Source organism: Amborella trichopoda, chromosome 13, assembly GCF_054954075.1.
Source record: "Amborella trichopoda isolate Santa Cruz 75 chromosome 13, AtrichopodaSantaCruz75HAP2 v2.0, whole genome shotgun sequence".
NCBI lineage: Eukaryota > Viridiplantae > Streptophyta > Magnoliopsida > Amborellales > Amborellaceae > Amborella > Amborella trichopoda.
The window spans coordinates 51,012,133-51,156,311 of NC_142348.1; the positions used below are offsets into that span (position 1 = coordinate 51,012,133).

The 144,179-nt window shown below is 35.8% G+C and overlaps 7 protein-coding genes, 2 long non-coding RNA genes and 5 other non-coding genes across 23 annotated transcripts in view; 3 read left to right on the top strand and 11 right to left on the bottom strand.

Moving 5' to 3' along the window:
• Positions 1-4,783: 4,783 nt before the first annotated feature.
• On the top strand, positions 4,784-28,639 carry LOC18445905 (SWAP (Suppressor-of-White-APricot)/surp domain-containing protein / D111/G-patch domain-containing protein). Of its 4 annotated transcripts, none has more exons than XM_011629395.3 (9): positions 4,784-4,894; positions 6,230-6,799; positions 8,306-8,432; positions 26,061-26,167; positions 26,398-26,544; positions 26,921-27,058; positions 27,284-27,463; positions 27,848-28,026; positions 28,198-28,639. In XM_011629395.3, exons 2-9 carry the CDS (start codon positions 6,394-6,396, stop codon positions 28,222-28,224), a joined length of 1,311 nt encoding a protein of 436 aa, XP_011627697.1. In that variant the 5' UTR covers positions 4,784-4,894; positions 6,230-6,393; the 3' UTR covers positions 28,225-28,639. The 4 variants fall into 4 exon arrangements, with proteins under 4 accessions (XP_011627697.1, XP_020530383.1, XP_006856093.2 ...); XM_020674724.2 differs by having other exon boundaries at positions 27,290-27,463; XM_006856031.4 differs by having other exon boundaries at positions 4,784-4,833.
• A 4,747-nt stretch (positions 28,640-33,386) lies between these two features.
• Positions 33,387-35,395, bottom strand: CXIP4 (CAX interacting protein 4). Its single transcript, XM_020674523.2, has 2 exons — positions 35,106-35,395; positions 33,387-34,597 (listed from the first exon to the last, which is right to left on the bottom strand). Exon 2 carries the CDS (start codon positions 34,586-34,588, stop codon positions 33,683-33,685), a length of 906 nt encoding a protein of 301 aa, XP_020530182.1. The 5' UTR covers positions 34,589-34,597; positions 35,106-35,395; the 3' UTR covers positions 33,387-33,682.
• A 4,293-nt stretch (positions 35,396-39,688) lies between these two features.
• Positions 39,689-49,588, bottom strand: LOC18445903 (Phospholipid/glycerol acyltransferase family protein). Of its 4 annotated transcripts, none has more exons than XR_016048466.1 (10): positions 48,877-49,588; positions 47,632-47,742; positions 47,443-47,480; positions 44,908-44,972; positions 42,561-42,629; positions 42,116-42,369; positions 41,515-41,648; positions 41,016-41,156; positions 40,539-40,602; positions 39,689-40,112 (listed from the first exon to the last, which is right to left on the bottom strand). XR_016048466.1 is itself a non-coding variant. In XM_011629394.3 (9 exons), exons 1-9 carry the CDS (start codon positions 49,396-49,398, stop codon positions 40,108-40,110), a joined length of 1,149 nt encoding a protein of 382 aa, XP_011627696.1. In that variant the 5' UTR covers positions 49,399-49,588; the 3' UTR covers positions 39,689-40,107. The 4 variants fall into 4 exon arrangements, 2 of the variants coding, with proteins under 2 accessions (XP_011627696.1, XP_006856091.1); XR_016048465.1 differs by having other exon boundaries at positions 42,116-42,468; XM_011629394.3 differs by lacking the exon at positions 42,116-42,369.
• Positions 49,589-58,321: 8,733 nt separating this feature from the next.
• On the bottom strand, positions 58,322-66,899 carry LOC18445902 (uncharacterized). 3 transcript variants are annotated; one of them, XM_011629393.3, is made up of 3 exons: positions 66,453-66,899; positions 65,712-65,924; positions 58,322-58,776 (listed from the first exon to the last, which is right to left on the bottom strand). In XM_011629393.3, the coding sequence occupies exons 1-3, from the start codon at positions 66,660-66,662 to the stop codon at positions 58,708-58,710; spliced, it is 492 nt and encodes a 163-aa protein (XP_011627695.1). In that variant the 5' UTR covers positions 66,663-66,899; the 3' UTR covers positions 58,322-58,707. The 3 variants fall into 3 exon arrangements, with proteins under 3 accessions (XP_011627695.1, XP_006856090.1, XP_088713009.1); XM_006856028.4 differs by lacking the exon at positions 58,322-58,776 and adding an exon at positions 65,300-65,584; XM_088856883.1 differs by lacking the exon at positions 58,322-58,776 and adding an exon at positions 65,300-65,604.
• Positions 66,900-96,909: 30,010 nt separating this feature from the next.
• Positions 96,910-101,230, top strand: LOC18445901 (putative polyol transporter 1). The gene is made up of 3 exons (XM_020674687.2): positions 96,910-97,271; positions 98,251-99,044; positions 100,265-101,230. The coding sequence occupies exons 1-3, from the start codon at positions 97,181-97,183 to the stop codon at positions 100,862-100,864; spliced, it is 1,485 nt and encodes a 494-aa protein (XP_020530346.2). The 5' UTR covers positions 96,910-97,180; the 3' UTR covers positions 100,865-101,230.
• A 7,573-nt stretch (positions 101,231-108,803) lies between these two features.
• On the top strand, positions 108,804-112,595 carry LOC18445899 (putative polyol transporter 6). Its single transcript, XM_011629459.3, has 4 exons — positions 108,804-109,088; positions 110,319-110,733; positions 110,927-111,305; positions 111,739-112,595. The coding sequence occupies exons 1-4, from the start codon at positions 108,989-108,991 to the stop codon at positions 112,378-112,380; spliced, it is 1,536 nt and encodes a 511-aa protein (XP_011627761.2). The 5' UTR covers positions 108,804-108,988; the 3' UTR covers positions 112,381-112,595.
• LOC148779321 (uncharacterized) lies at positions 110,147-111,290 on the bottom strand. The gene is made up of 2 exons (XR_016048468.1): positions 110,840-111,290; positions 110,147-110,750 (listed from the first exon to the last, which is right to left on the bottom strand). It is a non-coding gene; the product is annotated as an uncharacterized LOC148779321 (long non-coding RNA).
• Positions 112,596-127,688: 15,093 nt separating the features above from the next.
• LOC105421560 (uncharacterized) lies at positions 127,689-135,523 on the bottom strand. 2 transcript variants are annotated; one of them, XR_016048469.1, is made up of 2 exons: positions 135,171-135,523; positions 127,689-129,109 (listed from the first exon to the last, which is right to left on the bottom strand). It is a non-coding gene; the product is annotated as an uncharacterized LOC105421560 (long non-coding RNA). The 2 variants fall into 2 exon arrangements; XR_967058.3 differs by having other exon boundaries at positions 128,338-129,265; positions 135,171-135,430.
• LOC148779322 (small nucleolar RNA R16) lies at positions 129,814-129,892 on the bottom strand. The gene has a single exon (XR_016048719.1). It is a non-coding gene; the product is annotated as a small nucleolar RNA R16 (small nucleolar RNA).
• Positions 130,802-130,895, bottom strand: LOC148779323 (small nucleolar RNA Z157/R69/R10). Its single transcript, XR_016048715.1, has one exon. It is a non-coding gene; the product is annotated as a small nucleolar RNA Z157/R69/R10 (small nucleolar RNA).
• Positions 131,433-131,514, bottom strand: LOC148779324 (small nucleolar RNA R16). The gene has a single exon (XR_016048718.1). It is a non-coding gene; the product is annotated as a small nucleolar RNA R16 (small nucleolar RNA).
• On the bottom strand, positions 132,033-132,127 carry LOC148779325 (small nucleolar RNA Z157/R69/R10). Its single transcript, XR_016048717.1, has one exon. It is a non-coding gene; the product is annotated as a small nucleolar RNA Z157/R69/R10 (small nucleolar RNA).
• On the bottom strand, positions 132,311-132,402 carry LOC148779326 (small nucleolar RNA Z157/R69/R10). The gene has a single exon (XR_016048716.1). It is a non-coding gene; the product is annotated as a small nucleolar RNA Z157/R69/R10 (small nucleolar RNA).
• A 6,363-nt stretch (positions 135,524-141,886) lies between the features above and the next one.
• The window catches only part of LOC18445897 (polyol transporter 5), a 3,743-nt gene continuing 1,450 nt past the window's right edge, over positions 141,887-144,179 (bottom strand). The window contains exon 3 of the mRNA XM_006856023.4: positions 141,887-143,162. Coding sequence (XP_006856085.3) covers positions 142,278-143,162 — 885 coding nt within the window. The 3' untranslated portion in view covers positions 141,887-142,277. The remainder of the gene's footprint in view (positions 143,163-144,179) is intronic.

The following is a 144,179-nucleotide window of genomic DNA, read 5'->3' on the forward strand; positions in this document are numbered from 1 at the left end:
AGGTGTTGACAAAAGCAAGTCAAAACTATTGTAGACCAACTGGTTTTTGATTGGTTGGAGTGGCTACAAGGTTTGATTTTTTATTGTTTAAGTAATATATTTTATATTATTTGTGATTCTTATTATTTTTCTTTACACTTTTAAAATTTTGTCCAATCACTTTGAACCACGATGGGAGCGGTTTGAGTTGACCTATGCTAGGATGTTAGTTTTCCTCGGGCACATAAGTGCATGCGGTTTTTTTTTTCCTTATGAGTTTGGGCAGATTCCTCCCCTAATTGGGTACTAAACATCGCTTTTGACCATATTTTTAGCAAAGGGAGTTGGGTTACCAAAGAGAGTGAATGCATGATATGTTCCTGCATATCATCTTCTGGTCTTGTATCATATGGTTTACACAACCAAAGTTGCATCATCATCATCATACTTATTTGTTGCCAATGCTCTATGTGGATCTTTCTCCTTAAAACTGCTTTGTTGCTTTCATGGAATCTTATGCATTGGAATTGTAAATACGAACCAGTCTCTCCTTGATGTAAACTTTTTGTTGGTTAGGGGTGGCAACTGGTCGGGATTGGCTCCCCTTCTAGGACCCTAGACCCGAAGTTATAGGACCTGAATGCAGACCGACTGGACTTGGTCCCAAACTTGATTGGACTCGACCCAAAAATAAAAAATCATGCTTAAATGTATTAACATTGTTTTAAAAATCATATGTACTTGTACCATTTAAATATTATAAGTAAAAAATATAGTTCTATTTATTTAAATATTATTAGTAAATACTATTACTTGAATAATTTAAATATTATAATTTAAAAATATAGTTCTATTTATTTAAATATTATATGTTAAATACTATTTAAATATTAACACTATTTATGTTGGGTCTACATGGACCTTGGGACCCGATTTGTCCCAGGTTCATTGCCATTCCTATTGTTGGTTAAATGCAAATGGATTTGAATGCATATTTGCATAGCTGCAACTTTTTAAAGTTACGACTCAAATCTCTGGAAATTACAATGTTCGATGCCCGAAGACCCTCAAATTGTGCATAATGACTGGTCATAAGCCTTAAAAATACTATATATCTTGTAATAAATATTTTTTGGAATGTTCATTTTCAAGTGTTTATAGCATAAAAGATATGTACTTTTTATTTTATTTTATCTTTAGCATCTCTACCATCTTTAGAGCTTCATAGTAAAGGTTGCCGACAAATTTCCGAGTTGCCATAAGATTTTCTGGTGCTGAAATCTGCAGTTTCTAGTTGAGTTTTGACGTTCGGATTCACTCTATCCATACTGCGGTATTGTGTGACAATTACTAACCCTTTACGTAGAATAACTGGGGATGAGAAAGAGTGAGAGAGAAGAGAGAGAGAAGTTTCACGCATACTAATTTAGAGAGAGAGAAAAGAGAGGCGTTAAGTTCAGAGAGTGGAAAAAAAACATAATAATTTATTATTATTATTTTTTTGAGTTTATCTTTTAATTTTAAAAGGTACGCAAGAAAAAAAAATAGTAATTTATTATTATTATTTTTTTGAGTTTATCTTTTTATTTTAAAAGGTACGCAAGAGTTTGTACGTGAGTTGATATTTATGGATTTTGGTTAGTTAGTTTGAAATATAAATAGATAAAATTAAATTAGAGGAGTTAGTTTAGGAATATAAATAATATAAAGTTAAGTTTAGAGAGAGTTTATCCTTATCATCAATAATCAAAGTTTGGGAGAATTTTGGGTAAAACGTGGGATATAAACGAACTTATATTTTGACACGTGAATTAAAGAGAGAGAAGATCGAAAAAAATTACCACGTGATTTTAAGAGAGAAAATAGGGAAGAAGAGATAAAATACTAAAAGTGTAGAGAGAGTTTTTTTTTGTTAATGTTTATCTTATTTTTTTAGTCTATTTAAATGGAGGGTACCTTTCATTGTAAAAAAAGTGGATGAGGTAATAAAATTTGATCTTGTGAAGAGAGTTTTGGAGTGGATTCCCTCTCAGACCTTGAGAGTCGGTGGATTCTCTTGCCGACCTTGGGTATATTCTTTCAACCTTTTCATTTTATTTTTATGGTGTTATTATTTCTTTGCATGAGAGCTGCATTAAAAAGACATTTTATTTGTATGGTGTTATTATTTCTTTGCATCAGAGCTGCATTAAAGAGACATTTTATTTTCATGGTGTTATTATTTCTTTGCATCAGAGCCACATTAAAGAAACATGTGGATTTTTAAGAGGGTGAGGTTAAGGTCACTGATTGTAGAAGAGGTTAATAACTCACTTATTAACCTCAAATTTCCAAAAACGGGATCAACTCATCACCTTTTTTTTTTTTTCCTCTCTATGAATGTTACCACATCTGAATGCTAAACAATGATCTGATAGAGGTTTATATAAGGTGCCCTTCTTATACTCGTAGCAGTAAGGTTTACCGTGTCCCTCTAATGTTGTTTGGACATGTAATTTCGTTATCAGAAATCTTGAATATTTATTTTTATCCTTAGTTACAAGATTTAAAACTTTAAAAGTGTGTAGATCAAGCCGATCAATAAATACTTGAAAATAGAGGGTCAACTTAACTAGTTACGAGGTGCCTTTTTTTAAGGACTTGGAATACTTTTTTGTGTTTCATATTCGTACATCATGAGGTCAAGATGATCGATTGGAGGTTTTCCAATGTCAAATTACAATTTTTCTAGAGGATTTTTAAAATGCACCTCACTTCAATGATAAAATGCTTCAACTTTATATGAACTCTTCCCCTGTAATAATGTATAGTCAGTCTTTCTTTGTTGTAAAAATTGGAATCGGGCCCATCATTGTTAGCTGTTTGATTGTGATTCGTTTTATCAGACACCGCTACAGTTAACAAGAATTTTAAAAAATAGAACATTGAGGTGCTCGAGCAAATTATGTTTTTGTTATATTTTTTTAGCCTTTTGGTTTTGATTTTGATTTGATTCTGATTTTGTGTCGACTTGCTGATTTTCAAAACACTGACCCAGTACAAAAAAAAAAAAAAGAACATGTGATTTGCTGAGACGGTGTAAAATACACGAACAGCGAAAACACAGTTAGGCACCGTAGTTCACGATTTTACTGTGGTTTAGAAGCTGTAAACTCATCCGCCCATTGTTTACAATGGACAGTTGATATTATCCCCTTCGTCCGGTCAATGCGCCTTTGTCATAGTAACGCTCCCCTTTGTCCTTTGTCATGGTAACGCTCGTCTCGTGGATGGGCTTGCAATGGACCCTGACCTGATCCAGGATGCGAGGGGAGATCCGATTCAGGTCCAAGTATGGGTAAAAAAAAGGCTTGCAAGCAGGGGTTGCAATGGACCCTGACCTTATCCGGGATGCGAGGGGGAGACCCGATTCAGGTCCAAGTATGGGTAAAAAAAATTGAATTTGATAGGTCGGATCTATGTTAAGGCCAAGGCCAAGGCCTGGTAATGTTTTTCGAGTCCTAATTAATGTTCAGATCTGAGTCTGTTACTATATTTTTTGGGTTTGGTTATGGGTTTAGATCCTATGTCATTTTTTTGAGACCCGGACTCAGACCCAACCTTACCCGTTGCCCCCCACCACAATTCCCATGTGCTCATAAATATCACATTGCGACCCAGAAACTTACACGTGGCTGAAAGAAAGGGAAAAAGATAGATTTGGTGGTCGCAAAATATCACCATGGCCAATACATTTTTATCGATAGATTTATGATAGTTTCTACTTCATTTTTTTCATCTCTAGGATCAATTAAAAGAACTTGATTGGAAGCTAAAAAAAAAAATCTTAAACTAAGTTGCATCCTAAGGTGACTTTGAGCGTCCTCTTAGCACCAAGTAATGATAGAGAGTAGGGCTTTAAAAACTCATTTTTTAGATTTATTTTTTATTTTTGGGAAAATTTCATGGGTTGGATCTATTCAAAAATTATAACATTAGAAAGGCAATTGAAGAAAAACTATTTTATTTGGGATGAAAAATTATCCCAATATTTATAAATTTTGAGGTTTTATCTTTGCCATTTATTTTCTTTCCCAAAATGATATAGTTCCTAAGTTGGATTTTTAAGACCAAATAGGACTAGTTGGGTAGATATAAATGGTTCAATCTAACCTTGGTATCGATGGTTGGTAGGGCTGGTCATTTGAGTGTCAAAACCGTGGCAAATCAAATTTTTTTTGAGAAAACAGTATGACACTCGAAATGTTGGACTGACTTCTTAAACGACATCTTGATTTGGGACTTAAAAATGCATAACCGACTAAGTAAAAAGAAAGAGGTTAGACTCTAAGGGAAAATCTTTCTAGAGATTAGGTCATTGGTTTGGCATTTAGAGATTGGTTAGCATGATACATCGGTACTTCAAGTACCGACTTTTACAAGATGTTTTGGTTTAACACTTTCAAGTGTTGCAACCAAGTTGCAACCAAATTAGGAGTATGAGGTCCGACACTTCAAGCACCAGACCAAGCCAAACACCTTTGGTAAAATAGAGACTTCGCTATAAATTTTGCCGTTGTTGGAATTATTTTATTGCTCAAAAATAATATTTTTATGTTCACATAAATATATCCCCTAGTGCATGCCTTTGGAATTGGAGACGACCTTTATAATATGATCTCGTGAGACCACTGTAGAAGCCCTCTACAACGAGGAATCCTCACCGTTTACTTACAATGCGTACGTAAGATCCTGACGGTCAAAACTCCAAAAGGCTCTCTAGAGAGCCATTATATATCTATATATATATATATATATATATTTATCAAACAGGTGGGGCTGCAATTTTTACAGGATTAGAGGAATTTTTTCCAGGTGCGATCGCTGCGCTCTCTCTCTCTCTCTCTCTCTTCAGGGTTTCATTGTCTTATCGAAGGTTAGGGTTTCTTTCTTTGGTCGATTTCTCTCTGTAAATTATGTCACTGCAATTTCATTTATTTTTTAATGTTTTGTGCTGAGTTTGCGACTTTCGATTGAGATGTGCAAACCCGAATTGCTGAAATGTCTTGAATATGCGTGGTCTTGTATCTAACTACGTTGTAACGCTATTGTGTGATTTGAGAAACCATGGGTGGATTTGATTAATTTCCCAGAAACCCTAGTTTAGAAGAGATTCCAGAAGCATTGCTGTATTGTAATGCCATGAACCATGGAATGAAAGCACTGTGATGATACCAGGATGTATTGCAATACCTAGATTGAAAGTGAATAAATTGGAACTAGATTGTGATGCTTCAATCCCAAGGTTCTTATAAACCCTGGATAGGATGAATGCGTCAAGGCTAGATTGGATTTGCAATGAAGAGTGTGCCTATATTGATTTGCTAAGTCAGAGAGCCTAGGTTGTGCTGTAAAAAATCTCAAATTGGATTCTAACCATGGATTTGTAGATTGAGGGAGTGGTGGCAAGCTTTTGGATCGATAATAATTGGGAAATCCCAGATTGGAAATTATGTAGCCAGCCTTTGTTTGAATTCTTTTGATGGTTGAATTATTTTGACGTAAGCAGCCTCTCGATGAATTGTAATGGAACAAAAACAATTTATTTGGAGATTTGAGTAGTAGTTTGAATTAAGAAGCAATCGAGAGTACAATGAGTGTGATAATTGCATGTTTTGTGCGTTTGCTTTCTGACCTGTTAGTTGAATTTAAATTAAAAATAATTTGTACTTTTGGTAATATATGCAATCATTATTACCTCTCTTTTCTGTACTTTGTTTAGCACTTGTTGGCTTGTCTTCAGATCCTTATCTTATTATATATATTTTTTGAATGAGAAGAGTATCATATATTGCTTGTTTCTATTAATGTTTTTATGTTTAGCTGTTCTTGTATTTTTCTCATTTTAATTCTTTTTGCTGTGTACTGATGTTGTTTCAGTGGTTGGTCTTTCTGTATAACTTTTGGTTGCTCTTTCCGTTTATCTTTTCAAATGGAACTTTGCTTTAGAGATATATGAGCCTTCTTGGAGGGATTTTGTGTTAGATTTATCTGCTTTATTACGTAGAAAGTTGGCCAATTTTTACTGATTTGAAATACTCATTAATTTCTCAGAGCATGTAAAAATGTTCCATCTCGTCTCTCGCTCTCTCTGCACTTGTTTAGAGTGTTGTGGTTTACAAGTCTCTCTCTCTTTCTCTCTCTGTGTGCCACATGTCATTATGATTTACAAGATGCAATTGCAATCTGATTCATGATTTAATGCACGCAGGGTTATCCTACAACATCCTGTTCATTCCCGCTGGATTGATTGCAGTTACTCATTTGAAGTGATTGATAGAGATTGCGTTATAGGCACTTCAAGTTATTTAGAAAATTACTTGGCACTTGTTAACTCTCCAGTGTTTGGAGAAGGATTACGTAAACGTGACAACTATGGATAAACCTGGTGATCCGAAATTGTTTGTAAATGATGGTTCTTTCATGGAAAGGTTCAAACAGCTTCAGCAGGCTCAATTGGATAAGCAAGGATCTGCGTCAGCTGAAAGTGTGAAGCCACCCACCTTTTCAGGTTTACCCAAGAACAATATGACCAACATTGTTATGAGCAAGAAGGTTGATACTGGTTCAAATGATGCAAGGAGGCCTATTCTTAATTCTCAGAATCCAGGTGGAAAATTGGCCTTTAGTTTAAAGCAGAAGCCAAAGCTTGTTGTTGCCTCTAAGTTGGGTGTAGATGATGAAGATGACGATGAAACTGGGCATAGCGATGGGTCTTCTAAGAAGCCGAAATTGGATAATTCCATTGCATCCTCAATGTCATTAGATCGAGGGGAGTTTGGTAAGTGGTGGTTTCTTTTGACAACCTGTTAAGAAATTTTATTATTGAGTTTTCCATCGGATTTGTTAGTCATGGTTACATTTTCTATTAGTAAGCATTCTTATTCATGTTCATTGTCAACTGAATAGTCAAATATTTGCTAAAGGTTGACTTGTTTGCTTTCTTGAGAGTGCTCTGTATGTCACATATGATCTACATGATGCAAGGAAACTGTCAATGGGAATATTGAGACTCTTGTTTGCGATCCTTGGGGAATCTTAAGTTACTTGAATGAACTATTATATATATATAAAGAAGTTTTGATATCCTTTTAGTAAATGTTGGTTAGCTTTAAGTTGATGGTTTATCAGTCATGCAGCCTGGCTTGTCTTACTAAGGGATTATCTAGTCTTAGAAGACACTCCTAGAAGAAAATTGGTTCTATTTTCCTATGGGGGTCATCTTTGTTCACATTACTCTATTGACATAACATAAGGTTAGGTGTGTTAGTGATGTCTGATTTGCAAGTTCTGACAGATTCTTGTGAAAACAATTAAAAAAGGCTTATAGCAGGGATCGGGTCCTGGCTTTTGCTATCCCTTTTGGGATTTAATTGAATGTTGGTTTTGCGGGTTTGTTTCATAGTTAGTAGTTAGGATGTGCTGGCAGCTACCCAAGTTATCAAGGTTCAAAACCCAGATACTAGATGCCCCCATCCTCCCCCCATAGCCCCCCTTAACCAAAAAAAAAAGCAAACAAAGAAAATCCAAAAGATATTAAAAAAAGGAAAATATTCTCATAGTGTTTTCAGACGCAATCTCATCGATACTCCTGATATTTTATTGGTTCATTTGTAGCATATAAATCCGAGTAATGTGTGGGATCTTTGGTAGTTTAGGGCTTAATGGATTACTTGCTTGAAGTGAATTTGTTGTTGAGAAATATTTATTTCAAGTGATTGATTGAACGTATCGTACCCATACCTTATTGGGTTATGTGCTGTGCATTGTGAATGCTAAGCTATCATGCTCGTGGGAAAGTATTTGGAGTAGGATCAGAGGAAAGAAAGATGTTATGAATTCTGAGGTACAATGATTCAGTTGCATTGAATCAATACACAAATAAAAAATCAGTGATGCACTGGTGTTCTTACCAAGTCTGCCTCATCAACAGCCCTTGGGAAAGTTAATCTTTACCAATCACAATCTTTTAATTCATTCTCTTGTGAACAACTGATATAGTAACTTATCATAGTAAGCTCTTTGCCCTACATTTTCCTTTGAGATTCAGCCTCTGGTAGTTCAAACTTTCTCCTACTCTGTCAGTCCAGCCCTGAACCCTTGTAATGACTATTCACAGATGTCTATGAATGCTGTTGTTTCGTTAATAAAAACATGACACGGTTGAAGGCTGTTATTGATGTAATATCAGTAACAAGGTTTTACTCTACTTTTGTGATTCTGTTTCAAAGTTGTTGTTTTCTTTCTCATTCTCTAGGTATTAATCAATTCTGTAAGTTACATGCAGTACCCTCTCCACCAAGTGATCCTGAGGTAAAGAAGGTTGCCGACAAACTTGCAAGTTTTGTGGCGAAAAATGGGAGGCATCTTGAAAATGTCACACGCCAGAGAAATCCAGGGGATACTCCTTTTAAGTAGGTTTTTTAACATATCGGAAGCATGTGATTCACGGTAATTAGCTTAGGATTATATTTGTCAACTTAAAATGGTAAAATTAAGCAACGAATTCTGGTGATTTAACATACACTATATTTCTTGTCTTTTGAGACTCTGGATGATTGAATCCATATACGTGTAATTCATTCTCTTGTTTGAAACATGTTAAAATATTGTTTGCTTTATTTTATTTGTGTTCTTACTTTTAAATATTGGGAGTGGATTCCGTGAGAGTCCTAAAAGTTTTCCAAGATATCATGCAAAGCTTATAGTACTATCAGTTCAGATTTATTTTGTGAATTTTGACCTCAAAGCCATTTCTGTTGTTCATTAATTGAGATGGCTTTGGTTCTTGCATATGATTTTTTCTGGGTTTCGTTGGACAGTTAAAACTTCTATGGTACTATACTACTCTGCTGTATAGAACATCTAAGTTTTCATAGAATAGTAAAAATTGTCAATAGAGAAACTTGCCTTAGTTTGCAAAGCATACAAAGAAACATATGCATGGACAACCTCTATGAGGTTAGAACTGCATGATGATAATGGGCCAGCTATCATTGTACGTTCTTGTGGCATGAGCTTTTCTTTTTTTAATTTGCTGCGTTGAATTTTATGTAAGTCTTTCTTTAAAAAACTTGAGGGTTTGTACGTTATACTGTTATCCGGAATGCAAAATTCATAATATGCCACATCTTTGCTGCCCACTTCATATGAAAAGCACCAGGAGTGGGCTGGTGAACCACACTCTTTCTGGATAGGACGTGGGTGGGACCCACTGGATCGCTTCAAATGCTTCTGAATCAGGAGGGAACAATAAAAGATATAGTGCATTATGCAAATGCTGTATCACAGCATTGTATTAGCTCCCTCAGTTATATATGCGGTGTGCTCTGACTTTGTAGTTTTCTTGTACTTGCTTTCTACTTTGAAATAATTTTGGTTCTATGGAGCTACATTTGGTACAAAGAATAAGCAGTTATGGGTTAGTTCATATGCTCTGATTTCTAATTTGTTTTAAATTGGAAATACTTTGTACATTTTGTACAAAGGATAATCAATTTTTTTTAAATTGCTTCCACCTATTCGGATTTCTAATTTGTTGATTAGTTTTGTCATTAGGTGTCATGCAGATCTATCATTTCTTATTTGTATTCTAGATTATCAGAATGAAAACTCTGAACTCTTATTTGTTTAAGAAGATGGCTAAAATTAGAGAATCAGTCTATTTGATCACATATGTGTGAGCACATGAACTCATTTTCTTACGGACATATATTGATATATCATAGATTTAGATAAAAATCAGTGAAAATACACACAGACACTATCATTGACAATGGCTTCCGGTTTGACCACTTGATGTGAATAATTTTCATAATTTTGAAATTTAGTCAGGTTTTAAGTTTCCTGTGAGCTAGATTTCCCATTACTAATGAATCATATTTATTGGCGCCTCTTGATATGTTTGAGGCTCTCTCTGTCTCTCATTCACTCACTCACCCCCAGTTTCTCTTGAATTTCTAAACTTTTTCAATGAGTTACACGAGCGAGTTAGGAATCCATAAGGCCATAATTCCACCTTCCTGGCCCTGGTTCCCAAAGTTATGGGAGCCCAAAACATTAAAGATGTTAGACCTATAAGCCTCTTGAATAGCTCCTAGAGGATCTTGGCAAAGTTCTTGTCTCCTGTCTCAAAGAGGTCCTTAACTTATTTCACCATACCAAGGGGTGTTTGTAAAAGATAGACAGTCCCTAGATGGAACACTGCGAGCGCATGAGTGCATACACTGTAGACATCTAGCTGAAATCCCAGGGGTGGTGGTCAAGCTTCGAGAAAGCTCATGACCACATGGAGTGGGCAATACTAGACGAAGTTTTGTCCAAAATGGGTTTCGGGTCCAAATGGAGGCTTTGGATCAAAGGTTGCATATCTGGTCCTTACTTCTCAGTCCTAATCGTTGGAGGCCCTAAAGGTTTCTTTCCTTCCTCAAGGGGCCTTCATCAAGGAGACCCCCTGTTCCTGTTTCTCTTAGCTCTGGTGGTGGTCTTAAGTAGATCCATGAAATGGCTATACCAAAACGGCCTACTCGATGGCTTCAAAGTCACAAACCAAGGACCACAGATATCATACCTACAGTATGCTGATGGCACTCTGAACTTCTGTGGTGCCTAACAACAGCAGATGGATACTCTGTGGCTGTACCTTAAATGCCTAGAGCTGGCCACTGGTTTCAAGGTAAACCTGGCCAAATCCAAATTGATGGGGGTCGCTTCAGACCACCAATCCACCTGGGCAGCAGAAACCCATCTCTCTAAATACCTTGGTGTTCGTTGTTGATTGGTAAACACAGAAAGCATCAATGGCCCCTATTATAGAAAGGTATGGCCATAAACTCGTTGCTTGGAAGGGTAGGTTCCTTCCTATTGCTGGTCACATCACCCTCATCAAGACCACCTTATCCAATCTCCCAGTGCCTCCATAGCCCGTCCTCTAGAGAAGCTCATGAGGAATTTCCTCTGCCGGTCTTAGATGATCACCATCACATCCACCTGGTTGCTTGGAAAACTGTCACCCTGTCCACACACAAGGGATAACTGGCATTCTTAACCTCAAACTTGTAATGCAGCTCTTCTGGGGAAGTGGTGGCAGCGCTTTGCCACTCAGCCCAACCAACCTCTGGCAGATGCTCATAAGGCAAAAGTACCATATAGACCCTCTGCATGGCGGCCCACAACCCAAACAACCCCCAGACCCTCGGGTGTTTGGCGTTCCATCATGACTAGCCTTAACCACTTCAAGCCGAATGTCCAGTTTAGCTCTATGGAGGGAGGGATAGTCAGATTTTGTCACAACATTTGGATCGGTGGTATCTGTTTAGAAGAACGATACCCGTCCCTCTTCTTGTTAGCTTTATCCGGAGCAACCAGTAAGCACGCTTTTTGCGACTTTAGGGGAGACCAGAGTCTAGAGCCCAATTTTTAGTACTACAAGACCATGAACTTACCGATTTCACCTCACTCTCTGCCTCCTTCAGAATTCATCTCCCTACATTGGGACCAGATAGAATTATTTGGTCACCATCTTCTTCAGGCTCCTTGTTCACCTCCTTCTATGTCCTTCTGCACCAATCCGCACCCCTCCTTCCAACCATTTTACTTTCGCTAGAAGAGCTTGGCTGAGCTCAAGCCTTCCAAAAGTCCGAACCTTTTGCTGGATTGCTATTACCTTGGCTAGAAGAGATTGGCTGAACTCAATCCTGCCAAAAATCTAAACATTTTGGTGGGTTGCAATCCTCAAGAAGGCGCTCACCATGGAACAGCTACACTGAAGGGGTATTCCCATACCAAATAGATGCCCTATATGTAGATGAGCAGAGGAAACAAATGCTCATCTCTTCTTGCACTGTGAGGTGGCTAAAACTTTATGGGCAGGGTGCTACAAAGCTTCAGGTGGCAACTGGTGGTACCCCAATCAACTGTTTAACTCTGTCAAGCCTTCTACTTGCCTCCCTACTTGGCAGCGTGTTTTTTTCTGTGGTGTGCGTCAGTGGCAGCAACCATGGGCCAGAAGAAATGCTAGAACCTTTGATGTGAGGGAGTCCAATCCCAAGGCCCTCAACAACTGCATCGAAACCATGGTGATACTTCGGGAATATGAGGCTTAACAACCACTGATTTCCTTAGCAGCTGGCATACCATTTTAGGAACCAGGCCTGCCCGTATCCCCAGCTCTTCCCTTTGGAGGCCCTTGGAAACAAACCGGATTTTGATGTTTGCTTCCTGGGTAACAAAGGTCCCGTGGGTTTTGGAGCCCTCTTCAAAGACCATAACCGCAATGTCCTCCTCTTGTTTTCCATTTACATTGGCTATGCTGCCTCAGCGATGGTGGATGGCGCTTCTAGAGGGCATTGAGAAATACAAGCAATATAGGGGGACTCTTTGGTCGTAGAAGGAGACTCAAAAAGCGTCATTACATGAGCCTCAGGTGCCTCCACCTGCCCATGGCGTCTTGAATGCATCTTTGAGCAAGTTTTCTTTTTTTACAGGCATGTTCGCATCTGCTTTTGACTTTTGGTGCAAGGGGCCATCTATAGCACGGATGCGCTCGCAAAAGGAGCTATTTCACGAGTCACCAGCGACTTTCTTAGCTTGGTTCCGCAGTTTTGGGGTTTTTTGGGCTTTTGACTTTTTTTTCTCAAGTGCCTATTTTTGGATATGGTCTCAATGGTTGTGCCCAGTCGTGTGAGTCACTATCATGTTTCGTAAACATTTTATTACAGTAATAGAAATAGTCAAGACTTAAAATTAGGGGCGGGGGAGGGGGATTAAATGTGATTACACTAGTATTTTCTCTCTTAAGAACAAACGCTTATCTTCTATAGCCTGTGCATGACGAAGATTTTGACATATATACCCCACAAGATTTATGTTTTTATTTCTGGCAGGTGGGGCCTTATTGTTATCATTCATAACTATGTTCACTCAAGTCTCCAACAAAAAGTTATATGTTGGTTCCTCGTATTATTAAGGAAAGCCTCTCACGTGGACAGAAATTTCTCATGCTTTGCTAGGACATGTCCTTTTCCTGTCATTAATTTGAAAATGGACACTAGTCACACTCATAGTTAGCAAATCGCCTTTTAATCGATGATTTTTTCAAAAATTCGGCATTTTTATGGAAACAGTTTTAAACGGCGACTTTTTGAAAAGGTCGGCAAAAAATCGTGTAATTTTCATACACTCGTTTAAAACGGGTTTTTTTTCAAAATACTATTTAAATCAAGGAAAAAATCGTATCCTTTTTTACCTATATTTTTTTTTGCAAAATATTTTTTTTCCTGTTTTGTCTATTGCATCCATTGCTACTTTCATGCTTTAAAAAAAAAAATTACTTCAAAAAAAAAAAGTGCAATAGAAACTTTTATCCCCACTGTGTTCTTCAAAGCCAGAGTTCTAGATTGATGGTATGAATTTTTTTTTAAAACTTAATCAAATAGATGCAAATTTCAGTTGTCCTTCTGGAAAATCATCGTGCAAATGAAATACTGTTTATAGCAAATCATTTTGTAAAGTAAATCATTGTGTAAAGAAATCATATACAGGCAGATTGCTGTGATTATTTGTGATAATTGTTTTTATGAAAATACTGTTAATGGCACAAATTAAAGCTTAAAGCATAATTTTTTACTGATGAATGAGAAGCAGAGAGTGTGTGACTACAGGACCAAGTAATCAATATTTTGTTTTTGATTGTGTAAACTATAAACTTACAGGAGCAAGCAATTGTACATATAGGATTAGTTCCCCAAGCTTAATCCTTCCGCTCCTCAAGAAAGTGAAAAGCCCTCTTCAAACTATCCCAAATCAGAGAGAAAAGCCCTCTTCTATCCAAAATCAGCATCCCATCTTCCTAAATCAGCATCCCATCTTCCTTTTCTCTCTCTATAAATCAGTTAGGGCCTCTTACATTAGGGTTCTTCCTTCTCTCTCTCTAAAAATCAGTTAGGACCCCGTCCATTGGGGTTTGTGAAAACCATTTTCTTCGTCCTTCTTCTCTCTATAAACCCTAATGGCTATGAGCCGAGCCCTATTTTCTTCTCTTCCTTGTTCCTTCTTCTCTCTTCTCTCTTCTTATCTTCTTCTCTTCTTCCTTCTTCCTTCGTCGTTCTTCCTTCTTATCGCTCTACACAGTAAGCACAGATGTAGCACCCAAATTTCTACGAACTTCTTTTCAACTAAAGAAATTTATAAAACTTTAACCATAGTTATGGAGTGACCATAGTCACCATACCATAGTTAAATAATTGTAATGAGAAAACAAAAATCATGTATTTATTTTTGGTACCTGCTAAGTAGGAGTTATGTTTAAGTATTTAATGAATAAATTTATAGTATATTTGTCACCATACCATATTTAAAGTATTTTAATGAATAAATTTATATAGTATATTTGTTTTTGTTTGTAATAAGTAGGTGTGATGTTTCTTAACGTATTTAATGGGTAGATTTATATGGTACTTTTTTTGGTATATACTAATTAATTATATATTTAATGTTGGATGATTGGATGAGAGTCACGAAACATCTAAATTAATGGACTTAATTATATTAGTCTAGTAAAGTTTTTATAGATGAATTAGTAATTGATGGCTTTGACATAATTTTTATTTTTTAGAATTTCAAAATTTCAAATATTATAAATTTATTCGATTTTATGACTCCGATGTTTTGAGCCTAATCCGATATATTAGCGATGTCTTTATATGAAGTATTTTTGCCGATCTGTATTTTTTATCCGATTTTTTCATTTGATTTTTTAAAATAAAAACGATTTGTTTCCGATTTTATGGTGAGTCGATTTGTTGGTAGTCCCCAACTTGCTAACTATGGTCACACTACCTTTGTAGCTCCCTTTCATATGATGCTTCCTCCATCATGCTTCTCTCCTAAGAATGAATGCTATCCTAGATCATCTTCATCCTATGGTGTTCATTTTGACATCTAGTCTTAATCATGGATCGGCTTGTTTCATTTTTTTTTTATAACTGTTAACTTTTGTATTGATAAAAGAGATAGATACAAAATGGTAAAGATAAATCCAGGAGTACCTTAAGTACACGGAATTCCTGGTAAAAAGAATAGGTCATCCGACCCTATACAAAATAGGGTTATAAAATAATCCCCTTACATAGTATTCAGGAAATGTAAAAAGAAAGTAGAGAGAAAAATGGGGTTATAAAATTATCCCCTTACACAGTATTTGGGATATGTACAAAGAGAGTAGGGAGAGTAGGTCACAAAAAATCCCAAGCCAAGAAAGATGAGCGTGTTCTGTAGCCGACCCGAATCCAACTGTGGTATGGCCTATTGTTCAACATAGGCCTTGGCTCCGTCCTTGGCCAGCAGGTCCACGAACCCGTTCGACGTTTGCGAGATATGCATCCATAAGGCGGGCGTATCCTTGCAAAGATGTTGAATCTCATCATAAATAGATCCAAGATACCAAGGGGGAGTAGCTGTCCTAGAAGCCCAAGAGATAATGTTTCTAGCGTCTCCCTCCACTAATAGTAACTGTTCCCAAGATCGGTCAAAATTTTGTATGCCTTTGAGGAGAGCCATTGATTCAGCATACTGTGAATCTTGGATGCCGAGATATTCAGAGAAGGTAAATAGTACATTCTGATGGTGATCTCTGAAGACCCTTCCGCACCTGCATGTCCTGGGTTTCCCAAAGAGCAACCATCATAATTCAATTTGATTGCTCCTTGAGGGGGGAGGTTCGCAGGCCCTTATAACTTTCTTTTTCTTTGGTTTGTAGAGGAGAATATACTCCCACTGTGGTATGAAGGAGTCTGTTGGGATACCATAGAAAAAATGATGGTTTGATGCCCAGAAGGTTACTAAGGATGTAACCTTGTGGAATAGAGAAGGGGCTAGACCACCTTGTCCCATGGATCTGCTTGTTTCATTGAATTGAACAAATCTATAGTGAGCACCCTTTGATGCCCCATGTGTTGCTAAGGTGTTAATTAAGACAGATGAGTCTTGGATACTTGGAAAATGCATGTGTCATATCATTATGGGTGAGTCCCATGTTTTTCTCTTGAGGTTTTAGACAAGTGTAATCTTCATTCATATCGGGTCATTGTGTCTGCGCACACGCGTGGGTGTCCATGCAAGTCACTCCAGCACCAGAAGCTTGATCCTACACTCTGAGACAAGGGATCTCGATTTTGGACTGCTTTTGAATTTAGGGATATCGATCCCCAAAATTGGGGATCTAGATCCTAGTTAATGGGATCTGGATCCCTCTATTCCGAATCATGGGTACATGAGTAAGTGAAATCAAGCCTCTACCAATATGAAATCGTGTTTCGTTCACATTGATACCCAAGATCACCAGCATATTTCAAGTCTCTTGCGTTGACCAGCTCCCTTTTTCCCTCACCTAACCTTTCTCGAACTCCCTAGCCCCCTGTGTGTGTGAGTGTGAGTGTGCGTGCACGTGCAGAAGCGCATATATATCTAAAGATTTTGAAATCTGAATTGGCTTTCGATACAAAGATCAACTAGTTGAGAAACATTCCATTGCCCACAACAGCAACCAGGGTATGAAGGTTGAAGTCTGAACTTTGAACTTTTAATTCACAAAAATAAACACCATAACATGTAAGCTATTGTCATATTACGTTATGGAACCCATAAATAAAGAAGAGCAGATAAAGTTGCGCCATGTGCTACCCCAAATCCTTTTCCACTCACTTACTGAAAGCTCTATAAGCTTTATACAGTTGATCTTTGTCTCTAATGCCCGAGCCTATAAAATTGATATTTGTCTCTAATACCCTTTCATTGACCATATCCACCATAATAGAGACCTTCGCAAGTTGACCCTTTCTTTGCTTGTGGATGAATTTTGTTGCTCTGAAGATAGAGAGTGTTTGACCAGTTCCATGCACAATTGCATGTAAGTGAAAGGACGCAAACGAGGGAATCAAGGACATGGTATTGTCATCTCACACTCGGGCTTCTTTCATGCCTGAGGGCAGAAATTTGAATCCTCATTTTGGGTTGTGTTTCAAACTCCAACTATGACAAAAAGTTTAAAATATTTATCAAAAAAAAAAACATGATTCTTTGTCTTTGTATTTATTTAATGATACTTTGGTTTTGAATTTAGAAAAAAGTAATCATATCGTTAACAGACCTCATTCCGGAGCTGGAGTACCCTCCTTGGGGATCCTTAGTTCAAGCTGGACGGACCTTGATCCCATAAACTTTGGTTTTTGAATTTTGAAAAAATTAATCATATCATTTAACAGACCTCATTCCTGAGCTGGAGTACCCTACTTGGGAAGCCTTAGTTCTAAGCTGGACGGACCTTGATCCCATATACTTTATCATTCAATCCTGGACAAATTTGGATCATTCTCCCTTCATATTGGGATCAGGATCCCTTTAGCTCATGGTGTATGAATCTCAATTCCTATCCCATGTATCTACGTGCATCTCTTGAGCCCACGGTCCCTATCTTGATCAGGGATCTGACCTCGATTCCCATCCCGGTAACTATATGTGTGTATATTTGATGAATCAAATAGGGATATATACTAAAACATGGTCTTCCATGTGGTGTATGGCATTTCAACCTCATTCTAGTTCTCAACTAGTTGTGTTGGCATGCTGACTCATAATTCCAAGTAGTTAGAAGGCATGCCATTTGCCACTGAAATAAGTAAATTTGTTGCAACTTTTATCTCCTCTATTTGTGCTTTCTCGGGTTGATATTCTGTGTTTAGTTTGTTATCAGATTAGTGTCTTAGAAGACAGTTTGTTAATGAAGAAATCTATGAATATAAATGCTTTCATACATGGCTCGAGTGCCAAAATTTTGGGTGAATATGGCTTGTGTGCCTAGACCATGAGAAAGCAGGCATTTGTGTACTTCGCCTGTGGCATCACAACCATCAAGATGGCCTTGTGAGGTATGGAAGGAAAGTGAACTAATCATATTGCCATTGCATATAAAGGGCTCGGATAAAGTTGATCCTGTGCCTAACATATTATTGTGGCGTAGCCCATGCTGGAGCCTGGACATAATGGTTTATTCAAGGAAAAATGTAGTAAAGCATCCTCATAGAAAAGATGGAAAAGGAAACTAGAGGGGTTTTTTGCTGCTGTTGTAGAAAATCTTAAAATCCTCATCTTGTGGCCCTTGACAAAATGCTATTGCCATTATCAAATATCGGTTTACATATTCAATAGTCATTACTCCTTTCCTGAACCAAATATCTCCATATGGGATTCTTATGAGTTCACTTCTGGTTTTTGGAAAACATGGTGTGGTTCGCCCACCTTGGAATTGGAATCTGACAATGCACATATGATAACCAAGATTTTTTGCCATTAGATGGAACTTTTCCGATTTGGATGAACCAATCTTGGCAACGTTTCCTGAATCCTCCTTGCTAATGCCTTGAAGAAAATTTTGTACAACCATGAAATTGAATATTGTGATCTTCTAGTTCTACTCTTTTTTAGTTTTTTAGGAATGAGAGCCATGGTCATCCCACCAACAGTAGTCCTTTAAAGCTTTGAAAAGTCAATCCCCGGCATTTTTGTGTTGTTGGGAAGCTACATCTCTCTAGTATTATCCTCCATTTGCTCCCTAGGAATCTGTGCAATGAGTGAGAATTTAACTTTAACATTTGTTGAATTAGGATAATAATTTCTTTTCATAGAATGAGGGTCGAAGATATGGCCATTGTGGCCTCCAACCCCAATAAATGTCCATGTCATAGTTGCTAGAATCTCTCACCCAAGGGCGCGATTCTGATTTGGAATCCTGATTCTGATATTCTTGCAAAGAATCTTCATAGAAATTCGTTTATGTGAAGTCAATAATCTCGATTCCTTATTTTAGGAATCTCGATTCTAACACATAGAATATTGTTTATGATATTTATTTATTCTTGATTCTTCAATTCTAGAATCGCGATTCTACATTTGTTGAATATGGGTTCGACATATAATGATACTCTCCACCAAATTATAAACACAAACATAGGGCTGTAATACAAAATAAACAATTTAGAACCTATGGGAAGCATCAAATCAGAAACTCGATTCCAAATTTATTGGAATCGTGATTCCATATGGGTCGATTTCAATTTCCTAAGGGGATAGAAGCTCGATTCCATATATGTAGGGATCTCGACTCCATTTGGGTTGAATCTCGATTCCTATAAAGTAGGAATCTCGTTTCCGCAATTCCTCTTGTATTGATGTCGATTCTGAAAACAAGAATCTGCTACCCTGCTGCGACTTTGCGATTCCGATTCCTAAAATGATTTGAAATGTCAGGCTTTCCGGTAACTGTGGTGCACTTAATTGATGCATGTTTCATATGTTTTCCTGAATTGAGTAGAGATTTGTTAAGAATGAACTATTGAAATAATATGGTGTTTGGAGCACCTTTAGTGCACCATTATAACCAATTTTTTTTAAAATGATAGTGAACCAAAACTTCCATCTCGAGAAATAGTCCGGATTAGCGGATCGGGGATATGGATCGCTTGGGTGGATTGGCTATCTTTGGCCTTAAATTTTTTTTCAAAAAGTCATTAAAATTTCTTGAAAATATAAGTTTTTAGGTTTACAAAAAAAATGGGGCATTGTATTATGGATTTTCATTATTTTACCGAGAACACGTAAATATTGAGAACCCGTTTCATGTCGTAGCGTTTTTTACCATTACATTCATGTCGTAGGTAAAATATAGTTTAAAATGCACTAACTCATTTTTTTTTTTTGCGTTTTTATATTCTCCAATGCCACTTACGCTTGTAAAGATAGGTGGTCTTGTGTGTTCATTTTCCCCTTTTCCTAGGAAAGTAACTTATTGAAATAATTATTTGTTTGCATTTGTATTTCTTTTAATGTTTTATCTCTAGAGGTGTGGTATTGGATTTATCTTTGGAGGTGTTGTATTTAATTTATCTATCTAGAGGTGTCATACTAATTTCCACTCGTATTTAATTTATTTCATTATCTGCTTGAAAATGTTGGCCTCGCTTGCACCATTGATTTAGTGTAGAGATTTTTTTCTTGAGTTGGATCGTTTTCTTCTTGAAAATATCGACCTCTTTATTTTAAAAAATTATTTGGAGTTGTAACCTATTCCCCGACTTGTTATACTTTAATATGCATGTGATGTTGCATAGGGAAAAAAGTATTTTCCCTTGACCTACAAAAGCATAGATTAAATTGAAAAGAATTAACTACCAATAGAAAAGGAAAAGAATTTGGGGGGAGGGGGGAGAGAGAAAAAAAGAGAAAGAGAGTATTTTCCTCGTACGTTATATAAGAGTGTAGGTTAAATAGGAAAAAATTGGATAGAGATAGAAATGAGTGAAATGTTTTTTGTGATCAATTGATTAATCTCATTACAAAATCTTTTCATCTCTAGCAAGGTGGAGATTAAATCGGGGAGGGAGAGAGATGGAAAGATCAATTGTTCTTTAAGTATGAAGAAAATAACTAAAAAAGCCTATGTGATAATGGAAAGGCCTATCTCGAAAGGTGGTGATCAATTGTTTTTAGAGAGGGAGAGATGGAAAGGAGCTAATGTTTTTTTTATTTTATTTGATCAAAGATGGAAAGGAGCTAATGTTTAATCTCACATCAGGGATATGGCAAAGATAAGGGGACCCAAAGCCCTTTAAAAGGGAGTCACGTCTAGGAAAATGACATGCGTATGGCACCTCTTGTGTTGGTAGCAGCAGAACCAAAGGAGTAAGTAAATAAAAGAAAATCTAAAAATGAAAAGTGAACAATACAATAAATAAAAATTATATAAAAATCGAGTGATCTGGCCCAATTTATTGATAGAAGGATCAAGGAACCAATTGGATCCCGATATATTGGGGGAATTAGACCGGCTCCCTGATTCCCGATCTAGATTGGGTGATTCTGATATGGATTGGCGTTCTCAAAAACTTTGGTTATGACATTGCATACAAGCTATACGTTAAGTTTTTCATAAGAGCCATTCTACTCTACAGTATTTAAAAGTGCTGGGTAGTTTTGGTTCTGTAGGGCATGTAGTCACTAGGCTGGTGCAGTCTAACTTTATAGCAGGTCAAAAAGTTAAATAAAAGAGGCAAATCTTAAAAATGAACGGTATAGTATAAATGCATATTAGACAATAAGGTACTCTATGTTAAGTAACTGTTTGGATCTCTTAGTCATCAGATGATGGTAACATGAGTTATTATGTTCATTCTTCATTGTTTATAACATGGCTCAATATCAAATTTCTAATTAGAGGTTGCTCCAATAGGCGATAAGATGGGGGAAAATATATAGGTGGTTTGGCCATGTGCACCGTTGACCTCGAACACCATCGCTTAGGAGGGGTGATTTGGTTCAAGTGGAAGGACTCTAGAAGGGTCAAGGGAAGGCCCAAAAGGATTTGGATGGATGTCGTGTGAAGAGATATGGTGGTGACTTATGGTTTGCCTTAGGTTATAGCCTTTATATAGCGGAAGGGCAGAACAAGATTTGTGTTGGCAACCCAAGTGGTTGGGATAAGACTCGGATGATGATGATGATGATGATGATGATAGAAGGACAATCATTTTTGTGAGCAGGAATGATTTTGTTATTGTATACCAAAAATGTTGAGCTTGATTAGAATCGCCCGATTTAGATCAAGAATCAAGGGAGCCGGTTCTATTCCCTCAATATATCAAGAATTGGTCGGTTTGGTGATAGAACTAGCCGATTCTATTAGTGAGTCGAGTTAAATAACCCGATATCCATATAAATTTTATTTATTATATTTTAATTTTTTTTTCAGTTTTAGATTTGTTGATTTACCTACTTCTCTGGCCCCACCATACCAATGCACAGGCTACCATAAACGTGTCATTTTCTTAGGCGTGGCTCCCTTTTTAAAGGGCTTTGGGTACCCTTGTCTTTGTTATATTCTCGATGTGGTATACATTAACTCTTTTCCATCTCTCTCAAAAAACGATTAATCTCCACCATTTGAGATGGGCCTGTCCGTCATTAAATAGGTCTTTTTAGTTATTTTTGTCATACTTGAATGAACAACTCATCTCCTTTCCATCTTTCTCCAATTTATTCTCCACCTTTTTTGTAGGTATTTTCCTCATACTTGCCATCTCTTTCCCTCCAATTCTTGCTTATTTAATTTATGCTCTTATGTAACGTATAAAGAAAATACTCTCTCTCTCTCTCTCTCCAAATCTTTTCCATTTTCTTTTTGGTAGTTAATTCTTTTCTATGTAATCTATGATCGTATACATCAAGGGAAAATACTTTTTTTTCCCTATGTGACATTCCCATGCATATTAAAGTAGAACAAGTCGAGGAATAGGTTACCACTCCAAATCATCATCATCATCGTCAAAGCCTTTTCCCAACTAATTGGGGTTGGCTACATGAATCCTGGTCTGCCATTCTGCTCTATTAAGAGCCATACCCTTACTGTGGCCATAAGGCCCCATATCTTTTCTCACTGTTTTCAATTATTTCCTTTTGGGCCTAGCCCTTGCCCTTTTTGAGCCTTCCACTTGAACTATCTTGCACCTCCTAACAGGTGATGTATTGGGTCTGCGCCACACATGCCCAACCCATTTAAGTCTACTATCTCTCATCGTATCGCCTATTGCTGCCACACCTAAATTTTTTCGAATGTATTCATTTCAATTTCTACCCCTTCTTATCTTGCCACTCATCCATCTCAACATCTTCATCTCCGTTGCACTCATTTTATGCGTATATTGTGTTTTGACCGCTCAGCAATCCGTCCGATAGAGCAAAGCTGGTCTCACAGTTGTCTTATAGAACTTGCCCTTCAGCTTCATTGGTATGCGGCGATCACATAAAATTTCGATTGCACATCTCCACTTCGTCCACCCAGCTTTAATTCTATGTGCGACATCTTCCTCAATCTCTCCAGTTTTCTAAATCATCAACTCAAGATATCGAAAGTGCGCTCTTTTTGGTAATTCTTGGTTGTCAATCCTAGCTATTTCCTTGTCTCTGCTCTTATTATTACTAAACTTACATTTCATATATTTTGTAATACTCCAACTAATTTTATGACCTTTAGATTCTAGAGCATCCCTCCAAAGTTATAACTTTGTGTTTACGCCGTTTCGGGCCCCATCGATCAAAACTGTTATCTACGAATAACATGCACTACTGTACCTCATCTTGTAGGTGCCTAGTTAAGTCGTTCATAACTAAGACAAAGAGGTATGGGCTCAATGCTAACCCTTGATATATACCTTTGTCACTGAAAACTCACTTGTCTCTCCACTAGTTGTTCGTACACTTGTTAGCACTCCATTGTACCTATCTCTCACCAATTCGATGTAGTGTCTGGAGACTCCTTTCTTTTCCAACACCCACCAAATCAGCTCCATTGTACCTATCTCTCACCAATTCGATGTAGTGTCTGGAGACTCCTTTTTTTTCCAACACCCACCAAATCAGAACTTGAGGTACTCTATCATAAGCTTTCCCTAGATCTTACCACTCCAAATATTTTTTTAAAATAAAGAGGCTGATATTTTTGTATGGTCTAACTCAAGCAAAAAATGTTTAAGCTAAATCAATGGAGAGCAGGTGAGGCCAACATTTTCAAGCAGCTAGTGAGATAAATTAAATATGAATGGAAATAAATATGACACCTTTAGAGAGATAAAACATTAATAAAAAAAAAAATTGACACCTTTAGAGAGATAAAACATTAATAAAAACATAAATGGAAATATGTAATTATTCAATAAATTAATTTTTAGGGAAAGGGAAAAAAATAAGAAATGAGTAGGCAAGACTCTCTATCTTTACAAGCGACGGTAGTACTAGAGATTACAAAAACACAAAAAAAAAAAAAATTGTGTTAGAGTGCATTTTAAACTACATTTAGACTATGAAATGAATGTATTGGTCAACAAACACTCTGACATGAAATGATGTCTCATTATTTACATATTTTTGTAAAATAATGAAGATCTATAATGCAATACCCCAGGCTTTGTAAACCTAAAAACCAAGATTTTTAAGAAATTTTATGTATTTTAAGGCCGAATGATTACCAGCGATCCGTATTGCCAATCCATACCGGTTTTGGAATAGGCGATCAATGTCACCGATCCGTTTCTTTAAACATTGACAATTGCCAAATACGAAGCAAACTGTACATAGACCCTCAAGTGAGCCTCAGTTTCTGAAGCATCACTAATACCCGATCTCAAGAAAATATATTCATTTCAATGGTGTACCCAAATAAAGTGCGGATTGTGCCAACTTAGCGAGGAGAACTTGGGCCTCTGGTTGTGAAACATCAGTAAAATCCACAAATGCCATGAGAGCTTTTATGCTGGTGTCCTCACAGTGGATTCTTACACAGTAGTAACTTATGTTCTCCCAATGGATTCTATTTTTCAAAGAAAATGAATTTTAGGGTGTCGAGATATGGATGTTTCCTGACGTGTTATTATGGATGTCTTATGTTCTAGGTGACCTTTATTTTGATATTTATGTAACGGTCCCAAATAGTTGGGACAAGGCTTGGATGATGATGATGTATTTAACTTGGATAGTTGCAATAAATTCAGGTTCACACATAGTTGCAATAACTTGGATGTTTCCTGACGTGTTATTATGAATGTCTTATGTTCAAGGTGACCTTTATGTTGATATTTATGTAGTTTGATAATTGGAATAAATTCAGGTTCCTCCAGTCCCAAATAGTTGGGACAAGGCTCGGATGATGATGATGTATTTACCTTGGATAGTTACAATAAATTCAGGTTCACACATGATTGCAACTCCAAGATCTGGAGCTAATTGTACAATGACTGAATTCTTGGAAATCTCTCGGTTTACAGTGTCATTTTGGGGTAATAGATTGTGTTTTTAATATTATTAGGTGTTTAAAACGTAAGCATGGCTTGTGAGTTGATAGTGATATTGAGGGGATTATATTTCTCTCCTTGGATTGGGAACTTCGTGTTGGTCTCACCCATGGAGAACATCAGGCAGTGTACTGCTGTGCTTGCTTATGTTGGGGACCTAGAGTGGCGAAGTATGGTATTTGTATTTAACTGAGACTTTTTGATAGGTGAAATTGGCAATTTCCTTTTCTTGCTATTACCTCTTTACACCATTTTTTATCTTGTTTTCATTGCTTTGTCCATGGGCCCGTGCTGTTTTTGTTTCATAAAACAATTTTCTTATGAGCTGGTTCTGGGTCATCTAGATATACTTAATTGGTATATAACTGGACCTGAATCTGAATACTGAAATGAATAACTATATTTACCTCCAGAACTTGACATTGAGATACGGTATTTGCATGGTTATTGTGTTGTCGTACTCCATTTAGTGTATCCTGGCATGTTGTTGGAGCTTTAAGGTGCCATCAGATGGCATTCTATTGCCTTCTGGGCATTACATATGAGGGTATTGTTTCCTTAAAAATTTACTTCAAAGTCAAATTATACTCTATTGCATAGTTATTGCTAAAGGTGTTGGATGCATGTATAATTCTACAAGTGCTGCCTTCATTTGTAAATTAGTTTGGTGCGTGATAGTTATCTTTCTTTATCTCTATATTATACTTCTTTATGTCTCATATATATGGCAATAATTAGTTTGGGCTCTGTAAATATTTGTACTTGACAAACTCAAATTATGCTCATCGCATTGTAATTGCTAAATGTATGGGATGTATGTATAATTCTACAAGTGCTGCCTTCATTTGTAAATTAGTTTGGTGCATGATAGTTATGTTTCTTTATCTCTATATTATGTTTCTCTATTTCTCATATACATTCTATATATGGCAATAATTAGTTTGGCTTTATAAATATTTGTACTTGTCTTCATATGTTTGGCAGGTTTATTTATCTTAGAACTGCACTGGTTCTAAGATGTGAAATGAAGGAGGCTTATGTTGTTGATTAATTTGATTAGTATTTTTCTCCTTCAAAACTGGATCTTTATTCAGATGAGTAATGCTGAACCTGCTTTTTGTAAGCCTTGATGTATTGTGGTTGGTTCAGGTTCCTTTTTGATGTGGATTGTGCCGATTACAAGTACTATGAATACCGCATTGTAGAGGAGGAAAAAGAGCTCGCTCAGACAAAAGCATCCCAAGCTACCAGTGCTCGTTAGTGCCTTCCAAGTTTTGTGGCTTTGTCTAGATTTCTTGAATACAATTTTGATATAAACAACTTGGATCTTTTCAATATTTGTACATATTTCCCATCAATAACTGGATTTGAACCCATATGTTAATTAAATATTCCCATGATCCTGTTTGATTTTTGAACTGAGGCTTGCTTTTTTCAATTTCAAAAGAAAAAAAAACTGAAGGCTTCCTTTTTGTGACTTCTACAGCAAGCTCAAGTAGCAGCGGTGGTTTTCGACCAGCTAATACTCCTCCGAAGATCTCCTCATATCAACACACAAGGTATCAGACCCCAGCATCTGCTCTGTATTGTGGTGATGATGAACCATCATCAGTTGGAAGAACACCGTCACATGGTATGCATCGACTATTTATACTCCATTGGACATTGAAGTTTTTTATGGGGAATGAGTCCTATATTCCCATAGACCAAAGGAAAGCCATTGTCCATTTGGCTCATCATTGTCCTGTAAAATGATTGGAAGTCATGGAGAGAAAGTGGGACCCACACATCCAGGTGGTGGGTCCCACTCCATCTCCATTAATCTTCTCCATTTCTTTGTACAGTGATGACCCATTTCACTGATGATTTTTTTTAGTCTATTGGATTTATCTTTTTGAACCCTGTAAATTTTACTTCACAATAGCTGCGATAGCACCTGAGTTTGTTTCCCTTCAATGTGATCTTAGTGTATTCTTATTGGGATTTGCTCTTTTTTTTTAATGGTTCAGGAGAAAGCAGTGATCAATCTCAAACAGCTGATCCCATTGCAATGATGGAATATTATGCCAAGAAAGCTGCTCAGGAAGAGAGGAAGAGGCCACCAAAGCAATCAAAAGATGAGATGCCACCCCCTCCATCTCTTCAAGGTATTTAGTTGGATGTTATCCTGCTGTTGAAACTTTGATGAAATTGCTAAATCTCTTCTAGTGAAAGAGCATTACCAGATAGACATTGATCTTGAAATTGTGCTTATTGGCAACTCATGATGAGGAAAGTGATAAACCTAAAATTCTCTTAAAAGTAGAATGTATTCTTTCGCATATTTAACATATAATTCCTTGTTACATATAATTCACTTTTTCCATTTGTAGCGCCAGGTAAGAAGGGGCATCACATGGGTGACTACATTCCACAAGAGGAACTTGAGAAATTCCTATCAGCCTGCAATGATGCAGCTGCTCAGAAGGCTGCAAAAGAGGCAGCTGAGAAAGCCAAAATCCAAGCTGACAATGTGGGTCACAGGCTTTTATCAAAGATGGGATGGAGAGAAGGTACATGAAAGTCTCTTCTGGTTTGGTCATTCTTGCTTTTATTTCCCCACTCCATGTCACAGGAAAAAATGGCTGTTTCATTCTCTCCCATAATGGGAAAAACAATGCTGTTTCTTTTATTCTTCAGACAACGTGTCACATAGGAGAAAATTGCTGTTGCCTATGAGAATGCTTTGTTTCCTCGTGTGTGTACGTGTTTTGTGTGTGTGTATGAGAGAGAGAGAGAGAGAGAAAGAGCTGTGGCCTTGTGAAATGCAGACAGATTATACCAAATACTTTCAACAAGTACTTGGTGTTTTACTTGTTTACTGTTGCTCAAAACGTGAATTCTGGCTTCTATTCGCTTGGGATACTTACATGCTCTCTTGATAACCTTGATTTTAGGTGAGGGGCTTGGAAGTCATAAGAGTGGGAGGGCGGACCCTGTGATGGCAGGCAATGTGAAGCTCAACAATCTCGGGGTGGGTGCCGAGCAACCGGGTGAGGTGACACCCGAAGATGACATTTATGAACAATACAAGAAACGCATGATGCTTGGTTATCGTTACCGCCCCAATCCTCTCGTAAGTGGAAGCTTTATATGATCTCAACTTTTTCGGTTGGTTATTTTGGATTCACATGTATGAGAGAGAGAGAGAGAGAGAGAGAGAGAGAGAGAGAGAGAGAGAGAGAGAGCAATTTTTTGTTCCTGATTTGTTGGTGACAATGCAATAAATAAATTGTCCTGTTTGCAGAATAATCCAAGGAAGGCTTATTACTAGATGATCAATTGGGCTTCCCATATTACCAAAAAAGAAAAGGGTTTTTCCTTCACTCAAGTGGCTGCCACATCGGGCTCACTAGGTCCACATTTTCACTGCAAAACCATCAGAATGGGCAATACTAAGTATCGACACTGATGAAGCCTTAGAAATTTATCCGCAACTGATTCGCGCATCGATCTCTTTCGACCTATGAAGCATAATGTAGATTTATTTGTTATGGGACTTCATTAAATGGCCTTTGCCAAGGTTTGTATGCGTTCATTTTTTGCAGAAGTATATTAGAATGGAGTGCGAAGTGGAAGCCTGTAGTAACCTTTGTTTGAAACTCGGAATCTTGAAACCTCAAATTATATTATCTGGATACAATGAGTTTCTAATGCAATGTGGAATCTGAGGTGAGATTTCCTGGTAAGATTTCTCATGAACTTTCGCCCTCGAGAAAATAAACTCATTGGGAACTTTTTCATGAAACTCTCTCAAGCTTGTATAAAAATTCATGGTTCAACCATGTGTTAGAAGCCTCCATCTCTTGCATATGCTGAATAGTTAGTATGCAATGAGAGAAATTTATGAATATCATTTACACAAAATATATATGAATATTTTTGCTTGTGGAAAGATAATATTTACTTTTAATACAACGAGGCTACAATCATTATTGTCCATCAGATTTTAGGGTGGATGATTGTGAGTGTCACTGATTAGATTGAAAGTTTAAACATAAAAATATCGAGCTTTGTGTTAAGACATTCAATTTAACATCCGAGGGTTAGTAACAATTGTGACCTTATAATAAATATGGTCTTATAGTACATAATCTTTTATTTAAAGGGAAAAGTTTATATAGAGCTGAGGCTCTAAACAATCAAATTAAAGCTTACTTCAAAAATTTTGCTAAAAGAGGTTGTTTTGATGCCCAAATATTTTCAAATTGATCATCTTGACATCAAGAAGCATGGATATGAGAAAAAAATGGATTTCAAGTTTTGGAAATAGTGTATTTTGTAACGCATTTTTGAGCTGTCAATTTTCAAGATTTTCAAGTTTTTATAGATCTATCTATCTACACAATTTTTTAAGCTTTAAACTTTTTATAAATAAACATAACAATATATTTTAAGGCTATCATAAAGATTTCCGATATTGAAACCACATTTCTTAATACTATTTGAAGGTCGGCTCTAATTTGATTGTTTAGAGCTTAGGCTCTAGACCAAACTTACCCTTATTTAAATAGGGGGAGCTTTTTATGTGGTGGATCATATGTAAACGATTTGTGACTTCAATCTAAAAGTAGTATGATTTTGTCATATTTTGACCTGATGGTTGAGAGTATGTATATTATTTGAATTTTATTTTATTTTTTTTAAATCAGATCGAGGTAATATCTTGTGGCATGAGCAACTAATTTAGGATGCATAATAAAAAATAAAATTAAATAAAATGACGAATATACTCCTATAACTTTTAGGCGTATTGTTTTATTTTATCAAACTCTTTGTTTTATATTTTAAAAAAGATGCTTGATTATCCCCAAAATTCGGGTTCAGTTAAATGTATAAAATATGAAATTGAAATAGTTTACATGTTCAATCGTCCGATCGAAAGATTGGACAGCTGAAAACAGCAGCCAAATCTTTTATATGTATTGTGCCGCATGGAAGTTCACGTTCCTATGAGTCCTAGGACTCATCTAAGGAATATATAATCTAAAAATCATAATTTTGTGCAAAACATATTTAGACGACTCGTTTTGTCATTTTCTCGAAATAGTTTTTTTTATACCTCAGGGGACACAAACTAAGAATCTGGAGACCCATGCAATTAAAGTGTATAAATATGAAGGTGTTATGCATGGGTGAGGTTTGTATAAAGTAATGTGCATCTCAAAATTATGCCGAAAATACAGTTTTGGTGCCTCCTTGTGATGATATAAAAATTTATTATTGTCCCCCATTATAAAATTTAAGTTCCAGAAAAGATGATAATCAAGCAGATCTATAAACACTTGAAAATATTGAAAATATAGAGAATAAATTGTTTTAAGACTAAAAATTCTTTTTTTTTTCATACATATGAATCTCGAGGTCAAGATAATCGAGAGTTGTCTATGCTGGAACAACCTGCTCTAGTCGACTTTTTAGGTGTACTAGTACAGTATAAGGTTAACACCTTACATAAATTTTTTCCATTCCGTTTACACTTCTTACTTTTTGGAAAGTAATGTATTTGCATGTATGGGTGAGTGCAAAGTGTTGGGCTCACAAGGCCATTAATAAAATTTAATGTGCTTGCGCATTCAAACCCTGTATAATCCCAATACATTTATCCCCATATATTTACTAGTTCATTTGCCTCCCATGTGTATCTTTATCGAACTTTTTTGTCTGCATTTGTGTCGATTTTCGTATTTGAAATCCATTAGAGTGCCTGCTGCTGAAAAACGTAATGGCATCTGTGTGTACATAATTTTGATTAAAAGAAAAAAATTATATAAGGCGGCAATCTTATAATATAGAAATAAAACAATTTGTTTTTGGTACAAAGAAGTCATAATTGGTAGTAGCCATTAGATGTCAAATTGTATGGCTCGAGACGTGTCACAAAGTTCGAAAAACTGATTTTGAACTTCGGGTCTAGTCAATGATGCATTCACAACCATCCGCTTTGAAATTTGACGGACAAAAGTGATTCTGACCTCATTCTATTAAAAACATATGGTCTCTTTATATACTTTCTCTAAAAATAAAGTGTACCTAAAAAATCCACCTAAAATAGTGGTTCTGATACTAAAAGACCCCCCTAGAATTGATCATCGGGACTTGGACTTCGAGATATATGCATATGAAATAAACCAAAAAAGGATGTCAAATCTCAAGAATAATTCATCATATAACACATTTAGTCCATCCACTTTCAAAAAAAATTTAGTGTTCATAGATCTACTCAATCTATGCCCAATCTGATGCTTTAAATTTCATGGTTATTTGTGAAAACAATGAAATTACTTGTCACAAAGGAGCTTCACAACGGAATTCTGTTCTCTTTTTTTCTTTTCTTTTTTCCCAATGTACTAAACCAACCCTATGTGCCATTTTATTTGACGTATTTTCTTCTTGGTAGTTCAGTGGTAATATTCGAACTAGGGATGCAGATATGCATTCATCAAAACCTTAACCAATCAAGCCCAAGCTGGAATCCTGTATCTTTCTTTATGTATACAGATTTGGTGTTTAGTTGTGTTTCTCTATAAGAAAGTATATCTATCTTTGATGTATACAGATTTGGTGTTTAGTTGTGTTTCTCTATAAGAAAGTATATCTATCTTTGATGTATACAGATTTGCTGTTTAGTTGTGTTTCTCTATAAGATAGATTGTTGGGACATATTAAAGTTTCATTTCCATAAAAAACAAAAGAAATACTAGGCTGAACCACCGAACCCAACTCCAGCGTTCCTAAACCACTCAAAAGACCCATTATCAGAAAAAAGAAAAATTGAGAGAGCGAGAGAGAGAGAGAGGATCACGAAACATAAATTGATTAAAGATTCAAAGGATTGGTGAATGATGGTTATCTTTCCTTTCAAGAGTGATATTGACAAGCTTCAATGCCAAACTCTCCGAGATAATAGCTGAGTACTGAACCGAAAGATGGATTGGCCCTTCCAGCCATGAGTCTTTAGCCTTGCAAGGTGTGCTGATCAATCCGGGATTCATGCTAGCTACTCGGGTGGCTTTCTTTCGGACTGTGATGGTGCAGGACACATGAACTCAGAGAGCATGCATCTATAAACACATACTTTTTTGAGGGAAAAAGTTATGCATAATTACATACATATTGCTGAGATGAATAAAGCTTGGGGTCTCTAAAAAGTTCGCATATGTTTTTTGCATCATCGAATAGCCCTACCCAGGTAAGAAAGTTACATATATTTATGAGGCCATGCCAAGTTCAAATAGCTTGGCATTCTTCATGCACGCATCTTGTGCCCATGATATTGGATCTAAGGCATCTTGAGGTTACTTGACAAAGAGGTGGGGGTGGGGTTTATTCACCTGTATTGTCTTTATGAAATTCAGCCATTTATTTTACCTTTCAATATATATTTATCACTTGGAGATCCACAAAACCTCAATTTCAACATAATAAGTATTGTTTCAACAAGATCTTGTAGTTGATGCTAAACACATTGGCATTGGAATAATACTCACTGCCATGAAAAGGATAGTGCCCAGGAATGCTTCCTTTTCTAGCATGTAGATGACGGAGGAGTCGGTGAAAGTGCGGGTCAGTGGAATAACCAACCAGCAGAAGAGGTTGGAAAGTTACTTGCACTCGGTGGAAGTTCAGTTGACTATTATTAAATCAGTGACTAGAGGATGTAATTCAGTTCAGACTATTAAAGGGGACCATGGGAACATATAATTTTCTCTATGATGAGGTTCAATAGAACTTCTCCAAAGTGCTGGCATCAAGGCTCTATCAAAGCTTATTCAAGTTTTTGTTCTTTTCAATACTGAAATATGGTAAGCGGCTGGGGTTCAAATGAGATGGGTACTATTTAGTGGTTAAATACGGTCCAGAAATTCAAAAACAGCATGTACAGGCATGTGTAGGATTTCAACCCACCTTACCCACTCAAGTATGATCATGAGTACTTAGGCTGAACTTTTGCCTATATATTGGGAGATTCTGGCCGCCACATGAGGAGAATTGGTTAACTTGCTTCCAATATTAGAACGACAAAACTGAGCTCCTAGGTGTAAAAGAACTCCAGTAAGTGAAAAATCTTACACGGGAGGATTCATCCAAAATCTCAAACACTAGCCTAAAGAACTAATCAACAATGTTTCAAAATGACCCTATATTTTCATGGCACCAAATTCATCCAAGCAGACAAGATGTTCCCCTAGCGAAGCTAATATTAATTTCTCTACTCGACTTCTCCTAAAAGTCAAACTCAAACCACCATCTTCGGTTGTATCAGTTGATTTTAATATAAATAGAACTTAAGCTCTAACCAGTTTTAGTCTCACCAATATCATATACAAGTTTAAAGCACATCAACAAGGAATTCAGATTAAGTAAGCACAGTTTCAATGCACCAAGTGGCCAAATGGCTCCACATCAAGAAATCTAACCCGTATTTACAAAATATTCAAAAGCAAATTAAAAAATATATAATAGAGTAATAGGCTAACCAGTTTCCTTACAGTTACAAGCCACACAAAATTCATCAAACACAACTCACAAGAAAGAAACAAAACTCACAAGAAAGAAGCAAAAAAATAAAAAAATAGTCACAGTTTTTTCCAATTCATCAAAATACAAACTTCAAACTTACCAATAGCTTGATGTAATAGCCTGATCATATTTTAATCTGAGATTATAGCTACAACTCAGGCTTCTTGGTCCTCTCTCTCTCTCTCTCTCTCTCTCTCTCTCTCTCTCTCTCAATGCTTTCTCTTATGAGATCGGTGCCTGCTCCTGCCCCTCTCAGAATCACCTGATGAACGATCAGTCTCTGAATCAGAGGACCTTCTGCTACTCTTGCGACGCCTTTTCACACTCTCAGCCTCGCTATCAGAATCCAAATACCTATGGCTCCTCTTCTTCCTCTCCTGTCTGCTCTTTCTGTTCTCTCTTTTACTCTTCCTATCTGAATCCTCACTGTCTGAAGGCCTTCTATGCCCCCTTCTCTTCCTCTTCTCTCTCCTCTCTCTCTCCTCTCTCTTCCTATGCCTTCGCTCACTAGAATCTGAATCATCCTCTTCCGAACCCTTGTGCTTTCTCTCCCTAGAAACCCGCTTCTTGTTCGATGAACCTGACACCTTCTTTGTCCCTTTTCCCATGCGAGAAGCGATAATCCTCTCAATCTCTGAATCTTCCTCACTGTCTGATTCATCTTTGCTCTCCTCCTCTTCCTCATCCTCAGAGCTGTCATCTGAGAGGTCATTTTCTTCACCAAAACTGCCCTTCCCATTCGCCTTTTGTTTATCTGAACCAGGGATAACTGCTGGAATTGCTCCCACCTCTTCCTTTACACTCAGAAAGTTCCTACATTGAAAGGTGAGGTGACCCACCCTTCCACACTTTTTGCAGGATCCTCTAGCTTCATCAGCGTTAGAACCAGTTAGTCGTGCCAGGGCAAGAAGGCCCTGAAAGCTAGCATATGCGTTCTCTCCCTCTGGTTCAGATGATTGAACATTCTGATCAGAGGATTGCTTCGAATTGTTCTGGTTTGGAGCATAGGGATCGTAGCCTATGGCGCTTTGCCATATTCCGTGGGTCTGAAGGGCTGCACTGCTGTGAACCCTGTTGTTAGCAGGCATACGAACACGACCTGCAGTGGCCGGCATCTTGAAACCCTAGAGTTGCAGAGAAAACCCCACTTTTAGAAGCTCATGAAAGTTAAAGAAAGGGGCAAGGTGTATTGAATTGATGATATCCTAGATGAAGGAATAAAGGATTGAAATCCTAGAATATTAAGGAGGATTAGGGATTTCTTTGAAACCCTAGATTGTACACGAATAAAAAGAAGAAGAATTTTAATTTCATAAAACCCTAGAAAAAAAAAACATACATATAAAAAACTTGGGACAGTGACCAAAACAAAAAGAAAAAGAAAAATGACAAGTCCTAAGTTTTTGATGCAATTTTTCATTGATTTTTGCTAACTCGCAGAATAAAACACACAATAATTTGGCCCAAATAATACTCCCCTAAGAAATATGGCCCAATTATAAAGGAGAAAAAATATTAAACACAAGGAACAAAAAAATACAACACAGATGTGAGTTCACATGAGGAAATCGGATGCATCTAATGCTCTCAGAAAAAACAATAAAAAAAATGCCAAACAATAACATCTCATACCTGTAGATCGAGGCCTTACAAATTGTAGCACGATGCCTTCAACTTTTCGCAGGGTACTATAGAGAGAGAGAGCAGGAACTTCAAACACAGAGAGACAGAGAGGAGAGAGAGAGAGAGAGAGAGAGAGAGAGAGAGAGAGAGAGAATGGCAAGGGTTTAGGAGCCTGATTGGGCGAGGGAACTCGAGAGAGAGAGGGAGAGGGAGAACGATGCTTTGGGGTAAAAGGAGGGGGTGACCTATTTTTATAGGGTACTGAAACTTCAAGGCAAAAGATCTTATACTCCCGCTGTAATATATTAATCATTTACTCCCACAGGTAAAACCCCATCTAAGTCTACTTTACGACTCTTAAATTTTGAAAAAAATAGTTCATTATATTTTTTTTTATCAGATATTTTTTTTTATTTCCTAAAAGTATCTCAAAATTTTTTTTTTGCCTCATTTTATTATGTATTTCTATATAATTCTTCAATTTATTTTTCAAACAAAAAATACTTCCGTTTATTTTAATTTGCAAAGAGTACCTCAATTTATTTCTTTAGCGAAAAATACCTCAAATTATTTATAAAAAATAACCTTAATTTATCTTTTTTATTTTCAAAAATAAACTTAATTTTTTTTTTTTCCAGAATAATATCACAAATGATTTTTCTAGACCTCATTTTATTTTTTATTACAAAAAAATACCTCAATTTATTTTTCAAACGAAAAATACCTCAGTTTATTGTTAATTACCAAAAGGTAGCTCAATTTATTTTTTACCAAAAACTATCTCACATTATTTTTCCTTATGTCATTTTATTTTTTATTACCAAAACGCACCTCTATTTATTTGTTTTTACAAAAAATATATCAAATTATTTTTCTTTGCCTCATTTTATTTTTTATTCACAAAAAATTATCTCAAACTATTTTTTTTTACCTCATTTTATTTTTTCGGTGACCAAAAAGTACCTCGGTGACTCTAATTTGATTGTTTAGAGCCTAGGCTCTATACAAACCGCACCCATATGGAATATACATGATATACATTAAATACGTATAAACGTGGATATATATATATATATATATATATATATATATATATATATATATATATATATATATATATATATATATATATATATTAGATACCTATTAATATGGATATGTATATGTAGAGATATATATTGATAAGGTTATTGGTCTTCATATCTCTTGATTACGATAAGATTTGGCATTTATCTGACATATATATCCACAATAATAATTAAAGATAAATACCATTAGTTATGGATAGATACAACCTAAATATGTTAGGCATCCATATGTAGAGATAAGGTTATTTTTGAAAATAAAAAAACAATAAATAATTTGAGGTATTTTTTCGTTAAAGAAATAAATTGAGGTACTCTTTGCAAATTAGAATAAACTGAGTTTTTTTTCGTTTGAAAAATAAATTGATGAATTATTCGAAAATACATAATAAAATGAGGCAAAAAAAAAATTTTGAGGTACTTTTGAGAAATAAAAAAAAATATCTGGTACAAAAAAATATAATGAGCTATTTTTTATGAAAAAAATTAATCGATGAACTTTTCGTTAATAAAAAATAAAACTAATTTGAGATATTTTTTTGTTCAAAAAATAAATAGGGGTACTTTATATATAGGTTATCAAAATTCGTTTTTACATGCTGAACCTTACACCATACTTCCCTTGTCGTACATTCTGTGTCTCGTTTCCCATGTCTTCAGCAACAGCTTTAATGGTTCTTCCTGTTGGACAAAACATGGAACCTAAAGCCTGGGGTATATGGTGCATTTCATGTTCCATTAGGCTGAGACTTCCCCATCTATCACCCTTGGAGTTGTTGGTTGAGTTTCCATGCTTTGTTATCTCTATTAGTTTCCTGGGTTTTGGTCAAAAAAAAAAAAAAAAAATTTGTCGTATTTTAGCAGCACTTGTGTCTCTATCTGGAATTTCTCTAGAGCCAGTCCTTTCTTTGCAAACTTCAACCCCATTCTACTGTTGATCAGAATTTGGAAAACTCCTCCCTATCTTGCCTTCCTTCTGGCTTTCCAGAAGTAGGAAAGAGTTTGTGATGCATCTTATATGTATTTAAAAACATAATATCTTGAGATGGAATAAAGAAAGTCCAATTTTTAGAGGGGGGGAATCTAAGAGTTAAAAAATCCAAAATTCAAATTTGCCTTTTGATAATAACAATCTTGTGACTTTTAAGGGGTTTTCAAAATTTCAGATTAAAAAGATCCTCCCGAATAAGTGAGGAGTATATATGCCCTAAACTTCTAAGTCGGGATGCAATCGTAAACGTAGCAGTACTGCCAAGAATCAAAAATTTCAAAGTCTGCTTTCCAAAACTTACCAAAACCTCTATAATAATTTGTATAGGTACCCAACTACCTCTAAATTTTGTAAAAAGATGTAGTTCTAGTATTAGAGATAGCAAATCATGATGCTACTATTTCCGATTATGTGGTGGGCAGGGCTCTCAATTTCCCTTTATAATAGGATTTCAGACTTATCGCGATCTTAATATTTTGATCTACTTGCGTTTTTGGAAGAGATGTACATTCCTCAAAATGTCGATGCTATTGATGAGGTGGTTCGGGAAATTGACAAAAATGAGATTTATTCGGTCAAATCCATGTATCACTTGTTGTTCAATGATCAGTCAGATAGTCCATGCCGGTACTTGCCGGATTGTGGAAGTCGCCTTTACCGGTAAATGTACAAGGTTTTTTGTAGTTGGCGGCCAAAGATAAAGTGCTTACTATAGACAACCTTATAAAGAGAGAGAAAATTTTAACTAATATCTATTTGATGTGTGAGGATGGAGAATCTGGAGACCATCTTTTCCTTCATTGTCCCTTTGCTTTACGCATTTGGACATAGTTTTTTGTGAAGCTAGGAGTGGCTTTAGTCATGCCAGCATCGGTTATAGGGATCTTACAATACCTTACGGTTGCTCTCCCAAAAATTGGGTTAGTGGTGTAGCAAATTTTCTATTTTTTTTTTTTCCCTTCTTGGGGAAATTTACACTAATATCGTATTTGATTTGCAAATTTCATTTAAAACGAAAAAAGCTCCATGTTTTATCCACTTCCCTTTTTTTTGTTATGTACTTTTTTTACCAAAATATAGATTCATCTAAAATATTTTATCCTTGAGTTCCAAATAGTTTGCTTTTTGGGTTCGAAACGTTTCAAGTTTCAGACCGATTTTCTTTCTTCTTTTTTTTTTTAACTAGAGCCGTCCAAAACTAAAAAATCTGAGTTCAGTCGCTTGATTTTTTTGTAGCAAATTACCTGTTTGGAACTTCACTTTCGTTTTTTTTGTAGTGAATGACCTGTTATGGCTTTTTTAACATTGAAAAGCCATCTAATTGATCATTTAGATTATCATCAGAATCTTATCCCAATTATTTGAAGTAAGCTACATTAATCCTATTTTATCATTCTGCTCTAATGAGATGTATGAATGTAGTAAAGAAAAAAAAAATTCTAGTTTTGAAAGTAATACATCGTGTTGGAGGGTCAATTTATTTGGACCATCCATTTTCAAGATTTTCTTGAGTTTGTAGATCTGCTTGATTTGAACAATTTTTTGGAGTTTAAAATTTTATAATCAGATATGAAAATCAACTCTCAGGCCATCCTAAGAATTTTCAACACTAAAATTGCATCTTATGACAAAGTTTAGAGGTCCGCTTACTTTGATTCTTTCTAATTGCAACCTAATGCAAACCACACCTTAAATAAAATAGATGAAGTCTACTCCATATCCATTTAAATCAAGAATTAATTTTTTTTGAATAGTCATGTGATGATTCTAAAGTAGGCAGATCAAAAAATATATTTTATTCAAGTGAGTGCACAAAATGTACACGTGAATGAGTACCACTTAAATAATAATAATAATAAAGGGTGCATGAGTGCACGTTTATTATTCACTCTATTATTATTTTAAGAGAGAGAGATTTTAATTCCTGAACATCTAGTTCTTTCCCTCAATAAATTGGATAGTTCTTGTTCAATCTTGGTACACAGTTTATTTGAACACAGAAGAGATGAGTATCTCCTCAGACTTCCAACTTTTCACCCTTCTATTACAACATTCAAACTCTTTTTTTTAACTTTTTTTTTTGCCTTTTCTTATACCTCTGTATTAGTTTGGATAAGAAAGAAAGAACTGCCCTCCAGAGCGTTTTTTATCCAAAAACCTGAGCCTGTATGCCATGCTCTACTCTCTCTCCCCCCCAAAGAGAGACATGGCTTAGTTTGAATTGCGGGACAAAACTATAAAAATTGTACTATCACTCCAAAGAGAGTTTATCCTAGCTCGCCTTTAGGGATAAAACTATTAAGATTTGCTCTCTCTCTCTCTCTCTCTCAAGTGTTAGGGAAGAGGATATTCATGTCAATCACCACATGCAATTACTAAGAATGCTCAAGGAAGCAACTGGTACGGGAAATAGTCCTGTGCGGGCCATTGGCTTGGGAGGTCAGGGTGGCAATGTAGCCAGTACGACGTCAAAGGTTACAATCCTACTCATTAATTTAAAAAAAAAAAGTCTTGTATACCAATAAACTATGAAGCATATTGCCAAAAAATTAATCCAATTTCCAAGAGTATTTCCATACTCTTGCTAGTACACAAGTTGCATAACAAGGGAGAAATAGAACTTTTACAGAAGCTAAAATAGGCTTCTCCTGTTTACAAATATGGCTTAAACAAAAGGGATAGGCAGAGAACGTGATGAGGATAACCTAGAAAAAGGTAGAGATTTACAAGACAGTAATGGGTCAGGTTAGGCTTGAGGGTTGAGGTCCACTGTAAGGCTCTTGAAGCTCCACTCGTGCCTTATTCAAAACCCCAAAAGCTCTTAAGCGTTCCTAGGGTTAGGGCAAAATACAAATCCTCATTTTCAATTTCTATGCAACCTAGAACTAGTGTTTAGGCCCGTAATAGCCTCGGATTGCAATTAGCGGCTAAATAATTAACCTGCAGGAAGACCAAGCAGATGCTTCAGTTTTATTGATGGAGAGACAATTATTTCAAGGCAATCACAGGGGAACCAATCAAATAAAGATCAAATCACTTGCATTAATCAGCAGAAGTAATTTTCTTGGTGGCAGTGGAGAGGTTTCTCTAGAGCAAGAGCGCACAGTTTACATGGCTATATTTTACTTTCAAACCAGTAAACAACAACAACAAAGAGACTCTTCGACCTATAAAAAGCAGACTCTCGGTACATTGACATTGGGTTTTCCCCTGGTTCAATTGGGGACTCCGAATCCAGTAAAAATCAAAACTATGAGAAAAAAACTGTCAAACCAGTAAAAAGCAGATGATTGGACTCTTAACAAACTGTCAAGCCAAGAGTTTTTCATTCCTCTTTGTGATGTAAAACACTGGGTAAGCTATTACCGTTCAGAGCAGAGTGGTAAATTCTTTTTTCAGCTAGCCCAATATCTGAAAGTATAAGATTTCCCTACAAAACAAAGACACCAAAATTGAATAAGCAAATAAAGCACTCTTAGCGAACTCCTCAAAATTAAAGAACAGATCTCTTATAGTTCCTTATATGACAACAAGTTCAATAGCAAATTGAGAGCGTAAGACACGAGAAGCTTTCTCATATGAAAACCATGAAGAGGCTATTCTCCGTCTTCCAACTGCCTAACTATTCAAAACTTGGTAACCTTGGTTAAGCTGTAGTCAGGGTTTGCCTCTACCTCGGTTAAGCTAATCAGGGTTTTCATGGTAGAGGTTAACCTTCTCATGGTTTTCAAACTAGAAAGCTTCTCATGCAATACATTCTCCTCGTTAGTCACCATATAATGTGAAATATCCACAAAACACTCTTGGGGAACTACTTAGGGGGAGATTACGCCAGGTGAATACCTCACTAGCCATTAGCTTCCTCACATTATTAGCGTACAGCTTGGGGTCTTCCTTCTCTTCTGGTGAAGGGTAATATACGGGGAGATGAATCACTTCAATATAGTTTACAAATTGGCAAAAAAGCAAAAATACATGACGTATCTGCCATGTAAAGTCAATCAAATGATCAGATATACCAAAAATGAATCATGATACGGATAATAAAAACCCTAAAAGATCTAGTACGAAGTGAGGATAAAAATTTGAAGATTTAAGATATCAAACATTTTTTTCAATGAGCTAGGCTCATATGGTTATCATTCGAGAGAGTAACAATCCATCATTCCGCCAATTGGAATGATGGATTAAGACATGCCTGCTTAGCTAAATGCTAATAAAACCATAAAATAATATGTTTCTAACTTAGGAAAGGGTGCTAACAAGATAAATTTCTTATCAAAATAAAATTATTCAGCTTCAAAACATGCAATATATCTTTGCACCTAGAAACGATTCTCACCCCAGATATAGTATCCCATGCTGGACTAAATCTCTCGTAAGGATATTGTAGAATCACAGGCAGGACAGGCGCTTTACAAAGGAATGCACCAGTTTTGAAGGGAAGAAGAAAATCACCATTGGTAGTTGTTCCCTCTGCAAGGCCAAATAAGGACAACAAAAAAAAGCCTTAGCCATAAAATTGAAAGTAGCTTCTATTTAAATGAGTTTAAATGATCAAGAAATAGGATAGCCACATAAATGGCTAAACGCTACTGGACCGTGAGAAATTCCACCATGGCCCTGTATTCTTTTACTGTTGCCGAGACTACAGATGTGACGAGTAGAAATGGTTCCATCTATTAATTACCCAGTTAATGGGAGCAGTACGGGATCATTCTATTTCAGCCACATAATGCTCTTCAACCTCACAATGTGACGAGTAGAAATGGTTCCATCTATTCATCACCCAGTTAATGGGAGCAGTACCAGATCATTCTATTTCAGCCACATAATGCTCTTCAACCTCACAACCCTAGATTCACTAGACTATGATGTGGGAATGGTTTCTGGGAAACCTCGAGAATGCTACCTTATAATAGTAGTAGAAATCAAAATTTTACCTAAATGTTCTCATATTTTCCACACCAGCAGACATAAGTCAGCAACTAGGACCCAAGAAGATCAAACTGGGAAAAGAGTCAGATAATCCATGCCTTTACTGCTGTTTTCTGTAATTTACATTCTTTTCGAACAAAGTTACTAGCATTGGCCCAGGCCGTCAGTAGAAAACCATTACATAAATTCTCCAGCCTCTCATAATATGCTGGGAAGAAATACTCAGAAAACCCTTTACTTCAGCACGAGTTTCTCCTATCTGCATTAGGATCCTCAACATACATTCCAGAGAGATGAGTAGAGTGTAATCATTAAACAAGGGGGAGAACCAGTGGGCCCATTGCTGGAAGCACAACAACTGACATAAAGCATATAAAAAACTAGTACAGTTATGAAAATTTTGCATGTAAATAAACATTGTTCTAATACAAGAAATAAATTGAAAATTACCCGGAAAAAGCATCATCTTTGGAGCAAGTTTATTCTGATGGGCAGCTTGAACCCTTTCTGTCACAACACCTGCAAACAGTGGAGATGATTAGAACTTGGGAATCAATATGAAAATAATATGATGCTCAAGCCCTTGCACACGAGAAAATTTCTGATCCACTATAGTGTTAAAATATCCTTGCCATCTCAACTTTTAGACATGCACATAAGTGTTATCTTTCCAAGTCTTACAAGCATCACATAAGTCTTTTCTTTCCAACTCTTTTTTTGTGAATAAAATATTTGATTATAAGTTATCCAATGAAACATGCGCACCTTGTGCCAGATTTTCAAAGCTGAAGAAAACCTACCATTCACTGACATTCAAGAGCTCATACAAAACTTCACCAACATCTCCAACCCCCACACAACTTCCTTGTTCATTTCACACATCCCCAAATACACATTATAAGCAGTGCTCACCGAACCCTACATCTCAATAAAGGCCAAAAAAATAAAACGTTCCCCACTCTTTGATCCCTATTCCAAGCAACAAAAACTCAAGAAACACCAACCTACAAGTAAACTGTCCTGAGGTTACCCTTCCAAAAGCTAGTCCCCTTACCATTAAAAAGTTCTCTTCAAGAAATATTCACAAAAGAGTGAGCATGCCTCCACAACTCCAAAGAAGTATTGCAACCTATACTTAACTGATATCGAGGATACACAGGACTGCACCATCAGAAGGTTATTTACAAGAAAAAAGAGGTACAGAAAAGCCTAAAGCTGTCTGGCCAAAATAACACCGACCTTCCAAAATACCGAGGCCGCTAGCTTTTTTGATCTACACACCTGAACAGTATGCATTTTTACAATAAAAAATATATATATATAAATACATATATATATTTTTATATATATTTTTTCCTCTGGATTGAAAGGAATTTGTGTATCTTTCAAGGAAAAAGACCCAAAAGAGAACAACTGTTGCACCCAATCATTTCTATTGTTGCTGGCTTAGCAAAGGTGAATGGATGGACTTTCCACCCGTCTAAGAAGCCTATAGTTGATAACCTCAAAATCCAATGGCACCCAATGCAGCCAAAAACTTTGATTTTGGTCTCATGGTCTCCACCCCAGCAGGTCTCCATAAACTAAACATTGATGGCTCGTACCTTCGCAACCTTGGAGCAATTGTTTGTGAAGAAATTATCAGAAACAATATGGGAGGGTTTTGTGCCGCTTTTGCTATTCCTCTAGGGCACACATCAAACAATGTTGCTGAATTTTCAGCCCTTGAAAGGGGCATTCAGCTAGCTATTGAGTTGCATTGCTTTCCACTGCTCATTGAGAGCGATTCACAGATTCCAGTGCATTCCCTTCACGGCCGCCATAAGTCACCCTGGAATCTCCGTATTATGACAGCAAATTGTCGTTACCACCTGGATGCCCACCCCTAGAATATTAAGCATGTCTATCGAGAGGCCAACTTGGTGGCCGATCACTTGGCCAAGAGTGCACAAGTCTCTTTGAGGCCACGGTTTGGCGTGCCCGGCCACCTAATTTTATTTCTCCTCTAATTTCTTCTGATATGGTTAGGACTTTGCATGAAAGAACTGTACCATAAACTCTTCATCCTTTTGTACCATTCTTACTTATTAATGAAAAATGGGTAGGGGACCAAATCCCCACTGACTTACCCAAAAAAAAAAAAAAAAACACGACGTATTTTTGACAAGCATGCACTTTCATTATTAACAAATATGCCATCCATGTGCCCCATCGAACCAATAATTGAAAAAAATACGGAGAGATTCTCCCACAGAGAGGAAACACTGTTCCCTTCCAGCTGGCTACTCTGCCACTCACTCACTTTAGAATTAATCCCAGACAACTCGCAGGAGCACTAAAACCATTGGAAAAGACAGGTATGATGAAGGAAGGATGCGCGCTTCCCAAGTTACTAAATAGATTTTATGGTTAAATGGATATCATGAAACCCAACAGTGAAAAGCTTATGTCAATGCATATCTTCTCCTTGCATATAAGTTGCAATCTTTGATTGTCAGTGAATTCCATAATATGACCTTGGGATCGAACTATTGTCTCATCAAAAGCAAGTGATATTTTCCAATTACGTTACAGAACATTTATATATCCGTCATTGTGCAATAAGTAAAGAACATAAAGAAAAAAGCAATTAACTAAAGAAACTTTGACTGCCTAACAAAAAAGTGAAATCCCGGAGATACAAAATTGTGGATTATCCCATAAAAATTCACCTCCCAGAAAATGTAAACAAATTTCTAACTTATTAGAATTATGGCCGTAAATAATATTAGATCCCACAAAAACAAAATGAGCATACCTGAAACACCCTTGAAGTCCAATGTTTTTGACTCTCGCTGCACATAGACACATCCTAGACACTTGCTGTAGATGTAGTACATGAAGGAGCAGCTTTTAGCAGAATGTTCAGTGCCCTTTCTAAAAAGTACTTCATCAAGTGCAAATCATGATGTCCAGAACAAGAAAAGGAACAGCTATTCCAATATCACAGTAAGATTCAGTTCCAATCACCAATATGAAAACATTCTAGGTAAGTTATCTAATGTACCTTTTGCAGTACTATTTAGTTAAGACATGAGGAATATAGTTATATAATATCAGAAGTACCCAGCATGTAATACAAGATAGAACTCATAAATAATCATATACAATTACAATAAGATAATAGTTTCTCATACTCCCTCTCAAGATGTTGGTGCAAGCAATGCATCAAATGTGAGATTGGGATCATCAAATCCTATCTGGAATCAAATCCCAGGCAGGAGAATTCAATTCAAAAGAAGATTCCTAGATAATCCCATCAGAACTTTAGGATCGATAAGGTGAATCGTATGATTCATGGACCACATGGTCATCCGCCAGATTACTAATATCTAATACATATATAATCGTTACTTTGTGATAATTTTTTTCGCATTTTGTTTCCGTCCTTCCTGCAATTTTTAATCACCCAAATGACCCAATCAGATCTCTGAGGAAGGTTTTTCTAATAACCAAACAGAAGGATTATCATTTATGCATTGTGTAATAGTTGGGGACAACATGTGCTGAAGTTGTGTATATTGTCATTCTGTGCTTATACATGCCTTTTTGATATCATTCAGTTAAAAAGGACTGATCCTGTCATATCTGCAATAGGCCAACCTTGCTTGTGGTCTATGGTGTTGGACAACGTATAAAACATAAATGGAGTGGAAAAGGAATAGGGCAATCTCGTGACCAAGGTTTAGATGAAAATTGAGCAATGTGGAAATGGAGGAATCTTGAGTATGTTTGTTGGTTGTCTATGAAAGATATTTACCACGTTTCGTTTACTGGACAGGATAAGGTGGCAATGGAATAGTGACAATGCTTTTCAATCCTATTGCTCCTTAGAGTCCTTCTAGGGGAGGGGGTTGCAAGCTCTATGAGTTGGCTTATTTGGTATATCTCAATTCCTCTCAATTCTTAAAACTTCAGCCATTCAGCCATTCTAGATCAAGTCCTTAAAAATTACAACCACCACCTCCAAATCATGGCCCCAAGCAATCAGGTCGCACCAAAGTCTCCATGTGTCAGCTGAGAAGACAATAGACACCTTCTATGTCATTATTACCATGATAGGAAGATCTGACTCTACCTCTTGAATCTTTTTGAAATGTGCTAGATGAATCAGGAGCGAAGGGGAATACATATGTTGGGATTCAACAGTAGCATTTTTCTAAGAGTGATCAATTTTTGTTTTTGAAAGGCATGCCCCTCAGCATGAGCTCTATACTAAAAAGAAATCAACAATAGCAGCTGACTTGACCCCAAGTGTCAGATGATACACAAAAAGTTAATAATCAGAAACAGATCACGTGAACGGCCAAAGGATTTTCTGAAGCTCACCTTCAAATTCAGCTCCATCACCAACAAACTAGTTGGCAAGAGTGGGAGCATTGCTAGAAACACTCAAGGTAGGAAGGTCGACACATTTTTTGGGCGTATGGACACTTGAGAAACAGCAGAAAATGGCATATTGATAAATTCGAGGCCCCAATAGTGGAGGCGACTCACTCAACATAGTCAAGTGGACATGAAGTGAGGCAGCATATCCATGGAGTATAGCCAATATAATGGAAAATCAAACTGCTCTTATAATTTATAAAATGGTCGGCATATTGCCTTCTCATATTATCAAGGGAACTAATGAGGAGAACAACTCCCCAGCATGAGAAGGGGAAGACAATCTCCTATCCCAAAATGGGCGAAGGTTCTTATCCATCCGGGCAATCTCATATCCCATAATATCTGATTGCGTTATATGTATATTGGTTGTATCTTCACTGCAACTTGATATATTCCAATGCACGACTTAAGATTCGTCACTGATTCTTCTTATCTTTTTCCAATGTTATCCACGCTCTATTTTTCACTACTACCACCATTTTTCAGTAATAAAGATTAATTATAGCAATCAATTAACTATGACACGACAACCTGAAAGGATCCTAAAATTAGATTAAGCAATCAATAATTCATTTTCATCTCACAATGAATTTGGAAGATATTTTATTAACAATAGATAAAACATGGTTGGGAGATTCACTGCAACACAAATTGTTCCCAGAGAAATATGTGACCATCTTAAATTGAGTCTAAGCTTAATAGCTAAATCAAAATGCAGTTCATTTGCAGAAAACAAAAGATTAAAGCAACAAACTAGTGCTGTCGTTTGAACCAAGGTCAGAATTAGCTAGTAGGAATAAAAATAGCAGAACATGCCCAAATGAAAGTAATAGTACATTAGGGATGCCACCTAGTCATTAAAAAACAATATATAAAATTTAGTGGAAGCATAAGATTAACTAACCTGATAAGACCAACTAGGGGAAGTCTAGCCACTGATCTCTTCAACAAAGAAACCGCAAAAAGCCAATTTTCAACAACAAAATATGAGCATATCAGAACCAATTTTGCATCCAAAATATTGTAAATTCAAGTGTTCCGGTTACATTACATAGGAAATAAGTAACCATTGAATGGGAAAAGTATAACCTACCTTTGCAACAAAGCTTGGGAAAGAGGATGACATATGATAAAGAATATCCAAATATGATATGTGATTAGATATAATTGCCCCAGGCCGATCTGAAACCTCCGTATGTTCATTCTGTACAAGTGATCAATGAAACAATAAAATTAACCTACCCAAAGAAATATAAAAATTGAACCCAAAAAATTCTAATAAACATTCATGCAAATTGCTCTGAGCGCCCAATTTTGTGGGCTGCCTCTTCTTTAGTTATTTAATTGTAAAGTACTTTTATTTTTTTAGAAAGTTAACCAATTCTCGAAAAAAACATTCATCCAAGGCCTACCAAAAACACAAAGGAAATTCACAAAAATAACTCTTTATCTGAGAAAACCACAAAAAACAAAGGCAGCTAAAAGATATTTAAATTATATAATAAGAACAGGGAAATTAGTGTTCCACCATCAGTAACCAAACAAATACAAGACATTGGAATAACAACTGTGCATATTTTTCTGGAAGTTTGTTTTTTAATTGTAAAAAAAAAAAAAGAGCCTTTTTTTTAGGAAATGGTTAACTTTGTATTAAAGTATAAAAGAATTACATCAAAATGAAGCTAAAGATGGCATCCCACATGTTGGGTGCTCAGAGTCTCAGACTACAAAATTTACAGTTTGGGTGAGCCTCGCAAAAGATGAGGGTATCATCAACGTATAGGAGGTGAGAGAGAATTGGACCAGTGGGGGAGGTCCCCCGAAAGAAAACCCCTCTCATAAAGTCTGGAGAAAGTTCTCGAAAGAGGGCGAAAGTGGGTCCCCCTGCCTGAGCCCTCTAGAAGCAGGGAAGCAACCCACTGCTGAACCATTGAGGAGGATCGAGAAGGAAGGATTGGAGACTTTCTCAGAGTCCCTGTAAGTCAATTTTTTCAGAGTTCCTTCTGTGAACTGAGTTGCTTTCTAGAAGAAGCATTAAATAAACTAACTTGATAAAACTAACTTGATAAAACTAACTATCACGAGAAAATGCCCCAGAAAAAAGAATATAAATGTAAAAAAGATAGAGAATATTTTGCTTAGAAGGAAAGTAAACATATTTGACACTGAAAAATCACCTGAATACAAATATTTCAATATCAGAATATCACATAAATAAAGTGAACGAGAAAAAAAGATAATAAAATGAGCCATAATTTCAACAAACAAATCTCTAACCAAATAATCCCACAATAAACTCCATAAACTAAGTCAAATACCATAAACTCCTGAAAATTACCTCTCCAGCCAATTTTTCACCAGAATTGGACCCAACTTGATCAGGAATTCGATAGGTCTCTTTGATCCAATAAAATCCTAGCACGAAGAGCATCGCTCTCGACAATAACCTTCCACATTGCACAATAACAGTCCTTCTAATCCCAGTCAAGTGAGCATAATCCTCTTGCTCCTCCTCCCTAAAAGGAACCGAGAAGAGAGTACAGAGCCTACAGATCAAGTAATACACGAACAATATCAAAAGCCCAAGAACAAATCGAAGAGGCACCAGGGTAACAATGGCGAAACCCAGAAGCAGCTTCTCAATCAGAGGAAATGGACCTTGCCCCATCGTCCCATAGATATCATGCCTCACATAGGCCGCATACTTCTTCTCCATTTCCGCGAGATCATAAACTACAGTTTCAGAACCAATCTTGAGGAGAGGCCTCTCGTCCTTTCTCGAGCTCTCGGGATGGCTTTCGTCGCCAGGCTCCGCAGAGATTTGCTTCGAAGCTGACAAGTCCTTGAGCTCTGACTCCATTGATAAACCTTAATTTGGAGTAATCGCCATTTGAGGAGGATCTAGCCCTAGTTTTCTAGGGTTTTCAGATGAAGAGAGATGGAAAAGAAACCCTAGAGAGGAAGCAATCGAAGAGAGAGAGAATGGCCATGGCATGAGGAGCGCGCGCCCATCTGATCCTTTTTTATTTTCTTTCTTTTAGTTAGTGCACAGAGAGACGTGGACGCGGAGCGCATTTAAATACGAGTGGTCGGATGGGTGAATACTAAATAGACAGTGAATTTATATGGCCTTCATTGGTTGAGAAATTTCCTACTTGCCCTGTTTAGTGACCAACTCGGCTTTTTTTTTTTTTTTTCTTTTTTTTTTAATGATTATTCGTATATGGTACCAACTTAGTCCGAAAAGGATGAGGACTTTTAACTTTTCCTTAACCCGTCGTAAATCTAAGTAAGGGAGATTGATTGGTTAGATAGTCAACCAACATAAAATTTTATCATAACTTTTCTTTTTTTTTCAAAGGAAAATCACTTATATCTGTGCTACATCGAGATTGAGGATTTCTTCGTCTCGTACATACATACTATGAGGCAAATCGTAAGGCAGACTATCTTGCAAAGCATGGAGTTTCTTTATCTTTTTTGCTCATTTCTAAGGCATTAATTTCTTTGATGTTGTGTGATGTTTTTTAAGCATATATTCAATAAAGAGTTGTTAAAAAAAATAAAGTAAATTCATCACAATATACTTTAATTTTCCAATAATTTAACAATTTACTTTTTTCAACTATTTCCAATAAATGATAAGATGTGAGAAAGTAGAATTATGTAAGCTAATCATGTGCAACGCGAACCCAATACAACACCTGTTAAGAGGTGAGAGTTAGTTCAAGTGGAAGGTTAAAAAAATGACAAAGGTTAGACCCAAATAGACATGGTTGGAAATAGTAAGAAAAAATACGAGAATTTATGGCCTCACTGATGATATGGCCTTAGATAGAACAGAGTAGCAGACTAGGATTCATGCAGCAGACCCCAAATAATTGGAAAAAGACTTTCTTGATGATGATAATGACCTTTTTCAACTATTTCAAGTCATGGTCATGTGCATTTTGATAAATAGTTTGAAAATAAATTAAAAGATATGTGTAAAATGTTAATTAGTTGGTCTTTCATATGTATTTCAATAAATATTCCCAAAAAAAAGTCGTGCCACTCGTTAATAATTATAATAAAGCATACCTTCAAACTATGTTAAGAAAATACAATTTTGGTATTAGAAAATGTTCTTATGGTTTTAAAATATATTTTCATATCTAATTATACAATTTAAAGCTCTAAAAAAAATACAAATTGAATATATATCTATAAATGCTTAAAAATTCTGAAAATAGACCGTTCAAATAATGTGTTACAAGATGCACTATTTTTATGAATTGAGTTCTTTTTTTATATATGCATACATTTTGAGGCCAAGTTTACAGTCCTTTTACTCAAAAGGTTCTTAAAAAGTTTTGTCAAGAGATACTAAAATTGTTAGCTTTTTGAAGTTTATAACATCGAATGAGAAAAAATAGATTTTGGTAAATTATGTTGTTTAAGTTATTATAGCTAAATGACGTAAATACTTTTAATTGTTTCAAGATCGAAAAAAAGATACATTTTTGAAATGAACTTTAATTTAGGTTTAAAATCTAATACAAATTGGGGCATTTTAGTAGACTAGCCCAAACTACGACACCAAAGCCAAATGATGAAAATACTTGTTTCAACTTCAAAGCCTAGAATAAATTTAGAAAACTAGCCCCAGCTTAATTAGTTAGCACTTGACGATTTGCACCTCTACGTCCTGAGCTCAATTCCTACAAAGGGTAAAGGGCCCAATCTCCACTGACTCGCCTAAAAAAAAAACCTAGAACAAATTTAAAAAAAAAAAATATGTTTCTTGTTTAGACCCTAAACAAATATGGTTACTTACGTCATCTGGATTAGATAATTTAAATAAAGAACTAAATTAAGAAATATCATTACCTTTCTGGGTCCCAAATAAAAAATATGATAACTTTGGTGGGTAATTTGGGTATTTTCTTACATACATATTTAGATATCCAAATTCAATTCATCTCTCATATGATATCCACAAAATAAATGGAGTTGGATGTCATTTAAGTCATAAAGACAGGAAAGGTAAGCCTCTAGAGAGAAATTTGGTAGGCCATGAAGTAAATACTTAAGGAAAAAATTTATATAAGGTTGCAACCTTAAAAAGGTAGAATTACTGGTTGTGTATAAAAAATTCATCGAAAAATATTATTTTAATGTTGAAAAACCCTCTAATTGATCATCACGGTATTGAGATTAATGAATATGAAAAACCAAAAATTTTAAGTTATAAAAATAGTGCATCTTGGAACATATTATCTAGACCGTCCATTTTCGAGATTTTCATATGTTTATAGCTCTACATGTTTTAGTAATTTTTGGAGTTTAAAATTTTATAATTAAACATGGAAATATATTTTCAGGTAATCCTAAGAATTATTTACACCAAATTTATATGCTACGATAAAATTTGGAGGTGCGCCTTAATTAGATTGTTTAAGGTTGCAAACTTATAGAAACCACACCCAATACTTAAAGCTTATTTCTAGAATGATTAGGTTTTTATAAGGCCACTTTTTTTTTTAAACAATTATAGGGCCTAGGCTTTATGAAAACAAAATAAAACATCACCTAAAATCCTCATCTGGAAAGTGTTGTCGGAGACTAAAATCTTTATAAATGGCTCTAAATCAATTTTCAACACTGTATAAATTTTGAAACTAAATAAATAGTAAAGATCTTGCCTATCTATGAACACTTGTTTTTAAAGCAAAATTGATGGTTTGGATAATTTGTTGCAATATATGTTATTTTTAGAATTTGAAATCCTATTTTGTCTTTCACAACCATAATATTCTAGTCGAGATGATCGATGTAAAGTTTTCCAATGACTTCAAATTTTTTAGGAGTAATGAGTTGATAATTTACTTATTTTGATAAGGCTACAATCCTATCAAACTATTTTCCTTTTTAGAATTATGAGTAATACTTTTGCAAATACATATCATCTCTCTTTTAGTGCGGTTCGTTTTTGTGGATTTGTAAATTCTTGGATTTTTGAGCTTAAGAAGGATGACCTTTGTTTGCGAGTATTTTTTTTTTATTTAGTTAATATGTTGATTCTCTCTGATAATGGGGTTGGAGTCATGGTGGTAGCACCACTTGTGCCCCAGATAAGGTCTAAGCATTCATTCTCACCTAATACATTCGAAAACCTCTAAGCATTCATTATCACCTAATGCATTCGAAAACCACTAACGATTTAAAAAAAACGGGGGCTCGTCATCCCCACTGAATTACCGAAAAAAAAAATATTATTCTCTTTTATCTTACTTATAATTGAGTGGTCTTTAAAGTTGATAAGCTCGTAAAAGACAAACAACCCACAGGGAAACTATGTTTAATGGTCAAAAACCTTCAACAAAAAATTGAGGGGTCGAAAGTTCTTAATTAGACTTTGATTTCACTCTTGAACCTCTTTACAAAATATTTAAATTTATTTAAGTTACTCTAAATCTTGAACAAATCGGAATATTTTAGTAATTTGACTATCCTTGACAAGTAATAGTATTCCCATCGTTTAATTGGGGCCGATACGTGAGCCAGAGAATTTTCCTCCTTGTTAAATTTTCTCAACCTTGAACATGGGAAATTTAAAAACTTTTAGAATAAGTTTTGAAAAGCTATTTGAGTAAAAGATTATAGTGAATCTGTTAATTCATCTATTCATGCGAGTCGTTCCCTCAAGATCCATTATTAACATTTTTTATTTTAAATTTTTATGGATCCATAATTTCTATTACGGGGATCACGAATATATATATATATATATATATATATATATATATATATATATATATATATATATATATATATAAATAAATAAATTTTAAAAGTGAACGTGTCATTCTTTAAGTATAAAGTTCAAAGTGAAATTTATCGAATGTTGCGGTGCACTTTCATCTATTGAATTTTTTATTCAATAGCTAAAAGTGAATCTGACATATTTGTACTAAAAAAAAATATCTCATAATATACAATTTTTTGTTTTTGGGCTATCGGTTTCAAAATTTTTAACATTTATTGGATGTCCACCTCAAAGATAGACATGTGATGGTTGGTGGGGCACATGTGTTTCTTACCCATGAAATGCTTTCCTATGTGAGAATTAAAATAAATAAACCCTCAAAATTTAAGGGGAAATTTAGCGAATCACCCATGAAAGATTCACTATTTAATGTTTTATATATTTGTAACTATTCCAACCCACAATCATGTGCCATATGATGGATTTTTTAAAATTAAGACAAACGACATTAATTAAATGTTCAACAATGCATCAATTATAAGTATTTTGCTAATTTTTGTAATGTTAATTAGAATCTCTAGGCCCTCTAGGTAATAAATAGTTATGTTAGGGTGCTCACACTATAGAGCATTTTATAATTGTACTCAATAAATTTTGAACCCTTATATACTGTTCTTTTTATACATGGAACATTTTTTTAATGGTGCAGTTTGTCTATATACAATCAAATTAGAACCCACATTCAAATAGTATTGAGAAATATGGTTTCTATATTGGAAATATTTGTGATAGCCTTAAAATATATTTTCATCTTTAATTATAAAATTTAAAGCTTCAAAATTAGTGTATATCAAGCAGAACTATAAAAACTTGAAAATTGACAGTCTAAAAATGCATTACAAGATGCACTATTTTCAAAACTTGAAATACATTTTTTTTCTCGTATCCGTACATCTTGATGTTGAGATGATCAATTTAAGGATACTTGAGCATCAAAACAACCTCTTCTAGTGAATTTTTTTAGGTGGGCTCTAATTGATTGTTTAGAGCCTCGGTTCTATATAAACTTTCTCATTTTTCCAATAAGTGTATTTTTTATCTTTAAGAGATGTAGGATATTATCTCGAAGGGTGTGACATTACCCACATGAAGCACTTGAAAGTTTTTTCTATTTTAATTTTAGGGACTATCTAAAAATCGCTAGATAAATGCTTTTAAAAATAAAATAATCTTGAAACAATTTTTTTGTTCTAGTACATAAATAGTTCAATTTCAAAAATGTTTTTTCTACTTAGGTTAGTCTATGGGTTGAAAATGTTATATCTCCCAGATTTGTTTTATCCAAAGAAATAAATGAACATTATATTCCTATGAGATTGTAACATCTTTGGGCATTTCAAGTAAGCATAAAATAAGAATAAATGTGGCAAAGTGCAATTCCTTGGACGCGGTGCCGCGCAGCTTCTGTGGTAGAGAGAGGTTGAGGGTCCACCGATGTATTTTTCTCGTGTACGAATCGAACTTACCAAACGATGAAATATAAGTGCTTGTGGATTAGCAAAAAGGGGTGCATAAAGGTTTCTTTTTTTTTTTTGTGATAATTCAGTGGGGACGACGAGCTTTAATCTGTCTTTTAAATGCACTAGGTAAGAATTGAAGATTAGACTTTAGTAAAGCACAAATTGTGCTATCACCACAACCCTATTTTCAAGGTTCTTTTTTTTTTTTCCGGGCCTAGAATTGAATACTGGGCACAATTGTGCTATCACCACCGCCCCGGTCCTATTCTCAGGGTTTTTTTTTTATAACTTATTTTTACGTAGGAAAGGCTCGATTCACGCTTCAACCCACGGAAATAAGATTTGTTTTAGAAATTAAGCTTGCAAGCCTCAAACACTAACCAATCCACCCCGGTTTCTCTTCCCGTATAACGTACTCCTGTTGAAGCATTTTATATAACAAATCCCTCCGGTAAAAGAGCTATTTGGGGGGTTTTTATCTGAAATTTTAGAATTTATCTTTGTATCATCAGCTTGTTTTTATAAAAATAGATTTTGAGTTGTTGCATACTTACTTTGCTGTCAAAAATTTGAACGTTTTCTATTCAATTATAGGATACTAGACTACCCACCAAAAAAAAAAAAAAATTATAGGAACTATTGTATTTCAAACATACGGAGGGTGCGACTCAATTTTTTATTTTTTATTCTTTTGAAGTTGATTATTGGGTTCTAGAGATTACATTGCCAAAATTTGGTTATCCCAAAAATATTAGGAGCTTAGGCTTCGTCCGTGGGAGCAATTGCACAATATGATAAATGCATGAGCAACAAATATTTTCGCCTGGATCAAAATTTACTTTTTGGAGGAATTTTTCAAAATGAGGTTTTGCATTCCACTTTAAAATCACTTAGATGTGTATTTTTTGAAGATATTGAGTATTTCATCAGGCCGTCCAAAAATTGAAAGATCTTAATGTGATCCTTAGGTGTACTTTTATTTTTTTATTTTTCGTTTTCTTGAAGCCCAAGGCTATCATGGTTTATTTATTTATTTATTTTAGGCTTTTTTCAGTGGCTAGATCCAGTACGTAGCACTCCAAACTTTTGGATCCTACAAAGTTATTAATTAGAATAATTTCTGGATCGAGTAAACCCCGTCCTGAAATTTGGAGCTATGAAAATATTCCTAGCTAGCATGAGGGAGCAAATGTACATTTTGATCCCACAGCAGCATACAATCATTTGGGTTACACATGTTAATTGAGGGTAGAGTGGGAGCCCTAGCAGCCAACTGCGATCTCATGTCTCACTTCAAATAGCTTCCTCTCTCCTTGTTTCGCTTTCACCTTTTTTTTTTTTCCTCTCACAATTCGTCCCCCCTTTTTGTCTTTTAAAAATAAGGCAAGGTAACCAGCACTCTTTCAAAGGGGTGGCAATGGACCCAGACCTGGGTATGGGTCTAAAAATTGGCCTGGATGGGTCCGATCCAGGTCTAAATTTTGGACCCGATATTTTTTGGGTCTAGATATGGGTCCGGTAATATTTTTCAGGTCTCAATATATGAAATATATATATATATATATATATATATATATATATGAACTTTTAGGTTGGGTCCGAATTTGAATCCCATACTATATTTTCGGTTCCAGGTCCAGGTCAAGGTCCGGTGCATTCGGGTTTGGACCCAGACCTGACCCGACTTCTTGCCCCTCCTCATTTTCGTCTTTCAAACTTCATAAATAGTGGAAAGATGTACTTCATCTCTAAAAGGTGTACTCCCTCTCTCTAAAAGATTGGTTCATACTGGATATACTAGGTTCTAGTAGGAAATTTGTTATTTTTTAAAAAATAAATACTCATCTAGTCTCTTTTTTACTTCTTTAAACTCATGATCTGTCTCCCCCCTTAATCTCTCTTTGCCCAATCTCTTGCCCGAGCTTTTTCCGATTTTTACAGACAAGTTACCAAACATCGGTTCTCAGCTTCCAGCAAGAGTTTTCTACTTAGCTCATGGAAACATAGACAGTAGAAGATAGGTTTCTCAGACAAGTTATCTAGAGAAAACAACTTTCTCAATTATCAAACATACCTTTAGTTATGTTTAGTGTTTTATGACTAGAGCAACTACTCAGACTTCATAGCTCATGGAAACATAGACCGTAGACGATTGGTAAGAGCATCCGGATACCATATTCATAGCAAATAATAATATCCAGTCCCTCGTGCAGGAGAAATTTCCATGCCTATATGAGTTGGGATGAGGCGCTCATATTCATCATCTGCTATCCATGTTTAACCAAAGAGTGTGATGAGAGAGACACTGGATATGCCAAATACTACATCTGCACCAAGTACTGCCGTGAATATAATAATGAGATCAACCAGTGTTTATTCAAAATACAAGGTTTAAAAAATCAGTTACCCGATCCAGAATCGGGCGATTTAAATCGGGAATTACCCACGACACTCCAGATTAGGCCAAAAACCGGGATTCGGGCGGTTCAAAATAGTAGAATCACCAATTTCTTGAATTATTTTTTAAAAAAATTGAAACAAAAATTATCAAATCTGCCGATAGTTCCAATCCGATCCACCAATTCCACCGATTCGACACGGATATGGGTGTGACCTATTCGAGTTACCGATCAAGTTTTTTAAACCTTGTTCATATATGAAGCCAATGAGTATTCTTTTTTCTTCTTCATTTTTTTTTTTTTTTTTTTGAGAATCGAACAGTGTGATGAGTTGTCTTCCGCCCAGTTATCTTTTTGTGGAGTATCCGAGTACAATAATGTGAAGTATAACATGGCAGCCGATCACACCTCATACAAGTGTTCTCTGTTGAAGTTCAAAATCATACTAACGAAAGTGCCAATGGTCTTCAGTATATCCACAGAGAGAGAGGTTTTGTACAATGGGAAAAGGTTTCTATACTTACCCAACTTAATGAAAGATATATGCTTCCCCCTATCCCGCTCTCCAGTTTTGATCAAGTGAGCCACGATTTAATCTAGATCCAAAGCTTCAAGATATTCTATTTTTAATTTTTTTTTATAAATTATATGAATATGCAATTTGATACGTATCATCATCTCAATGGGGCACACCTAAAAATAATATTTAAAAAATATTTTCGATAAAATAAAATAACCAAAATACCCTTAAAACTTTTAAAGACATTTTGATCATTTTATTTTATTGAGAGTATTGTTTTTATATTTTTTATAGGTGCAAATTTAAGAGAGGAGTGAATGCCCAAAAGTAGGTATCAAAATGTTTTGTAGAAGAAAAAAAAGAAAAAAGTGTAAAGACATGATATTGTGATTGGGAAATGTCCATTCAAAATTTGACGGTTGGGCAGGGAAAGTATATAAGTTTTATAGATTACGGGAAGTATAGAAAGCTTGCCCTTTTGTAATATCATCATCATATAATAAAGCACACTAAGCTTTGGCCTTTGGGCATAGAATCCAGCATCTATGATCTACTTCATCAATATCTATGAAAAAAATTAAATAGAGAAAAGATCATGCAGAATCCGCTCATTTAGCTTCCAATTAACTCACTCAGATCAAGTGATACAGCTTCTATTGTCAAATAATCACTTGTAAAATAAATTACAAGGGAGATTTAGATTTGGACCAACCGCACAAACGATCCACAATTTCAATGGTCCCATCGAGACCATCCACTCAAATGAGTGAGAATCTCAGCCATCCAATTCAAGCCGAAAACCCCATGCCCATGTAATAACTCAAGGGAAAACTATTTACTTGAAATAAGAATACTATTTTCTTCAGTTCACTTTGAATAATACTAAAAGAAAATCACTATCTATTGATAAGCTTTCTTATCAAGATACAAATTAAAGTCAAAATTTAAAATAACAAACAAGCGCTTACAATTGCTGATGTAACTAATGCTCTTCTCGTGGAGATGCCTCCCCTTTGGTTTCGATCTCCTTGTGTCTTGCTTCAGTCACTCCCTGCTTAATATCATTTTAAAGATTCATTAAGAAATTGAGCCCACATGAAATAATCTTTTATAGTTTGGAGTGACAAATCAATTATTAGTAGAAAAATAAAATGTTGTTAAAGTTCGGCAGAGTGTTCTAGACATTACAAAAAGAGAATAAATCAACTGTAGTCAGGAAACAAACATGGTCATTGTGATGATCAAAAGCTCTTCATATTCTAGTCGTATAGGGAGGACTTCATCATATCATGCATAGGCAACTCCAAGAAGTTGAGTTCATAGTGTTATTCATGGGTAACTCTAAAAAAAAAGAGAAATTATAGTATCATGCTAGGTAACCATCAATATACAAGTAGAATCCGGTGTTACATGGTTACTGCAAGATATCATAGCACTTGAACCACATAACAACATCACAGGACTACAAAACCACATCATTTAACCAACCAAAAGGAACATCCACCTCTCTCTCTCTCTGTGTGTTTCCCCACAAAATTCATTTCACTTACTCCCATTTTTTTTTATCAGTGTTTAGAACTAATCTTTTTGATGGTTGTGACAGTAATGCGTTGCCAAGGAAAGTTTAGAGGCGATCAAGAACCTAAGTCACATGCCATGACAATCTTGCAGCTCCTAAACCAATGTCCTCTTTCTCTAATAATAGAATCATGTGGTGGTTGGATTGGATGCATTCCAGTGGGTGCTTAGGCATAAAGATTTTCATTTTCTTTTGGACAATCAGGTATCAAGAATCAAACTAGTGGGGGCACCAGTCAGTCAGACAGGTTCACCAGTTAGACAGGTGAAAAACTAAAAAAATAAAGTTAAAAATACAAATAAATAAAAATTTGAGAAAAATGGAAAACCTAAAAAAAAATAGAAAAATAATAAAAAATTCAAATACTTATTAGAAACAAGTCTTATAAAACCACTTAAAAAACATCAAAAAAAAAAAGGTCAAATCTGGTTTGACCTATTAGTTCATACAAATTCAATTTGACTGGTCTGAATCAACTAGTTCAGGGTTTGGGACCCCTGAATTGACTAGTTGGGGCACTTTTCACCAGTTCTTGGTCCAAAGTGGTCTGGTCCGGTCTTAATAACATTGCATTGAAGCTTCATGTGAAGGTGAAGGAAAATATGTAGTAATAGGCTCTCCTCTCACCTAGGCTCTCTCTTTTGTAGTTTGGCTTATCGAAAAAAAAAGAAATATGGTATATCAAATCCAACATGGTGGTTTTGTTTCTGCTAACTAATTTGTTTTTTCTACAAGCTAGAGAAAACCATAATTCACAGACTAATAGCCCAACTTTTCCTCTCAATCCCACCTCTATCTTGTCAAAAGTCTGGTCCACCATCGCCCCACCTAAGATTCAGTTCTTTAATTGGATTGCCCTGCTCTCAAAGAGCTCTCATAGTAGACCAATTACAAAAAAGAGGCTTCTCTACCGCCAACAGATGTGCTCTGTCTCTGCAAGGAGGAATTCAAACCCCACCATTTCGTTCATTGTGTTTTTTCCCATGACCTTTGGTCCCAAGTGCTTCAACATTTCGGCATCCAATGGGTAATTCCACCCACGGTCAGGGCTCTGATCTCTTCCAACTTCGATGCCCAGTGGCCCTTGGCTGGAAAATCCTTATGGAAGGCTACAGTGGCTGCTACTATTTGAACATTATGGTTAGAAAGGAATAACAGAATTTTCAATGGTGTTCAACTACAACCACCAGCTCTCTTCCACAAGGCTATCTCGCTGATCACTTTTTGGGCTGCAAATCACAAGACTTCTCTGGTTTATCTAGGAACATCCTACTCTCTCAATGGAAAAATGTCCTCAACCACAGGCCTTCAAAACCCTCAAGAGCTAGCAATTGGCAACCGCCACCAGCGGGCAGCATCAAGCTTAATTTTGATGGCTGCTCCCTCGGTAATCCCAGCCATTCAGGAGCAAGGGGTATTTTCTGAGATTGCCAGCGAAACGTCCTTTTCACCTTCTCTGTGTACCTTGGGACCTATGATTCCCAATACGCAGAAGCTATGGCTCTACTTTTGGGCTCGAGAAACCTCAACTCATCCTGGGGCACGGCACAATCCTGATTGTGGAAGGAGACTCTCTGAACACCATCTCTTGGGCGAGAGGCTTGTCCCCTCCACCATGGCAACTGTCTTCTATATTTGATGAAATTACCCACATCTGCAGGGGTACAAACGTCTCATGGAAGCATACGTGGAGGACATCCAACAATCTCGCAGACCTATTGGCGAAGGAGGGAGGGAGCTAGCTTCGAAATGGATAACCAAGCCAGGTCCAACTCTTTTTTTGTTCAAGACCATAGCCGCCCTACTTAGCCCGCCGCCAAACGAGCAAGCCACAACTCCGTTTTTATTTTTTGAAAATCGAATTGTATATCTTGTTACTTGGGCGGATCTTATAAGCCTATCTAAACATGGACGACTAATGTATCTTTTACTGAATGACACCCAGTGAGGGTGCTTTCAGTCCTACACTTTTTGCAAACTTTTACTATCTCAATACTACAATGTTAACAGTTCTAAAAAAAATGGCCCTCTGAACGTTAGGCTTGACTACTTGGAATGTGGGGTTGCATATGTTTGGCTTTGAATGGCTAATGCCTCATTCTTATTTTGCTTGTAGAGATCGTTTTTGGAATATGGTGGAACACGAGAAGCATGGTTTTTTGGTGGTATCCTATGCAAAATTATTAATTTTATCATGGTTTTAGCTTAATCGTGCTTACCACTGAAATGAAGTTATGATCCTAAAAAGTCCTATTGGATATTTGAGCATGGACTATTCTTGTGGAATGAAAAAAGTGTGCTTTGGTTGTGGATCCTTACCAAGCCGTTTTGAAGTGCTCAGTGCCAACTATCATCAAAGGAGAGATTATGTGGATGTGATCTGATGACCAAGAAAACTGAAAAGTATCCATTGTGGATAGTGGGGAGTATTTGCAAAAATTAAGGACCTATTGCCCAATCTTTGTATTTTGGATCTAACATGTGATTGCAAGAAGATGAATATGGTGCTTTATAGGCTAATAATATAGCCTGTAATTGGGATCACAAGAACATAGACTCCTTTTAGTCTTGTATCAATGTAATAAAAGCTGGCCTGCCCGGACAACGCTTCGAGGCAGGCAAGGCCCCAGCTCCTCATCTAGGCTTTTAGGTTCACCGCCCTTTGGTGGATGCCTAGGTGCCCAAGGTGATACCTAGGTGGAGACACCAGTGCCTTGAGCTTAGGTGCCAATAGGCTGGCAACAGGCCAGGCTTGGGCCAGGCCAACCCTAGCCTTTCCCTGATCCCTAGAGGGCTGTTCTGGCCCTGACAGGGCCAAAGAGGCCCAGGCCCAGGCCCAATCCCGGTCTTGACCCTATCAGTGACCCTATCAGCCAGGCACGGCAAATGGAAAAAATAAAAGAAATATAAAGGAAAAAGGGCTGGGCTAAACTTGGGCTGGCACTGTCCTGGCCAGGGCCCTGGGGCGGCCCTCGGAGGCCATCGTGGCCTGGCCCTTGGGCCACAAAATGTGGCCCAGGTGCTAATTTTTCAGAGCCGGGCCAGGCCACGTGGCCCATTGCCACCCCTAGGTTCCCATCCATGACTTTTAGGGGAGACTAATATCTTTATGCCCCTTTTAAGGAGGGGAAAGGCATTGGTGGGGGTATTCCTACCTGATATTGTTTGCTGAACCTATTTTGAGAGGAAAAGAAATACCTTAAAGCCTACGATTGAATGATTTTCTTGGTGGATTGTAAAAGATATTTGAAGAAATCATTTGGATCTGAAGTTTAAAACCTCTTAGAGGATTTTTGAGATGTATAGGATTCAATGGCTTGCTTCAAGTCATCTGTTCACTGATTTGGATTTTAAAGAGCTTAGTTTTTCCATTGAATTTCACTGTGTTTCAGTTTTCAATAAATGTCCCCTCAGATCAAATTGGCAATGGTAAAATGCTCTTTTCAGGATGCAAAATGTTAAAAACGAGTTTGTTGTTTTGCAAAAAGTTTACAGAATGGGGTAATTTTTTTATTCAAGTAACCAATGATTAAAGGAAAAATCGAAAGATAGGGGATTTTGCCAAAAGCTCCTCAACCCCCTCAATGTGGGAGGCCAGGGCACCCCCTGCCCAGGTGCCTCTTCCTGTTTCTGAAAACACTGCTTGTGACTATGCTTAGTAATCCTGATCTCCCAGGATATCCTTGGAAGGCAATCTTGAGAAAGGTCTCACGTCTCTTGATGCCTCTTTTGTTATCAGTCTTAAAAGTGGTAAGGATAACCAACCCTAGCCCAATAACTGTCTACTCCCTCCTCTCTTCCCTTTATAGATAACATGGCATCATCTTCATTGCCTCCTGTACCTAAAAAGGACTGTTAATCTGCTAGCTATTCCAGATTTTAAGTGAGACAGAGAGATAAGATAGGGATGGCTTCTATAATTTTCCTTTTGGAGTATCTAAATTTCATGGTAGATTAGTAGATTTTCACAAAGGCATTTGAAATTTAGTTTTTGTCAAGCATATAAAACAATATGCATGACAGGATATCTCCTCTAAAATATGGCTGTTTGTTATTAGCATGTGTTGCAGTATAATCAAAAAAATCTGAAATTTTCTTCAATAATGGAAAAACAAAAAGACCAAAAAGAAAAGAACCATTTCTGGAGCAAGAAAGAAAAAACCACTAAGTGAAAGAAAAAGACAAAGGGAAAAGACATACTAAATAAATTAACACATAATTAAATAGATAATACTTCCATCAGGTGGCAAATATTATGTCAAAAACCCTGTGTTCTGCAGCCAACATTATCAAGAGGACATGCCAAAGGCCGCAATGCCGCCAACTTCATCAGGAAATCTTCTCCAAAAAAATAAAACTTCAACAGGAAAACTCACCATTTCTTTTCTTTTTCTTTAATCATCATCGTCAAATTTATTTGGGGGCGAATAGTAGAGATCTTGCATGTGGATACCATGAAATCACAAACTTTTGAAGCACATCAAAATCCTACCAATGGCCATCCAATCTCATCAATGTCTTTCAAGTCTAGGTAGGTCTAACATCCTGGAACTTGCTAAAGGTCCAGATCATTTGATTTGAGGTCTAGTATGTTAGGCTGACCGATGTTTTCTACTACACCAAGGCATGCCGATAAGGATCCAAAGTATGCTAATAATGAGAAACACCTCAAAGCTTTTCTAACCTATTAAGTTTGTCTCTATTGGATTGAGAGTCTCATGTCTTCATTTCTTAGACTTTGAGGGAGAGGAGGGGCCCTTTTCATTCCATAACTTCCTTTCCCTTCCCCTTCTCAATACTTCGGATTCTTGCAAGCGAGAAACATTTAAAATTTAGGGCATAAATTCAAGGTGTCTACAAAGTCAACAGAGGTTATTGTTAAGTGAAGATCCGTAATTCATATAAGCGAAAAAAGATCAACTTCTTTAACATTTGCATTCATTTCTATTCTCATGAACCTATATATTGGCAGGCAGATCCTCAATATTCAATTACAAAAGAATGGAGAAACCGTCCACATCGAATTCTATGCTTTAGCTCTTCTATTTACACTTTAAGTCTGTTGAAGACCTGCTCTATATGAGCTGGTAGTAATACTTCCCTCAAATCCTCAGTGACATTCCATTATTTTAAATCAGAGACCTTTATTTTGATACATAAAACAGTTCATGAATACTTCTTTTAAATTCTTATATTCTTTGGAATCTAAGCGCTGCATCACCATTTCAGAACTTACAAAGAAGGTTTGACTTCGATAACAAAAAAAGCTTCTAGATTTTGGTTCTGGAGCTACTTCAAATCCTTCTCCTTATAACCCAGCACAACCTCCCCAAAGAAATGTTGTTATGGTGCTTATCCTTATTTTTCTCAAATTAGTTTAGGAGCTAGAATATGCTTCAAAAAGAGACATGGGAGCAGGAAAACGTCGGTGAGATCACCATCTAAGAATTGGGTTTTCAGTTCTTTTTCCATAAAAGATTATGTTAATGAGTAGCAGTTGAATAATTCTGCTTTACTCCTGTTGTCTTTTAGTCTTTTAGTCTTATATAATTTTCTTTGGGACTCAGGAGAGTTGGACTCTAACTCGAGCTCAAGATCCTGAAAAGTCAGCCCAAGCCTGTTATTTCAGACACTGGCCTAACGTATTGGTGACACTTTCCATCCCTAATTCCCAGATATATCGTGCAGAGTCCAAACAACAATCAAGTTTCTATACTTTACTTGCATGTAAGTAGTGCAAGCATAAGCTGCAGCCAAGAACATTTAGAAAATATAATCCTATGATCACCCCTTCCTTTAACCCAGGACTCTTCTCTAATATCTAGAAATTTAAGCATTTTGAAGATAAACTAAAAGAAACATATTGCTGGGGTTATTAATTGAGTGAGTACTCATGGTAAGAAGAACTCAGGTTTATAACCTTTCTCTCCAAGCAAGATACATAGTATAAATCATCGCTTAAGTCTTAACTTTCCAATTCATATCTACGCACTTCTATGAAAATATTTATGAGCAATTTTCATCACAGTTGCCATTGTTGAGCTACTAACATTTAAAGAGCTTTGTTAAATACCCAATTAACAAGACGACTTCAGAAAAATACAACATTATGGAAACAACATTTCAAAGGAAAATTAACAAGAGAGTTGAGGACGTCCAAATAACTAAAGAAAACAAAAATCTTGTGCAAATACTCCCGAGTGCTCTTGGATTCGGCCCCGAGTTACTCAGTCTCGCCCATAAAGTTGGGGCTGATTATATCCTTGGGCAAGTAAGTCACCTGAGTAGTTAAGGACTCGGCTGAGTACAAACAGCAAATTCAAGGTTCCTTTACTCATACGATTGTCAACAAAATGAAAGCCAATTATCATGTTGAGAGAGAGAGAGAGATAGAAAGAGAGATATACAGTGTTCTGAGGACGTGGGTCGAGACTGATCATCCTAAAGGACATCTTTGCAATCTCGGATATGGCAACCTCTTTTACACCGGGACTGTCGCTATCGAGCTCCTCATACGCTGCCTCAAAAGCTTCTTGCCAAAATCGGGGCAGCTTCACCCGCTTATTGTGAGTGTACACATCCCACATGTGCCTCACCACCTTCTCTCTCTCCTCTAGCTCCTGAATTTGAAGAACAAAAGAAAAGCCAATTCAAATTCCAAAAACAACAGAACACTCTCATCTAGCTCCTGAATTTGAAGAACAAAAGAAAACCCAATTCAAATTCCAAAAACAACAGAAAACCCAGTTTAGATACTAAACAACTATCGGCAATGTCTTCTTATTCAGAGAGAGACAATGGCGGGAAGGAGGAGGACCCAAGGTATCCATATAACTTTGAAGAGCTAAGGAAATAGGACCAATTAGTTCATTCTCACAAGAGAAAAAATGGAGGCAGAAGGACGAACCCAAATCAATTGCCCAATTAATTCATTCCCGCTAGAGGGAGCTGTGCATGAAAAACCCACATGAATAGATCAATTGGGTGAAGAAAACAGATCAATAGTCAATTGGATCATTCCCAGCTTGGAGAGACAGAAAATGCAGCAATATTCAAGTGAGCACACCAGAGAGAGAATCAACAGCATAATTCAACTGGGTTTTGGGTGTATGTAAATCCAAAGGGGTTTTACAGAGAGAGGGACTCACAAGGACATCGAGATCTTCATGGATCGGGGAATCCATGTCATCTGAGAGCCTCATCAGGTTCCCATCCGACCATTTGAGAGTAACAGAGCCTGTAAAAATGGACCAGAACGCAAGCAAAATTATGGCGCCCAAGGCCCAAAACTTGTATCTCGTCTTCCCCATAACAGCACCCCCATCTCCCTCTTTCTTCCCCTGATCTTCTTCTTTCATGGCTTCCTCTGGTCAAGCCCTAGAGAGCTCAAGCAGCAGCGTTCCTACAAATTACGGGTATCCACCCTACACCAAGCAAGATAAGGGCAATTAGTTGCGAAAGGTGTTATAATCCTGCCTGCCTGCCTGCGAGAGTATGATGCTCATGGCGCCCTTTGATAAAACCCCACCTACATAGAAATAATCTTGGGACCCCAAATTTTGACTCGATTTGAATCGTTTGGGATGATGAGTCACGGATTTGAAGTCTGACAATTATCTTTTTAAAACTTTGTCTGCTCGATGATGCTCTTGCAACCGCAATGCAATCACTTCCAACTACAAAACAAGACGAGAATGGTTGTGACCAATGGTTTAAAAAACGGATCGGTGACCTGGATCGGGCTTCCAAAAAATCGATCCGAATCGACGAATCGGCGATTCGGATCGAGAATCGGATGAATCGGTCAGAATAAAACTTAAAAAAAATTCGAAAAAATTATTAAAATTCATTATAAATATTGTTTTTTAGGAATTCAATAAAAAATGAAGGTACTCCATTAAGAATTTTCATGTTTTTGAATGAATATGCGAATATTGATATGTTCTTTCCCTGCATGAACCGCCATTCAGCATTTAATTTACAGTATTTCATGCTCATCCCTACACTGTTGCTGTTGGGACTCGATATGTGAATAATATGGCTGGGATAGGGTGGCCTCAGAATCATCATCTCTCTCATTTTCTCTTTGAATAATATGGATTAAAAAAAAAAAATAACAAATTTTCAAAAAAATCGATCATGGATTAAAAAAAATCACAAATTTTCAAAAAATTCTATCATGGATTACAAAAAAAAATTCGATCATGGATTAAAAAAAAAAAATCACAAATTTTCAAAAAATTCAATCATGGATTACATAAAATTCGATCATGGATTACATAAAATTCGATCATGGATTACAAAAAAAAACAAAAAAAAAAAAACAAAAAATTCAATCGTGGATTACAAAAAAAGAAAAAAACAGTTCGATCATGGATTACAAAAAATTCAATCATGGATTACAAAAAACTCTATCATGGGTTACAAAAAAAGCAAAAAACAAAAAATTCAATCATGGATTACAAAAAAAACAACAAACATTTCGATCATGGATTACAAAAAAAAAACAAACATTTCGATCATGTATTACAAAACATTCGATCATGGATTACAAAAAATTCTATCATGGGTTACAAAAAAAAACAAAAAACAAAAAAAGCGATCATGGATTACAAGAAAAGAAAACAAACATGTCGATCATGGATTACAAAAAATTCTATTATGGGTTACAAAAGACCAAAAAAATCGATCATGGATTACAAAAAAACAAAAACAATTCGATCATGGATTACAAAAAAATCGATCATGGATTACAAAAAAACAAAAACAATTCGATCATGGATTACAAAAAAATCGATGAGTATTACAAAAAAATCTATCATGGATTACATACAAAAAAAAAAAAAAAAAAAAATCCCTACGGACTCGCTGATTCCGTACAGTGAATCGACGAGTCACTGTGCGGAATCGTCCGGTTCTCTCTAGAACCGGACGATTCCCGATTTTTCAACCGATCCGATCCCTTTTTGCGAATTCCGAGTCGAACCGGGCAAGTCCAGTTCGACTCGGCGTTTTTTAAAACGCTGGTTGTGACCTATATGTACCCCTACCACCACAAGACCACTCTTACCACCTCAAGACAATAATGATGATAACCTTCATGTGCAAAAGACCTCCATGTGCAAAAAGATAGGTGTTTATCCAATAATATACTTATAACCAAAAAGACCTCCATGAGCAAAAAGATAGGTGTTTATCCAATAATATACTTACAACCAATGATTGTGATCTTCATATATAAAATTTTCTAATTGCACATTTTATAGACTTAAGAAAATAAATTCCTGACATTTAATTATTATGAACTCAAATTTCAATCTTTTTACTTTGAGATTGATAATTGCACCTTCTATGCACCAAAAAAAAAATGTCTCGTGACTTAATTATTAAAAACAAAATTTAATCTTTTCTTTTTCGAGATTGCTCACGTAGTGATTCCTCAGTGGTTACAAAACTTTAGATTGAAAATGTCCTCCTAAGTTAGTGAATAGATATTATAAATGAGATTGTATATTATGAGATAATTTGTTTTTAATTTATTTTTTAGTACAAGGTCACAACTTTATTTAGCTATTGAATGTGAAATCCACGTAAAGAATGTTGTATTTTTTTCTTCTTCTCTTCTTGCCTCTTGTTTTTAGATTTTTTTCAACCTAGAATCAGAACATTGATCCGTCTTCCATTTTTTTTTCTTCTTCTACAAAGTACGTCTAGTTTCTCTCTCTAAAAGGGATCTCGTCACGCATTGCTCGCTGCTATTTTCAGCAACAGATAGTAGAGGTTGTGATCCGTTTTTTTGCATGTCGGTGATAACACCTACTGCCTAAAGCTTTGCAAGGGCAGATCTCCCAAAAAACTTCTCCAAAAAGATTTACATCCGTTAATATCTATTAACACGTGCCTTTGCAAACCTTTGTTAATATCTTTGCTTTGCAAACTTTTGTAAGCAAAAACTGTTGGGTTTATGTAGCCATTAAAGACATTACGAGTGATTGTAATAGAAAAATCTGATATAGTGAAACATAAACTCAGTGGGAGTGTGGTCCCTCGTAGACCATACTGTGTAAATAGTATTTGTAGATTTCGATCTGTGCTTGACGGTCTAGGTCTATCAGTTGGAAAAAAACCCATGTTACTTGGGCATAAAGTATAAACCGAAAAGGGTTATAATGGGTCATCCCTTAATGAGGTCGAAGTATGCCCGGATGAGTGAGTCGAGGGACTGTGTGACCCTTGTGTGTGATGGTGGCCTGCAGAGATGGGGGCCAAAGCCTCATCCTTGTACCATCACACGGCTTGCATATTGATAGACTATTTCAGGAAAGCAAGCCACCTTCGGGGTGAAGCGTATACATGTGCGAGAGACACTCCTATGCACCATAGGAGCTATAGTCGCATCCGGTCTAAGTGACCTTGACTCGTATCTAAGGGAGGACCTGTAGTCCACAGATTGGGATTGCAACCCCTTGGCTCATCGACCAGACTTTGGTGACCCGCTAATGAGTCCCTGTTTAGACTGTAGGTCATGAAAAATAATGGGTCGGTCTGATAAAGCAAGTATGGTCTATAGTCCACAGTTGAAGGTAGAGTGTCTCATGATTGTTGATTCAATTCCTAAACTATATGGACAATTTTTCAATTAAATTAATTTAATTGTATTTTTTTTATGGTAGAAATTATTTTAAAATTATTATTTAAACTTCTATGAACCCCTAGATATTTTATTTATAATTTTTGAATTTACAAAACTAAATATATTAATTTTACAATGGTTTAAATATTCAAATAATATTCTAAAAATACTTTTATTAATTTTAAATATGTGCAGTTGGCATAGAGGTAAGGTGCCCCTTCAAATTTTATCATGGTATATAATATTGATGTAAAATGTTCTTAGGATTGTCTCAAAATATATTTTTATATCTAATTATAAAATATTAAATTTCAAAAATGATTAAAATTAAGTAGATCTATAAACATATGAAAATCTTGAAAATAGACGGTGTAGATAATATGTTTTAAAATGCACTATTTCTGAAACTTGAAAATCTTTTTATTTTTCATGGTCATACATCTTAATGTTGAGATGATCAATCAAAGGGCTTTTCAACATTAAAACTACCTTTTCTGATGGATGTTTTAGGTGCATCCATAGTTCTATATTATAAGGTTGCATCCTTATATAAACTTTTTCTATTTTAAATATATAAAATTCCGTGGGGGCCCATTGTTCACATGGGCCCACCATATTTTTAGAAGGTGGGGCCCATGAATCCCTTCTTTACGTGGCACACCCCACCCTTTATTCTCTTTCCTATTTTGTTGAGATATGATATGTGGTTATATAGTTGGAAGTTATTGACTAAATATTGAACATGTGCTATTTTATGGTATGCACAATATTTTGACTAGATTTAATTCATTTAAGTTCTATTGATGAGAAAATAATTTAGAAAATGAGGATAATAGTTCATGCACCTTTTATAATATTGATGGCCCATATGAATAAATAACTCATATATCTCATCTTACAAGTCACCCTTGATTGACGGTCCATGTTCAATTTCACTTAAGAGGCAAACTACTAAAAGCTCTAAACCTAAACTTGTTATGCAAATAGAGGACCTCCCCTCCTCTATTTTCTACACCAAAAGGCCTCTCTTCTCTCTCTCTCTCTAAAGTCTCTCTCTAAAGGGCACACCCCAACCTTAGTTTTTCTCTTACTCTCTCTCATCTCATTAAGCCTAAAGGTTGGGTAGTAGGGGATAGGCTAAATAGGTCTTGGGGGTCAAGACCTAGGATCTAAGCTTGATGATAGAAAGGGAGTTTTAAAAAGTTCCATAAAAATAGTTTGGCATAAATTTGCTTTCCTGGTTGAGATTGAAGCTAGATTGTCAACCCCGCGCCATCAGATGGTGGTGACTCGGTGTGGGGTGTAATAAGCCTGGTTGAAGTAATCCCTAGCACTCTTCACTTTTATTTCTTGCAATTTTATCTTTATATTATCAAGCTGTAAGATGTCTTCACGTTCCTATGGAGGACTTTTTTCTTCTTTATTATTGTAACAACTCCTTCTATTTTGGGGGATATTTTTTTGTTATGCAATTTCTTGTTAGCAATCCCTTCTATTCACGGATTTCCTTCTTGTTTATGTACGCCCTCTTGGGTAATTCTAAAGGTAACAATTCAAAATTTAGCAATTCACCATTTTACATGGTATCAGAGCGTTGAGTAACTTTCCTGTGATTTTTTTTCACCGGCGCAGTCCCGTTGGTCTCTTCCTATGTTTTTTATTTTGTTCCTCATCTAATGGCTTCCACTGTCGCCTCTTCTTTGCCAGCCACCGATCCACCAAGGGTTTCTATTGACCTCTTCTCTCTCCCAGCCACCGATCCATGAAGCCCTCTCTACCTTTCCACCCATGATAACCTTGACAACATTTTGGTTTCTCAACCCTTAACAGATCAAAACTATCCAACTTGGAGCCGCGCCATGAGCACTGCTCTTAGCGACAAAAACAAAATTGTATTTGTGGATGGAACTATTGAGATTCCTTCTTCCTCCTCACCTCAATACCGCTCTTGGAAACGCTGCAACGATATGGTCCGTTCATGGCTTCTCAATGCCTTGACTCGAGACATATACCTGTTTACCATGAAAATATGACAGATCTTCCGATGAAGACATCTCAAATTTTAACACCTTAAACTAATTAAAAAGATGTAAATAAAGTAGTAGAGAAAGTAGAACAGATCAAATTCAGATATGAGGTCAGATTTGCCTGAAAACAAGCAGATCTACTCTCAGATCTGTGGCAGAGCCCGCATGATCCAGAGCATTAAAATACGATTTTTTAGACAAGTTAACAGATCAAAAATAAGTAAAAGAATCAAAACAATAAAAAGAAGAAGAAAGAGAGAGAAAGAAATAATACCAAACGGACCAGATGGCCCAAGATTCCCAAGCCTTTGAGGGCTTGCCCGTATCAAAACCAGTCCTCTTTGCCTCTCTGATTCGGATGTTGACCAGCAGATCTCTGGTGTAAAAGGTTAGATCTAGGGTCGTTGTGCCCTAATTCTAGTTTTGATCTAGCGTTTTTGGTGCCCTAGGTCTAGGTTTTCTCAGTTTTGGGGGTTAGGACATCAGGAGGCTAGGATTTCTATATTCTCTAAAGTTTTCAATTTAAAGAGTTTTCTAAAGTTGTTGGTCTTTCTCGGGGTTTGGAGGAGAATTTCCTTAGTTTTCTAAGGGTTTTGTGATCTCTAGAGGTTGAATATGAATTTTGAGATTTTTTCTAATTTTTGGGATTTTTCCTAAATTTTTAGGAATTTTCTAAGGGTTTTTCCTATTTTTGATATTTTTGGTTAATTTTTCTAATTTTCGAAATTTCTAAGATTCTTTTTGTCTCCTTTTCTCTCTCTTTTTTGGGTTAGAGAGATGCGGTATTTATAAGATTCAATTGGTGACTTTTTCTAAATTTTTTGGAGTTTTTTCAGAAGTTTTTGGATTTATCTTGAAGTTTTAGTCTTATCTAATTAAAGAAAACATGTTTACTGCATCATCAGATGCTTTGACTGCATCATCAGCCCGCGTCTGCCCCTGTCGGGTCCGTTACATCCTGTCTCGCGACCCGACAGTTGGGTCTCAAAGGGACTAAATTGTTATTTGTTATATCATTGTATCTCTAGGTCTGATTCAGGTGATTCTTAGACCGTTGGAAAGCTCTTTGGCTCTACTTCAAATTGGGATAAAATTTGGGTCTTTTTTTTTATAATTAAATTGGGTCTACTATGATAATGTGGTCTTAAGGGTTCAAAAAACCATAGAATTTGCCAGATTTAAAATGGGGTATCTGCAGTTGTCTCTCTTTGGCACTCCCTGTCCTTCGAGGGACAGGTGAGTGGTAAAGAAGTAGACACTTTGGCATTCCATGTCATTTGAGGGGCAGGTGAACGTCAAAGATAAAACAAACATTTTAAATTTCTTCCTGAGGTCACGTGGTCAGGGGGCACACCAACTATCTCTCCAAGTCATTGCGCTCACCGACCTCACCTACCTAGGGCATTTTTTCTCCTAGGGTTTTTGGCGTGAGATGTCGGTGAGTTACATAAGCTTGAAACTCGAGTTGGATTTTATAGCCATGCCACTTAACTTCAGGGGTTTGTAGTTTGAATTTTTCACCCTGGCATTTTTTTTGATATCCTTAGGGTTTCCTCAGACTGTCTATATGAAAAGGCTTTCTATAGGAAGAGACTTGTCTGGCCGAATTCGAAGTGAGAGATGAGGCAGCAACGCAGCAGTCGTGGCAATGCAGTAATCATCATATACTGGTGTCCAAGCTCCTTCGTTTTTTTAGGACTTTTTTAGAAGAATTTTTTAATGTAGGGGGAGATTTGAAATAGAACCTGGAGTAAGGACATGTTACGATTTTAACAAAGAAATTAAAGTGTTTGGAAAACACAAGATAAGATATTTCAAAAAACAAGGTTGGTTAGCAGTTTTAACACCTGCAACCATAGAGCTCTTTAAGTAGTTTAGTGTCATGCAGCGATGGACCATACACTTTTACGTTAATACGGGGATAGACGAAATCCATCGAACAGGGTGGTTGTGCCCTGTATACACCCGACCTCTTTGCGTCATATGGGGCTAGACAGTACCTGCCTCGGCTCTTTTACGTCGTATGAGTTTAACGTTTTTCTATCGAACATGGTGGTTGTGCCCTTGATACACCTGACCTTTCACGTTATGCGGGGATAGACGGTACCTGCCTAGGCTCTTTTACGTCGCACGAGTTTGACATTTTTCCATTGAAACAGGGTGGTTGTGCCCTAGATACACCCGACCTTTTACGTCATACGGGGCTAGACAATAACTGTTTCAGCTCTTTTATGTCACACAAGTTTGACGTTTTCCCATTAAACAGGGTGGTTGTGCCCTGGATACACCCGACCTTTCACTTTATACGGGGATAGACAGTCCCTGTCTTGTACGTCACACGAGTTCCACATTTTTCCTATCTTGGCTCTTTAACATCGCACAAGTTTGACGTTTTTCCTGTCTTGGCTTTTTAACGTCGCACGAGTTTGACTTTTTTTTTTTCTTATCTCAGATTTTTTATGTCGTATGAGTTTGATGTTTATCTTGTCTCGAATCTTTAACGTTGCATGAGTTTGATAATTATCCTGTCTCGGATCTTTTACGTCGCATGAGTTTGATGTTTATCCTATCTCGGCTCTTTTACGTCACACAAGTTTGACGTTTTTGGAATTGGACTTTGGGACATCGTACGCACACACGACGATGAGCTTGCCTCATTTTACCTCAAGATATCCAATCTAGAAAAAAACACTCTCAAACTAGCTGATATTGTCATTGGCAAGGTTCACCCATCTCCGATATGTGGTAGTTGACCATGGAGTGCCTGGCTAGTTTCAAGCCTTCATAATAGGCGTAGGAAGTTGGCTTCGAGAACGAGATCAGATCGACTAATAGTTTAACCTCTTATAGTAATGAATGAAGTACTTTCTAAAAAGGTTTTGAAAATGGAGGGTTTTAACAATCAGATTGCAAAAACGCTTTTAAAAAGGACGGGCCTTATAGTTTTGCCACCTGTGGCGCCTTTGGTGGTCATTTTATTTATTATATTTTACCCAAAGATGATGGAAGGATTTTCTTGTCGGATCGTGAAAACTCAAAAGTCTCGAAGTTGTCTTTTTACCTTTGGAGCTTTCATCCTGTGCTTCACGGGTCCATGAAGAGTTCTTTGGATTCTTGCTAAGCTTCCATCTTGGAGAGGTCCGGATGTTCTTCCAGGATTCGTCGAAGTCACTTCGATTTTCCATTTATATCATGCTCCCGCATCTTTCTAAGTTGGTTCTGTTGGGAACCTGTAGGGTTTAGGAGGAGTCTGCGTCCTCAAGGTCTGCTTGTGCCGTATTGTCGGAACTTGCAAGTACTTGTTTGTACTTGAGTGTTTTTTAATCAGAAGCTCCTTCTTGGAGAATTCTTTTTTTTTTTTACCCGTGATTCCCTTTCAGGTTTCATCACGTCCATTTTTTATTTTTGTGATGCCTTTTCAAGTTTTCACCACTCTTTTGAGCCTATTACGGGTAGTATTTTCTCAGATACATCGCATTGATAGGGTCATTGAGCTTGCACCTAATCTTGTAAGAATTGACTACGTTTACTCGGGTGACCACGAATGACCACTCCCAATTAGGTTTAAACTTGCTTAAAGGGTGTGGTTTTGCAGGAGTGTGGAAGATTTTCTTGAGTACCATGTCCCCTTCCCTGAATTATTGAGGAATAACTTTACTTTGGTATGCCCTCTCTATTCTACGCTAGTAAACAACAATAATTGGTGTTGCTCGTAGTCATCTTTCATCCAAATTAACGAGGGCAGCGATTCGTGCTTCGATCTTTTGTTCCTCATCTGAATCTTTATGAATAAGCACTCAGAGAGACGGTAACATGCTTCAATGGGTAACATGCTTCTATACCATACACCAATGAGTACGAGGTCATGCCAGTAAGAGTCTTCTCAATTGTCCGTTAGGCCCATAACATGTCATTTAGCTTTTCGTGTCAATCTTTGCCACCTTCTATTATTATGTCTATAATTATGAGAAGTCCTTTGTTTGTAGCCTCTGCTTGTCAATTTCCTTGACGGTAGTAAGGTATTGAGAATTTCTGCGTTATCCCAAACTTTTTGCATACCTTAGAAATCTTTTCATATTTGAGATTGGATCCATTATCAGTAATGATTGACTCAAGAATACCGAACCTGAATACAATATTGTTCTTTATGAAACAGGCAACATATTGTCCCTCAATTTGACAAATGATGCGGCCTCTACCTATTTGGTGAAGTACTCTATAGCCGTTAATATAAAACAGTGGCCATTTGAGGCTTTTGGTGAGATCATTCCGATGATATCAAGACCGCACATGGCAAAGGGCTATACAAGCGGTATTGAGTTGAGTGGTACGAATGGTACATGGATGAGATCTTCATAAACATGACATTTGAGATACCTCTTTACAAACTTCCAACAATCTTCAACTATGGTGGTCTAATGATAGCCTTGACGCTTGATTTTTTGAGCTAAGGCGGCTACGCCAGAATGACCTCCTTCATTGTGTAACTCTGTTAGTACTTAGTCGATTTTTGGTTGATCAAGACAACGTAGAATGATGTCATCGAAGGACTTTTTGAACAGGAGATCTCCTCTTATTAAGAATCCCATAAAAAACCTTCGAAGGGCTTCTTTATCCTTTTTGGTGGCTCCTTCAAGGTATAACTCATCTTTCAGCAAGGACAAAATATCGTGGAACCATGGTTTTGCCTTAACTAGCGCATCTGAAGCCACGAGAGACACTTTCCCATCGTTCTCATTTTCTTGCTCTATTTCTTCTTCGATCCTTGGTGGGGAAGGATCATGTTTGTTCCTGATATAGAATGACAACGTGGGAATTTCTGGAGGAATATCAACCATTGAAGCACAGGTCGCAAGGGCATTGACAAACTGATTATTTTCCCTAGTTACATGCTGAAAGGTGATTTTCTTGAAATATATGGTCATCTTTTCCACCTTTTCTTGATAGGACTTGAGCTTTTCTTCTTTCACCTTCCAAATCCCTTGAACTTGATTTATGACGAGTAAGGAGTCACCAATCACTTGTATTTGTTGGATTTTCATTTCCATGATGTTCTCGAGCCCAACTATCAAGGCTTCATATTCAACAACGTTATTGGTACATGGAAAATTCAATCTGATGGTTGTTGGCATTAAAATCTTCTCGAATGAGCATATTATGACTCCTATACATGACCTGTATTCATTCCTTGCACCATCGAAGTATAGTTCCCAAATTGATTCCTCAGTTGTGAAGAAGTTCTCATTAGGGAGATTAGTGTTGACGGTATTGTTATTTGGCAATGCGTGTTCAGCTAAGCGGTCAGCAATGGCTTGTCTTTTGATCGATTTTTTAGTGACATATTCGATCTCGAACTCGCTCAATAGCATTCTCCACTTCGCAAACGTCCGTTTAGGACTGGTCTCTCTAATAGGTACTTGAGTGGGTCTATTATTTAGATGAGCTTGATTGAATGAGATAAGACATAATGTCTTAACTTCTGTATGGCCCACACAAGCGTCAAGCAATGCTTCTCCACATCTGTGTATATTGTCTCATAGCCCGCCATAGTCTTGTTGATGTAGTATATCGTTTGTTCTTTTCCATGTTCATCATATTGTCCTAACATTACCCCCATGGTCTTGTCTCTCACTGACACGTATAGGAACAAGGGTTTGTCTGGATTAAGAGGACTAAGGATGGGCGGTTTGGTGAGGTACTCCTTGATTTGATCAAATGCTTCTTGACTCTCATTATCCCATATGAATGGGGTATCTTTCTTGAGTAGTCTATTAAACGGCATGCACTTGTCTGCTAGTTGTGAGATGAAACACCTTACGACTTGAATGCGACCTTGCAGCCCACAAATTTCTCTGATGTTTCAGGGACAGGGCATTTCAGTGATGGCTTGTATTTTGGATGGGTCCACCTCAATGCCTCTTTGGCTTACTTTAAAGCCTAGTAATTTGCCAGATTCAACCCTAAAGGCACATTTTGCAAGTTGAGTTTGAGTTGATGTTTCCAGAGCCTTTCGAAAATGGTTCTCAGGTTGGTGAGATGATCAGGCCTGGTCTTCGACTTGACTAGAATGTCATCGACATAGTCTTCCATGATGGCGTGCATTAGGTCGTGGAAGATGCTAGTCATTGCCCGCTGATAAGTTGCCCCTGCATTTTGAGGCTGAATGGCATGACTTTGTAGTAGTAAGTTCCCCATTGCATTATGAACGAAGTCTTTGTCTGGTCTTCTTCTGCTATGAAGATTTGGTTGTAACCTGAGAAGCTGTCCATGAATGACAACACCTCGTGCCTCGCAGTATTGTTGACCATGACATCTATGTTTGGTAATGGAAAATTGTCCTTTGAGCATGCCTTGTTGAGGTCTCTGTAGTCAACACATACTCGGATCCTCCCGCATTTCTTGGGTACGACCACTATGTTGGCCAACCATTCTGAGTAATCGACGGGGGTAATGAACTTCGTTTTAAGCAGCTTGTTGATTTCTTCTTTAATTTTGAACTCAAGGTGGGTCTTCTGACATCGGAGTTTCTGCCTTACAAGCTTGGCCCCTTCATTGAATAGTAGGTGATGTTGCACCAATGTGGGATCTAGCCCTGACATATTATCGTATGACTAGGCGAAGACATCACTATATTCCTTGAGAAAGGAAATCATATTTTCCCGCTCCTCAGAAGATAGGGAGGTTCCAATCTTAACCTTGGGTCCTTTTCAGTTCTTAGGTTTACGTCAATCATCTCTTCGATGATAACCTTTGGGTCACGATCGAATCTCTTCTTGAATTGCTCAATATGAGAAGTGAGTTCCTCAAGTTGAGAGATTTCTTTAGACTCTTAACTCTCTTGATCTTTGTCTTGATCATCCAATTTATCATTTTGGGTATTGTACACCGTTATCAGGCTATCTTGAGTGTTCGTCGTTTTTTAAAATTCTTTTTCATTTTTATCAGTTTTATCATGTTTTGATTTTTCAATGGTTTTTGAAATAACACAAGAGGTGTCCCTTATAGGACTCGTGAGAGAAATGTTGGGGATTAGTCGCGCAGGGTGGCATATCCGTTTTTTAGCACCAGGACTTGAAGGTGCCACTGGTATGCGTCCAACGATTCTCGAGATAGGGGAGTGATAGACCAATTCTGTTCCTAGGTTTGAAGCGGTGGATGAGCACGCTTGGTTGTGTTAGAGCCGATTGTATATACCTTCAAATCCAAGTCAGCAAAAAGGTCTTTAATTCCCAGTTCTTGTGTGTACTGAGATGTGGAAGAAGAGTTATTCCCCGTTAGGGATTTAAGGATCACCTTAGACCTTTTTGACGGATGGGCATCGAGAGGATCGAGGCTTTGAATGCCTCTAAATACAAAGCCCGGATAGCTTGAAAGCTTCATCCGACTTTGCAATAAGGTGAGAGAACAGCCGAAACCTCTTCGATATCTATTTTCAGAAATTGCCTCCGTTACGCCTTCCCCTTTACTACCCAAGCTTTGGCCTGGATAGAAGCCTTGAGAGAAGAACATGTGCCAAGCTTCGAGGGACCCGAAACCATATCGATGTTAACATTGGATAATGTCATCCATCGATGCAGAAGTTTGCAAAATTTGAGGAACAGGGTCGCCGGCCTCTACGCGTAAAGTGGCACAATCGGTTGAAGCTGGCTGGGATGTCATCTTCTGTGAACACGATTGGTGTTGGTGCCATCAACTGGTTGATCATTTCGCACAACCATCCGGCTGCATGTTACTCTAGATGTGTGTCTTGGCAAGGACCTTCTCGATCTGGGCTGTATGTACTAGTGAATTGGCGAGTAGCTCCAAGACGAAGATTTGAGCTTGGATATTTTCGAGATAAGCAGGTAGATCATAGGTGGTTGCAGTTCCTTGAATTTCCTTGTTCAACTCCGTTGGTTGTTTGGTTTTTGAGGTATTTCTCATTATTTCATCGAGAGTATCGACCATCAATTGGATGGGTTTGAACACTCGGCCTCTTATGGTTAAGGAGTCGACCTCGCCAGCCTGAAGCTCGATAGGGTCAGCCCTAGCAAGAGTAATAGGAGACTTTGGGGTGTTGGCCCCTTGTTTGGAAGATGATGCCTTTTCATTGGTCATGACCATATCAATCTCTAGTGTGTCATTTTCGTCATATCGGTACCATTTGGGAAGGTTATCCAGGTTTGGAGATACAGAGCTTCCTCTTAAGAGGCTCAAAAGATCTTCGAGTTCTTGAAAGTGATGATCACAAGCCAATATGAACTGACTGGGATCCTCTTCTTCGTCTCCACACTCAATCATGTGAATGACAACATTCTCTTTCGAGTAGTCTTGAGCTCCCGGCTTTTCGGTACCATATTTTTAGGGAGAGGATTTGTTAAGATACCCATCTTTTGATTAGGCTATTCGACAGGTTGATTTCTAGGTGCAACAGTGATGTCCCCCCTATTGATTAACCCTTGAATCACCCGTTTCAAATATATGCAGTTTTGAGTATCATGAGCATGGTTTTCATGCCATTTGCACCACTTGCTCTTATCCGTGACTTGAAATGGTGGTTTAGATGGTGGCGAGAGATAAACCATATTCTTAGCTAAGAGTAATTCCAACACTTTTTCTAATGGGTCTTTGAGAGGGTTGAAATTATCATCTCGTTGGTTATTATTTTGAGCGTTGAGTCTAGGCTGACCCCTTCGGTTTTAATTCTGATTGTTGCGTTGAGCAGCTGAACCTTGGGTCGATCCGTTAACGACAATCCCATTAACCTGACCGGAAGCATTCCCCTTGTTTTTGTTCTTATTTTGGGGAGTTGTTATCGGCTTGTTGTCGGGCTTGGTGCTGAGGGGCGTCCCTCTGGCCTTTTCATGTCACGCCACCCGCTCGATCATGGAGTCGAAAGAGTGGGGGATAAGACCTTGGCTGAAGAAGGTCTTGAACTCGGGAACATCATTCTCTAAGACTATGGAGATCTTGGATGGGTCTGTAAGTGGACATTCTATGACCCGTGTTGCTGCCTCGAGTAATCGATCGATGAAATCCTCGAAGGATTCTCTTGGGTTTTGTTTTGTTCAGGGAGAGAGGTCTTGGTGTTGACCCGTGGTAGTGAGAGACGAATAGGTTGATCATTTCGCTTGGACTGATGTGTGGTTGAGTGAATATTGTTCTTCGATGCCAGTTCAAGGCCTCACCGATCAATGTTTGTGAAAAGATGACCTTCAATTGGTTAGGCCTGTCTCGCAAAGCTCGAACGGAGAGGAGGTACACGTTGACGTGAGTATCTTGATCGCTCTTCCCATTGAACTTGTTTCTAAATTCTGGGACGACAAATCTCAAGGGAAAGTCTTCCATGCCTCCATGGGTCTCATGAACATAGGCCTTTGGGGGAAGAATTTCATGCATGCCTATTCTAACAAGCATATCATGCATTGCTCTTAAGGTGCCTTCTTGTTGAGTATTTGGCATGGTAATAGGCCACTGATTGGTGGGTTCCCAAGTGTAGACTGATAAGTTAAACTTGGGATATATGTTGGCTTGCATGGACCTGAAATTGATGAGCCGCAGTCACCGGGGCAGTTTGATACATTGGTGCTTGAGGGGCATACTGACCCATAGGTATCGCCACCTGTTGCGAAAATTATACGGTTTGTTGGACCGGATGAATCAGAGGGACCGATTGAAGAATCGACGGACTTGACTGTGCTAAGGGTTGACCTATACCACTAACTTGGTTTGGGATCGACCCGTAAGCTAGGGCATGAACAGTGTAACCTAGGTGAACTAGACTTTTGAGGGCAGCTTGGATGCCTATCTCACCTAAGGTCGGTTTGAGTCGACACCTCTGCTTCGTACAGTGTTTAGGAGATCATGAGTTGTACTATGGTAGCTTGAGGTTGGGTTAGATCCCCTAAACCTTAGTGGGTCTTGGTTTTGAGATCGCTGCACCTCAGAGTTATCTTGGTTCGAGTTACGGGAATTGGCTTTAGATGTTGCATATATTTTTTCCCTCACAAGACTTCTACTGTGGTTGCTTAAAATCCTCTATAGGATGATGCCTGGTCAGACTCCCTGACTATTTAAGGTTTTTCGAGTGGAGCCAGGCTTTTCGGGCCACATAGATCTCAGGATTAGGAGTGGATGCTTGGGACTCTGCCTCTAATTGAAGACTTGGGCGTTGGATAATGGATTGTCCTGAGGTCTGTCGATAACTCCAAGGGATTGCAGCATACTGGTTCCTAGGTTTGGGTAGATTAGGCTTAGAGTCAGCCATGGAATAGTCATCATGGTCGCCTTGAGCGACTGACATAGTGATTGCTTTTGGTTGGGTTCTAAAATTTAGACTTAGGTAAGATTTAAACTCGACGACTTAGGGCAAACCTAGCCTGACACTAGGGGCAAAAACCTTAGTTAAGACCTATGCTAAGACTAGACTGGAAGCTAGACTTCTTAGGCTTAATAGATTTTGGTTAAGACCTTGAACTAGGGTAAGCCTAGTCTACTTCTAGAGGCAACTCTTAAGCTTAGACCTTTGCTAGAACCTAGACTAAGATCCAGACTAGATGGTGCATGAGTCTCGGCTCGGACCAAGAGTGGGTCTAGGTTTGGAGGGGTAAGCAACCCTAATGTATTTTGTTTTTTAAATTTTTTTTATCTTATTAATTTTGATGAAACACAGTTAAATTAAGCATGGTGAAAGGAGGAAAAATATGATTTCAGTCAAAATTAACAAACTAAAATAAAATCAAAAGGGTAGAAACAGAACAGATCTATCTGAAGCAAATTTTTTTTTTTTTTTTTTTTAAATTTTTATTTTAGGTAAAAAATTAGTCAACAAGGAGCCAAACGTCTTTGAAATGGTCCTGTGGGGTCCGAGAATTTTTCTAAGACACTTGCAGTTGTGCGACACGGGTAGTGTCGTCGAGGAGGCACTAGTGGTGTCGCCTTCCGTGTCGCCGAAAAAAATATTATTTTTTATTTTTTTATCTTATTAATATTGATGAAATAAGACTATTTTAAACTTGAATGAAGTAGTAAATAAAAATATTTATGATGAACTAAATTAAAATAAAGTAAAATAGAAAAGCCTAGATTTAACTGAAAAATATTTTTTTTGTATTTTTAAAAATTTTATTTTGATCTAAAATTTTATTCGGTTACAAAGAGTCCCTATAACATATCCACAAAGGTCTAGAGGTTTCTGAGACCTTTGAATTTGGGTGACACTGGACTGTTGCCCACGAAAAGCAGGGTTTCAGAGCACCGAAACCCTAGATTTTGGTCACAGTCAACTTTTAGGACCTTTTGTGACTGTACACAATGAAAAAAAATGAAAAAAAATCGTATTTTGAAGCTTGGATCAAGCTTGAAATAGCCCTACGGTGGGCGCCAAACTGTTTACGATGAAAATCTGACAGATATTCCTATTAAGATTTCTCGAATTTTAACACCTTAAACTAATTAAAAAGATGTAAATAAAGTGATAGAGAAAGTGGGACAGATCAAACTCAGATATGAGGTCAGATTTGCCCAAAAACGAGCAAATCTACTCTCAGATTTATGGTAGAGCCAGCATGATCCAGAGCATTAACATACGATTTTTAAGACAAGTTAACATATCGAAAATAAATAAAAAAATCAAAACAGTAAAGAGAAGAAGAAATAGAGAGAAAAAAATAATACCAAACCGGGCTGGATAGCCCGAAATTCTCGAGCCTTCGAGGGCTTGCTTGTATCAGAACCTGTCATCTTTGCCTATCTTATTCGGATGTTGACCAATAGATCTCTGGTGTAAAGGATTAGATCTAGGGTTGATGTGACCTATTTATAGTTTTTATCTAGGGTTGTTTGTTCCCTAGGTCCAGGTTTTATCAGTCTTGGGGGTTAGGACTTCAGAAGGCTAGGGTTTCTTTCTTCTTTAAAGTCTTCAATCTTGAGATTTTTCTAAAGCTGTCGGTCTTTCTCGGGGTATGGAGGAGAATTTCCTTAGTTTTCTAAGGGTTTTGTGATCTCCAGAAGTTGAATATGAATTCTGAGATTTTCTCTAATTTTTTGGTATTTTTCCTAAATTTTTAGGAATTTTCTAAGGGATTTTCTTTTTTTTTTTGTATCTTTGGGTAATTTTCCTAATTTTGAGTATTTTTAAGGTTTTTTTAGTCTTTTTTTCTCTCTTTTTTTTGGGTTAGGGAGATGGGGTATTTATAAGATTCAATTGGTGATTTTTCCTAATTTTTTTTTAGTTTTTTCTGATTTTTTTGGATTTATCTTGAAGTTTTAGCCTTATCTAATTAAACAAAACGCGTTTACTGCGTTATCAGAAGCGTTGACTGCATTATCACCCCGCGTCTGGGCCTGTCGGCCCCGTTACAGCCTAGCCCGCGACCCGATAGTTGGGTCTCATATAGACTAAATTGTCATTTGTTATATTATTTTATCCGTAGGTCTGATTCAGGCGATTCTTGGACCGTTGGAAAGCTCTTGGGCTCACTGCTGCCCCACCGAACCTAGCCGAAGCTGCTGCGTTGGCTGTCTTTCCAGCCACCTCCACTCTTTCCCAATCATCTGCTCGCGCACTTGCCACCAAGTCTGGCAACACCAACCGGCCATGGGGAAACCGCTGCCCTTGTCCCACTTGTGATCATTGTGGCTGGGTTGGCCACACTAGGGACACTTGCTATGTTCTTCATGGGTATCCGCCTGGTCATCGTTTTCATCAGCCAAGTCGTGCAAACCCTCAATATCAGCCTACTGTCCCACATACTAGCGGGACGTCTTCTTCAAACCATGCTGCCGCCGCACCTGCCTCCACTCCAGACCAATACCGTCAATTAATCTCTTTGCTACACACGGGAAGTACACAACCATTTGTGAATTTTGTAGGTATTACCTTTTCATCTCCTACAATTCATTCCTGGATCGTCGACAGTGGAGGCTCAGACCACATGATTTTTGACCCCATCATGTTCTCATCTTCTACACCCAATCAATCATTCCCACCTGTTAAGCTTCCAAATGGCTCCTTGGTACCTGTCACATACATTGGCTCTGTGTTTCTTACTCTTAATATTTGCTTACACAATGTATTATATGTTCCATCTTTTGGTTATAATTTACTTTCTGTAAGCAAATTAACTGCCTCTCACTCTTGTTCCATCACCTTCACTAATAACTCTTGCTCTTTTAGGACCGGTCTCGGAAGATGACCATTGGAGTGGCTAAGCAACTCGGCAGTCTTTATCTATTTGAAAGTCCTCAGCTACCTCATGTTGCTTTTTCTTCCAAAGAGGACAATTTTCAGCTTTGGCATCACCAACTTGGTCATGCATCACCTTCGCGTATGCAAATTTTAGCTAAATCCCTAGATTTTTCTATTTTGTCTTGCCATTGTGAAACTTGCCACTTAGCAAAATAAACACATTTATCTTTTTCCCTTAGTTCTATTAGCACTTCTATGTCTTTTGAATTAATTCACTGTGATCTATGGGGTGCCTATTCTACTCCCTCACACTCGGAAGCTCGTTATTTTTTAACGATTGTGGATGACTACTCACGTTGCACTTGTGTTTTTTTGCTTTCTCATAAATCTGACACATAGTGTGTTCTTCAATATTTGTTCTCTTTAATCAAAACCCAATTCAATTGCAATATCAAGACTATTCGTATCGATAATGGTATTGAATTTTTTCTAAGGATATGGTTGCATTCTTTCATGAACATGGTGTCGTTCATCAATGCAGTTGTGTTGCCACACTGCAACAAACCATTGTTGCTGAAGGTAAGAACCACCATCTTCTCAACGTTGCACATGCCATTAAATTTCAAAGTAACTTACCAACTAGTTATGGGGTGAATGTATTTTAGCTGCCACTTACATCATCAACCGCATTCCTACGCCACTTCTATCCAACAAATCTTCTTATGAAGCATTTTTTAACAAAAAAACCAACTAATACGCATTTATGAGTTTTTAGTTGCCTCTGCTGTGCAACCGTTACTGGTCCTAAAATAGACAAATTTGCACCACGAGCTCATAAATGTATATTTGTTGGTTATCCTCTTTATCAAAAAGGATACCGTCTTTATGATTTGGATTCTCACAATTTTCTTACTAGTCATGGTGCTATTTTCTATGAAGCATCATTCCTATTTCGCTCTTAACCGTCTTTTTTGGACCCCTCTCCCATTGTCCTACCTTTGCATGTCCCTGAAAACACCAAACCTTCTCCCTCGCCTACTCCAATTACACCAGATTCCTTAAACACCCCTACCAATTATTCCATTGATTCTCCATCTTCCGCCTTACCTTTCAATTCCATTGAACTTCGTCGGTCCAAACGTGACCGTCATTGTAACAATCCTAAAATTTTAAAAATAAATAAAATAAATAAAAATAAAAAAATAAAAAAGAGAAAAGATACTTTTAAATAAGTGATGGTTCGTATGAGCATGATGGTCCTTAGGGACCATCACTATTTTCAAAAGTTTTTACCTGGTTTAAGCTGTTGCTTGCACCTTTGCCACGTCCTTTAGTGGACGTGGTTTTTATATGTTAAAAACGGACTTTTAACGCGACACCTCAAGTATGAGGTGGAGCCTAATAAAATAATATAGTAATATGTTATAAGAATTTAAATAGGGGAGGTGAGGACTCCCACCATAGAAAACTTTGAGATCTCTCTCTCTTTGGTCGAAACACAATGAACTCCTCTCTCGAACCGAATTTTTATCGGAAGCTCTCTCTCAAATATTTGTGTGTAAGTGACATCATCTTCCTGAAAAATAGTCTGTTTTTAATAAATAGTGATATTTCCGTCCAGGATCTTTATTTTATAAGCTTTGTGTGTAACTGACATTATTGTCTCGAAAAATAATCCATTCTTTTTAAAAATAAAATGAAATAATTATTTCTACTTATTATCATGAATTTTAGGCGCGATAAATTTTATGCGCACGCGACCTCATTATCTTAAAAAATAATCTTTTTAATAAAAATTATGATATTTTATCTATGTTAGAAATTTTAAATGATGTAAATTCTTAGAAAAATAAATTTATTTATTTTTCTTGTCTATTGTTAGAAAATTTTAGATACTGTAAAATTATTAAAAATAAATGTGATATTTCTACTGTTAGTAAAATTGTGAGAATTCTTTCTACTGTTTTTGAATATTTAGACATTGTAAATTTCATGTGCAAATGACTGCCTTATTATTTGAAAACTGATATTTTTGCATTTGATTATAGCATTGTCTGTGAAATGTTCATTTGTCAATTGATATCCCATAAATTGTGATAATTCTGTATTCTTGAATTTCTATAAGAGTTTTTCTATACATATTAAATTGGCAATTATGCTAGAATGTCTTTACGAACTGCTACCTTTCTAAATTTGAGCCCAAAATATTTGATTGGTTATTTTTGAAATGTTATTGAAAGTGAATGTTATTAATGGTTTCAGTGAGATTCATATTAATGATTTCAGTGATATGTTGAGTACATGATATTGCTGCTTTCAAATGTTAAAGAGATTTAGAAATGCTTTAAGTATGCAAGTGGACTCATCCGGTTCGTCGGTGAGGTCTAAGTAGACCTATCCAGGATGCCGGTAGGGATTAAGTGGACTCATCCGGTACGCCGGTGAGGTATAAGTGGACCTGCAGGGATTAAGTGGACCTATCTGGGACGTCGATAGGGATTAAGTGGACCCATCAGGACGCTGATGGGGTATATAGGTGACCTACTTGGGACGCCAGTAGGGTATTTTGTGAAATCTTTTTAATTATACATTGATGTTAAAATGTGATATGTATTTCAATTATTCGAATTATACTTAATTATGCATTTTTTAAAGTGAAACTGTTAATGCATTCCTGTTAATAGATCTCCTTTTTGAAAATATTGATATCTTTCAATCATGATTATTTTAAGATTATGATGATCACTTACTGAGTAGCCAAACTCATCAAATTATGGTAAACATTTTTTTCAAGATAAATGCGGATTCATTTTGAGTGCTAGTCATGATCAACCTTGAAAGATGTTATTGTTGTGCTAACTTTCTTTTGTTACCTTGTAAGAATTCGCCACTGTAAATTTGTCCTATCAAGAAATATATATATGTTTTGACTATCACATCTCAGAAATATCAGTATTGTAAATTCTTGGGGTGTGACAGTCATTCACCTTCTTACTTAAAGGACTTCAATTGCTCTTATGCCTAGTTGCATCGCCTACCTTCGTCTATTGCTTTGGCAGCCCGTTTGTCAGGTACTCTTCATCCTTTGCACATTGTAATTAACTACGATCGTTTATCCTCATCCGATCGTACTTTTGTCTTAGCTTTGTCATCTTCTCAAGAACCTATCTCTTATTCACAGGCTGTGCAATTTCCTGAATGGCGTGAGACAATGATTACCGAACTTAGAGCACTCGAGCATAATCATACTTGGTCTTTTACATCGTTTCTACCCGGAAAGAAACCCATTGGATGCAAATGGGTGTATAAAATCAAATACTGATTAGATGGAACCATTGAATGATACAAGGCTCGCCACATAGCCAAAGGCTTCACCCAACAAGAAGGTCTCGATTATACTTAGACCTTTGCTCCAGTTGCAAAAATGGTCACTGTCTGTTGTCTTCTTGCCATTGCATCTATCAAGTAGTGGCCATTACATCAACTTGATGTACAAAAGGCCTTCTTACACAGTGACCTTGATGAATATGACCATGCCTCCCGGTCTTTCGTCTCAAGAGGAGAATCAAGTTTGTCATCTTCACAAATCTTTGTATGGCCTCAAGCAAGCCTCCCTCCAGTGGTTTACCAAATTTTTGGTGGCTCTTATTGCTGCAGGTTTTACTCAATCACGGGCTGATTATTCCTTATTTACTCGTCGTCGACAACATGAGTTCACTGCCATTCTTATTTACGTCGATGACATAATTGTCACAGGCACTAAAACTGTTTCCATTGCCATTCTCAAGGAATTTCTTCGACAAAAGTTTCACATCGAAGATCTTGGACCTCTCAAATATTTATTAAGATCTCACCGAGGCATTCTTTTATCTCAATGCAAATATACGTTGGGGATTTTAGATGAAATGGGCTATCTTGGCACACGCCCTGCATCCTTCCCCATGGAGCAAAATATGAAGCTCAACAATTTTGACGGGGAACTCTTACATGATCCTACTATAAACCATCGTCTTGTTGGTTGGCTAATCTACCTCACCATTGCTCGGCCTGACATTACTTATTCTGTCAACATTTTGAGCTAGTACATGAGTCAACCCAGGCGACCTCACCGAGATGTAGCTTTTCGCCTTCTCCGTTATCTCAACCAAAGCCCGGGACAAGGATTTTCTTACCTGCCAATAGTCCAATTCAACTACGAGTTTTTGTGATTCTGACTGCGCCGGTTGTCCCCTCACTAAAAGGTTCACCACTGGCTATTGTGCCCTGCTAGGCAACTGTCCCATTTCTTGGAGGACCAAGAAGCAACAAACTGTTTCACGTTCTTTTGCCGAGCCCGAGTATAGAGTTATGGCTTTTGCTACTTGTGAAATTGTATGGTTGAAATATCTTCTTCAAGACCTTGGTTTTCCTCACAATCAACCAGCCATTTTGTTTAGTGACAATCAATCTGCTCTCCACAGTGCTGCCAATCCGGCCTTCCATGAGCACACCAAACACATTGAAGTTGATTGTGAAGATTCAACAGGGCATCTTATGTAATTCCTATATTCTGGTTGCTCACCAATTAGCAAATAATCCCTTGTATTGAGGGATTTCCTTCTTGTATATGTACGCCCTCTTGGGTAATTGTAAAGTTGACAATTCAAAATTCAGCAATTCACCATTTTACACAAGCATAGTGTATAGTTATTTCAATGGCATCAAGTTTCAAGATCTTTGTTTTATTGTTTTGTTAATATTAGTTTGAAGTATATGTTATTGTAATAAGACCACCTATAAGTGATCTTTTGCTAAAACAAAACAAGTGAAGAAAAGAAAAAACAAAATTTCTAGTAAAAGATCACATTGTTATTTCTTTCAAAACTTCTCCAAAAAGATTTAAATCCGTTAAATATCGGTTAACACGTGCCTTTGCCAACCTATGTTAATATCTTTGCTTTGAAAATTGGTTAACGCCTTCTCAAATAGCGTTACTCTTTGCATGTTTGCAAAAAGTGATATTGGAAATAAGATTTACTAGCTCCTACTAATGGAAAAATCAAAATTTTGCATGTTTGCAAAAAGTGATACTCGAAATAATATCTTACTAGCTCTTTCTAATGGAAAAATCAAATTCAATAAGTATTTAGTTCATCCCACACATACACGTCATGGACATCACGCTTTTCTATGCCATATAGAACTACATGTAACTATTGAGAGTCGGGATATTATAACATAAAGTGAATATTCCACCAAAAAGTTTTCTTTTGGCTCAAAATGATCAATATGTAGAATCAAAACAAGTGATTGTTGAGATTCAGGTTGGATCATCCACTTTAATGGAGAAGGTTCAAAAACATAGTTATTTTGATTCAAAGGTATCTTTTAAGATAAGTATCCACTCTCTTCAAACAAGGTAGAAAACTAACTAGGGAGAAAAAAAAGTGGAGAGATAAGACCATCTTGAATTTATTTAAATTTTTTATTTGCATGAAGGAGAGATATATTTTGCATATAAAAGTGAGAGAGATAGGATATTTATCATATTATTTCGAATTTGTTTAAATTTGTTTGTTTTTATGAGAGAGAATTTTTTTTAGTGTTAAAGAACTTATAACTGGTCCATTCTCATCTTTATCCAAACCTGGGTATAAATATATAAAATTTGAAAATTTTCAACAAAGATTTAGTAGTTGGTCCATTTTTATCTTCATCCAAATCCGGGTATAAACATGTAAATTTTTTATTCCAAACCCGGATATAAATCCTATAATTTTTTATTGCTTATATGTGTTTATAAATTTGTTACTGGTTATATGTGTGTCTCCTAACCCTAATTTGACTTGATAAAACTCAAGATGGACCTAGACCCTGGCCAAAACTCAGGCTCACAACGCCTAAGAGTTAGATTCACATCCAATTTCCACCCAATTGCAACGCACGAGAAAGGATAACCTTCCTAATCTGACTTGATAAAACTCAAGATGGGCATAGACCCTGGCCAAGACTCAGGCTCACAACGCCTAAGACTTAGATTCACATCCAATTTCCACCTTATTGCGACGCACGAGAAAGGATAACTTTGAAAAAAAATTTCTCAAATTTTTTTAGGTTAGTAAGTGGGGAGAGGGCCCTACCCTTAATAAGAATTGAACTTAGGATGTTGCATCTCCCTACCCTTGGTAAGAATTGAGCCTAAGACATTGCAAATCGTCAAGTGTTGACCAATTAAGCCAAGATCTTTTCTTGAGGATAACCTCAATAATATTGCTCTTTTCCTGAGGATAACCTAAAAATTGTTTGCAAGGACATGTCCACTTGATCAAGTATATCATGATTTTTAAGTAGTGATTAATATCTCAAGAAATTATGAGATTTGGATCAATCCCGTTATATTTTCTACATAACAACAAAGGAATTATGAGATTTGGATCGATCCCGTTATATTTTCTACATTACAACGAAAGGCTACGTTAAGTAGTGATTCATAGAGCTAGAACTCATGCAATTTGGATCAATTCCGTTATATTTTCTACGTAACAACCAAAGGGCACGTGTGTTCACCGTGTCTGATCCATTGTCACGTGGATTTCATCCTGCCCCTTTATGTGGGGCCATCAATTTTGGCAGTAACTGCATCGAGAAGGTAGGCATAATACTTAGATTTATTCAATTTAATTCCAATGCTTAAATTTCTAAATTAGAAGGATTTTCAAGTCATAGAACTCGGATTATAGCGTTAACCAAATCACTTAGATTAATTATGTCATTAAGCAAATCCCCTGACTCAGATTAATTATGTCATTAAGCAAATCACCCTGTCCCTGATTTTTTGGGTGTAACCCATTGGACACCGCATAATTTAATTGTACTGACAAATAGGGATTGACCCCAAAAGAGGGGAATAGATCAATATCTCAAATAAAGGGTGCAAAAGAATTAAAAATATTTCTTTTCATCCCTATTATAAAATTTAAAGCTCCAGAAATACAGTAGATCGAACGTATTTATGGATACTTGAAAATCTTAAGAATTGATCGTCGAGAAAATACATTACAAGGTGCACTACTTCTGATACTTGATATCTATTTTTTCTCATATTCATGCATCTTGAAGTCAAGATGATAGATTTGAAAAAAAAATTAACATTTAAAACAACCTCTTCTATTTTTTTTTTTAAGGTGGGCCTTATTTTGATTGTCTACGGCATCACCCTTAAGTAAGTCTTCTCCTTACTTTTTTTTTTTTTTGATTTGTCTAGGGCATCATCCTTATGTAAGTTTTCTACTTACTTTTTTTTGGGTAATTCAGTGGAGAAGACAAAGCCCTTGTTTATTTTTTCACCTTTTCCATAATTTAAAATGTAAAAGCTTTTATAATTAATTTATATTTTAAAATTATAATAAAATAGCTTTTAAAATACTGAAAAATGTAAAAGTTGTCAAAATTGAATTATTAAAATTCATAATTTAGAAAGAAAAAACAATTGTTCATAAACCAATTTTTTGAAGTGTAAATCTTTATTACACTTTAATTATAAATTTTTGGAAACAAAAGAAACAAAGCTAATTTGTTATTTATTTTAGGTTAAGACAATATAATTCTTCAAACATTGGATGGTGTTAACAGATAAGCAGTCAAAGATAGTAAGCTTGCAATGCGAATCCAGAGAGCATATAAGAGGCGAATGTTACATGGTTTTCCTATTGTCTCATAAAAAATTTATTTTCTATGGGAACTATTCCAATATTATTAAATCACGTAATTACGAAAATCTTCAAAACCTTGCAAAAACATAACTTAATAACTACCATTATATCCTCTAACAAAATATTTTTTGAAGTGTGTATTAAGCACCATCACCATCTCTAAAAAATCCATGATATCCTTACAATGGATAGAATATTATGGTAATATTCTTAGAATCATACTTATCATCACACTAATAATTTTTTGAAACTTTGTGTCTATTCAATGGCACTTTTACAACAACTTATTTTGAAATTTAAGGGACAAGACTAATTGTAACGTTCATGTACAAAAATAAATTGTCTATTTTGTAGACATTCCTTATTAATATTGCTAGAATTTCGAAATTGAAAACTGACAAGCAATAACATAAATATAAAGCAAGCGCATGGAGCTGGAATATACATAGTTTTTGTTTTTGCTTTTGGGTAGTTAGGATTTAGGAATATAATTTGTTATGGCCAAGCTTTTTATGTTTCCTATAAAGCATAAAACTTATATACTTCTCTTTATCCAACCGTCCATTTTGAATGGAGGGCTAAGATTGCCCCAATCACAATGGCATGTCTCAACACTATTTTGTTTTTAATTTTATTTATATAAACTATTTTTTTTTTTAAAAAAAAGATAAAAAAGAAAGGCAGAGAGAGGAAATCATTGAGAGGAGTGACAGGTCATGGAAGAGAAAAATTACAAGTGGAGAAGAGATAGAGAGATATAAGATGTCGTGGTGAGAGAGAGGAATTTGTGGAGTGATATAAAAGAAATCAGGCTTCTACAATTTTGCAATATTTATAAATTGTCAAATTTCTTTGATTTTTTTAAAGATAATGTAGGATACTTTTGTGAGTCTCTCTGGCTATTCCAAACGTGAGTACCTCTCATATTTCTTCTAAAATCTTTTAATTTCCTTATTATCTCAAATCGCCTTTATTTTCTGTATCTAAAAGCCCCTTGATTTTCTCTACTTGTTATTGTGATTTGCTTTGCTAAAATAAGGCAATCCAAATCCTGCAAATGAACCTATGTACTTACACCTCTCTCTCTAAAAGATGAGTACAAAATCTCTATTTCTCTCTCCTCACCCAAAGATATAGAATATGGCTTATACAACAAGGGTCACCTATCCTATAATCTCTATAGCATTAGGGTCCCTATTATTAAGACATGTGTCCATCCCTTACCTCTAATTTGATATGGAATATGGCTTATACAATAAGAGTCACTTATCCTATAATCTTTATAGCATTAGGGTCCCTATCGTTAAGACATGGGTTTATCCTTTACCTCTAATTTAATAATGTAATGTATAGATAAGGATGTGGTTTCTATAAGTAAGTTGATACATAGTATACATATGCAGCCCCCACTTAAACCATTTTAGAAATTGACTTTTAATCTAAAATTTTAGGAATGCATGTCTAAATTTTAGGGATTCATGATATAAGTTAAGATGATCATGAACATGAAAAAAAAAAAGATATTTAAGATGTGATTTTTTAAAAAAAAAAATTCTACATCGTATAAACCTTGTGATTTTTTTTAGGATGTCCATCTTAAAAATCATCGGTCTCTTGCACCTGACTCGTGAAAGATTTTTTCTATAGATAATTAAACAATCATTTTTTTTAATATCGGTTTCGAATCTCCAATCAACAATGGGGAAATCTATCGGGCATATGAAACTGCATACTTCACAAGCCATATATTTATCAAACTCAAATTGGACTTAGCTTCTAGCTCTAATGTGATCAATTTTTCATAAAGATACTTAAAAATTACACGTAAACGATTCGTTTGAAATAAGGTAATCATAAAACTTTGACCAATATGTTTGTAGCTCTCACTACTTGTTGACCATAATTCATAAACTAGTAACTGGGAACATATTTTTGGTATTCATGAATAATCCCATTGCTTGTTGATCATAATTCATGAAACTAGTCACCATAGGGAAGATATTTTTGATAGTCATAAGTGACCTTTCTTTATTTTTGCTTGAGAGAGATTATGAATTTAAAATTTTATTTTGTTTCATTATATTGCAGCGAAAAAATTGGGAAGAAGTTGTTAGTAATAGATTATCTAGAACAATAGGTAAAAAAGAAAAATTTTCAACCAAGACTTAATAATTAGCCCATTCTCATTTTTATCCGAACCTGACATATAAATATTTTTGTTAATTGTTGTGTCATAACCCATATCTAATTTCATAAAATCTGAGATGGATTTAGATTCCGAACAAAACTTGGTTTACGTCTAAGATGTAGATACATATCCAAACCTAGGTCAAGTACACCCGGTCAACCCAATCATGAGATTTGGATCATGCTTTTTCAGTAGTGATTCATATCGCAACCAATCATGAGATTTGGATCGATCCGATATAGTTTCTTCATACATAACGACCAATGCCACATGGTCTTCACCTTATGGGGTCCATTGCCACGTGGACTTCATACCGCCACTTTGTTGTTGTGTGAGTCGATCATAAGGATTTTATTACATTGAAGTAAGGAGACCGTTTACATAAGGATGAGGCTCTAGATATCTAAAAAATTTATGCTATTTTTTTTTTTCAATTTATTAGAAGAGACTGTTTTTTATGCTGAAAAATTTTCAAATCTATTATTTGGACCTTAAGATGTAATCGTAAAAAGTCATTTTTAACCACTTAAAGGTGTTTTGTGGTAAATATTTTTAGATTACTAAACTCTAGATTGTGGTGTATGACTCCATATTTCAAGTGATTTAGATGTAAAAAAATTAAAATAAAATTTAAAGTTAAAATACTGTTGAAGTCTGACGCAATTCAATCTGAGATATTGAGCTTATACTATTGTATCACCCACCTTACATATTCTTTTTTCATATATATGCACACTCACTCAATATTTACCTAAGAACACGGTAGGAACCCAAAATCTAAATTCTGTTTTCTTAAAATACTCATATGGTGGATCCCATGATTCAATCTTAAAAAAAAAAAATAGAAAAGAAAAAAAAAAAAAATTACAAATAACCCTCAAGACTAGACTTTCTATCCAAATTACTTCCGCACTAGACTTTTTTTTCTCATTTTTTTCCCAAAATATACTTTCTAAACAACTATCCTCCAACCAAAAAAAAAGTCCAAACTATCCTCCTTTACTTTCACCCACGTCTCTCTCTCTTCTTTCTCACAAAAAGGTAGTCGAGCGTATTTTTAGGGCGGTTCGGCAGTGTAATATCGGTCCGGTAAATAAAAGTGGCGGTCGGACACTAATAAAGAACAGTCCGGTAATAGGCTCATATAGTCCAGCACTGCCAAAGAGCGGTTCGACAATAGGCCCATGCGGTCCGGCAACAAGCCCAAAGTGCAATCTAATACTTTTTTTAGTTTAACAGGTCCAACAATGTCAAAGAGTGGTCCGACACTTTTTTTTAGTTTAACAGGTTCATCAATGTCAAAGAGTCTACAGGCCACGTAAATGTCCCCCAAAATTAAATTTTTATGTACGAAAAAAGGTATTTTTGTAAAACAAAATGTAGCTTTTTTTTACTTGGGGGTATTTGCTAGAAAGATGTATTTGAGGAAAAAAAGTGAGCAACAAAGTTGGTTGGGGTAACTTGTATAGAAAGTCTAATCTTGAGGGTTATTTGTAATTTCCCAAAACACAAAACCGCTTTTTGTTCTGGTAGTAGGTGTACAGGTTGCTCGCGCAGGCGTACTGCGATAGGTAACTAGCTAAAAAAATCATTAAAATGATTTTATCGGTATGTTATTCCAAGATTTGGGGGTAAAGAAGATTTACTCTACGGACTCCTCCTATCAAATCGGACCGTTAACCCTTTTCGGGGTCGTTTCAGTTTCTAAATCAATTTTTACTTTTAGTCTTAGAACTCAAATTTTGAATTTTGAATTTTAAGCAGTTAATCTTAGATTCTTAATTATGGATTATATGTACTATTAATGTTTATCTTTTTTTTCTGCCTTATATTTATCCTTTTTTTTATACAAATCGCTTAATAATGATAAATACAACGAATGTTTTCTTTATTTTCCTATTATCTTTTATCCATGTTTCTCTTTAGCTTAACTGCCTTAGATTTGTTATGTTTCTTATTATCTTTATCCATTATTCTCTTAATCCGTAATTAAAATGGATAATAATAATAAGGAAAATAACGAATCTAAGGCAATCAAGCTACAGAGAAAAATGTATAAAGATAGAAAGGAAAGAAAGAAATCTCATTCAGTTCAAGCAGGAGTTTTACTCTATTGTAGAGAGAGAATTCAAGGCAGGGTTTTACTTCTTTCTATGGTAGAGAGAGAAAATGGGTGGAAGCAAACACGTCTTGTGGACCAACAGATATGCAACCTTCAGTGTGTTACTGTCATGTCTCATTATCATTATTGATGGTTATGGTAAGATCTCAATTATTTTTATTTACCAAAAGAATTTAGTGCTTTTTAACATTTGTTTTCCATTTTTACGTACAATACTTTTTTTTTTCTTCTTCCCTCTATTTTTTTTGTTGAATATTGATGAATTTAATGGAATGGAATGGAATACAAGCCATTTGAGAAGCAGCCTCCATTATACTTCAACATTTGATTTGTTATAAAAAATTTTCATTAATCAGGAATTCTAGGGTTTGCAAATTCAATGTTTCTATTTTAATAGTACAGTTGTGTATATTCCTTCCTTTAATGCTTATTTCTTGGGAATTTTTCTTTTTAATATTTCATTTGTGCGTTTTCACTGACCAATGAGAGCCATTTGCCTCTATAGCCGTGGGCATGGCATGAGTATTGACTGGTTGAAACTTTGAAATATTATAAATCAATTAATCAGTTAATTTTCATTAACACAGGCAAGTTTCTAGGTTGGGAGTATGATTGCTTATTGGGTCTTCTAGGTTGGGAGTATGATTGCATATTGGGTCGGATCGATCCGACCCATCAGTCCTTCTTCCCGACCTAGCGTGTCATGTTTGGACCTAGAATTAGGGCCCAAGTGTTTCTTGGGTCGGACCGACCTCGTCCATATCCAGGTCCCCCTATGTCACATCTGGGGCGGGTCGGGATTCCCACATGTCACATGTGCAGAGGGTAAGGTTCCGGTCGGGCCGACACAATTGATATTTGCAGGCTGAAAATTTTGGTTTGTTAGACATCTAATTTTAACTGATAATCCATAAGTGCTTGCACTAATTCCCTAAAAAAATAGAAAGACTGACTTTTTGGTAATTAAATTTAATTATTTTGTTCCCAATTCCATGCACAACATTAAGTTCAGTGTCATCAAGAACAATCTGCTTGACTTCCTTTGTTAATTTAAAGTTTTAAATAATTAACGTGCTATTTTCCATTAAAGACCCATCATCTCGTTCGAATCTTGTAGATATCGGTGTTATCAGCGGCGCACAGCTCTTTGTGAGTGATGATCTACACCTCTCTGACATAAAACTTGAGGTTGTCATTGGTGCCATCAACCTCTTCGCCATCCCCGGCTCCGCCCTTGGTGGCGTCACCTCCAATTGGCTCGGCCGCCGCCGCACCCTCATGCTCTCCTCTGCCCTCTTCACCATCGCCTCCATCGTCATGTCAGTCGCCCCCAGCTTTGCTGTCCTCCTCCTGGGCCGCTTCCTTGCTGGCGCAGCTGCCGGCCTCGCCCTTGTCACAGCCCCAATCTACGCTTCTGAGATTGCTTCCCCTGAAGTCCGTGGCGCTCTTGCCTCATTAACGGAAATCTTCATGGGAATTGGCATTCTTTTCGGCTACATATCAAACAATGTATTGGCTCCACTGCCTAGAAGTTACAATTGGAGAGTTATGCTCGGCCTCTCTGCATTGCCGGCTTTAATCATCTTTGTTTTACTGATTTTTATCCCGGAGACGCCAAGGTGGCTCGTGATGCGCGGACGGCAGGGGGAGGCACGGAAGGTGCTTTTGATGACATCGAATGGCGACGTTGAGGTTGCTGAGCAGAGGCTGGCAGAGATTGAGTGTGCAGCAAAGGTGGAGGAGTCGAGTGTCAGGTGGGGGGAATTACTATCGAGGCCATCACCGTGTGTGCTAAGGATGCTGTTTGCGGCGATCGGGGTGAACTTCTTCCAGCAGGCGAGCGGCATACAGGCGGTGACGCTGTACGCACCGAAGATCTTTGTGCGCGCCGGGATGAAGAAGAAATCACAGGTATGACTCAAAATATCGTCGAAAATTCCATTATGTGATGAAAATTATGATAGCTGAGGCTTGGACTTGAGGACTGCCCATTCTTTCTGTTATATTCTAAATCTGTGCTATGAATTAGTTGAAAAAGGGAAATACTCATAGTAAGCTTCGAAATTAGGCATGAAATAACGATGTAGTTATAACAATTGATCATACCTTACGAAAATCATCGTTACAATAACTGCTCTAACAGCAAAGCACTCTGCGCATTATGTCATGCTGCCATGGCGTGTAATGGGAAGTGCAGACCCCCATTTCATAAAATTAAAGAGTGTAAAGTGGGGTACTTCAGTTATGGTTGTTGTTAAGCATGTTATTTGTGTTATAACAGCCACTGTACTTTAATCTTTGAAAAATGATAGTTGTATCTGCTACATTTGAGATTGTGTTAATTCTTCGAAAAAAAAATTTCATTGCTCATATTTGCCGCCACCATAACATCATCAACCATCGGCAACAACTGTTATTTTCAAAATTTTAATTATCATATTGTTTTTTTTTTCTCAGGGCAAATACTTTTTCTTGGGGCAAATACTTCTTTTGGATGTTATAAGTTTAAATATCACCTAATTGTTCTTGAACTTCTGATTTTGTATCCTTGACAGTCATCACCCACAACTGTTATAAGATTAAATATCACATGGTTATTCTTGAACTTCTGATTTTCCATTATTAACTGCAATACCTGGAAAAAACTATTTTCAAATATTATATATTATGTTGTTACTCTTGAATTTCCTATTCTTTCAATTTTGAATATCATGTCATACAAGGGGTAACCACAGTGTGCCTCTTAGACACTTCGATAAGGACTCAAATATGGAGACAGACTCACTTGCAATGGAAGGATTGGAAAAATCATCAGCCTATGCCAATTCTTTGTCCATTTTGTAAAAAATATATATTGACTCGATTTTGTAAATTCTACGCATTAACTCGTATTGTAAATCAAATTTGTATCACATAAAATGAATATACTATTAACAATCTTTTTTTCTTTTTTTTTTTGGAATTTGTCAAAATGCACCTAAGATATGAACTATTAGCACATCTGTTTATGTTTATTTTCAAAATATCTATGAATACATATGATTTTGAGTTAGAATCGTAGAGAAAGGACAAAATGTTAAATAGTTGAAAAGTGATCCTTATTTTGATTAGTTTCCCTTTTTTTTTTGCAGGCTTTGGCCGCAACCTCAGGCATAGGTGTAACCAAGGTGGTCTTCATATTTGTGGCCATTCTCTTAGCTGATAAATGTGGGAGAAGGCCTCTTCTCCTCACTAGCATCATAGGCATGGGAGGCTCCTTACTAGTCTTAAGTGGTTCACTGTGGACTATGAACACACATCCTGGTCCCGTTGTTAAGTGGGTTGCTATAGTATCAGCATGGGTTGACGAGGCTTTCTATGGAGTAGGAATTGGTCCTATAGCTTGGGTTTATGCATCAGAAATCTTTCCCTTAAGGCTTCGTGGTCCTGGTATGAGTGTTGCTGTTATGGTGAATAGAATGGTGGGTACATTGGTTTCCATGACTTTCTTATCTTTGAATAAGGCTATAACTATACAAGGGAGCTTCTTGATGTATGCACTGATATGTGCTCTAGGGGGGGTGTTTTGTTGGTTTGCATTGCCTGAGACTAAGGGGAGGACTTTGGAGGAGGTCCAGGTCTTGTTTGGTGGGGACCCACTGCCAAAAAATGTTGAAATTTCGGCAAAAGTCGGGGAAGTTTCAGGTACGGATTTGGAAATGCAAAGGAGCATGGAAAATATTGAGCTTTAGGGGAGAAGTGAAGGCATTTCTGTGGAGGAGGCAGTTAGAGGGTGGGTGAAGGATGCGGAGATTTCGGTGAGAAAATCTGCTGGTGATCAAGGTTCTTAGTTGTGACATGATTTGCTTATCGAATTGTGTACTAGAAGATCATTTACTTTTACTACAAGAAGGCCAAAAAATACTCATCCTCAAATGTAGAATGAGGAGAGCAGGAATGTGCCACTTCTTCAAATTGTATCCAAGAAAAGGATTTCTCAAAATTTGATTTTGGTTGAAGGCATAATTCTATTTGACAATTAAAGGTGATTGACTCTTTCATACCATATGGTAAATAATCACATTGGATACTTTCTCTTGCTTCTTAAAAAAAAGAAAGTAAGTTTCAAATTTGAAAGGAAATAATAAAAAATGAAGTATTGGTTTAATTTTCAACGAAAATTGGTATTGCTTGTTAGAAAAAAGAAAGTAGTAGTTTAAATTTTCAAGGAAAAATGTTACTTCTTTTTAGAAAAAAGAAAGTATTGGTTTACATCTGAAAGAGAAAATGTTATTGCTTTGTATGATGTGGGGTTGGCATGTTTCAAAACCTGGATTGGTTTAAATTTGAACTGTTTTTAATGGAACTGCTGTTAATGGATCGAATCAGTTTTTTGGGTAATTCAGTGGGGAGGATAGGTCGTTACGTGTTTTCTCGAGTTATTTCTATTTGAAGGTAACAGTAGTATCAGTAGGATTGAAAACCACAACATGGTAACTAGATATTTGGTGCTACCATTACGACCCAACTCCTTTCCTGGATCGGATTAGCTATGCTATACAGGCTGTGTTTTAAGTTTTAATTGATCGGATCCGTTATGGTATATGCATGATATACGATGGTGTACACTATATGGTCAAAATCTCCGGATGTGTTTAACACTTCAACTATCATAGATTTAAATATTTCTTGGTGATGTTATATATCGTTGTGATGACTGATGACCCACATATATATACGTGTTTTTTTATATTTGGAAAAAAAGAGGTAATATAAAGCCCCTTATATAAATAAACTATCCTATAATTTTTTTTGAATATGTTAATGAATTAAATATGGCACCAATTGTTGTATCTATACAAATGTTATATCCTGTAAATTTTTATGACGATCATGAAATTGTTATATCATAAAAAATTAAATAATTATATTTATATTTTTATATACAGGAAAAAGTTTATATAATGCCAAGGCTCAAAACAATCAAATTCAAGCCCACATCAAAAATTTCACTAAAAGAGGTTGTTTTTATGCCCAAATATTCTCAAATTGATCATCTCGGCATCCAGATGCATGAACATAAGAAAAAAATGGATTTCAAGTTTTGAAAATAGTGTATTTTGTAATGCATTTTTAGACCGTAAATTTTCAAGATTTTCAAGTTTTAATAGATTAGTAGATCTATACTATTTTTTAAGCTTTAAACTTCATAAATAAAGATGAAAATGTAATTTGAGGCTGTCACTATGATTTTTAGTATTAAAACCACATTTCTCGATACTATTTTAAGGTAGACTTTAATTTGATTGTTTAGAGCCTAGGCTCTATATAAACCGCACCCTATATATATATATATATATATATATATATATATATATATATATATATATATATATAAAACTTGATATATCGACTACTTGCATATTATATCAGTTCGTGGACCCGCTGCCATAAATCTATATCAAATAGGATAATCAAACTTAAAGCCATAATGGCTTGGACTATAGATGTTGGGTATGAATTCTTGAATGTTATAGTCTTGCTAATGCAGCATCTGGTCCCTTTACAAGCGGTAAAATAGTAGTATGGGAAGCCTAGAATTTTCTTAAAAAGATTGCAAGATCAAAATCCAAATTTGCTCCCAAAATTTATTCTCCCATAAAAGCAAAATGTACACTAGCTTCCTCTGAAAAAGTCCTATTTAAGAGTATTTTAGGACTTCATATTTGTAGGACATAACTACTCAAGTCTAGCAGCCAATCAAAGTGAGAAAAAATCAGTAGGCATCTTAGAAGTACATGATAGAATTCACCCCCTAGAAATTCCTTTTTAGTTTCCTAGAAAATACACTTAAGGAATAGGAGTGACATGGGACTTGGACCCGACCTTGGACTTGAGTGGTAGACCCGATCCGGATCTAGGTACGGGTTCAAAAATTTGATCTAGTGGGTTGGGTCTGGGTCCAAATCTTCGACTCGAATACTATTCGGGTCTAACTCCAGATCTGGTAATATTTGTTGGGTCCCAATATACAAAATATGTTTAAAGGAAAAATGTTTATATAAGGATGCTACCTTATAATGTAGAACTACGGATTCCCCCAAAAAATCCATCGGAAAAGGTAGTTTTAATGTTGAAAAACCCTTTGTTGGATCATCTTGACATCGAGATGTATGACTATGAAAAATAAAAAGATTTTAAGTCCTAGAAATAGTGTATTTTACAACATATTATCTACACCGTCCAATTTCAAGATTTTCATATGTTTATAGATCTATTTGATTTTAACTATTTTTAAAATTCAAAATTTTATAATTAGATATAAAAATAGATTTTGAGATAATCCTAAAAACATTTTACATCAAAATTATATACTATGATAAATTTTGAAGGTGCACCTTACCTCTACACCTACGGATGCATTCGTATGCAAACTGCACCCATGTTTATATATATATATATATATATATATATATATATATATATATATATATATATATATATATATATATATATATATATATATATATATATATATAGGGAAAATATGTTGTGCTCCCAAGTGTATACTGCTACAGTAAACACCCACAACTCAGATTGAATTTGGGCCGATCTGAAGATCATGGATGTCCGATAACATTTGAATTTTAATTTTTTTTTTTACAAATCTCAATCACTTGAAATTTTAGGTGTGTATTATTAAAAGATAGACTAATCTACGAAAAATATCAAAACAAATTTTACATGAAATAAATTGATCAAAATACCCCCATAAATTTTCGGGGGCTATTTTGGTCAATTATTTTTTTTTATATTTTTATTAAGTGCGTCTTAATGAGAAGAATACACACCTAAAATTTCAAGTAGTTTGAATTTTTAGAAAAAAAAATTAAAATTTAAATATTATCAGACATCCGTGAACGTCAAATCGGCAACAAAATGAACGAAAGGGTGTACAACAGTGACTCCTATATATATATATATATATATATATATATACTTTTGGATTAGGTCCGGGGACCTGTTGTCACCCCTAGTTAGATAATCCTTAAGTGGATCCCACAGGAGCACCATACATATGCTTATCCATTTATGGAGAGAGTAGACTTATTACATGTACGGATGAATGATGTTAAATGAATGATCTAGATTTGTCATGCTATTCAAGGTTATGTAATGGATATTGCTAAAAAACAAGTATATCCTTACGAGGTTTGTAATGTTTTAGGAAATTTAAGTAGCTTTACATTAGATCAGGGACTAGGAGTGGCAATGGGTCGGGTTGGTCTGGGTTAAACTAAAAAATTATTTTTTGCTTGGGGTACCAATTGGATTTTCAATGGAGGTGACGGATATGGCACTTAATGGAGCTATTTTACAAATAATTTCTCATAGATTTATAGGTGCTGCACTTTTTTTTTTGTCAAGAACAAGTTACGATTGAATACGGTTTCTTTATCTCGACAAAATGGGAAGAATAACTATACCAATACCAAAAATATTTATTATGTTCAGTATTTTTTCGATGGCCTCTCTCGCATCGCCAGGAATGAGTGGTTTTGTTGCGGAATTTTTGTTCTTTTTGGGAACAATTACCAGCCCAAAATATCTTTTTATCCCCAAAATATGGGACCTGGATCCGGACCCGAACTTGACCCAAAGATTAAAATATCTATGTATTTAATTATATTTAAATATATTTAAATATATACCATATATTGAAACTTAAAAATATTACCAAACCCAAACCCAAACCCAAATGGTGTCAGGTCCATGATTTGGACTCCAACAATTTTTGGATCCATGTCGAGACCTTGATTGGGTCTACCCCTTGTGTCCCGGGTCGGATCCGGGTCAGGATCCATTGTCACCCCTATCAGGAACCTGCCCTGATGCTAATATTTTTCAAGAAAATGGAGCTAAGGTTTTCTCGGCGGATTTCCAACGTGTTTTGTCTAACGAGCAGCGTGGGAAATGACCTACTTATTTTAATTTAAAAGTTTAGGATCCACTTTCGCATTACAAGATTGTTATTTTTTAAAGCGAAAAAAAAATAGATTTTTACTTAAAGAAGTAGATCTAATAGTCCAACATTGGACATCAATGTGCAATTTCAGCGAACGAATTTTTTTTTGGTAGATCCTGGTTGTTTATGTGATTTATTTTTTGGATGAAATGGTAGATCCAGGTTGTTTATGTGATATATTTTTTGGATGAAATTTCTATAGGGCCTAGGCTTTATGAAAACAAAATAAAGCTTCACCTCATCCAAAAAGCACTTTCGGCAATAAAAATCTACATGATGGATCTAAAATCAATTTTTGACACCAATAATACGATTTGAAACTCAAAAAATGATATAGATCTTGTGGATCCATAAACAGTTTTTTTGGAGTGAAATAGAGGGTTTAGACAATTTGTGTTCAAGAACAATTTTTTTTGGTAGATTGAGGTCATTTATGTGATTTATTTTTTGGATGAAATTTCTATAGGGCTTAGGCTTTATGAAAACAAAATAAAGCCTCACCTCAAATCCTTATCCGAAAAGAACTTTCGGCAATAAAAATCTCCATGATGGATCTAAAATCAATTTCTGACACCAATAATAGGATTTGAAACTAAAAAAATGATACAGATATTGCGAATCTATAAACATTTTTAGGGTGAAATGGCTGGTTTAGATAATTTGTTACATTATACACTATTTTTAGAGCTTAAAAACCAAAAAAAAATTTACATCCACAATGTTCATGCCGAGATGATCGATGTACAGGTTTTTCAATCCTTGAATTGTAATTTTAGAAAAATTATGAGATGATGCTTTACTTTTTCTTTTTTTTTAATAGGATTGCGGCCCCATCAAGCCATTTTGCTTATATTTTTAGGTCGGTCACAAGTTGAGCACGTCGCATCTCTAGGATCCGGAATCATGAAATACCCTTTTTTACTCGAAGGAGCAAATACACATGTTACTCCTATAGGAGCATACAATCCTTTCTTAATACGAAGTTTTCCAAAAGTCAATGTCATTGGAATATGTTAGGTTTGATTTTAAATTTTTAATCGAGTTGCATAGAGTAAGGGGTGTATTTCCTGGTGGCCAAATGATAATTTATATATAATCCAGCTGCATAAGTTAAGTTATAACATGGGCGTGGGAGCCTCTCATTCGTGATATATATATTTTTTATGATTTTTATCATTTTAGCAAAGAAAGATTGGAAAGTGATTTGGTCATAAATATTTATTTTAAAAAATTTCTATCTTTTTTGGACAACAAGTTAGATTTTTTAAAATCTATTTTTGTACTACTATTTTATCCTCATTTTGATGCGTTTTAAAACCTATTTTGTTGTGCTACAGTACTCGGCAGTTTTCAAACCGAGTTACTCGGATTGGCATGGGCCGAGTATTCGCGTCGAGTAGTGCTTTCGAAACCTGATATATATATTTGAGAGAAAAGTACTTAAACCCCCATTGACTTAACTATCTTAACGTCCTCCCACCAGCAATGTTTAAAACACTAACCAAAAAAAAAAAAAAAAGGATTGTTTTCTTTTGCTCTTCACTCCTCCTAGTCAAAAGGTCAATAAATTTATGACTAGAATACCCACATTTCATAGTGCCGGTCCGGCATAAAACACTATCGGACCGGCTTCAAAAGCTAGTCCGACATAAAACATTGCCGGACCGGCTTCAAAAGCTAGTCCGACATAAAACATTGTCGGACCGGCTTCGTACCGATATTATGAAATTAATATGCTGGACCGGTCCAACACATTTTTGTGTCGATTCGATGCATTTTTTGTGCCTACTCATTTTTCAATACAGTTGTAGGACCAGCACTATGAAATCAGTGTGTTGCTCATTTTTTGATCGAGCACAGTAAAAAGAAAAAATAAAAAAAAAAAAAGTGTGTTGTCAACGTGGGTCAAATGGGGGTATTTTAGTCCAAAAAGGGTATTTTTTAAAAAAAATTGCGAGACAATTGCAAAAGAAAATAGTAATGAAGTTTTTTTTATTTACTTATTTTTAAAAAGATGCTGAGAAGAAGATTTCAAGAAAGTTGAGTCAATGAGGGTTTAAGTAATTTTCCCTATATAAAATATGTTTTTGGGCTTGTTCTACTTGGGCCTCGGGGTGGCAACGGGTCGATCAGGTCTGAGTCGGGTCAGGCCGGACCTAAACCTAGACTAGAGGTTATCAGACCCAGACTTGGACCCGATTGGACATGAATTAAGCAAACTTGACCGAACCCAATAGCATCCCACCCAAATAGTGTTACAGTATTTGGACCTGGACTCGATCTAACCTGCCGAGTCCAATTATTGGACCCATACCAGAATCCGGGTCAAGTCTAAGTCAGATCCCGGATCCATTTCCACCCATACTTACGCCCCAAGCCCAACCGTGTCGGCAGCTGTAAAGGCCCACGCACTATTCCGACCGTGTTTAGTCGTTACCAAGAATGAGGGTCGCATTTTCTTCGTTTTTGCTCCATCTTCGATCATGGAAGATTCGGTCCTCGGTGTCGGCCATGTGGCAAAACGGGTACTCATCCGTTTGCAGCCGTATTAAGACAAGTAAACCGCACGTCGTAACTCTTCTAAAATTGTAATCCAAGACGTTGAAACACATTTAAATTCGATCATCTCATCTCTCATGGTTGTGAAAAACAAAATATAGGATTTCAAATTGTAAAATAGTGTGTATTTCAACAAATTATTTAGACTGTCTATTTTATACTAAAAATAAGTGTTTGTATATACCATTTTTTAGTTTCGAATTATATCGTCCGTGTTGGAAATTTATTTTAAAGCTATGATGAAGATTTTTTAGTCTTAAAGTGATTTTCGAATGAGGATTTGGGATGGGGTTTTATTTTGTTTTCATAGGCCCTATGATCACTTTATAGTATTCAAAAACAACAATCCACTTGATACTTATTATCAGATTTTTATATTATTAAATAAAAAGGAAAATATCTTATTATCTTCTATTTTTAACTTCTATATCTCATCGGATCCAAAAATTGAAAATATTACTTGTAAACAAAACGATTTCATTTTTTCTATCTTCCAACCCTCTAAACCCTTTTGACCATATATTATTGTCCTCAACAACTTATGAAATGACTCTCTCTCTCTCTCTAAAACTCTATCTCTCTCATCATCTTCTCTTTATCAAAACTCTATCTCTCTCTAAAACTCAAACTCCATCTCTCTCTAAAATTCAAACTCCATTTGTCTCTAAAACTCCATCTCTCTAACACATAAAAATGTATGCTCGTGTTTGAGCTCAAGCTAAATCCGAGAAGCGAAGAGAGAGAGAGATGGAGTTTGAATAGGCTGTCATTTTAATATTTATTTGGGTCAAAAAATTATGATAAAAAAGTTCGAAGGGGTTATAAGATAGAAAAGATCGAAGACTATTGTTTACAAATAATATTTTCAATTATTGAGTTTCACTATATATGAAAGTTAAAAATATGAGATAAAGAGATATTTTTTTTAAATAAAAATATGTTTACACGTATTATATTTGTACACTATTTTGACCTTTTTATTGCATAGGCAAGTCAAACCAAGAAGGTATTTGAAGCATGTGCTGACAAGAAGAAGCTCCGTATTATCTTCTTTTTTTTACTTTATTGGGCTTCTATATATTTCCCTTTCTGGGTTTTCTCATTCCACTCGAAGATAGCGAGAGAGATTGAATTTTGGGGAGAGAGAGAGACAACTAGAGAGAGTTTTGTATGTGAAGTTTCAGAGGTAGAGAGAGAGGAAGAGTTCATAGGGAATTTCTTTACAGTCTAGAGGACACAAGGAGGAGCTTGGCGACCTGCAAATTCTAGAGAGAGAGAGAAGGGAGAGAGAATGGGTAGATTTCAGGAAACAATTCGCATATTGTGGAAGAACAGATATGCAACTTTCAGCATCTTGTTGTCCTCTCTAATCATCGTGGTCGATGGTTATGGTGAGAAATCCAATTACCCAACTCCTATATCTCATTGTTTATGTGTGCGTGGAGAGGGACAGAGAGAGAGAGATAGATTTCTCTTTAGTGTGTGTGTGGAGAGAGAGAGATTTCTCTGAAGTGTGTGTGTGTGGAGAGAGAGAGATTTCTCTTTAGTGTGTGTGTGTTTGAGAGAGAGAGAGATATATCTTTATCTTATGGGGCACCATTTTTTCTTCCCCCAGAGCAATAACTGCCCCATTCTTGTCACGAGACTTGCTATTTTTCTCACAGTTTCAGAAAAGTGTCTTTTTTTGTTTGATCCTGATTTGTTTTAATGGAAATAGAAAACATTGTCATTTTTTTTATTGTAAAAAAAATTATTCGGTATATTTCATGGATTTCAAACCTCTTGCTCACTTCGTCCCTTTCCATTGGAGAAGCTGAACCACTTGCAAATATAAATTTTGTTTTAGATTCCTAGGAAGTTTCAGTTTTTTATATTAAAAAACACAGTTTTTTGTTTTATTGTGATTTTACAAAACAAAAAACAGTTGTCTTCATCACCAAATTACATAGCCAGCTGGGCAAATGTATTCATATCATTAATGAAAATGGGGTAATTTTGTATTTTCCATTAATTAGTCGCTTATCTTATTAGATTGAAGTTATGGAAGGTTTACAAATTAGAAGGTGGATAGAATTTCAGTATTTTGGACAATTATAGTAGGAAATTTCCAATTTCAATTCATTGAATTGGGATCCCAGATCTCGAGTTTTCAACTTCCCATACTCGGCTCCAAAAAACAAGAAAAAGGAAAAAAAAAAAAATCACCTTCTTTTTCGGGATTTTACATTATTTTATTTTTCATTAACAAACTCAAAACTCTACAAGTGGATGAATCCAATTTTATTTGTAACTCATATTAAATTTCCAATCTTGTCAATGGAAAGAGTTTTTCTGTTTTTTTGTAAAAATATTAATAAATAGTTTTTGGATAAGTTGCAAAAGAACTTGTTTTTGAGGCCAAAACCAAATATGTTTTGTTTTTTAGCCAAAGCTAAAAGACTTCCTGCAATAATGAATGCCTTTCCTATCCGTTTCATATATCCTGAAAAAAAAGTAAAAAATAGACATCTCTAAAAATATAATCCCTTGTCCACTGACTACTTTAGCTATGGACTACTTGTATCATAGACAATCACAATACTCCCCATTTTCATTGGGTGTCTACTTTCAATTTGGACCAGACATCGGGGTGATCAGCGGTGCGCAGCTGTTTGTGCGGGAGGAGCTCCACCTGGACGACGTGAAGGTGGAGGTGATGGTGGGGGCGCTGAACCTCTTTGCGATCGTGGGGGCGATCCTTGCCGGGCTCATTTCGAACCGGCTCGGCCGTCGCCGCACCCTCATGCTGTCTGCGGCCCTCTTCACCATCGGCTCTGTGATCATGGGCATCTCCCACTCCTTCCCGGTGCTTTTTGTGGGCCGCCTCTTTGCGGGTGTCGCCGCCGGCCATGCCCTCGTCGCCGCCCCAATCTATGCCTCTGAGATTGCGCCACCGGAGGTCAGAGGCTTTCTCGCTTCACTTACGGAAATTTTCATGGGATGCGGGATACTGCTCGGATACATATCAAACATCGCATTCGCTTCATTGCCGGGGCGGTATGTATGGTTAATTTCTAAGAATACAGTTCATTTCATTTTAATATACGACTATTTTTTAATTCATAAAAATAATGAATGGATGGTGGATGTTGAGTTTGATTACCTCGTACTCATACGGAGAAGTGCAGAATAAAACTAACTATAATTTTGAAAATTTTAATCTGCGTTAACTGTTTTTTAAAATTAACAGGTACAACTGGCGGGTGATGCTAGGGCTAGCGGCGGTGCCGGCAGTGGTGATTTGGGTGGCATATTTATGGATCCCCGAGACGCCGAGGTGGCTCGTGATGAAAGGACGGATCGAGAGCGCACGGCTCGTGCTGCAACGCACGTTCAATGACAGCAAGAGGGCGGATTCAAGGCTCGAGGAGATACAATGTGCAGCAGATGTCCCGCACCCGAACGGACCAGTTTGGGGGGAGTTGTTGCTGAGGCCTTCGGCGTGTGTGAGACGCATTCTCTTGGCCGCGGTCGGCGTCAACTTCTTCCAGCAGGCCTGTGGGATACAGACCGTCACGCTCTATGCACCCAAAATCTTCAAGCGTGCCGGCCTTAAGAAGAAATCACAGGTAACGTTAAAAGTAACACTTGTTTTTAAACAAATTATTTTCTTATCTAATGCCTAACTACTTATTTTATCATCACCCAATCTATTCTTTTCAGGGTGGGTGGGTGGGTGGTCATATCAATCCACCATTCTTCCTGCTGTATCAAAAACTTGATTATTTTCTACCCATCATATTCGTTATAACCGCCTTGTATATATATTTTCGCTTCCAAAACGACCGGTTTTTTCAAATAAAAAAAACACTCCATTGCATCTGTCATTTCTGCAAATCGTGTTAACTTGTTTAAAACTCTTCTTTCTCTTTGTAACGCCATTGTACAGTTAATACCCTGTTATTTCAGTAAAAATGCCTGTAATAACCGTTATTTTAAAAAATTAAGTACACTAGAATTTCTCACCACCCGTTATAACATGAGCATATATGTCTACCGCAGGCTCTAGCTGCAAACTCCGGCGTCGGAGTTACAAAGGTGGTGTTCATCTTCGTGTCGATGCTCCTTGCCGACAGGTGGGGCCGGCGACCGCTCCTCCTTCTCAGCATCTTCGGCATGTCATGCACCCTCCTTGTCCTCAGCGGTTCCCTCTTTGCCATGGACCGGTCCCCCAGCCCCGCCTACAAGTGGATCGCGATCGTCATGGCGTGGATCGACGAGGCGTTTTACGGCATAGGCGTCGGCCCTCTGGCATGGGCCTACGCGTCGGAGATATTCCCGTTGCGACTCCGTGGGCCGGGGATGAGCATGGCTGTTATGGTGAACAGAATAGTGGGATCTGTGGTCTCCATGACATTCTTGTCTCTCACCAATGCCATCACCATTCAAGGGTGTTACCTCATGTTTTCCTGCATTTCATTCATTGGGGGTGTGTTCTTTTGGTTTGCTTTGCCTGAGACTAAAGGTAAGACACTGGAGGAAGTGGAGGCTCTCTTTGAGGGGAAGAAGCCATCGGAGATCAATGGTGAGAAATTAGAGAAGGGTGGAGGGATCGAGGGTTTTGAGGGGAAGCCATCGGTGATTAATGGTGAGAAATTAGAGAAAGGTGAGGAAGTGGGGATGGAAATGAAGGTGAGAAATTAGAGAAAGGTGAGGAAGGGGAGATGGAAAGGAAGGTAAAGTTGAAATTCTTAAGAATTAGAAGAGAGAGAAAAATAGTTACACCATATGTGGTGTTGCATTCATATTAAATGTCGACTTGTAATGTTAGCTTGGCTAACATGCCATTCCAAGAGTACTTTTTGTGTCTCATAAGAGCACATTGTAAATTTATTCTAATAAAAAGTCTCAGTCTAAAATTTTGGGATTTATTTTAAAATTATTAGATGAGTAATCTTAAATAAACAACTGAAAATAGTACTTTTTTAAGTCCACACATTACGGTTTTTATTCTCATCGACACCAATCCATTAGCATCTTCAAAAAAAAAAAAAAAACTCATATTTGCCTTTCCCACTGAATTACCCAAAATAAAACACATGCAGATTGAACATTGAGTGCTTGCATACTTCCATGGAAGAACATTGTACACTTACTCCTTGAGCAAAAGATTACAGTCTCAAATTCTGGGACTTAGTTGAGAATCATCATATGATTACTTTCAAACAACAAAAATGAAATTTTAAGTTCCTAAGCACTTAGATTAGACAATGAAAAAATTAGAAAAAAATTAAATGATCTTTGGTCAATTTTTGTAAATTTTTTTTTCGTTTTGAGATTAATTACCAGCTTGATGAAATATATGACAAGTTTTGACGTTAGAGTATAGACAGGGTTTCACAGGAAGTGAATGTGTGATGCGCTCCCATACGAGCGTATATACTTTGTTGTCAAATGTTCTCTTTAGACTCTCTCTCTCTCTCTCTCTCTCTCTCTCTCTCTCTCAATTAACTTTGTCAAATATTAACATTATTGTCAAATGCCTAACGTTGTTTTTAATTATAATTAAGATGGGGACATTCTAATGAAACTTTTGCAAGCAATGAGTGTATTAGCCATGCTTCATGAGATGGAATATTCTTATGGCCGTCAATAAACAACATATGAGTATAGCTAAGATAAGGATATTGAGATGAATAAGTTGTAAGAGAATGATAGGATTCAGATTGAATACATTTGGGAAACTTAGGGATAGCTCAAATAAGCAATAAGATGAGGAAAAGTAGATATAGGCGGTTTGAATATATGCAAATCGACTTAAAACAATACTAATTAAAAAATGTGATTTAGTTCAAGTGAAAGACTCTAAAAATGTAAGAGGAAAACCTAAAAGGACATGGATTCAAGCAGTAGGAAGAGATATGACAGTGTATGGTCTGACCAAGGATATGTTGTTTGATAGAGCGGCATGGCAAAATATGATTCATATAACCAATCCCAAATAATCAAGATAAGACTCGGATAACGATGATGACGAATCTAATTGCTAACTAGGTTACCCCTAAAGAATGAGTAAAATATTTAAAGGTCGTTATTAAGTCACTAAAAATCAAAACTTCTTGATAACAACACGAAAATACATCCACATAAATTTTTAAATACAGATAGTCTAAGTTAACAAGTGTACTGGGAAACTATGGTTCATCAGTTATTCCAAAATAAATAAATATAACTTGGACGATTGCATTGCGCTTGATCCAAATTAAACTAACCACACCAACTTAAATATTTTCAACTGTTAGGCAATTGAAAATATTTAAACTAAAAAAAACAAACCCTAAACCAATGTATGGAGGACAACTATTATTGAGATAAAAATTAAAAACAATATATTTTTCAAGATATAATTCTCTCATTGTCTCTCTTGATGTGGCATGAGGAAAGAGATGGGAGACCAATTTCTTTAAAAAATAAAAATCTCCTTTAGACTCTTTGGTAGTTACCACCCATCCTATGCTTGAATACTTTTTCTCTCTTTTTTTCCTTTTTTTCTTTCTCTTTTTGTACATTGACTTACGACTTCTCAATACTTTGAAATTGATTTGGTGAGTATTTTAATTATTTTTTCCTGTACATTTTGACATTTTCAATGCTCAACTCTAGTTTCAATTATTGGTTTCATATTTTCAAATTGCAAGCTCACAGGTGCCATAAATCTTGTGAAAGATTTTGAATCTTTTGAAAAATTATTTATAATTAAAATCTTAGTCCACTTGTACATTTAATATCTTATAGAGGGCAGACTAAGACAAAAAATTAGTAAGTCATTTTCTATTGTCGACACCTTCACCAATCATTTTATTCAAAGGTGTTGACTTACCTCAAAGGAGCTGAATTCCCCCCTCTTTTCCCAAACACAGTAGGATTTCCCTATACTCCACGCTACTCTCTTGTAAAAAATGAAGAATGATACTGATCGTGATAAGGGTGCGGTCTTGGTAGGGCTGCGGGTTTACAATGGTTGGTAAATCAGCACCTCATAATCATGGGAAACGGATTTCGAAACTACTGTGATGGTTTGAAATTTTGTTTCGTTATGTAAAATTTGAAGCTAAAAAAAATGATACAGATCCAGAAGATCACTCAACAAATAAACTATCTGATTCACAATGTTTGTATAAAGATATATCATTATGGGCATTGAAATCAATTACTTTAGATCCATGATTGGCGATGCCGAAATTATTAATTTGCAAATTTTAGGATGGTACAAATTTTGACAAGATTTTAAGGTACGGCTTTATAAAGCTGCGGCCTTACAAAATCATTCACCCTAATAAAGCTTCTCAATTTTCTAGATTATGCAAAAATATAATTGAGCATTTTTTGTGTACACTTTACATCCTCCGACAAAAGAGTTGCTTGAGAGGATTCTCTTTGTCTGAAATTTGGGATCCATCTAATAATTCAACAAATGATTATTATAAAAATATATATAAGTTTTGAGTTCTTCAATATCTTGTTCTTTTTAGACATGCAAAGAGAGAGATTTTATTATATTTATTTACCTTTTTTTGAGATTAGCCTCTACGTCCCCAAAATTTGGGGTCCTTAACATACTCCTTAGTAATGTATTTGCCAAAGGAGTAAATATACAGTACACCCCTGCACGAGCATAATATCTTTGTTTTGCTAAATTATAGTTATAACATATCCTAATAAAATTTGCAAATCCTAATACAATTTGGAAGTGAAGAGGAGTAGCCATATGGATAAAAAATATCTCCTTTTCAAGCAAAGTTGATATTTATTTGCCTCATTTATTTGAGGGGTCAAGAAAGATGGCCAGCTGGGTTACAGGTCTTAGACATAGAAAGAGAAATGCTATAGTTGCTTTCTCCTCTTTTTAGCTGTCTTTTTCCAATTCTTTGAACCCAAGGGCTAACTTGAATCCCATTGCCTTTTCGTTTACTCTTAAGGAAACTTGTTTGGTGCGTCCAAGCCCGCACTTGTTACCATGCGGGCTTAGAAATCTATCCTATCCACCGACCCCGGTCTCATAATAATAGTTCTTCAAAGAAAAAGTAAAATCAACTATTCAAATATTTTTACAAAAAAATATCATTTTTAGTATTTAAAATTTCTTTATATTTTATAGATTAATAATCTCCATGTTAAAAATTATGTATTCATTAAAAATTAGGATCGAATTCTGTTTAAAAAATCCATTATTAAGGGGCCCGTATTTCGACATGTGAGTTCGTGGACTCATAGAAACCATGTCTTTTTATACACTTTCCATTTTTTTATGTTGACATGCTATTTCTTTATTGGGTCGAATTACTTTTTGAGGGTGTACTGTTGCCCCTCAAAAAGTAATTAAACCCAATGAAGAAATAGCATATCAGCATAAAAAAAAATGGAAAGTGTATAAAATACTATCTATTTTTTGTACAGAAATGTTGTAATTACTCGTAATATATTATTTATTTTCGGTACAAAAGTATGAGAAACCTTTTTTCTAGCTTTTGTGGCTGAGTCAATAATGCAATTTTACCAACTGAGTTTTATATCAGGTGGCTAGGGATGATTGTGGTCCTTTTGTACCAAATAGTATTCTAATTTCGGCAAGAAACGTTTTTCCCAATTCTCAATGCAAACTGACATTTTTTTATCATTGCTTCGAAAGATGGACAATATTATTAGTATGCAATCTCAATATACAAGAAGAATGGTTAAATATGAATATTACTAAATTCCGTCTATGATGTTGACACATATGGTTATGAGGCCTTACTATGATGTTGACACATATGGTTATGAGGCCTCACGCCATAGAACCCTGTGAACCCAAGTGAAATTTACTCAAAAAGATAGTTTAAACATGTCAAGGCACATGGTAGGAAATTCTCTCACAAGCCCACTTTCATACACGTCTACACCTGGAGAACTCGTATCCCACTAAGAAACTCTCAAGTCACCTATGAACTTTTAAATGAACTGCTCTTTGACTTTGTAACAGTGTTAAATGTAAGTGGCCCTATTGACCAATGAATCTTGAAAAGTACTTTCAAAATGTTAAATAGTGCATTTCCGTTAGGGAAAAGGTTTATATAATGCCGAGGTTCTAAACAATCAAAGTAAGGCGCATCTCAAAAATTCATTATAAATGTTTCAATGCTGAAAAACCCTCAATTTGATCATCTCGACCTCATGATGTATGGACATGAGAAAAAATAAATTTCAAGTTTTATAAATAATGCATCTTGTAATGTATTTATCTAGACCATCAATTTTTAAGATTTTCAAGTGTTTATAGATCTGGTCGATCTACGCTATGTTTTAATTTCATATTTTATAACTAAAGATGAAAATAAATTTTTAGGCTATCATACCAATTTCTGATAATGAAACAATATATTTCGACACTATTTAAAGGTGCGCCCTACTTTGATTGTTTAAGGCCGCGGCCTCATACAAACCACAACCTTCCATTAGTTTTACTTTCAAACCACATGGCAAAGAGAGAATGTTTCCCATCTCCATTTTCCTACTCATAAAGGAATCATTTCCGTTTAAGAAACTCTCACCACCTATGAACTCCTAATCAAACTTCTCCTTAAACTTTCTAACAGTTTTCAATGTAGGTTGCCCTATTGACCAATGAATCTTGAAAAGTTAATTTCAAAATGTGTTAAGTGGTGCATTTGCAGTGGTTTTACTCTCAAGCCGCATGGCAAAGAGAGTGTGTTTCACATGTGCACTTTCCCACTCACAAAAGACTCATTTCCCACTAAGAAACTCTTATCACCTATCAACTTGTAATTGTATAGTGGTTTTCATTATAAGTGGTTTGACCAATGATTTTGAAAAGGACTTAAAAATAGGGCACTTACGTGGAGTACACTGTACAGTTGTTCCCACGGGGTCAAAGAGCTATTTAGGTATTTTTTAAGAAACCTTGGTATCCATGTAAGAATCATTAGATTAGATGATTATTTAAAGAAAATTAATTTGAATTCTTAAACCATTTAATAGTGTTGTGAAAATTTGTAAGTTCCATAAATTAAGAAATCAGTTCTGCCGACGTTACTTTATCATGCACACATAAGGGGCCTATGGTGGACATGATTTATTTATTTTTTAATATTTAAAAACCATCGTTTTTTTCTACAAAAATGTTCCTCTACAACAGGGTTCGGAGTATAAGATAAGCACCCGCGGGAGCATCTAATTTTGTGGCCATTCTTTTTATACAATATGGGCTAACAATCTTTGGGAAAGGTTTCTATAATTCTCCTACCACACAGATGATTTATACTTCTCTTACCATCCTGCCGTCCAATTTTGATCAAGAGAGCTACTCACCGTTTGATCTTAGATCCGACGTCTTAAAGTATTTTATGTTTGATTTTTTTATATAAATTATATGAATATGAAAATTGCTACTTGCCATCTTTTCATTGGGGCGTACCTATAAAAAATAATAAAAATAAATTTTTGATAAAATATAATAATCAAAATACCCCTTGAAACTTTTAGGGGTATTTTGATCTTTTTATTTTATTAGAAATAATTGTTTTCATATTTTTCGCTAGTGCGAGTTTAATGGAAGAGTTGATATTCAAAATTTGGTACCAAAATAGTTTATAGAAAAAAATATAAAAAAAAATAGCGTAAAGACATGACATTGTGATTGGGACAATCTCAGCCTTAACCCTTCATTCAGAATGGAGGGTTGGATAAGGAGAAGTATATAAGTTTTATGTTATGGCGAAAACATAAAAAGCTTATCCAAAATCTTTGGCCATAAATTTTATCCATATTCATACGTATTTGCTCCACGAATCTACTGGTGACAACAAAGATGTCTTACCATTGAAAATCTCTCTCTTCGCGCCTACCCCATAGGACCATTGTTTGAGGCTACAAAAACTCAAATTTTCTTTGTTTTTGACGCAATGAGAACCCAAAAAAAATTTGTCTTGCTAATGTTATAACAAAGTTATTAGGACAGGCCATGAATGGTTGAGGGTTTTCGTCCCATAAAACTTGGTCCGATAATTGGTTGAACAAGTAGGATTTGACTTTATAAGAAAAAAAAAAAGATATAATAGCTTTAAATATAAAATATATTAAAAGAGAAATGGTCGTATAATCCAAAGAATCACCGCCAAATTTGGCATGGATCTATAGAAAAATCAAGTGCTACACCTATTTAATAATTTTTCTAGAAATCCATGCCAACTTTAATGGTGATCCTTTGACAACTTTAATGGTGATCCTTTGACGTCCTACACATGGGTGGAAAAAAATCCTATATGATCATTACTCATATTAAAAATCCACTTTATTTAATTGTTTGAATCATCGAAATGAGTGGGTACACTCGTCATAACTGATCAAATATTAGTTTTAATTAGTTTTAGAGCGAATCTAATTTTTACCCTAAATCATGCCAACAAAGGCCAAATCCGCGGTCCGAATAGTTAAACCCCTGTTTAATCTTGTCCTGATACCTATGATTTAAAGTTCCGTGGACGCAACAGTCATGATGCTTATGATTTAAAGTTCTGTGATCGCAAAGTCAAAAAAAGTATAAAATAACTTTATCTACAAAAATAAAAACGTTCACTGCAATCAACTGTAACAGAGAAATTTTGTGGCTGAGGTGTAACATTGACCCCGGTCCTGAAGAAAATTTCTTCCACTTTGTGAATGAAACACTACCATAGTAGTCCAATATTACATCATACAAAAATCTTTGTCTTTAGACTTTGTGCCTATGACCTTTGTGTAAAAAAAAATTAATGAACTCCCCAAAATAAGTCCATTAAGTTGGGCTCCAAATCAATTGGTCTGGTCCCCTAAAGAGTGTTCAGACCAAGGAGTTATCTTTTCCCAAATATTGTGGCTCTGACTCCAATGTGATTAACCCACACCTTGACTACTTCAGCTAATCACGCTTGAGTACTTGCACGGATCATTCACTTTTGTTAAAAGTTAGGTCATTATTGAGTATTTATTATCCCAAATAAAAAAAAACAAAATAAAAAGTTTCATTTTTTTGGGTAACTTAGTGGGCGAGAAGGCGCCCTTTCTATTTTTCATTAAATAGAAATAGAGAAAATATAAACCACAGCGTTTTAACACTACAATAGAGTAATTATACCAATTTATAAAATAAAAACAAAAAAATAAAATCTAACAGTCTAGAATGTAAAAATATAACGTTAAAAAAAAAATTTCCCGCTCCAAACCAATTAACATTATTGTCCTAAAAAGATTTCTTGAGATATTAGTACATGAAAATTCTATCTTGGACCATGATGACTATGAGCTGGAAATCTCCATCCACAACCCACTCCAAACAAATTCACATTATTTTCCATGAGAGGTTTCTTGAGATATTAGCACATAAAAATTATTTCTAGGACCATGATAAATGTGCGGTTGAAAACACCATCTATAATACGTATACAATAAAGTTAGTCTTTGTGCGATCATTATGCAAAAAGAGCCCCAGATTTTCCATGAAAGGTTTCTCGAGATATGAAAATTCTATCTAGGACCATGATTATCTATAATACGTATACAATAAAGTTGGTCTTTGTGTCATCGTTACGAAAAAAAAAACCCCATTATCTACAATTGAGCCTAGACAAATAAGGTTTTGTATAATATAGTCAAATAATTTTCTATACTTTGCTTGGAATTTTAGAGTTTGCTATAAATAATAGAGTCTCAACCATCACAAGGTCACCCTAAATAGGGGAATACCATAAAGGAGTATATGATATATGACTATTTACTTTTAGTAAGGGGTTTAAATCTGGATTGGTGAATTAGCATTTTGGATAAGGAATCGGCCAATCGGTCAGATTCGGTCTTAAATATTATTTAAAAAATCTAAAAATATTTATTAAAAATCATTATAAATATTATGTTTTAGGAATCCAATAAGAAATGGGGGTACTACTACATTGATAACTTTCATTTTTTTACATCAATATGTGAATATTGAGATGTTCTTTCCATGTATGAACTATTGCTAACTATGAAATTTGCATCATACAAAAAGAGAAGCATAGAATTATCATGGATTAAATATATAATCATATATGAACTACAATAAAACGTACAATTCTTAAAATATGACCAAATACCGAATTGAAAGACGATATTGTTTTTCATCTGGATCACGCTGGTGCCATTGATTGAATTCGTGTGACAAATCATTGACTTGATCTAGGAACGAATAATCCAAATTAGTAGACACCTGAGATTAATTCACAAATTTAATCAGCAAATTGTTTTAAAATTAATTAGTCAAAGAACCCTAAAATTTTATTCTATGTATTTGCATTAAAAAATTGGCAATAAAGTTGAACAGTACAAGTTAATTTCACATGATAATTATAAATTGACAATTAATTGAATATAATTCACAATTTTAATCAAAAACTTATTTTAAAATTAATTACTCAAAGAACCCTATATAAATTAAGGTCAAAGTCTTCAAAATCTCATGTGAACACCAACATTCACGATTTTTTCAAAGTTCGATCAACAAAACTTTGTTAATCACACGAATAACAACAACAATTATCTAAATAACATCATTATCTTCAAAAAGCCTCTGAAATCATTCAAAATGATGCCCTAATTCACCTAAAATCATTAGTGTTGTGGAACAAAGAAAAGAAAAAGAAGTTCTAAACTGTTCTTGAGAAACCGTTACTTCAAATCACAAATACACCATTAATCGACCAAAAATCCCAAAATTTGGCTACAATATCTTGTGAATAATACTATTAAGATAAAAAAAAGCCTATAATTTGATAAAACATTATGCCCTCTTTCATCTGCAATCGATGAAAGGGTGGAAAAATAAAAACCCTGACCGATTCTTGAGAAACCATGAATTCAAATCACAAATACACTAGTAATAAACAAAAAAAAACAGAAAATGGGCTACAATTTGTTGTGCATGATACTATTAAGATAAAAAACCATATGATTTGATAAAAAAATATTGTGCTATTTCGTCTGCAAATGATGATGTTCTTCAGAAATCATGAGTTCAAATCGAAAATCCACTAGTAATCGACAAAAAAACTTATAAATAGGCTACAATTTCTTGTCAATGATACTATCAAGATAAAATATTCTATGGTTTGATCTAAAATCTTGCCCTATTTCATCTGCAATCGATGAAATGGCAGACTTTTTTCAAAACGAATTTTGTTCTTCACAAAACCGTGAATTCGTAGGTTCAAATCGATGGTGGTTTCATTTTTAATGATCAATAAGGTTGTAAATGACAGTTGGACTTATGTAATCTAACCGGTGTATATATTCTTTTATTTCTTTTTCTTCTCTTTTTCTATTTCTTTTCCGGTTTAGATCACTCACAAGTAGTCGATTACAACATAATTTATTTTTAAAAAAATAAAGAAAAACAAATCTAGGATCTAAAACTTGATGTCATTAAAACCTTTCTTTTATTAACCAAAGAAACTCATAATGATCTGCATAGGAATAACAAAAAACATAAGAAGTAAATATGACAAGAAACAAGAAAGAGAGTGTCAGATATTACCTCAACTTCGCTAATTACACCTCACATCGAGTTATCACATTCCAATGGTACAGGGTCAATGGTCAACATTCAATCTCAATCTTGAGAAAACAATTAGGTCAAAACCTCCAATGGAACAAAAACTCATTCCAAAAGCTTGCATCTCAAACTATAGCTTAACCCCTTGATAACCTAGTTAAGAGAGACAGCATCTCTTTTCCAAACCCTAACCCTTTAGGCTATGAGATATGGAGGAAGAGAGAGAGTCTTTCTATACGGGGCGTGTCCCCCTACTTTGGTTAAGAGAGAAAGAGAGAATCTCAAGAGATGGGCGTGCCCCTTTTTTGCAAACTAAAGACAGAGAACTACTCTACCAGGGGCGTGCCCCTTTTTTACAAACTAAAGAGAGAGAACTACTCTACCAAGGGCGTGCCCCTCTATGCTTTATGAGAGAGAGAAGAGAGAGATTTTGGTCTAGAGATATTCTAGCGCTTCAAGGGCCTTAGGGTTTTTCCATGGCTCGCCTCTTCTAGTGGATTGAATATGCACCATTGATCTTGGGTGACTTGTGGGGTAAGAGATATGAGCCATCTATTCTATAGAAAGGTCATCAAGATCATATGGAAGGTGCTAGAACCTTCATGTCCTATTTTTTAAATCATTTTCCCATCGATTAATTTAAATAATAAAATATCTACAATAATATTTTGCTTTATTATTTCATGCATAAGCCTGGTCACACTTGTTTTTATTTGATTTCAAAGCTTCCTCATACACAAGCTTTCCAAAATCATGATATCTTCTCTCGCAAGCCTTATGGCTGAGACAACAATTAGAAAGTGCATGGGGTGGGGCGTGCCACCCTATGGTGGCTTCCATGGGCCCCACCAAATTGCCATTATGGGTCTATATACATTTTTGGGCCTCTCATACAATATAAAATTATTTTAAAATAATTTATGATTTTTAAAAATTTATAAATTTAAATAATTAAATCAATATAAAATCACTCTCTTTGTTTTTATAAATCCAAATCTCATAAATAAAATATTCAAAAATTCATAAAAAATCAAATAACAATTCTAAAAATCATATAACATTAAAACAAATATAATTAAATACTTACGAAGGAAAAATAATCCATATGGTTTATGAATAAATAAATAAACACTAGGGCACTTCACCTTCTACTATAGACTACAGCCCACACTTGCTTTCTCAAACCGATTTAGTATTGTCCATGACCCACAGTCTATGTAGGGGTTCATTAGTGGGTCACCTAAGTCTAGTCAATGGGCAAGGAGTTGTAATCTTAATCCGTGGATTTTAGTTCTCCCTTAGAGACGTACCAATGTCACCTAGACCTGATGCAACCACAGCTCTATGGTGCATATGGGTAATCTCTCACATACACAAGTTTTACCCTAAAAGGTGATTCTCTTTCTCGAAATGGTTGTCATATGTACATGACGTGTGATGGTATGCTGATGAGGTTTTGGCCCCCATCTCTAAAGGCCTCCATCAACAAAAGCACCACACATTCCCTCGGTTCACTCATCCAGGTATACTCCCACCTCATCAAGGAATAACCCATTATAACCCTTATCGGTTTAATCTCTATGCACATGTAACATAAGTTTTTACCAGCCAACTGACCTAGATTGTAAAGCTCAGTCCGATATTAGCAAACATCATGTACTTAATATAGTCCACACAGGACCACACTCCCACTGAGTTCATGCTCTATACAAGCACTCATAAGGCCTTTAATGGCAACGCATACCCAACAGTAAAGTGATATGTGAAGGTAGCAAAATTCGATTTTGCTCAAATAATTGATAAAAAAGCTTCAAAGTTTGATCATTGAGCTCAAATAATTCAACTTCATTATTCATCATTGAAACTTGTTGGAATCGGCGAGTCTACTATAACAGACTTGCCCAACTCACTGGGTTCCTTTCTAAACACGGGCGATTTGTTGTTTTGAGCTAGAATCAACACAGGATGATCGATTCCCATGTCGGCTCGCCCGAGTCCATACCGACTCAACGATTTTAAAACCAGTACTTTTAATACTAGAAAGTCATAATTACTATGCTCCATTGATGCTAAATTTGATAGCTTAAAAGTGTATCACATAGTTTGATAAAATTTTATTTTGTACTTTGTGTCCAATCAATGACACACCATAAGCTACCTGGTTTCATATCTAATAATCAATAATGATTGTGGCTCAACTATACCTAAAGGAAAAGGTTTTATTACATATATTTCTTACATATATTTCCTTAAGATACAATCCTTAATTTACGAACTCATGGAGTATAAGTAGTATATTACCTTCTTGATTATCAAGAGCTATTAGTTACACTAATTTATTTTTAAAAATATAATATTAATTTAAATTAATAGATATGGAAAATACCTATGCAACACATTCCTCAAGTTTTTTTATTTTCAATTAATAATTTATATTTCAATTTTTTTTGCCATTTCTTAAAATTGATTTTAAAATGATCAATATAATGACTTCATGCGCTTTTGAAAATTTCATTAAACTAAACTTAACTTAGGCATTTTATTGGTTATCCTATTTGAAATGGAGTTTGAGGTCTTCTAAGATATAAATCTTTTAAAAAGCTAGTTAGTGCTAATAAGAGAGATATTTACAAAAAAAATAATACAACATTTTCAATTTTAAATTTTTATAATTATGAATTTATTATCTAAAAGTAGTTTAAGTTGATAAAATGATCATTTTAATTTTTTGAAAAATTATCAAAATACCAATGAGAGAAGTACTATTTAGCATTTTATATTTTTGGCACTATTTCAAATTATCTTCATGTGTGCTTCTATGTGTATTTTGAAATTAAATCAAACATTGTTAAATAGTTAATCTTATATGACTTTTTTTTGTTGTTTTTTCCTATTTTATTTAAGAGTAATGATCTTATAAGACCCCTCTCCCACCCATATGTGTAGGACCCCAAATGATCACCATTAAAGTTGGCACGGATCTCTAAAAAAGTTATCACAGTATAGGATTTGATTTTTCTATAGATCCATGCCAAATTTAATGATGATCATTTGGAAGCCTACACAAATAGATGGGGCACGATTCTATAGGATCATTTGTCTTTATTTAAATAACTATTATAATTGTTTGTGTTAATTAAATTTCTAAACAACATAAACTCAATTGATACGTCAATGCATCACAGGCTGTAGACTGGTTAATACCAATTTGAACAAGGCTGATCATTTCAGCTTTACCATTACAAGGGTTTTTACTAAGAATTGCGAGTGGATAAACAACACGACGCATGTTTCGAAACTTAGAGAAACATGATATTTATTTGGGGAAAGAGTTTTACTTAAGGGACAGGACTTAAATAATCAACTTAATGCGGCATTTCAAGAATTCACTAAAGGGTGTGGTTTCTGCAACTTTTTTTTTTATACCAATGTTCAGAACTTTATTGATACTTTAAAAAGAAGATTACATCCTAAGTGACAATAAGAGAGTTTAGACCAACACCCTTTTAGCCAAAGCATCAGCAATCCCATTCTATAAGGTTGCAACCTTAAACAACCGAATTAAGGCGCACCACCAAATTTTAATAAAAGTTGGTCTGAAAAATTCTTAGGATTATCTCATAATCTATTTTCATATCTAATTATAAAATTTTAAACTCCAAAAATAGTTAAAATCAAGAAGATAAATAAACATATGAAAATCATGACACTAGAAGAAGTTTGTTTTGATGTCCAAATATCTTCAAATTGATAATCTCGACATCAAGATGCATGGACATTAGAAAAAAAAAATAGATTTCAAGTTTTGAAAATAGTGTATTTTGTAACTCATTTTTGGACCGTCAAGTTTCAAGATTTTCAAGTTTTCATAGATCTATCAATCTACATTGTTTTTGAAGCTTTAAACTTTATAAATAAAGATGAAAAGAAATTTCAAGGCTATTACAAATATTTTCACTATTGAAACCAAATTTTTTGATAGTATTTGAAGTAGGCTCTACTTTGATTGTTTACAGCCTGGGTTCTATACAAACTGCACGCGGATTTTTAACTTACTTTCTCTTTGGATTAGGAATAGCCGTGTCTATTATTCTAATGACAAATCCTAGCATCGAAAGTAAGGGCACGCTTTCGATACTTGCTCTATAGTGGTCAAACACTTCCCTTTCCGTAATATATGGTAAGTCGGACACTTATTCGTTCTAAATGAACAGTCGAGACAGATCCAATTACAATGTAATGCCCGAAAATTATTTATATTTATTTTTTTTTTTGCAAAATATTTAGATATCAAATTTTGGACATCAATTACGCTTCTAAACTCACATGCAAAAAATATATATATAAAAAATTCCCACTAGCATAAAAGGATCAAAATACCGTTGAAAGTTGTATGGGAACTTTGGGTATTTTATTTTATTGAAAATATAATTTTCTATTGTTTTTCGCCACTCCCCAATGAAATCATCACACATACTGCATTTCATATTTATATAATTTATAGAATAAAAACTAAAAATAAAATACTCTAAAACCTTGAATCTATACACCAAACAATCAATAGCTTATTTGATCTTAAATTGGACAGCTGAATAGAAAAAAGTATTAAAAATCTATAAAGTAAGGGACATATAAAATTTTCCCTAGAATGACTAAGAAAAATAAATAAAAAATATTGTCAAAATGAATATGACTTTAGTCATTTTTAATTGTTAATTTTAGCTAAGCTCCAACACTACAATTAGAATAAAAATAATGTGCCATCAAACTCTTTGTCGTTAACATAAAACACCACAACCACTTCGAACCATTTTATATATATATACCATCATGGTCCATTTTTTAAAAAGAAGAGTTTATATAGAGCCGAAGCTCCAAACAATCAAATTTAAACCTAGCTCAAAAATTTCACTAGAAGAGGTTGTTTTGATGCTCAAATATCATCAAATTAATCATCTCGACATCAAAATGCATGGACATGAAAAAAAAATTGATTTCAATTTTCGAAAATAGTGTATTTTGTAATGTATTTTAGACCATTAATTTTCAAGATTATCACGTTTTCATAGATCTATCAATCTACACTATTTTCAAAGCTTTAAACTTTATAAATAAAAACAAAAAAAGTATTTTAAAGCTATCACAAAGATTTCTTGAAACGCTCTAATTTGATTGTTTAGACCCAGGCTCTTGAAACGCTCTAATTTGATTGTTTAGACCCAGGCTCTATACAAACTGCACCCGTTATTAAATCCAACGAAGTTTTCCTTCGACTATGTGAAAACATCACACTCCAATCATCTGATTTCACATCACGTTATTTGTGACCTTTGTGCACAAAAAAATAACAGTATCATTACAAAGCCATATAAAAATCTGTGCAACCCGTCAGTGTCGCAATAGGAAGAAGAGTAGATTGATAATTAAAAAAGCTCTCATCTCTAATTGTAATACATTAAGGGTTTGAATTGAGCATTCAAATTTAATGATCAGAGTTACAGCACGCACTTCCGAGTCGGAGCGGGAACAGGACCCGAACCCAAACCTGAAATCGATATGCTAACCCAAACCGGTCTTGGGCACAGAACCGGAACCAGACCCATATCCATATATGGTGGTACCAAAACCCAAACACGGTCACGAAATCCATATATGGGCCCCAGAACCGACAGAGTCCAAAGTAACCTGACTTGGAATGTATTAGGAAAGATTCCCAAACCTGTACCGGAAGGATTATCATCAATTTTTGTTTACTGAACCCTAGACTTTCGATCCATATTTGAACCAAAATACAAGTAATTTCAATCGAAATCGAAACTGCAAAAGAAATGGCAGATTTTCACAACAACAAAAACAACACCCTAACTTGAACACCAAATAAATAAGGAAAGTTTCACATAATTGATGACTCATTACAGCATTTTTAAAGACAATTTTGAATCATTTCCATTTAATAACGCTTTGAAAAAAGTTAAATTCGCACACCTACTATCCATTGTAGTAAATCCTCAATTAGCTAATCAACAATCCAAGAGGGGGTATACGCAGGACAATATTCAATTCTAATTTGAATATGAAAATTTTCAAACGATGCTCACAACTAACATTTTTCCTACCTTTGAACTACCAAAAAAAAAAAAAAAAAAAGTAGTTAGGGAATAAGGTTTTAATGCATGACATCATTTCATATGCGGTGCCCTCATTAAAAAACATCTTGAAAATCTTATTTGCAACAAATATTTAAACCTCAAAAGATGAATCACTTAAACTTCAAAACATCACCCTTCTACTTTCCCTTTAAATCACAGCCCCCTTGCTGTAAGGTGTGCCACCCATGCTATGTGATCTTTGGTTTTGGTGAAGAATGAAAATCCCATCATCGAGCCCACTTGAGCTCGTTGCACAAGTCATTGGACCTCCAAAAATTGAACCCATTTTCATTGAACACTTCAAGGTCCTATAGTCCGTCAGCTCATCAAACCCTCCAAGCCTGAACCCACCATGAGACTCCTTCGGCATACTCCATTCCAAACCTGAACCCACCATCCCATACTCAGTGTGAGACTCTTTCAGTATACTCTGTTTAAGACTCCTTCGGCCATTTGAGACTCCTCGCATATGAACAAATTCATGCCTTCTGATCTCTTCATTCATCGCCAAGAACGAATTTCAGATAACATAGATGCCACACCCTATGGCCAAGGTTCAGACAAGGCAAGAAAATAGAGTTGGCCATGATGTTGTCGTTTCCATTGACTACCTCAAGACCATCATCATCATCATCCAAGTTTTATCCCAACTATTTGAAATTGCCTACACAATTCAAATTTCATCACATAACCCTAGCTCAAGCCCGTAAAGTTGTATCAAGATTCAAAATAGAGAATCGGCCTAACGTAATTCTTCTCCATTTCATTCCGGAGCTTGGGACAGGCAATCAAAGTTGTTTTTGTCAAACGAATTGAAAATCTAGAAATGATCCAGGTAATGTGTCACAAAAAGTAGTATTAATGAGCTATTTCAAAGACTAGAAATCTCTTTTTGTCTCTATATTTCGAGATCTCAATGTTGAGATGATCTAGTAGATGTTACTCCAACATCAAAACTAACTTAATTCTACCTAAATATAAACTTCTTCCTTAATCAAAATGAATGTTATCAAAAATAAATCTTGGGGCATATTATTTCTACAAGACCAAAATGAAACTATAAAAATTCAGATTGGGTACCTTTTTCTCATATTCAAATTCAAGTATCTCAAGGCGCCAAATTCCAAACTTAATGAAAAATAATGCAATTGGAGTAGAAATTATTCACACTTTGCACCAAAATGCAATCATAAGAGCAGAACTAATTACAATTAAAAACCCATATTGATAGGGACTATTATAAAATTGAGAATCAACTACTAGATAACAGAATTAAAAATCTTAGTTACCCACAAAAAAAACAAAATATAAACAAAAAATGGGTTTCCAAAATATGAAGTATAAGCAATATTTATTAGGAGAATTAAAAATGGCATCAGACAATAAGCAGAGTATTAATCCACATCATTGTTCAGTGTGTAGGATAAGACTTTCATCATTTGCCATGACATTATCAGATCAACAAATGCAAAATGCAAAAAATATCATAAAATTCTCAATAAGAAAACAGATACACACTTTAGTTTTTAATAACTAATGAAAACTCAGACAATAATATACACCAAACCTGTAGCACCAAGGCATCAATGTCAAAAACAAGGTTCCCACAGAACGACATTGCAGGGTCCTAAGTCCAAATCATCCCTACAGACTCAGCCCAGTCGAGTTTGTAATATTCATAGAAAACTATACAAACTAGCAATTATGGCTGGTTTTTTAAGAACTCGACACCATGCCACGCGCTTTTTAGAAAAATTAAACACCCTAAGGCTTCAATTCTCAAGTAAAGCTGCAACAATACTGAAAAGAATCAAAATAAGATGGACCCAACCAAGTCTGGGCCTAGGCCTGACCACTGTTGGGCTAGGTAGGACCAAGCAGGTTCAAAGGAAAAACAAAAAGAAAATGAGAGAAAATACAAGGCCAAACTGGGCCGGCCTTGCCGTGTTGGGGCCAGAGGACTCACTAGCCCCATCCTTGAACTGCAAGGGCAAGGTCAGGCTACATTTTATGGCTCAGTCCTAGTTTTTAGAGCATGGACTACCAAGAGAGGCCACTGGGGCAATAGCAACATTTTAAATGCCTACTCCCAGATCTAAGCTCTAGAACCTTCGTAGTAGGAGAGAGAGAATGAGGTTCCTAGCAGGAAGCAGTGATTAAATGCCTACTCCCAAATCTAAGCTCTATTTCGACCTGTTGTAGATAAATTAAACACCCTAAGGCTTCAATTCTCAAGTAAAGCTGCAACAAAGCGGTAAAGAATCAAAATATGGATTTAATGTAGAGTATTTGACAACTCAAACTCTTTTTTTTTTTCCTGAAATTCTTCACTTTGCATTATAGCATACTTATTATTTGAGGTACTCAGACAGCCAAGGGTTTGTCTTCAACTTCTGGATAATACCAGATCAGAAACTCTAGTCCACAATTAGCTTCATCATCGCACCAGCAATCAAAAATTAAAGTCAAAGATCAAGCAGAATGAGAAAAAGGGGGAAAATGAACCAAGAATGAGAATCAACAAAGTAAAACAGAAGGCACTCTTAAGTTGCTTTACACAAGATAAATAGAGGAATGGGATCATAAATAGAAACGGGAAAGGGACAATAGGAAAGAAAGACGGTTTCAATCAGAGAAAAGGAGAAACATATATGTAAATCAAACAGGAAATAAAAGATTTAAAATAATCTATGACCAACGTCAAATTAAAAAAAAAAAAAAAAAAAGGAAATGACTATATCATTCTCACATCAAGCATTAATTAAAATATATGGTCTCAAAAATCAATATTGAAGAAGATTTTGATTTGGGTCTCTCTTTTACAAATACCAAAGTAAAACTACGAATTCAAATTGAGTGTCTTTCTTGTATTCAAGTACAGGGTATCTTAAGGAACCAAAAATCCAAACTTGGTAAAAAAAAAATTAAAAATGAGTTACCACAAAATAAAGAAACTAATATCAGCATCAAATTTACTAGAAGTTGAAAATGGCATCAGATAATAAGCGAAGAATTAATCCACATCAATGTTCGGTGTGTAGGATAAGAATATTTCCATCATTTGCCACTAAGTTAATAGTCCAGAAAATTTAAAAAGCAAAATATGATAAAAATGCCCAATAACAACACGAACATGAACAACAAGTAGAAGTTATTCACAACAAAGTTATGGCTGCTAATTTCTTCCAAAAAGAGATCCTTAAATTAATGAACAGGCACGAATATAATATGCACCAAACTATAAAAAAAAATGCCAATGTTCAAAAACAAGGCTCCCAATGGGGACTCAGTAGGGTCCTGAGTCCGAGTCATTCATACACACTTGGCACAGCCAAGTCTGCACAAGCAATAACAATAAAATATATTAACTAGCTTTTCTAAGGACTCAAACTTATGTCATATCTAAGTAACTCCAACTCCCAAGCTTAAATCGCCCAAAGACTCCATTTCTGACCTAAAGCGCCCAACAAGATTCAAAAAGAAAATAAATAAATAAAAATAAAAAATGAATTTAATGTAAAGGGAAAGTATTTAGTAACCCATGCTTTTTTGAATTTAGTTTTAGTCTATGAGATATTGTTATTAATTGAGGAACTCAGACAGCCAAGGGTTTGTCTTCAACTCCTGGATAAAACCAGATCAGAAACTCTAGTCCACAATTAGCTTCATCGTCGGACCAACAAACAAAAATTTAAAGACAAAAGATCCAGCATAATGATAAAAATGTGAGTATATAAACCCAGAATAAAAGCTCCAACAAGAACAGAAGAAAGCACAAAATGCATTTAATGTAAAGGGAAAAATTTGGTAGCCCACGCTTTCTTATTATTTTTTATTTTGCATTGTAATATATTTTTATTATTCGGGGTACTCAGACAGCCAAGGGTTTGTCTTCAACTTCTGGATAATACCAGATCAGAAACTCTAGTCCACAATTAGCTTCATCATCGCACCAACAAACAAAAATTTAAAGACAGAAAGCAAGCATAGAGAAAAAAAGGGAGAAAATAAACCCAGAACGTGAATGAAAATAATAAAACAGAAAGCACCTTGTGAGTTGCATAACACAAAACAAATAGAGAAAAGAGATAATAGGAAAGAAAGATGGTGTAAATCAGAGAAGAGAAAAGACAAAAACATAATAAAAAATAAAGAGTTAAGCTGGAAAAATGAAGACAAACAAGCAAGGAAAGAGAGTATTCAGAGGAGAGAGAAGGAATGGATCAACAAAAGAGAGAAGCCAAAATGACAGAGAAGAGGATACGAATAAATTTATTGCTCTGGGAAGCGGGTTACGGTTTCCTTTGGTAACCCAAGCTGAATAAAGTGGCATCTCAAATATTATCAAAAAGCAATTCAGTCACTAATAAACATGCAAATAAATCACCTCTATTTAGAAAAGCGTGCTGTTTGTATAGAGCCTAAGCTCTAAACAATCAAATTAGAGCCTACCTTCAAATAGTGTCAAGAAATGTCGTTTCAATATTGGAAATCTTTATAAAATATATTTTGATATTTATTTATAAAGTTTAAAGCTTCAAAAATAGTGTAGATTGATGGATCTATGAAAACTTGAAAATTGACGGTCCAAAAATGCATTACAAAATACACTATTTATTTCCAAAACTTGAAATCCATTTGACGATATGAGTAATGATCCTATGAGACACTCCCACACCCATATGTGTAAGACCCCAAAGGATAACCATTAAATTTGGCACAAATCTCTAAAAAAATCAAGTCCCACACCTATGTGATAACTTTTCTAAAAATCTATGCCAAATTTAATAGTGATCCTTTGGAATCCTACACACATAGGTGCCGCAGGGTCTCATAGGATCATTACTCTTGATCCTATGATCCTATGGGAGAGTCTCATAGGATCATTACTCTTGATCCTATGAAGATGAGTAATGATCCTATGAGACCCTCCCACACCCATATGTGTAGGACCCCAAAGGATCACCATTAAATTTGGCATACATTTATAAAAAAGTCCAATCCCACACCCATGTGATAACTTTTCTAGAGATCCATGCTATATGAGCATCCAAACAACCTCTTTTAGTGAAATTTTTGAGGTTGGCCCAAATTTGATTGTTTAAAGCCTCAGCTCTCTATAAACTTTCCCCTTTAGTAAATCATGTATACAAAAACAGCTCTTATTTCAGATCCTAAAAATGGTCCATCCTATAACACTCTCTAAACCATACATTTCAAGTGTTCATTAACGTGCTAGATTTACACCCTTTTGGATCTTCAACTTCAACAGTGAAGAGAAGAGCACTGTAGCTTTCGGTGGGCTTGTAGGGCCAGACAACAGACGTAAAAGCGCCATAGTATAAAACACTTGCCACTAACCCTATTTGAATCGATCCCAAAATGTATGAAAAGTTTGCACAAATTGTAGGAATGTCTTTAATGAGGGGCGGGAGAGAAATACAAATAGTTCTTCTTCGCTTTCGTAATTTCAAAGGTTTACCCAAATTTTAGAAATCTTTAGTAGGGAGACAAAGAGGCAAGGTTCTTTTATATTTCAGAAAATTCCCAAAATATATAGAAATATTCCACAAACTCACCAGTAAACCAAATTTTTTACATGAATAAAAACACAGTAAATCCCTCAGAAGTAATAAGTTGCAGACATTCAACATGGCATCAGTTCAGACCGCCCGTCTGCTTATTTTTCATCACAGAGAAAATAAAAAAAAAAATCGCAGATTTTAAAACAGAGAGGAGCATTGTCAAAACCAGATGATGCCAAAAGAGAAAGAGAGAGGAAGAGAGCACAAGAGAGAGATACTTAAAACCTAAAAAAATCAATCTCATATCCAAAAAAATGAGAAAACAAAGGGAATTTGCACAAAGTGAATATGGATTAATTTATCAGAAAAAAATATATATGTGTTGGACCATTTGACACCAATGCAGGCTAATTCTGCATTGGGTTGGTAAGCCAACAACTCGCTTTTAGCACCAGTTTTAACCCTTTAGCAAGGCATAAACAGATACTAATATAGCATAATAATCCATTAACACGCTAATGGGCTGGTAAATGATGCTTATTTCCCCCAAATACCCAACTTAAATGACAAAAAATACTTTTTAATGGCAACATCCATTTCTTGCGCCAAGAACTACCATAAGAAAACCAGTATATAACAATAGCTTCTTCATTGCAAGAATATTAACAAACATTACACAAAACAGAGATTAATAAAAAATGCATAGTACTATATGTAGTAGAGAAGGACATATTTCTCAGATAGAAATCAATAAAAAGAGAGAGATTCATCAGATAAGATACAATAAAAAGTACCTTTAACATAAAAATAAAATCACTTTCAATGGTAATTTCCATTTCTTTCTCAGAATAAATAGAAACAATCATAGACATTTCTCAGATGTCCAGACATAAAATAGCATCTTCGTCATTGATAATATATATCTATATATATATATATATATAAAAAAAAAACAGAATAAAGAAATGCATTTGTTTCTCGAAATAGAATCACAAAATGCACATTACAACACGAAGTAGATATTGATATAATTTGCATGAAGAAATTACCAAAAGCAAGAAAGAATCATCAGATAAAAAATAAAAATGTGAAGTGCAAGGCAACTGCAAACAAAGTGTGACTCAAAACAAACCAAAATAACTCATAAGAAGACGAAAATAAAAATAAAAAAATAAAAAACAGAGAAGGGTTTTTCTCTACCTATGCATATTGCCTTTGTTCTTTGATGAGAAGAAAAGGTATCCAACTTCTAGAGAGAGAAACTGGTCTCAAAACAACTGGTTACAGCAGTGAGAAACATGGAACTAGGGTTGTATTGTGGGTTTAAAAAGGTCGAGGAATGCGATTAGGGTTTCTTTGGTTGGGGGTAAAGAGGCGCGCAAAATAATTGTTTGGGCTTTTAGGGTTTCAATCGAAACCCTAATTTTGGGCAAGCCATTGTGGGCCGGGGGCCGGGCCTCAGATGATTCACTCATTAAACCCATGTGTAGGTTCTTTCGCGAACCAAAATTTCATCTTTTTGGAATCAGAACCCATTCGAGTCTCGCGGGTCCGGGGAATTTCCTATTTCAAAAAACGAATATAAATTTTGAAAATAAAAAAAAAGATGGAAAAGTATATAATGTGACTATTTATCTTTTGTGCAAAGTGGCCACACAAAATTTTTACTAATGGCTGTGAAATTGGGCTGTTGCATATATTTAATTGATCAAGCTCAAAGCTATCGGATTCATGTAAATGGTTGTAAGTAATTGTGACCGCTTTGTACAAAAAGTATATGATATCATTATATACGATCCCCATAAATATTCAAAATATTTGTCCTACTTTAAAATATTTATAATTTTTTATTTTATACTTGTGACTTTTTAATATTAAAATTTTCCAAAATACTCCCAAAACTTCAAATTATGATTCCAACCTTTCTTATGCACCCAAAGAAAAAAACCTAGGCTTTTTATTATTTTTTTTGGAGTGACCACAGAAATTAACAGAAATGGAGATTCAAGTTCGGAAGCAATCTTTCACGAAAAAACAGGTGACCCCAATCAGAATTAGAACTTGTGAAAGTGAGTCATTTCTTTTAAAAGAAAATTATATAAGTGTGAGGTTTTAAACAATCAAATTAAAGCACACCTTAAAATATATGTTTTGATGCTTTATATACGGTATCAACGTTTTGTAGATATAAGGGTACACCATTTTTTGAGATTTAAATTTCATAATTAAATATTAAAATAGTTTTTTAGCCAGTCGCAAAGATTTTCGACACCAAAAGTACCTATTTTAGCCAGATTTAAAGTTGTGTTATACTTTGTTGTTAAGGTCGAAACTTTATATAAATGAAAAAATTTCTATAAAGATGCAACCATATAATGTAGAACTACGGATGCACCTCAAAAATCCATCGAAAAAAATAGTTTTAATCTTGAAAAACCCTTTGATTGATCATCTCCACATCAAGATGTATGACCATGAAAAATAAAAAGATTTGAAGTCTCAAAAATAGTACATTTTACAACATATTATCTACACTGTCCATTTTCAAAAATTTCATATGTTTATAGATCTACTTAATTTTAACCATATTTTAAATTTAAAATTTTATAATTAGATATAAAAATAGATTTTGAGATAATCCTAAGAACATTTTACATCAAAGTTATATACCATGATAAAATTTGAAGGTGCACCTTACCTCTACAGCTACGATGCATCTGTATGCCGTCTGCACCCTTATATAAATTGCACCCAACTTAAAATATTTCATATCCTAAATAGTTATTTTAAATAGATTTTCTTAATGGGATTGCATTTGAGCATGCCCTTATTTCAAAATCTCTCTTTGATATATTAGGAGACAGGGAAATAATAAATTCATTATTCATAACAATTTCATGAGTTAATGACAAAAGTATAAACTGATTATAATTCTCTCCTAATCTAATATAAATTCATAATTTTTTGGAACTTAATGATAGGAACAATGCAATAAAAGTTCAAAGTCATATTTTGGATACCCTCATAGCCGAGTATGCACTTCATCCCTCGGCAAAAGACTAGCTCAAGAGCAGTGTTTCGAAACACAACCTGGCCACGGGGCTCAGCCCCCTGGCCAGGTCGAGTAACTTAGGCTTGGCCCAAGTTATTTGGCCCGCTTTGGGCTGAGTCTCGCCAAGTCAAAAAGTGTTAAAAGATAAAAAATACAAAAAAAAAAAAAATGTTTAAAGTAAAGGATTATATACAATGATACAATTTTCCTTTGATACAAGGTGGTCATAATTATTTATAACTATTTGATGTGGAACTTGATAGATTGGATGTGTCATAAAGTTAGAAAAACTTTGAGCTTGATCAATGGAATAATTGCAGCCACCCAATTTCACATCCAATGATCAAGATAAATGAGACCACTTTGTATCAAACGTAAATGATCTCATTCTATATTTTCCCTTAAAGTAAAATAAAAAAATCACATCTACATGAGGTTAAAAAATAGTGACAAAAAAAATGGATTTTGAAAAAATCAATGTGATATGGGAGGTGCTTTAGAAATAATTAAAAAAACGAGGGAAAACATAAAAATAAGTATTCATGGCCGAAAAACTTTCCAATGTTTGCCAGAACGATAGAAAACATAAAAAAAACACATTATAGATAAATGTTTTACTTTTAAAATTATTTATAATTTGTATTTTTTTTTAAATCCCTATGTCGGACTACCCAAGTCAAGGATACTTGGACTCGCCAAGGTGGCAAGTTCGAGTAACTTGGGTGAGTTTGAGTTGGCTCGGCCCAATTTATATTCACTTATCATGATGATTTTGTTGATTTGGCCTACTTATGAATAGCCAAATAACTATTCTCAAGAAGAAAAGTGCTTTGAGTTCCTAAATTGGTAGATATGGCTATCCAAAAATTGGATAAACCATGACCAGAGCATGTTATACACTTACTCCTCATTGATTATGGAGTTATTAAGGAGGTATTATTTTATCTAATTTTTCAAAATTTATTTTAGAATAACGAAAATGATTGTATATAATGAGACCATTTACCTTTGGTATAGAGATATCACAATTACTTACAAGCATCCAATGTGAAATTCAATAGCTGGAGTATATCACAAAGTTCAAGAAAATTTCTTTTGAACTTTGAGCTTGGTCAATAAAATAAATGCAGCCACCCAATTTCACATCCAATGGTCAAGATTAATTGAGACCATATTGTGCCAAAGATAAATGGTACCTACTATCTAGTGCGCATACAATATTTCTGCAGGAGCATACTGTGCATGTATTCCCTGATTCAAAAAACTACTTGGGAGGATCTTTTCAGTCTGAAATTTTGGAAAACACCTAAGAATCATTAAATGATCATTTTCAAAATTAAAATTTGAATATTGTTTTTTCACCACTTAGATCTTGCCCTTCAAAAATTGGACGGTCCATTCAATCTCGAGACTATTTTTTTAGTACATGGATAGTTCAACTCAAATTTTTTATTTTTAATTTTTTACTTTACTGGTGTTGTTCTTGAAGTGATTACATCCTCAAAATTTAAGGTCATAAAGTTACTCCTTTATAGGGTTTTCAAATATAAATGTGTGGATAGGACGCTTGTGCAATTGGTTAGCGCGTAGGATCGTAGCACTATTGTCCAAGGTTCAAATCCCATCAGACCCACTTGAAGAGAAAAGTAAGAACAAAAGTTGGGGCATCTTGAGCAGATGTGAAGATCCTTATTTGAGAAGAAGACTTTCCAAAAAGGATTGATTGAGAAATAAATGGCCCCTCAGTCTTCTCTTTCTAATTGTTGTCCTACAACTATGGTAGAAAAGCCCCTCACTCTCACTCCATATGTGATTGTTTTAGACCTATTGGCAATGTTTAAAAAAAAAATTGTTTTGGACCTATTGGCAAAAAAGAAAAATCATAATTTTTTTTATGCTATCTAATGTTTTTTTAGACCTCAATGCATAATAATTCTTTATTTTATTTATTTTTAAATATTTTTGAATGGCTTAATCGAATGACCTGGATTGGTGATCCAATGATCCCACATGGATTTGTCGAGTGATTGATCCACCCCACCAATTAGGGCTTTGAAACACTGATTGGATTTAATGACGTGACTAATCAAAGGAGATGACATGGTTAAAGTTGTGGCCCATATGAGATAGATGAATTTGAGAAATGATTTTATTTCCTAAAGAGAGGAGACTAGTGCGAGACGAAAAGAAAGGAAATTTCATTCGAACCTACACTCTTTAAAGAAATGACAAAAAAAAAAGGCAAGCAATGGCCAAGATATCGATCAATATATCATATTTAGGGGTGGCAATGACCCGGATCTTGCCGGACCCAATCTGGGTCTGGGGACCCAATCTGGGTCCGGGTAAAAGTCTAAGAATTGGACCTGGTGGGTTGGGTCCAAGTCCATGCGGATCCGATCCGAATGGTTATATTATATAAATATTTAATATATAATATTTAAATAAATATAACTATATATTTTTAAGTATAATATTTAAATTTTATATATATATATATAACATAATAATTAAATTTATATCAATTTTTTATTTTGGTCGAGTCCCCAAATCGGATCCGTTGCCACCCCGATATCAATCGCGCCTGGTTGGACTGCATGCCTATTGACAGAGCTCTAGCTTGATGAGGCCCTAAGGATTCGAAATTAGCTTGACTCATGTTCGCCTGGGCCGCTCAAGCTACTCAATGAGGCTTGTAGGCCAAGCCCTAGCTTGTTTTAAGGCTGGGCATGGGCAGCCTATTGGCAGCATTTTACCTGTAGAGTTGCCAATTGGGCCTGGTGGAGTCCAATTGCGAGCGGGGCATGGGCCTAAACCTAACTTAATTGAGTCGAGGTGGGAAAAAAGGTCAGGTCGACCTGTGGACCAGACAGGTCAACACAACTAACCTTGGCTTTGGATTTAGAAAATGGACTCGACGAGTCAGTTCTGGGTCCATCTTGGACCATATTAGGTGGGGTCAACCTGACCCAGCCCAACCTGGTATTTATAAGGAACACAAATATATAATAACTATGTATTATATAAAGGGTGCGGTTTGTGTAGAGCTGAGGCTATAAACAATAAAAAAAAAGCGCACCATCCAAATAGTGTCAAGAAATGTTATTTCAATATTGGAAATCTTTGTGATAGCCTTAAAATACGTTTTTATCTTTAATTATAAAATTTAAAGCTTAAAAAATAATGCGGATCGAGCAGATCTATGAAAACTTGAAAATTGAGAGTCCAAAAATTGCGTTACAAGATGTACTATTTCCAAAACTTGAAACCTATTTTTTTCTCATGACCATGCATCTTGATGTCTAGATGATCAATTTGATGATATTTTGGCATCAAAACATTATCTTCTAGTAAAAGTTTTGAGGTAGGCTCTAATTTGATTGGTTAGATCCTAGGCCCTATATAAACTTTTTCATTATATAAAAGGCGTGGTTCTATAAGGTTGCAACCTTAAACAATCCAATTAAAGCACACCTCCAATTTTAGCATAACATGTAATTTTGGTGTAAAAAGTTATCAGAATTATCTGAAAATCTATTTTCATATCTAATTATAAAATTTCAAACTCCAGAAATGGTTAAAATCAAGTAAATCTATAAACATGTGAAAATCTTGAAAATGGACGATCTGGATAATGTGTTGCAAGATGCACTATTTTTGAGATGGAACTCATAATTTTATTTTATTTTCTATATTCATACATCTCGATGTCTAACATGATTGATTAAAAGGTCTTTCAACATTAAAACAACGCGTTTTAATGGGTTTTTTAGGTGCATCTGTAATTTTACATTTTAAGGTTGCAAACTTATATAAACTTTTCCATTATATAAAATGTTCAATATATTTTTTATAATTTTATTTATGTATCTAGATTCAACCCGATCTCGTGGGTTTGGCCCGGATCCAATTGATTTGGACCCGACCGATCCGACCCAGGTCCCGGTCCAACCTAGATAGTCAGGTTGGGCACAAGTCTAGGTCCAAGTCAACTTGGACCTGTCCAGACCCATTTGCAACCTTGGTTAAGGCCAAGGCTAAGGCCACTTGGGCCCATCGCTATAAGAATTCAGGTCAACCCAAGTCGGCCCGGGCCCTTTGGCAGCCCCACTCCTACTCGTGGCATGGACATCAACAAATTCCGCTTTTGGCCTTAACAAGGAAGAAACCCCCAAAATAGTTAGCCTTCAAGTGGGCTACTTTATAGTAGATCCATAGAAAGGATGGGCAAAGACTCGACAAATCCAAATTGTGCCCTCGACGATATTCCAAGAGCAGCTTATCCTAATGTATCCTTTAGACAAGGGCCCATAATGCCTCCCCTACCCTAATTTTAAGAATTAATAATGTCCCATCCCTCTTTCTCTCCCCCTCTGCCCCCCTCTCCCTCCCTCCCTCCCTCCCTCTCTCTCTTTTGGGGTAGCAACGGGTCGGGTTGGGTCATGCGAAATCCAGTTCCAAACCCAAAATTATAATATGGGATCCAAATCTGACCCAAAAATTAAAATATATGTATTTAAATATATTTAACTATTTTCATAAATTAGGACCTGAAAATATAACTTGGATCAAGACCTAAATAGAGTTCGGGTCCAAGATTTGGATCCGAACCCGACCCACTAGGTCCAATTTTTTGACCCATACCCGGACTTGGGTCGGGTCTAGTCCCGGGTCGGCTCTAGGGCCACTGCCACCCCTAATCTTTCTCTCTCTCTCTCTCCCCAACAAATTAATCAGGATGACCAATAATAAGATTATGGTAAAGAAAAAAAATTAAAAAAGGATACAAATATACATGATTTAAGGTTTATGCTTCTTTTTCACAAAGGCACATAATGATCATTGTTTCTCAACAACTTGGAGCTTTTAGTACGACGTGACTACATAAGATAGAAACATACAAGGTTTATGGTTCTTTTTCACAAAGTCACACAATGATCATTGTTTCTCAACAAATTACATAACAACTAGGATCTTTCAGTACAACATTCAACATTTTCTTCCATCTTTCTATTTCCATTTCCTCTCATTGCTCTCTCTCTCCCCCCCCCTTTTCACATGGGATCCTTCTTCCCTTTCTAATTCAGACTTTGTCATAAACTGAACCCCATACTTAATTTTCATAGTTTTTCTTACCAATCCTTAGTAATAATTAGTATCAAATCCACTGTTGAGCAACCAGTGGAACCTTCACTCACCTTCATAAAGCCAAGGTCTAAAGTTTGATTCTCACCATGGTGCATTTTTTAGAGTATCTAAGTACTATGACCATTTGCGAGTTCAATCGATCGACTGGCCGCACCTCCCACCTCGTGTTGCGGAGGCGGTCGCGCTGTCGTTTTCTTTTCAAACAATTCAACTACTTCCTCTAGAGTCCGGCCCTTTGTCTCAGGCAAGAAGAAGAAGAAGAACAAGAATGCAAGAAGAGAAACCCCTGAATACAAGAAGAAGCTCCCTCCTATGGTAATGGCATTGTAAACTGATATAAATGTCATTCCTATCACACCACTAATCACACGGTTCACCGCAACCCCTATGCTCGCCCCCTGAGCCCGAAGCCTCAACGGAAATATCTCTGAAGTGTAAACCCAAGTTATCGGCCCCATTCCGATTGAGAAAAATGCGACATATAGTAGAATGGTGGTGATACAGAGGCCAACAGCCCAAACTAACTTCTCATCACTGTGTGCTATCATGGTTAGACCAAAGCCTAGACCAAATAGAGAAACTGCCATTCCTCCTAAACTACTCAGAAGCAGTGGCCTCCTACCCAGTCTATCGAGCAGGAAAGTGGCTACCAGAATGAAGGTGGTCTTTGTAAGTCCTACACCAACAGTGGCTCCAAGGAGCTTACTTTTCTCCTTTATTCCTGCCTTTTCGAAAACCCGAGGGCTGTAGAGGACAACTGCATCAATGCCGGAGGCCTGTTGGAAGAAATGTATGGCAACAGCTGCGATCAGCATGCGACGGACAGCTGGGGTGGGGCGCAAGAGGAGCTCCTTCCAGACACCCTCTCCATGGTGGTGCTTCGGCACCGACACGACCTCGCCATCAGCATTTTCGGGGATTCCAGCAGCGACCTTGATTTCAGAGAGGCGCCGTTGTGCTTCGTCCGGAGAGTCTGAAGTCTTGAGTAAAATCTATAAGATTTGAAGAATTTTGTGAGAATATTGAAAATCAATTTCTCATTAGAGACAGGAAGAGGGAAAGGTCATATGAATGAATTATTTTTTGAGTGTATGTCCTAGTGTCTGTGAGATACATAGTGGAAACATTGTTATCAAGACATTATTTGATTGTCCAGTACAACCGATGGGACTGGTTGATCCGGTCCATAGCAAAAATAAATTTTTTAAAAAAAAATGAAAAATTAATTTTTGATTAGTTTTGGCCGTCAAAATCATCAACTTTTTATCCATTGGACCGATAAAATACAGAAAAGCAATTTTTTTTTATGCAATATTTTTTTTTTATTTTTTAAAAATATTTGGTCGAGATAACTCCAATGGCGAATGGATTTGTTTTCACTAAATGGAAACCTTAACCATTTCGATAGTCCCCTAGGACCATGTTGCTACCATGATCGTGATAAAACATCCAAGGGAAAGACATTTCCCAGCAAACCATGATACACCTAAAGAAAAGTAGATTTAGGGTTTAATGTCAAATCAAGCGACATGATTGTATCTTAATGTGGGAGCATTAATCTGCTTGTGTGCCCAAGGGAGTAGCTGTACAGTATGGTCCCAAATGACACACTATGTGCATTCTCAAATAGGATGATTACATGCAGGAGAGGGATATTAGATTTGTGTGATTGTGTAAATGGATGGGGTAGGGTAGGGTCCACAATTATCAGGGCAGTACACGGGACATGACCTAGCATGTCTAGGTGCTGGATCCAAACCCACCTAGACCCAACTAGATTATACTTTGATTTTCTTACAGAATATGGGGTGGGGCTCAAACTGATATAATCCAGTTGGGTGCTGGTCACACTCAAAATATGTACATGGATCAGGACGATAGTGAGTTGAAAGCTGTTTTTGAGAACCTATCGCTCCGTATCTTCATAGTTGGAAGAGGAAATCGTGGAATTTTAACATCTCAAATCTAAAAAAACCAAAACAATGAAGTAAAAAAATAATTTGGATTGT

What these genes read in the sequence shown, in the direction of transcription:
- LOC18445905 (XM_011629395.3), top strand. Translation starts at nt 6,394, where the DNA reads ATGGATAAACCTGGTGATCCGAAATTGTTTGTAAATGATGGTTCTTTC. An exon ending in ATTAGATCGAGGGGAGTTTG is followed by an intron (nt 6,800 to 8,305) that starts GTAAGTGGTGGT and finishes AGTTACATGCAG; the next exon opens with TACCCTCTCCACCAAGTGAT. An exon ending in ATCCCAAGCTACCAGTGCTC is followed by an intron (nt 26,168 to 26,397) that starts GTTAGTGCCTTC and finishes TGACTTCTACAG; the next exon opens with CAAGCTCAAGTAGCAGCGGT.
- CXIP4 (XM_020674523.2), bottom strand. Translation starts at nt 34,588, where the DNA reads ATGCCGGCCACTGCAGGTCGTGTTCGTATGCCTGCTAACAACAGGGTT.
- LOC18445903 (XM_006856029.4), bottom strand. Translation starts at nt 49,398, where the DNA reads ATGGAGTCAGAGCTCAAGGACTTGTCAGCTTCGAAGCAAATCTCTGCG. An exon ending in GGACTTCAAGGGTGTTTCAG is followed by an intron (nt 42,630 to 44,907) that starts GTATGCTCATTT and finishes CACTGTTTGCAG; the next exon opens with GTGTTGTGACAGAAAGGGTT. An exon ending in AAAGATGATGCTTTTTCCGG is followed by an intron (nt 41,649 to 42,560) that starts GTAATTTTCAAT and finishes TTGGCCTTGCAG; the next exon opens with AGGGAACAACTACCAATGGT.
- LOC18445902 (XM_011629393.3), bottom strand. Translation starts at nt 66,662, where the DNA reads ATGAAAGAAGAAGATCAGGGGAAGAAAGAGGGAGATGGGGGTGCTGTT. An exon ending in ATGAAGATCTCGATGTCCTT is followed by an intron (nt 65,925 to 66,452) that starts GTGAGTCCCTCT and finishes CTTCAAATTCAG; the next exon opens with GAGCTAGAGGAGAGAGAGAA. An exon ending in ACCCACGTCCTCAGAACACT is followed by an intron (nt 58,777 to 65,711) that starts GTATATCTCTCT and finishes GATATTAAGCAG; the next exon opens with GGAGTGACTGAAGCAAGACA.
- LOC18445901 (XM_020674687.2), top strand. Translation starts at nt 97,181, where the DNA reads ATGGGTGGAAGCAAACACGTCTTGTGGACCAACAGATATGCAACCTTC. An exon ending in TATCATTATTGATGGTTATG is followed by an intron (nt 97,272 to 98,250) that starts GTAAGATCTCAA and finishes CGAATCTTGTAG; the next exon opens with ATATCGGTGTTATCAGCGGC. An exon ending in GGATGAAGAAGAAATCACAG is followed by an intron (nt 99,045 to 100,264) that starts GTATGACTCAAA and finishes TTTTTTTTGCAG; the next exon opens with GCTTTGGCCGCAACCTCAGG.
- LOC18445899 (XM_011629459.3), top strand. Translation starts at nt 108,989, where the DNA reads ATGGGTAGATTTCAGGAAACAATTCGCATATTGTGGAAGAACAGATAT. An exon ending in TTCGCTTCATTGCCGGGGCG is followed by an intron (nt 110,734 to 110,926) that starts GTATGTATGGTT and finishes TAAAATTAACAG; the next exon opens with GTACAACTGGCGGGTGATGC. An exon ending in GCCTTAAGAAGAAATCACAG is followed by an intron (nt 111,306 to 111,738) that starts GTAACGTTAAAA and finishes TGTCTACCGCAG; the next exon opens with GCTCTAGCTGCAAACTCCGG.